This window comes from Nothoprocta perdicaria, unplaced genomic scaffold (genome assembly GCF_003342845.1).
Source record: "Nothoprocta perdicaria isolate Ctin4 unplaced genomic scaffold, notPer1 scaffold_0, whole genome shotgun sequence".
Taxonomy (NCBI): Eukaryota; Metazoa; Chordata; class Aves; order Tinamiformes; family Tinamidae; genus Nothoprocta; species Nothoprocta perdicaria.
The window spans coordinates 11,798,773-11,942,951 of NW_020454092.1; the positions used below are offsets into that span (position 1 = coordinate 11,798,773).

A 144,179-nucleotide genomic window follows, 5' to 3' on the forward strand; every position below is an offset into this window, starting at 1 on the left:
CAACAGAAATCATCAGTCAGAGACTTAGTGTTTTACTAAACTCCAGGAATAAGTCTGCATGGCTAGTTTAGGTGAAATTTGTCGTGTTTATTAGAAATTAAATAAACATTACAAGAAGTAGTTTGCATTCCCAAACAATAAGATACTTTGCTTTCAACAGGAGGACACAGTAAATTAAAATATTTTTTGCAGTGCCAATCAGTAGCCTCCTTCTTCAAATAATCATAAATCTGATTGCATACCTACCATAGAGTTAGTTTTTCATTACACCAAAGATCATTTTTTACCGTTTCATTTTTTATCTTTGTATTGTGTTGTTCATTTTTGTACAGCCTTCTTAAACCAACTCTCACAGTACACAAGCTGTGTCTTCACCGTGGAGGTCACTGCAGATTCCCGCACTAAAGGACCTTGGTGTGCTTGGCTGTACTTGGGAATCGTGAGGTGCCTGTGTATTTCCATCATAGACGTAGCTCCCTCCTCATCTTTGAATATGCACTACCTACTTATCCGTTGAAAGACGTGACTTTCAGGCTCCAAAGCAATGATCTGCAAAAGATGCACATTAGCATTCTGCTAGACAGTCATGCAAGGTCACCCAAGGTAAGCTGCCAGCTGTCCAGCTTCCCAAAGCTTAGAGCAATGCAAGGGAGTGAAATTGTCGGCGTTACTAGATATGTGAGGGACGGCTGCACTCACCTGAGCAAGGCATGCAGAGACARTGCTCCACAGTGAAATGTTTTCTTAAATAGCCTAAAGAATCATTTTGACTTCTGAAGAAATYAATACTATAAAGGTGACACTGTGAGGAACTCTCTAGAATGCTTCTACTTCTGAATATTTTTTACTCTTATTTGCTACTAGAGGTATGATTTAACATATTTATATCCTAATGTTAGCTTTCTTTGTTAAATAAAAAAAAAAAAACCAAGAAAGGAATTAGGTAGTGTATTTATAGAGGGACAGCAGTTCTTTCCTTTTCRAGCATTGGCATTTTCAGTTTACATTGGTATTCTTACTGGTTATACATACCCTATTTTTAAGAATGTGTAAACTAGATCAAGTACCTGGCATTGATCCAAGGTCTCATTCTTAATCTTCTGTAGTATGGGCATGGTAGATAAATTTCTCAATGGCCAATTTTAAAAACTATTCACTCAAACCCGACATAGCCCATTTCACTCYCTCTTTAATAGGGTACCTAATAACTTTTTCTGATGTGGTGCATAAACCTGTGGTATTTTGTTTTCTTTTTATTGCCAGATGCAAACACRTTCATGTATTTACAGTCAATAAAGCTATCAGTGCTATACATGGATTTAGATTAATAATTTCAACCTTTCATTCTGGGATATCTGGTTTAGGCTGCTGCTGCTACTGCTGCTGCATGTTTTTGTATCCTTTGATCACATACTGCCTGTCAGATCAGCTGCGCTATTTTTGACTTTGAGCCACTTTTAGAAGCAGGACAATCCATTACTTTATTTTCATTTATACTATTCATAAGTTACCTGTTAAACAAACAAGGCTTCAGTTTGGGAGCAGTGCGCGTTAAATATGTCAGCAGCTAATAAAGATGAAGGTAATCCCTAAATCCCTTCTTCTTTAATATCTCTGCCTCTGATAGCCTGTTCTCTTTACGCTGTTAACACTCTGACTTTGATTTTCTGCCGTTTCTGAGCGAGATGATTATATACTAGAACCTAACTTCAAGGAACAATACTTTCAAAGAGCTGTGGTATTACCYATGCGTGTTTCATACGCAGAAAAAAGTGTGGGCCGTTTGAGACAGCAAATCTAGGGACAGTGTAGGAAGGAAGAAATACYGTCCTTCGTCACAGTAACACATAGAATTAGCAAGTACCCAGGGAACCAAGTTTTATAGCTGAGTGCCGAAATTTGTGCTGTTTAGCAAGATTTTTTTTCTCTCTCGAAGTGTCTTAACAGACCCATTCTGCAGTGAGCAAAGCAGTTAGTGATCACATGCTGCTCTTTCTTTTCTCACCACGATTTTTGCCATACTTGCATAAGATAAAATGCGTCCATCCCCTAGAGCCAGTGCAGCTCTTCTGTGGAGCAGTCCACAGGCTGGATTAGCACTTGTGGCAAAGCATAACACCTCTTGATAATAGGGATTTCTAGAATGTGTTGATTTTCTTGGGATTATTCCCATGGAATAGCATGTAAATATAAATAACAAATAAGATTTTTCACTAAAGATATTGACACATTTTACTGGATTTACATCCCCTTTCCACCGTTTCCATTTCATGCTCTTTTTCCTCCATCTAAGAGCAGTCACGGTGGCAATATAAAAATAACTTCCAAATCAAAGTTTTCAAGATTCTTCTCATTTGCGATTTCTTGCTGCTTCCCACTTCTGTTATGATTTTGTGTTTCTTTCTAGTCTTCTCCCTGCAAATCAAGATCTCCTTATGCTTTGCATTACCAGCTGTCAGGCATGCTGCAGATATGCTGACATGCCACTGTATTAGCTTGCTTTGGCACTGTTGGCAGCGCTCTGCTGTCATGCTCAATTGAGACAGAAAGGACTACTTCCTGCTGGAAAATTAATTAAGAAAAAAATGACTTTTGTTGTTGTAGTGGAATTGTTTTCAAAGAAATTAAACAGAGAAATAATTAAGCAGAGAAAAATTGGGAAAGAAAAATTTTTGCATTGCAATAAACTGCTGCTTAATTTTATAAATGTTTAAGTGTCAGCTATAAATTAACTACATGGTGAGAAGGCCAGCTATTTTGTGAAATTASAGCCTCAGATTGCATCAAATGTGACTTGAGCAAAAATTCCACCTACTGAGAAGATTTTTTGTTTGTTTCCCTTGATGTACCTTTTTTTGAGAAAAAGTGGATATAACTCCAGGCATCTGGGAGTTATCCTTGGAAGAGAGAAGTGGGTACACCCCGCTGTGAAAGGCAGAAGCAAGATCATACTTGAAAGAGAGATGATGATGAAATTGAGACAATCTGTCTCTTAACCTTTTCTTTTCCTCCACCCTGAAAAGCAGAGGAAAAAGTAGAACATCCTTTTCTATGTTTATCTTTCTCTCYTTTCTAGTCATGGTCTTTCTATGCTTTTTGTTTTCTTTAGAAGTGGGTATCCTTTTACAGGTAGTGCTGCTGGAAGGACCAGTGTTAGTGCACTAGTAAATCTTCAGGCTAGTGTAAAATGTGGTAGTGATTTTACTGTAAWTTTTTTTTTTTACAGGTTTACAATGTAGACTTTGGAGATAGTGTTTGAGATCTGCATGAATATTTTGTTCTGTGTACAGTGCTTTTATATATAGAACTGTGACTAAAAATGGGTTTATGCATCTGGAATCCATAAACCAAGGTGCTGTGTCAGCTAGCATTATCCCAGTGAAACAGAAGTCACCTCAAATTTGTGCTGACCATGGGTAGCTAAATAAGCAAGGATATACTTGCTGGTCAGGAGTTGTACCTTCAAGAATGATGCAAATTAGTAATGAAATTAAGCAGAAACATTCATTCTGAGTTAAAGTATTTGTGAGTTGATGCAAAATAAGGTCTGTTAATAAAGTGATGCTGTATTGATAAGTACCTGCCTATGATGAACAAAGCCAAGGAACAACTTTCATAGCTAAGAGGCTTATTTACTATACTGATCCCAGCACTTAAATGTGCCTTCTCGGGCACATTTATTTTCCATTTGCATTCTGCATTTCCTTGCCTACTGCATGTGAGAGAATGAATTAGTAACGGAGCAGAACAAGTAGGTCTGTATTTCTGTTGTGTGAGATCGTCTGTATTTCTTCATTGGGAGAATCCTTGGCTATGAAGTCATTTTAAGCTCTTGTGCTTGTATCTGAATGTTAACRATGGTATTTTCATGCTCTGTACCTTCCGCTTTACTGCTGTAGTTGGTATGTATTTAAATCAATTGATAGGATTTCAGAAGAATTAACGCTACCACTAGTTATCTGGACCTGCATTTACTCAGCAGTGGATACCCTGAAACCTTTTCAGACAGCTCAGAAAGACCTGAGCATTTCACGTAAAGGCACTTGATTGCGAATTGTCCTGTAGAAAGTAATATACCATCAGAAAGGTTTTTTGAAATGGGTGATTTTTTTTTATGGTATTTCCACAGAACACAATAAAATCATTACTTGATTCAGTTGTCACCTCTTTGGGGCACAGATCACTGTTACTGACATTCAGRCAGTAGTAACTAGCACGCTGCGAGCGTTAGTTCATCATCGGCRTGGTAGTCCCCTCTCTTAAAATCCCTTTAAGTAGATCAGCTCTTTCAGTAGATCAGCTTCAGTCATTCAGAGTTTGCTTCCTTATTTTTTCTTAAGCACATTAAACAGTTCCAGAGGAGTTATGGCYGTGATCTCTGAAATACTGCCAGATTGCTTTGATTCTGCTCTAATTATTTATTTCTTTTAAAGTCTTTCATACTTTCTTATACTCTGTTTGTTACAGACTGGTGAGTGTTCCTCTTTACACAAGCTCTTGCTGTTTAAAAAGGCTGCAAACAACAGCAGAAAGCCAGAGCTGGAGAAAGGAAGGGATGTTCATTTACCATCCTCTCTTTCACAACAACACGTTAGCTCCCAGCACAGAGTCTAACCTTGTAGTCCCTGACACTCACCTGACAGACCACCTACAGATCAATTAGCCATCCACGGATGGATCTGTTTTGACTAGAAAGGGTGTAAATTAGTTTGGAAAATGTGTCTTGCCCACTGTGGAGGAATTCTGCTTGAACAGAGAAAGACGTTATTTTAATGAGGATTTTTTCCCTTTCTTTAGTCTCATGTTACCTGAAAATCTTAGATTTAGACCTCTAGTAGAAGAAWTGAAGAATGATTGATGAAAACCTTGAATCATGCTTTGAAAATGTAGCGCATGCTGTGCATTTTCAATAGAAGAAAGCAGCATACTTGAAAGTTTTAAAACATTTTTTTCATATTAATTTGCTGCCACTTAAATAGTCTTTGAGGAGAGTGTTTCTGGATTCTGAATTTTCAGTTGTAACTGCAGTGTATTTTAAGTTTTAAGGGAAATGATGCATTTGCTTTGTAAAGCTGCCTCCTGCTGCTATTCAGACCAGTTCTTTGGCTTGTTTGAAACCAGTAGGACACATTACTGCACTAGAAAATGAACAAGGGTTTGTACTATTTTAACTTTGCTGAATGCCAATGGGCACTTGCAGCAAAAAATGGGAAATAGAGTGAATAATCCCTCTTGCCTTTTGAAATCGCCTCTTGCTTGTAGTTGAATTATGTTAGCAGGATAAGAAGCTGGTATTTTTAATGGTGCGGAGTCAACTCTGTAAACTCCAAAGACTTCTTTCTAAGGGGATTTTAATCCATCATCTTTCAACAGCGTTCCGTTTCTCTGAAACTAAATTAAAAGGTTTCCTTGGGTTTCTGCTCCTAAATTTGTGTTTTATGTGTCTTAYAGGAAGGAAGGTATCCACAGGAACACACACTTTTCTGTTTAAATAACTTGTTGTTCTTAACTACATTAAAAAAAAATACTTTTAAGGATTTAAAACATACTTTTCTTTCACTTTAAGCAAAATATTCCCTTAGATGCATGCTTTTAGCAGCAATACATCTGCAATTCTTGAATTTCAGTAATTTACCTTTACCATTGTGAGAACTTTCTTAACTGTTAACTTAATTTCTTCCTAGGCCTCCAAAGGAGGAATTGGCAGCAGAACCACTAAAGTATGCTGAGCAGCTTCCTGTGGCTCAGATAATACACCAGGTAGGCCTTTCTATTTTAAGGATGTTCTTTGAGGATAAACAACATCTGTAAYGTGCTTTTCTGGGTCATAGAGAATCACTGTGCTTATGCTGGAAGTATGTAAAAACAACATATTCTTGTTCAGATGACAACTATTAAATTTTAAAAGCGTTATTCAGAACACAGCAATGGAAAGATGCTTGCAGTATGACACAGTGCTAACTTCAGAGGTTGCTGTTAAAACTGTATGTGTCTACTGAAGTAAAAGAAAAAAAAATCCACGAATTCCTTGTAATTTGTATCTTGAATCAAATTGTATTCCCACTCCTGAAAACATAGCTGAAGTGTAGCATCACTACTGTGGTGTAATTGTCATGAAGAGCTGAGCAGGGAAAACAATTTCCCATCCCAATATAATTCCAAGTGAAGTGCTAGCAGTATTTCCACTTTCAGCTACAGCAGTGACTTTGTACATTCTACTTTGTACAGGTTTTTTTTGCATACTTTTTTCTCTGATTGTTTTTTGTTTTTTTTTTTTTTTTTTGCACAATGAAAAACAGGTTAGTTTATACCTTTCAACTGTGTCTTTAAATGAAATGTCCCTTAAATGAGGGACAAACAAATGAGGGCTGATATGGACATTTAAGTTGAGATTGTATAGCAGAATTATGTTTTTTATTGCAAATTGTCTTAGTTTTCATTATGAATCCATGCTCAGAAGGGGTAAGAAATCTTTTCTGTGCTGAAGATTCTTTTCTTGCTTACACTATTCTCCAAGCTCAAGGTCCAAGCCTAATTCTCAGTCCATCTTACTGGTAGGATGTGGGTAGCCCAACCTGTATTCCTATTTCTTCCTTCTGCAGCTGAATTCTTGACCGCTTATGATATTGGACTCTGCCTCCTCTGGAATGATCTGTGGCCAATAACATGCATAAAATTTKTAAAATATAGGTCTTGAGACTTAGTATCTCACTTCTTGGTGATGCTCTCAAAAAAACAAAGTGATGCTGCYATGTTTCAGTTAACTGGAATTGTTCCAGGAAAAATTATTTTTGGGCTTATTTTAGATACTTGTCCTGCTTCAGGGATAGAGAAGCTAAATTTTCTGAAGTCAGGTCTGAACAGTTCAGATTACTGTTTTCCTAACTGTGTTTTACAATATGGAATATTTTAGGTAATCAGATTTACTCTGGAAAAGTAACGGAAAGGGATAGAAAAGGGGAGGATCGTGACAGTTCACCTTGGGAGACAGAATGATACAGCCCCTTCGTTGCTTTGAGACACCAAAACCTTTCAACCTGAAAAATGGAACTTGATATCGGTCAGGGTAGAAATAAGTCAGAGATGTTCAATACCCTGCTGCAGATTTAGCAGGAGTTGAACGGTTAAAGATCAACAGGGGCAAATGAAAGTTCACTAGATGTCAAAGTGGTTTATAAAATTCTATAGCAATTAATTATTATTGTAGATCTTTCTTTGTCAATCAGTGCTTTTAAGCAGTTGAGTTGCTTGCTACAGACAAGCTAGTTTTACCTTAAAGGAAACATGAGCTTAATTTTAAAACTTTCACATGTACAGGTTTTTTTTTCCCCTGCAAAATGTAAATACAAGGGACATACAAAACTTTTGGCTGTGATCTGCACTTCTGGGAGGAATATCTGATGTGTTCAGAACATGGAAGATTGGAAATCTGGACCAGTTTGTATGTCAGGAGCTCGCTGGTGTTGTCAGAGCTTCAAATGACCCAACAGCCTGTAAATGTCACATTTAAAATTCTGTCTTCATGCCTGACTCTCAGCATAAATGAATTAAACAGCAGAGCAGGCAGCCAGTCAATATGTTCTTAACAGTGCAAGTGAGCAATGAAACAGTTTGTGGGTTGTTTGGAATCGGTAAATAGAAGCTGCGTGGAATGGCTCACCTAGAGGAATACCTCAAATAGGAGAGAGAATTAACCTTTAAGATGGTTGACCAGACGAAATGTCATAGTAATATTTTTACAGCACTAAGTAAGTAATAACCAGGGAGACTTCATTTGGCTACCGTGGGTTACACTGCACAAGAATATTGCACTCTGGAAAGGCAAGAATGTGCTTTTATTTTTTTTTGCGCTCTGCTCGCTGCATCATATTTGTCAGTATTATAGAGCTGCGATCTACACAGAGCAGCTAGGCAGGCCTAATTCAACTGGAAAACTCTCTGATGTAGAGAAGCAGAATAAAATGATGGTTGTTTAGCTGTAACGTGAGGTTGCCAGGCATTATATCCTAGCTTTGTTTGGAGTTGATGCCAATTTTGAGCCTCAAGGGGCTTATAGTCAGCTAAGCATCCCCTACACCAGTTGGTTAACATTTCGAAGTTCATTACGTGCCCTTTCTGTGGGACCTTTGGCAACTGGAACATTTACTGCAAGGGAGATCTTAAGTTTATATTAAAAAAACCATTTTTTACTTTGGGAGTGTCAAAAAACCAAGGAATTCTGTTTGTGGTGCTAAATTCTCATGCTCTATCCTAAAAGATAATCATGGTGTTTTATATGGCCTCTTGTTGCTTCTCTACCCAGTGTAAGATTTTCTCATGTTAACACCTCTGCATTTTACCTCTAGGTATTCTTAAAAGCCATCAGTAAGGGCCATTAGTGATTCCAACACATAAGACAACTTATATTTGGCCATATACATTTGGAGTACTTACATTGGTACAGACACGTAACAAAAGCACAAGGCAGTTTGGTGACGAAGCAGAACCAAGTCTTGGCTCTCCTTCTTAAATTATATAGTTATTGTATATTGCAAGCATTAGAACTATAATCAAGTACCCTTCAAATGAAAAATTTAAACAAACCTTTAAATGGTGAAAGCTAAGCTTTAAGAATAGCCACAGTAAGATATTGTTTTTAATGAGGTTCATTGTATATAAAATGTTGCTGTGTAAAATAAGTTTATTTGAACTCATTCTAAGAAATAAATATTGTATTTTTGGTATGACTTAAACAGCCTTCATGAATGAACAGGGGAAAAACTGCATTTGAGATGATTCTGTTTTCATTTATCATAAAGAATATTCACTGYTGTGCCAATTCAGCACAGTATTTGAATAAAAGTATCAAGCTTCAGTGATAGTACTCACACTCTGGATATTGCTGTGTGTTAATATATATTTTGCACAGCTGATTTAGGGTATTGAAGAGACTTAAATTGTAGCAGAGGGACATTACAGGTGCCTTACTGATGGAAAAAGTCATTGACGAAAGATATATTTCAGTGGAGAAATGCCAGATCTCCTGAGGTTATTATAATTGAAAACAAAATGAAAGGGCAAATTCTGATCAGAATCAACTTGCAGACTTCTTTCAGTCCACTGTAAAATACTCAGCAGATAAATTAGTGTGTTGTTAAAAGTGAGTCAGAAGGACAATACTGATTTGCCTCATCTGGTCCAGCTTGAGGGAATTGATAACAGCATTTGGTACAAACCATTGAAACAGTATTAACAAAGTAAAATACACCATGTSGCATAGATTTCTTTTAAAGCATTCTTTGGATATCTGTAGCAGAACAATTTTAGCTTTCAGACTCAGATGTATTCACAAACATTCAATGAAAGTGGCTTTGTGTGGCTTATGATTTTTGTGAAATAACTCAGAATGGAAGTTAACCCATCACATGCTGATGTATAGTCCTTAAAGCATGATTTTATAATTCAGGGATAGTGCTGGGGCCTCTCTCCCCCTGGTCTTAGTTGTTATTTTTCAAGGGGGGTTTTTTCTCACCCTGTCTATGTCTATCYGGGTGGTGAAGGGTTGTTCATCCAAAAGGATAGTCCTTTGTGTTTAGTCTTATAGCAACTCTTTCATGGAAAAAGAAAAGCTGTAGACACCTGTGCGTGCCTTTGTTTCTTAGAGAAGACAAGACTAGGTGCTTTGTGGTTCGTGTGCATTTTACTACTTGAGTCTTTTAGAGATATGAACCTCTGGGGTTTTTTGTTTGTTTACTTTTCTCCCACATTTGTTGTGTTTATAACCACTGTCACTGGCTTCATCCACCCAGCTTGAATCGACTGGATTAATTCCATATGAGCTGGATAATATTCTTGTAACGTCTTTGCTGAGAGCCAGGAGAGGGATGAAAAATGGTGGTAGCTGCTGGTTGCCCTAGGGCAGAGTAGAGAAACCATTGGGGGCTTATACTGAGAAACAAATACAAATAAAAAAAAATAAATTCTTAAAATAAAAGCCCCTGCGGGGAACACCGTATGCAGCTGTTGGAGTCTGTGCAGAAGCTAAGAGCTGAAGAGGAACCGCTGCACACAGGGCCCAGACTGTCAGCCACCAACCCAACATGCCAACTCTTTGGGTTGTTGCTGTAGGTCCATGTTGAGCTGAACTAAACTGGAGCAGAAGGCTCTGATTTGTGTATGTTTTGTTAAGCAGGACACATGTGTGTGTTTAGTTGAATGCGAATTGTTGTCACTTGCTCTATTCTGCCAAGTAAATACATTTTTGATTATATGCTACTCAGTAGTGAGATTTTGTTCCAGTGTTCCAGAAAAGATCTTGCATCGACAGTTGCTTCTTTACATGGATAGAGCTGACACTCATGTTTCTTCAACAAAGACATCTTCTAACCACTGCAGACTCACCAGACAGGTCTGCATATATATTTAACTGCCTCCTCTTGCACGGGAAGGTTTGTTTGATTTGTAGAATCAGAGTTCTGCTACAGACCAGAACTGTATCTGCAGAGCTGTCTTACCAATATTTTTTTCTAATATAAGCTTCCCACTAGTTGTTTTAATCAACTTGGATAAAACTCCTATTGGTAAGAAATATTTGAATATTGTTCTTTGGAGGTTTTTGTTTTCTAGGTAGGTAAGACAGGACACAAAGTTTACATAAATGGACTAATATTTGCCACTTTGACCGTGGCAGTGTTTGCTGTGTGTGTTTCCTGGGAAACCATTGTAAGCAATGAAATCTAATGAAGAATATTTGTGTAATAAAGTAAAATTGAACTAGTAGTAAACTTAGCATACATTTGCAATTCACACTTATTTAGCAGACATTAGCTTGATTTTAAAAAACTAGGTTTTTTGCATAAATTGTTTGAAATTAAGATACTGATTTTCACTGATAAAAAAATCTTTAAACTTTTTTAAAGAAATACTGTTTTTATCTGCTTTGTTAGGCAATGACAAGCAGTTGAGTCAGAATACATTTGTTTGCTCATTATTAGGCTCATTTCACTTTAATCTGTTGAAAAGGCAATGTGGTTAGCATCTTAGAGATGCTATTTGTGTTTTATAAAAGCTGTTAGGAGTGCATTAATCAACCATGGAAGGTGCTTAATAGCACAAAGGTATTACAGTTTTTTACTTTTGATGCAGACGTAATATTGTTTCATGGACAATAATMTATTTAATGTCAAAGTAGTTTAATAAGTGATACTTGCCTTTACTTGTGGGTTCAAAAATTGCTGTATCTGTAATAGCTGTTAGGATAGCAGTATTTTCAGCAATATCTCTTTATGAAAACTGATTTTTTTCAGGATGGTTAGAAGCATAATGCTTCATATTGAAGATAGAAAATACTCCCATTTTAAAACCCAATTTTATCTTAAAAGGTAATACGTGGTTACCTTGCATAGAGAAACCTTGTCTCCATTTCATGAGGYAGGCCGAAGCCTTGTCTCCTGTCATCTCGCCCTAGGATTCCTGCCTGGCTCAGGTTTTATTCTTGCAATTTCAAGTAACACCAGCAGCAAAGAGACACAGAGTTGTCCTCCTACTGYTGCCACTTCTTATGGCAAGTTTATGAAGAACAGCAGCTTAATTTTGCAGTGTTCTTGTCTGGTTTTAGACTACTGGTGAGGAAAGTTGCTTTTGATGCATGTCACAAAAATCTGTGGACCTCTTTCCCAGTGACTGATTTAAAACCCCTTTGTGGCTACGTGTTCAGAGCATACTCATGGGCCAAGCTAAATGCACATGTGTTGTACAGGAAAGGCTGAAATAGCCTTTCTTCATCTAGGGCATTTGGGGTGCATTGAAGTTGAAAATTAATATGCTTCAATAAGACTTTTTGAAAGAGTGATTCCTTTTATTTATTTATTAACATTAGGCATATATTTTGTGGCCTGTAAAATCAAGATAGTTCGCCTGTGCTTTATAATTGTAGTGGAAATAGTCTCAAGTGGAATCCTGTCTAGACATTACCAATCAAAAAGAACGTTACTGTCAAAAAAAAAAAAAAAGAAAAAAGAAAAAAAAACTTATTTTACTTTGACTTCCTTTAAATATTATCCTATTCTGTAGAAAACTGTGCTCAGCTACCGAAACAATATGCCACAGAGCAGCAAGGATCTTCCTGCTGATACTGTATGCAAATTGGGTTGTAGAGCTGCTTTGAAGTTCACACCCTAACATTTCTTCTAATGTTAAGGTTCAGTAAAAAAAATGAAGTCTTGCTGTGCGTATGTGAGTGTATGCAATACATGTGACATGAAACTTTGAATGTAAAGAATGAATGTTTATTTACTTTAACAGTATCATGTTCTGTAGATCAGRAAAAAAAAACCTGTTACAGATTTTTAATGGCAAAGCATTAAACTAGGAACATTTTCAGGTAGGTTTTTATCCAGTGAATTRCTGTAGAGTATCAGYGATGGTGAGTACCTCCCTCATATTAATCCTATAGTTATTGCAAACAACAGTGTTGGCTCTTTGTTTCTCCTATAGAAATAATGGGTAAGTAATGAGATTTCATTAATAAAGTTGTAATATAACTAAAATAGCATATACTTCTCAGCATAGCCTCATAGTATTTTGTAAAAGATTGAAGTTAAACTATAAATTTAGATTTTGGTGTGCCATTGTTTTTTCTCATCACTTATTCATCACAGAATAGTCATACAAAGTTAGAATAAATTAATAATGGTCTGTTTATTACACACAAGGCACAGCTGCCTTTGTTATGGTTTTGATATGAGCATGAGGAAAAACCTCATATGAGCAAGAGGAAGGAGATATACCCAATAAAATGGTTTCTTTTTTTCCATCTTTCCATAAAGAAATGTTGTGAGTGAGCACTCTTGGCCTATCCATTCTGTAATCATTTCTTTTTGATAAGCTTTGTCCAAAATGTAACGTGAAGGAGGAAGTGACTGGATGATGTCAGGTTTTATAGAGTACTGTAGCTTTGTGTAATTTACTCTTCTGAGCACTTCAAATAACTGCATTTGAAGGGTCACTGGACAATCATCATCTCTAATAGTTATTGTATTTCTTATATTCAGAAAAATAATGAGYTTTACAGCTGAAACAGCTGTTTCAAGCTCCCATATGCAGCTTTCAGGATGCTGCTGGTTTGTGTAGGGTTGTTTGTATTCACTTTGGCTTCGTGCTTCTTCACACCAAGATCCCTGTTGTTGTGTTTATAACCTGGTCACTTGCRTGATTTTAATACTGTGGTTATTKTTTCTACTGTTCCATAGATCTATCAGAGCTTATCAARAGAGAGAGCCTCAAAAATGCTTACAGCATTAAGTATAATTCCTTGGTCGAAAGCAAAGCAAGGCTAAGAAGGAGAAATTCCTATTTGCAAAGTAAAGGTCATAAAGGACTGTTATGTTAAACTATTGTGAGTCTTAGGTACTTTTCCTGTGTTCTGCCTTCTTTGGGAGAATATTCCCTTCCGTATGCCGAAATTAGGGAGGGAGACTAGAAAAGCTGATTGAGTAGAGCTTGGTGGAAATTTAAGCCAAACTGTAATTATAGGGGAGCTAAAAATTGGGGGAGCTGCGACTGCTGTGACTGGGGAAAGCGTGCGTGGTGTTGGAGCTGGTAGGGAAGGAGCAAATGTGTGTAGCTGTCCCCAGGCATCCCCGTTGCTGCTGCACGTGAATCGCTGCACAGTGCTGCAGTTCCAGTATCTGCAGCCATCGTATTTTGTGTCGGGCAGCTGGTTTTAAAACTATTCCTGAAGGTATAAATGTAGGGAGGTTATTTTTAAGTGAGCTTTATTATTTGAGACTCTTTGCTCTCCTTTACGGCTATAATAAGCTTGGCTAATGTCGGAGCCTTTTTGCTAAAATTCTCTCTCCAGTCATTTTCAGTCTCAGCATTATAGTCCTTCTCTGCTGAGTATATGATTTACGTTTTTCATCTTTTCTTTGGTTCTGTGAGACTTTTTATGATACGTTGATCTGCATTCATCTGCATTTGTCATTTTTAAGCTTGGATTCTTAGATGTTTGGAATCATTTTGGATTTGTCTGCACTGRGTCCCATTTATTTGCTGTTCCTTCAGATACTGGGAAAGTGAATACTATTTAGGTCACTGTGGTGAGCTGTCTCCAGTGGGGATAACTGAATAGGTTTTCAGTGCATAATAGTATGCAAATAATATACTTCTGACTCGCATGGGAATAGACTAAATATATGCACAAGCTGTCTGTGACCTTAATAGGTTTGTAGGCATTATAATCCACCATGTGCTGCTCTAGCACAGTATCTGATACACAAATATATCAAATGTGGAAGCGGGCAAAGATATTTATGAAATAAATTGCTCTAACTCCGTTAATTTAATGTGTGATCCATGTACTGTACTGTGTATGGAAATGTATACTGGTGCTTCATGTGATTTACTTTTGTAATGCAAGCAATAAGTATAATATTAGTCACCCTTAATAAAATAGAAGATGGTTAATACTTTATGCTTAGAACCCCCTTATTTGTTACCCTGTAGAGCTTCTCCGTGCATGGAGAGGGGAGATGGAAATTGTAAAAAAAAAATCATTTATTTATCATGGTAAAATGATAAATAACTTATTCATTGGGGCTGTGTTCTTTATGTTTATGATGTTCATAAGGAAGCTATCTTTTAAAAACTATGTTTCTTTTTAGTTTATTACAATTTCTAGAGCAATTTGGGAAACAGATGCTGTATTTAACAAAGCTTTTCTTTAGTGAAGCTTTCTGTGCCGGAGAATGAATTCCTTCTAAAAGTTCATTTCACTTAAATTAACTTGTATTTCCACTGAGGATGGCTTATATTAAGCACAAAGGGAGGCTTAGTGGTTTAGACTTCCATCAAATAAACTGCACAAGTGAAAAGAGAAGATGCCAGCCTCACGCTCTTGTACTTTAAAGTATTGTGTTCTCTCTCATGGGAACTCAAGATTAGAGAAATTATAAAGGCTTTGCATAAAAACAGGGAGTTAGAATTAATTTTTGCTTAAGCAGAGAAGTGTCAAAAGCCTATTATGGTAATTTTTCAATTTTGTCTTAACTATTCACACATTTTAAAATAGTTGTACAATTGAGTGGAGGCATAATTGATGTGTTATGTTTCTTTTTTTTTTCCTTTTTTCTTTTCCTTGGGCCATCATAAGACGTAGCTTAGGTGCATTTAGGGGCTTGGGAGAAGTAGGTGTGCTAATTAAGTAGTTGACATTTTTCAAATCATAGAGAGAAAATGTGCCTAATGGATTGAAATAGTATGCTAAGATTGGTTCCCCTATTCTTCATTACATCCAAGTACCAGATATCAATATTAGGTGGAGACAGTTAAACCACAAAGATATTAGAGAGACAGTGTAATAACTAGCATTAGACTTTGGTGGCTGTAGAGACCGTATCTTCACTATTAATTGTTAAGTAAGCAGCAGCAGTAAAAGCCTACATGTAAAAAGAAATTCATTGCCTGTTAGTATAAATACTGATCTTCTAAAGAAGCTAAAAATGTCACTGCTACACTTACTTACTTGTTACTCTTTATTGAATTAAAATGTAAATCTCATCTATATCACAACAACCTATAAAATGCAAGAGTAGCAGTTTAAAATTGCAGTCAATCTAAGTTAATCAGAAGTACAGTTAATCTAGAACTTCCCTAATTAAAGGAAACTATGACTTACAAGTAACTTTAAGTGATAAATTCATTTTTCTTTTTGTAAATACAATATTTAACACAAGAAATATATTTTTTTGGGGGGTGATCAATTTAACTATTCTAGAGAAGATATCTTTGATGGGACAAACTTTGATGTTGGAATGAGGCTTTCTGGCTAATGTGAAGTAGACAATACTCTAAATGTTTGCTGATGAACAAGATTTCTTACTGGGTGTGTATGAAAACCCATCTTTCCTATGTCTGAGCTAATTTTTTTTGCAAAGGGTGGTTGGGTGTGAGTAACCCAAGAGGAAGAGTAACAACCACTGGCATCTCCTGAAACAATGCACAACTTGGCCAGACTTCTTCTAGATTGTCTGTAGTAGAAATTAATGCAGAGATCTCTGTTTTAGGGAAACTCTTCTCCAGTAGAGTTTTTTCTGATGCTGCTGAATGGCTCCTGACAAGGCCCACTTTGTTTCACCTGATGCGTAACCTGGAGCAGTCTGATTCCTTCTGAGCGCTTCCTCCTCTCCCGAGAAGCTGTGCATGGGAATCCACAAATGAAGAGCACAGTGTGCTCCTGCTGTTCCTGTGAGGAAGCCTGGATGGGAGGCTCAGGATGGGCATTACCTTCTGCCTCTTAGATAAGGTTTCCACCTCATGGATCTCTGCTCTTCTGGGTTTGTGTCCCTGGAATAGCGATGCCTGGAATAATTCAAGGGCCCACACATGGATGTGTGTGTGTGTGTAAAGTGGAGGAAAAGGGATATCTTGGGATTTATTAGYCAAAGAGCAAATTGTTTATTACTTTTTATTCCTCATATCATTGCACAGTACTGATTGCACTGGGCATTGGCAGAATGCAAGTGTGCCAGTGTGTGTGGAAGCAAATGGGCTTAATTTGAGGATATGATAAAATTCTTTGACTTAATTTGTGTTACCTCTCACTAAATGTATGCAGGCTCAGAATTTAAATTCATTTTTCTGGTGTCAGTTCAGTGCTTTGTGACATTTTCWTTTCTCTCATAAGCTTGCAGAGTTTTTATTAATCATGACTTTTTTATTGTTTACACATGAGAGCTTCTATGATAGACAAGGTTTATTTAAAACATATTTCAGTAAATAGTAAAATTAACAGTAACAGTTTTGTTAGTTTTTTTTCTTTTATCTACTGCATTTGTTCTTCTTTTGAAGTTTTGTAGGATGAAAAGTAGGTGTTACCCATGAGCTCACGTTGATACGGACGGAATATAAATTTTATAAATTGACATATTTTGCAGAGCTGTGATGGCAGATACCTTCCTCAACACTTTTCCTCAGGTGACGGCACTGTTAGCTCCAAATTTGTTCACACATTTATCCCACTTAACCATGTAAACGTAGTGAGGTGCTGTGGGTGATTTTTGTGTTGAGTTAATTATATTTTGTTTACCCTTCAGCAGCCTGCTGTGAGGAGCGAGGCAGAGCAGCTTGTGGGCTCCTGACAGCCCTGATGAATGGCTAGAGATAGAGATATTGGCAGGCTGCTCTCTAGTGYTCTGTCTGGGATTGTTTTCCTAAATAATTCAGAGAGTTGAAATTTGATCAAATCATTTCCATTTTAAGAATGAGCGGAAGGGGTAAATGAATAAAGACTCCAGTAATGGAACGGTTGTGTTTGTGTTGTTGAAGGGGCGAAGCAGCATCCTGTCTCCCTGCTTCCGTGGAAATCCCTGTGCGTGTTGGTGCTCCAGCTCTGTGCGAGCAGTTCCCAGTGCTTGTCGTCGCTGCAAGGCACCTTGTCACAGCCAACTCTGTGTGTGGCATCCCTGTCCTACCTGCTTGGGGTGACAGTCATCCCCGGGGTCACAACGTGCCTGGAGCAACCCGGCTCTGGTGCTTGGGCTGAGCCACGGTTTTTAAGGAGGATTGTACGGAGATAATTCCCAATTCCAAAAGACCAGTTAGAGACAAAGACTCGTGTATGGCTCAGGAGTGGGAGCTGCAGGAGTTGCACAGGGTCAGGTCATCACATGGCACCTCTACTGCAGGAAGCAATAGTTGGACTAGATGGTAGGCAGACAAAGTGCAAGGAGTTTGCCATTAAATAAGGTCTGGTTTCATCTTTCTAAAAGATTTATGCTTTTGGGGAGATGTTGATGTTGCACATATTATATGTGCTAGTCTGGAGTGTATATGCTTGGTTTAACTTTTTTTTTTATTCCAGAAAGATGGTCTGTGTTTAGCTCCATTGATGAACTAGTGCCATGCAAATGTGTCTTGGGACACAGAATATTTATGACACCGTAAATCTGCTGTTCTTTCCTAASGACAATTGCCTACAAAACCTTTTTGCAGGAATGAATGTGCTCTCTGAGATGCCTTGTTCTTTGACACACAAGATATAACAAAAATGACTTTGGTCATGGTGTAGGCATAATAATGTGGAACCACAGAATAAGTGGCTGGTTTTGCCACCTCATCCATATTTTAATCATCTGTGTTCAAGGTCATACAGGATCTAGAGTATCCAGCAGTATTAGGTTGATGTTTGATTATAGTTGTACTCCTTTTATCTTCTTTTCTTTTTTTTCTGYCCATATAAAGAGTATATGGGTGAGAATACTTGATATCGTATAGATATGGGTGAGGATACTTGTGTGGCACAATAGCGCAAAACTGCGGAATACAATAATTGCCTTTAAAATGGGGGAGCAAACAGATCTGTCACCAGCTGATTTCTCAGCGGAAATGTTTCCAGTAAAAATACAGCCGTGTTTTATCATGCATATTTAAATGTGGATGTACCTTTCCTGCCCTCTTTCCTGTCATCCATTTTCATTCTTACCTCCTAAAAGCATTGCTGTTCATAGTTGTGCAAGCAAAACCCACAGCTCTATTGCTCAAAGGTAGAATGTAACATAGAGCTTAAAGCAAAGGAGAACTTCCTAAATTCTAGTTTTAAAGTTTCTGGAGAGAAAAAAAAAGAGCAATGAAAGATATGTGAATATTTATTTGAATTCCAATTTCTTAAAATATAACTAGATGTAGACATATTTGTTTATATTTTGTACTTAATATAACATATTGAATATAAGATCTAATGCTGTCTAACATCTGTTAATAGAGTTTGCCACCTGGAAATAGAGGAATAGATACTCATGGGATATCTTAAAAAAAAAAAAAAAGTTAGAACCTTCATTAGTAGTTTGAATGAAATAGGATAATAATTTATGAATGTTATGGTTTCTCCATATAACTAAATATACCTTCATTTATGTTTGAAGATCAAGATTATACTTCAGATTATACTTCATAATATAAGTTTGGAGGCATACAATTAGTTATAAGAGATTAAGAAAAATCATGCCTTGGAGCTTATTAATTGAAAAGTATTTAAATGGTCTCACCTCGTGGTCCCGWGTGACATTATGGTAAATCCAAGCAGAAAGAGAGAACTCTTTCTGCTTAGAAAGAGTGCGCCAGGTGAGGCAGCTATTTGGAGTAATCACAAACTGGAACAGGTAGGAGCCCACCCAGGTATGTGCTGCTTTTTCTCTGCAGATTGAGAATTTGGTTCTGCTTCCACTGGCAATAAATCATTGCATTTGAAAGGACAAAATCTCYACTTGTAAAAGACTAAGATAACCTTCTCTCAGTGGGAAGAGGGCAGTGCTGCTCTAAAAAATACTCTTGAATGTATTTTGGACCACTTCACTCCTTTCGAGTGCATATACAGTATCTTTGTCACACTATCAGCCTCTACATGCCCTTTTCCACCTCCTTTCTTCTTTGCATCCACTATTGCTGCCTGCTTAATTCAAAGTTTGGGTAGCAGCAGGCTTGTCACTTACAGCTGATTATTTTTGGAGGTCATCTCCACTGAGGTCAATCTTCCAGCTAAGTAAGTTCACATTTTTGTAATTTTTGGCCTCAATAAMTTTATCTTCCACTTTGTGGCGTTATCCTGTGTGCTGAATGCTTTTAGCTTTTGTTCTTGCTAAAAATCCCTTTATATTTTTTATATATATATTATATATATATTATATATATATAATATTTTTATATATATAATATTTTTATATATATATTATATTTCTATATAATATATATATTTTAAGGAGTCTTCTCAAAATATCAGCAGCCAAGTTTTGAATATTAAGTCTGGTTAATTAAGCTGCTTGTCTTCTATATTTGCGTGCTTAAGTTGCCAGCAAGTTTTATGCTTGCAAAYGTAAGTCATAGAGGACTTCAGCACCCTGTTGTGAAAATCACAATCCTGGCTTCTTTTAGAGTATGATGTTGATTAAAATGCATAAAATTTGCTTAGTAGACCTTAAAAAGATGAAGAGTTWTTTTTTTTTAAATATAGCTTTATCCTGTGACTTTATTCTTCTCCTTTCATAAGCATACACGCTTCCTGACTCACTGCTAACTGAGCAGGTAAGGCTTCTCCTGTGCTGGTCTACCAAAGATAGATAGGAATTGCTGCAGCTCTCCGTACAGAGCTGCATTTCTTAGCTTTGGATAAGGCAACTCACATGTCTTATTTTGGAGGCTCAGTCCTTAGGGGTGTCTGCCAGGAGGGCATCATTCATCTGAGTGGTGGCTTGTGTGAGAATAGAGCTGTCCTGAGTTTCCGATGCTACCAAAACTTCCTGTGATTAGAGGAAGGATATTATATATTGTGTCACTGTTTGGAAGATTAATGAATAATTTGTAAACCGCTAAAAGCAATTTAAAGTGCTGTGTAATGCTGAGAGATAGCACTGAAAATTGAAAATAGGTGAACAGCCAGTTTTTTGAGAAGTTATTTTCTACAAAGCTCTTGGAGATTTACCCCTTCTAGAACGATGTGAATTAAACCTGTTGTAACGTATTGTGGTGCAGTTAATGCTGATCCTACAGGTTTCAAAAAATTAGATTTGCTTAAAGTGCAGTTGGTGTTRTTGACCTGTTAATTTAGTTTCACTAATTTTCTTTCCATATCTTCCATGAGCTTTTGTTGTTGATAAATGACATTTCTTCATCGTAATATTGGAGATATTGGTAATCATGGCAGTGTGGATGCAAATGCAATGCAAAATGGATGATTAGACAAATCCACTTTAAATTATTTGTAGATCAACATTCATCCTTTATGTTGGAGTTCTCTTATGACTTTAATTTTGCTTTGGGCACAAAAGCATATTAAGCTCTTATTAGATGACTGGGCCATCAAACTGGACCTAGACACTCTGAAATGAAACTTCAGATGGAATTAAGCAGGGTCTAACTCTGTGTGTGTGTCTGTGTGTGTTTGTGTGTGTGTGTATATATATATATATTRTATATATATTTGTGTGTGCCSGCACACGTGCASTCAAATATAGGTACTTTGCACTCTCRTTTTGTGATATAAATCAGCACTATCTGTCTCAAGTTGGGAAGAAGGTTTCCTACAGCAAATTATTGTGTGCATCATTTTTAAGGTTTTTGCCTCTTCTCTGAATGAGGCAAAAAGATTTTTTAAGGTTTTTGCCTCTTCATCTGAAAGATGCTGGAGCAGGCTTAGAATTGGCCTATCCCAATTTGGAAATGAATACTTTCCTTTCTGTGGTACTGCAATATTTACATTCTACATTGCTTGCCTACAGCTACCCTCCAAATGTGGGTTTTAAATTTAACCCAAAGCTTTCTTTGGAAATATTTTAATCCTTATTAAGGGCACTGAAGGAAAGGAGAGTTCTGCTGAAAGAGGATTATAGGGTTGTATTAAAASGTAAGCATAGTGTTTTGCACGTGAAATATTAAAACATAATGTTTTAAATCTTACTTCTGTTCTGATTTAACCTTTAAAAATTAAACCATTCTTTAATTACCGCTTCAGCTTTAATTTTTTTTTCATAAAACCTGTTTTAAGTGCAATAACAAGTACTGTAGGTTTTATGGAACACCTTCACTGAAAGAGTTGGATACTTTCCATTAGGGTCCCTACAGACCCATCCAATTTGAAAATACACTGTTTTATCCTCTCCTTAATTACAGCACTTGGAGCAGCTTTCTGTTAACTGTTTTTAAGTTCTGCAGAATAACGATCCTACCAGAACTATAAAGAGTACAACAGAAAGCTGCTCGCAGCAGGAAAATGCTGTTGCTTAGCTACCTATCTATATAATTCTGAATTTCCGGCAATTTGATAATGACTAGCCCTTAAGCTGCTAAATGTATTTGTTCATGGAAGACTGTACTGTTTTATAGATGCATTTCACCTATGTGTTACAGCTGTTATTATAGGGATAAAAAGGGTATTTATAATGGAGTTGTGTGTAATGTTATTCACCAATGCTTAGGATATCAATTATATAAACAGTGCCCAGAAAAGTTTTAAGGGGATGCTACTATAGTGGAGTTGTGGTTGGAAAAGTAGCTGGAATTATAGGAACTTCCTCCTCCCGAGCAGTGCCAAATACAAGAAAGCTATGTGTAAGTACTGCAAGCTGTCCTTGATCTTTCAATAATACATCAGTTCAGATATAATAAAGAGATATAATTCATTGTAAATTAAAATATTGCAGTATTTTGCAATTCTTTTGTGCATGTAGATTTTCCCACAAAAACATTTTAAGAGAATTTTTTTTGGAATAATACCCTAAGCAGTGCCATTTGCATTGGCAAAACATTGATTTTTTTAAAGAATTTGGTAGAAACTTTGTATTCGATAATGCTTTCTGATCATCCTAAAATCTGTAAAAAGGGACAATTTCATCTACAGAATTGGTATCAATGTGTAGGGAAATCCTGTCCATTCCTATACCTGCTTCCACCGCCGAGCTGCACGGTGCTGTATCGAAGGGCATCCCACCTTGGCCCCTAACTCGGCTGGCTTAAGCATGAATTTCACCTTTCATCCCATTTGAGGTATTCACAAGGTTTCAATTGCCTGTATGCCACTGCTGGAAAATACTGGCATATTGCAACACAATTTTGTGCTCAGTTAACCTCACTATTGACTCTTACAGACATACAGGAGAGCTGAATCTCTGCCCTTTTATTGTGSTTTAGTATTTTCATGTAGGTTTCAGTTTCCAGGTACTTAAATCCTCCTATTTATTAAGATATATTTATTCTTAAGATGACTGAGAATGTAACATGTATATCCCCAGCTATTTTTTTCTGATAACCTTGATGTTTATAATGATAATGTATCACAGACATTATAAAGCTGTGGCACATGGCCTTAAAATGACTATTAGTGTGTCCTTGATTTTCCATTGCAGGGACATTGCTGTACTAGGCTGTTTTCTGGTGAGATTTCATGGAGGAGGCTTGAGTACCTGACATGACAAAATGTAAAACCATACTCATAGATCACCTTTTAAATATTTATTCATATAAATTCTTCAAAGAAATTAAATTATGTGTTTTATACAAAATAGGAGAGGCAGGCATTTAGTGTCACTGACTGCAAATTGAAGTCATTTGTCTAGAAGGGTCAGGTGCCACTTCGTAGTAAAGAATTTGCCTGAGATCCAAGAAAAGCAAGATTGATAGTACCACGGGTTTGATGAAATGAGCACTGCAATATGCATACGAAGTTATGGGTTAATTAGGCAGATTTAAACAAGAAAGTTCTTTGGGGTGGAAAAGCAGGGTATGCTGCTGCTTCCCGATTTAAGATMTGTTGGCAGCCTTTTTGCACATTTAACATTGATTTCTTGAGGTGTTTATGTAGAGATGTGTGCTAGTGCATGTTAGTGAGGTGCTGAATTTCCAAGGTTGCAAACATTGCWGTGGATGTGGGCTTCTCAGGAAGTTGTGTGTGGGGTGCGTATACGGGTATATGCTTAAATCTTTGCTTCTGTTCCTACTCACGTAAAGTGTAATGCTAATTCTGTGGTCCCTCTACGAGAGAGAATAAACTCACTGATGTTTTAGGGAATCAAGTTCTTTAGCTGTCACAGGTAACATGACTGTTTCTTCCACTTTTTAATTACAAGCTTGAACAAAAATCTTAAAACTATCTAGTTTTAGGAAATGGAAGCTGAGCAATCCACAAGTGTTTTGTTGATAGGAAAGCTGTTTTGAAAGAGCAGACGTTGCAATCTCTTCCTTCTTGCCTTGCTCTTCAGCAGCCACCTGGTGTGTTTTGTGGAAGATGATGAGCTTCCATACGCAGACACATGCAGAAGTTGGAACAGTCCCATTTTGTTAATAGTTCTTCACATGCTGGARTTGTAACTTTAAATTTGACTTAAATGCAACAAAAAGACACCAAAATATTCTTTATGCTCCCTGTGCATTATTCTGCACAAAGTCATGCAAATCTTTTAGTAAGACAGCAGTATGCTCAGCAAACACTGTATGTAAAAATCTTCTGTGTGTCTAGCAGATCTGCTGACAGCAGACATGCCTGCTGAGGGCAAGAGTGGACATATGTGTGTGGGACTGAGTTCTAAATACCAGAATTTTTGTCATGATACAAGCAAAACTTGGTATTCACGTTACTACCCTAAACCCTAAAGACAAATCCTTGGGGCACTCAGCAGCTCCATCTTCTACAATGTATTTCTCACAGAATGGAGAGTATCTGGAATTTCTATAAATATGCGAGAAGCAGGAGGGGAACAGGTGAGCCTTGTCTTGTTGGACTGTTAAGTGTGTGATAGAGTAAGCCTTAACAAACTGCACAATGTATTTCTACAGTTGAAGAAAGGTGGTTAAACTTAATGAGGGGAAAACTGGTTGATGTTAAAAACAGTCCTACTTTGTGTTTAATAATGAATCTCAGCTCTTTGTATGGTTTGGTGTCTGTTTATTTAAATAATTCTGACTATGGAAGGAGCTGTAAAAAACATTCGAGRAGGGGGAACAACAGCAATCCATTTTGTTCATATTTTGTCTTGTAGGAACTATTTTTTATGCCCACAACATTTTTCTCTTATATTAATGTGAGACCAGATATTACAAATTCTGTCTATAAATATGTGTTTGACCATATTCCCCAGATAATGTGCSGGGAAGGTGAAGTCTCAGGCACAGTTCTAGTGGCCTTTCGTGCTCATTCCTTCCCTGCTTGCTTGTGTAAACTCACTTCTCGACAGCTTTGAAGCCCTTTCAGACACATTAAGAAGATGCTTCTATTTGATGAAGAAATGCAGCTTGTTTTGGTATTTTCCTGTACTGCGAGGTTTTTTGTTTTCCCTGCTCATAAATAGAGTGCCTGTTCAATGTGAAAACTAAGTGTGGGGTATATTGTATACATATATATTTGGGTGTGTTCTCATGTTGTTTTTCTTTTGTTCAGAAACCAAAGCAGAAGGACTGGCATCCTCCTGGAGGATTCATTCTAGGACTCTGGGCGTTGATTATCATGGTTTTCTTTAAAACGTACGGAATCAAGCACATGAAACACATCTTCTGAAGCTGAGCGAGCAAGACTTTGCACTGACTGCTACTTGGGACTCTCTGGTGCCATCAGAGTTCTTTATATGTGTAATATGGCCATAGTAAAAAACAGTGTTGAAACATCCCTTACAAATGTGCATTTGAAATGATCTGCACTTTTTTTTTTTGAAAAGAATCTAAATTTTTTATTTTTTTTTTAGAATTGTTTAAGTATATTTTCATGCTTTCTGAGCAACTTTTCTTCATGGTTAAGTTAAAAAGGTGGAGAAGGACCCTAAAGCCCTAAAGATCTTAGCAGTATCTCTAAGGTTGATTATGAAATGTAAATGGGCAGATTGTTTCCTGTGGGCTTTTAAGTAAATTTCAGAAATATTTAGAAATGGTCACCTATGTTCGAAGGACTGGTCAGTATGCAAAATGCTATTTAAGGTGTAATTTATCAATAAAATTAATAAAATAAAAAAAAAATAAAATCAATAAAATAATAATAATAAAAAAATAAACAATAAAAATTTAAGCCACTTCGCAGGCTTTGGCATGGCGTATTGAAAGCTTTCTACCCCCCCAAGTAAAAATAATGTAGAAATAGATTGATCTTGTTTTTCTCTTAAGAGCAACCCTTAGATCAGTCCTTTTACCTTAATTTTGGGTTTATAATTCTAGGAGTCGATAAAAGTGAACACAAAGTACAGTCAGTGACCTTACAGAATCTACTTGAAGAAAAGAAAAAAACAGCAAGAGTAAAAGTATGACTTTGCCATGTCTGTTAGAAACCCTGCATAGTCTTTTAACTCTGCGGATGTGAAGGCTTCTTTGGTTTTCCATACACTGGGTTTTTGCACAAAGGAAAATTGACTTTGGCATCAGGGTGGAAATGTAATGAATTGTATCCCTTTATTCTGTAGTTTTTATGCACTTGGAAATTCAATTTTGTCATTTAGATTTTATAAATTCTGTTTTGACGTACTGATTTGTTCTTCTTGGACTTGTTCTGATGAATGTATGTTAAATGGTTTTTGTCTATATATTGTACTGTCATATTAGTGACAAGAAGAGCAAATTTGTTCGTGTATCAAAACAAGCCACCAGGTAAGAGAGCTGTTCTCTATCCTAATAATAAAACTGACATATACATAGTGTAATTTTCAAAAGTATTTCTAAAAGTTATTAGGAATTGTTTGCAATCTCACATAATATCAGAGCCAGGATCATCATCTTGGAAGTATATGGTTTTGAACATTTTCATATTGCACAGACTATACAAATTGGAAGACTTAAACATTTTTGTTGTTGTCCTTTTTCCTTCTCTTTCAGACTGATTTTGGCAACATAGTCTCAGTTTAGGGGTATTGGACTTCTCACAGGACTGCAAGTATAAAGTGAGTGGAAGGGCATCAGAGAAGGCAGATTTTGAGGCTTTGAGCTTTTTCAAAGCGCTGATGTTGGAGACATCACACAGCACTAAAGCACATCTTCTAGGTATAAAAACGTTTTTTTCCCTCCATACATCTTAAAGACATAGAAGAAGAGGAGAAAGATGCAAATGATTCATTATCCAGTGGTAAATTCTTGCCTATTTCACCTCAACCTCTCTACAAAGTTGTGGTACCTGGAACTTTTTATTGATTTTTTTTTTTTTTTCCTGAACAAAGTATACTCTTAGCTGCATTTGTTAAATACGAGGAATAGGATTTACACTACATCTAAAGCAAAGATATTCCCTATGTGACTATCTCTACAGCTTTGTATTTTTCATTTTTTAAGTTCAGCCTTAATACTTCCTTTCATTTTTTTGTTGGAATGATTATTTTTATCGAAAATTAATTTTATATTCAAGTTTTGGAACACCTTGAAAAGGATAGAGCTCCTGACTTGCTTCTGTTGCAGTTTAAACTTATTCAGAACCTGCTTCTCCATGTTCTCTTTTCAGTACCGTTTGCAGAAAGCAGGTAGAAAAATCAACAGGASTGAGCTGAACTTATGCAAAAGATACTGTCTTTTTAAAAGCTTATCTGCTCGGGGTAAAGAAGGCAATTAGGTGGGTTATTAAAATGCAATTTATGAATAGAAACACTCAGTAAGTGTGCCTGTGAAGGTGATTAAACTGAAGTGAGAACAACAATTAGACCAGAATGGAACAAACTTTGCTCCAGGCATTTCTAACATTTTTACATGCAGATTGAAATAGATGGTCTCAGAGTCACTATATAGTTGCCTGCTTGATGCTTTTCATTCCTCAAGTACTTCTTGTCTGAAAGCAGCTCTGGAAATGTCTCAGGTTGTCTGTATTAAAAGTGCTTTGTGGTTTGTTGATTGATTGGTTGTTTTTATAGTAATTTTTGGCTTTTAGYGGCACTTCTTCAAAAGCAGTTGTGTTTAGCAGGCCAAACAGTCCACTCGTGCAGTGCAGATGTCTTCTGCACTTTGCACAGCTAAGCCTTTTTAAAGGAATCCAGCAAATAAGCCAAATAGCAGTGCAATTGCACAAATGTATGACTTGAAGCCACATGTGTAATAGATGGAAGAAATAAGAGTTCTGATCTGAGGACTTCTGAAAACTGAGCTAATGACTTACTCATTGGAGTAAGATGGAAAAATGATATACCACATTTTGGGGTGGATAGTTAGACCTGATCTAGTGCTTCACTGTGGTGTGCACTGAAAAGCATCTGTAGGTTCATTCAGGATGACTGGGCTTGATGAAGAAAATATGTRAAGTGAAGGCAGTTCATGCAGCGGGAATGATGAATTCATGGAATCAGGAAACAACAACACACCTTCATACAAAGMCTGGAAGCATTTGAAACCTCGGTATTGCCATTTGCACAGCTTCAAGCTCCATCCATGCCACAGAGCTCTTTTATAATCAGGTAGAATTTTATCGTATTTTCCAGATTAACTCACCTTTGGACTGTGGATGAGCATGAAGTATTTTACCCAAGAGGCTAATTTATCCAGAAGGATATAGGCTACAGAGAAAAGTGGGATATGTAATGAAAATGTCTTCTCAACCATAACTTCCACACTGGTGTGCAATAAAGAGCATAATAAGGCTTTTTTCTTTTCGTTTTGTTTTTTTTTTTGTTTAAGTGATGAAAGGCAAAGTTAAAATGAAAAAATGCACAGGTAGATGCATTTCTTGTGGAAGATGATATCCTCTGCTGTGTGTACCTTACTATAAGCTCTGCTTTACATCTCTCTGAACTTCCAAAATTAACAAGCTGAAAGTGCTGGTGCTTTATGATGAAACCCTATATGTGCTGCATAATATGCTCTGAAATCAGCATTTCATAGCGCTCGTTTCACTTGCAAATTCCTTAAAATTACTTATTTTTTCTCCCTTAATGAGAATTTCTTCATGTTTTATTAAATTGATAGTGTTTAAGGTTTCTATTCAAAGTTTATGAAGATGTATGCATCAGAATGTTTGATTCTACTCTGTCGTCTTTGCCAACCAGCATTTTAGATTTGGATTGATCGATTTATTTTATGTGTACATAGAGAACACTATGTTTTGCTGCTCTGGCCAGCAGTCTTACTAGAGATGCAGATTCTATCAGAAGTTATTCTGGCAGCACTATTTGCATGAATTCCTTGAACAAGATAAGCTATACTAGTAATTGACTGTTTTGGTAGTGTTAATAGCAATGCTGGCTAAAGCTCTTGCATAAATTTTGTTTATTGTGAAGTGACATCTTGTCACACTGTTGACAAGTCATAGTTTTGATGACAATTTTTGTGAGCAACAGAGGTGTGAGTTTCAGCATTATTTAGCACTAAGCAAATGCTAAATGCATTTTAYGAAATATCATGAGTTTTATATTTTATTTATATATATTTTGTGTGTGTGTATTTTTCTACTTCAAAGACATTTCTTATTATCTGAGACTCCTGTCATTTCTTATTTTCTAGATTTTTTCAGAGATACTTGTTTTTCCTTGTAGAAGATCTGTAAGGTCTGCTAATCAATTTGAATGAGAATTCAAATTGATTAGCATTAACTGATCCTGCCAGGAGAAGTGTAAGTACTGATACCTGTAAGGTTTGACCTCCTTCCCGCTCTTTTGAATTTCATTTTGCTAGTCTTACAAATGCTCTTTGACTTTGATTTTACCCATGATGGTTTCTTTTTATTCTTAAGGTACAATTTTAATTGAACTAGAAGCAGTGTCTCCTTAGAGCAAATAAAATATTTAACTTTCATTAGTCAGAGGTGATCATCATAATCTTCCTGTGAGCTTTTATGGAGCATGATATAGATTTGTATGGGTTTCCAAAGAAACTTCTGCAGAGCAGAGAAGTCGGTGCTACTGAGCCACAACGACTCCCCACTGTATCAACTCAAGCCTTGGATCTTTGTATTCTTGGGAATATAAGCAGGTATCATGAACTATATTCTTCTATTTTTTTTTCAGTTCTTCAGTTCTTTGTATTTGGACTGTTTTTCCAAGTTATTTACCTACTGTCGTGTCCTGAGAGCTAGGTGRGGTAAAAATCACTGAACTTATGAGAAATTTGCCTGCAAGAATAAAGCAGTTGAAGGAGTACACAACATTTATTTATTAGGTAAAAATCTACTGCAGAATTTGATCAATTTCAATTTCTGTGCATGTGCACTCATGTGCTGTTTTTACATGTACATATATGTATGTGTGCATATGTATATATTGTATACCTATAGATAGGTGTGTGTTTGTATATACATATATATACATATATGTATGTACAAGCCATATGAAATTACCTCTGCATAGTGCTGTTTTTTCTAGTAAGTCTTGGTCCCTGATACTGCTGTCTAGAGCCAGGAGACTTGAATTCTATTCTAAAGATGGTCCTAATGTTATAACATGGTAGAAAGTTATAAAGCTTCCTCTTTCCTCAATTTCTCTATCCATCTAGGAATAAAGATTATTGTCCTTCTGAAATGTTTTAAGACTTTGGATGGAAGATTTTTCTCAAAGTGCATCTTATTATTATTTTAAATCATGATGCTGTTAGCTGGGCATCTTGTTATCATTGTGCCAGTATAAGAGAAACCAAGGGCTGTATCTTTCTATTCTTAGTTGCAGAGACTTTTTTTTTGTCATTTTCAATTCCAGTTGCACATGCCATGGCGTAAGAGCTGTGGTTCTTTGGGATGAAAAATAGCCACTCTGATGAAGCCAGGCATGAAAGGATAGAGTCTGGTAGAAGTTCAGAGCTGAAGCAACATACATCTTAAAATTGCTGTTGTCTGTAAAACCTGCTTTGCAACAGATTTTAATATGTGAGATGATGCACACTGAAGATCATGAATCGATCAAATTATAGGGACAAGTGTAAGTTGACAGTATAAACCAGATAATGGTAGTAGTGCCTACTAGCACTACATATCTTCAGTCTGACAGCATTTTCTATCATAAATCCGTATGTTTTATAACTAGGCCATAAAACCTTACTTGAGGCTGAAATGTAACAGGATATACTGTAGTGCAAAAATTGTGACTTTATAAAAATAATTCAGTAGTTTCTAAGTTAAAATTGCCGTATTTAAAAATCATTTATAGTTCTTTTGTACTCTGGTAACTTGAGGTTTTTGGACTTGGAACTTTTTGGACTTTTTTTTTTTTTGGAGAAGACAGTTATTTGTATGTAAATCTGTGTCTTGAACTGCTGTTTAAAACTTGCTGTCCTTCTGGATTCATCACATTCCTTTTGCAGTGGCTTTTATATATGCAGGTGTGTTTCACCCTCAGAAAATCCTCCTTCACACAGTTTCCAATTAGACTGGGGAATGTGCTGAAACTTCATAAGAAGCTGATGAGACTAAAGTGAGTTTGGGCTTTGATGTGTTGTTTAAAAGACTAGATGTGTGCAAGAGCAACAAGAACACAGTTACTAAATTAACCTGTTACAATCCAAAATTCTATGCACTGCTAGATATTAGGATCTGTATGAGTTTATCTCTYTGTCTTCAAATTCTTAATGCTTTGTCCCTATTTTATATTGATCTGTCTTGTGAACAGGAAATGTGCCTGTGGATCTTAATGCAGTAAGTCCTACTGAATGCTAAAAATAGGTCCAGTTTTAGCAACATCTTAATTTCAACACTGCATACACATCCTGAAGCTATGGATTAATAGAAAAACTTAGTGCTCTACATTTTATCATGACAAAATCTTTTTATTTTTATACCGCTATTAATAAAAGGATTATAGCATCAGAGGAGTTACTCTGATCTCTATGAAGTCTTGCAGTCTTCTTAAGACTGATTTACAGATCATTTCTACATCAATTTGAGTACATCAATCAGTTCATCAATTTGAGCAATATATGCTGGATATGTGCCCCAGTAGCCATGCTGAAAGGGACAAATTACCATTAGCTCAAATCTATTCTGTTCTTTCTACAATTTTGTGAAATTGGATGCCAGGAATAAAACACAATCATTGAAAGAGTTAAACGTCAGCTGATGGGGCCGCTTTGATGGAGCTGTTTGCTGTGTTTTGTCCCTAGAGAATTGAGGCATCTTTATGGTATCAACTTTTGGCAAAGAGGAAGACATCAGATTTAAATTATACCAATTTTGACCCCCGTTCCATCTATTGCATCTGAGGTTGACCTTCTTGCATTTAGATATTTTAAAGTAATATCTTTGTTCTAGCTATAGTACATGCCTAATGAGATCATTTCATCACCTAAAGGACAAGCCTCCACGACTTACTATGAAGAAATTATTTGAGTTGTAATATTTGTGAGGCAAAGGAAAAATACTTTATCTGAAATCCTCTTTATTCACAAACCAAATATAACCCAATAAGATACACTGTGAGGTTCCATATACAGAACTAGCACTGTTCACCCCTTAGTTTGCAGAGACTAGTCATGCTGGAKTCCTTCACAAAGAAACTACCACGTGTGCTAACTTTGCTGTTTTTAGGGAGACAATCTTTTACTCACAGAACTTGTTTCGCCTTCTAACTTCAGTGCCGTCCAGGATGGACAATGATCTTGGAGAAGTGGAAGGCAGAAATTCTGACAGTGCTGGGCTCTAGTCTGTGTGAATCCTGTTTTGAGCTGGTTTGGTCAGTATTACATTACCTGGTAGTTTGTAACAACTTGATTTCAGAAACTTGGCCATGTCGTTGCAAGCCATGGTTGTCTGGTTTGTAGCTTGTTGCTTCAGGAAGACAGTTGCTACTTCAGTCTTTTGCTGGACTATGAGAAGCAAAACTGACTGCAGTCTTCTCTGACCCCAGTTGGTTTCTTCTTCATTGCAAATGTGTGGCTGTAGACAGTGATTTTTCAGATTATCTTTGCCCTCCTTCCCTCCACCTCTAATTAACAAACAGCAGTTTGATAGCATGGCAGCAAGTGCATGTTCATATCAAAAAGAATTTGTCTACCATCATCATATTAAAATGAGGTGTCAGCCTGTAGAACTAGTTAGCTAGATTTGCACATAGGAGCATTCTTGATGTTAAAAGCTTCAGGCTGGAAGGGAGTCCCAATATTTTACATTTCCAAATCAAATATTAATTGCATGCTATAGAGAATCTTTTTCCCCAAACAAATTTTGTAAATAAAAAGCTAGGCCTTTCAAATCATCAGCAGTATTAATTCTCGATTTGAAGGATTATGAAAGATAAACAACCACATAATTGTGAATTAGAAAAATACTGGCCTAGGTTGCATAAAAACCTCCATTAAATAAATACCATAAGTTTTCACTATGAAAATTCAGTGGCATTGTACTTTAAAAAAACAAAATGAATTAACCATCTGCTAATGATACTCAAGTTGCTTTTCACAAATCACATACACATACAGGAAGTCAGATAGCCAGAAAAGGCTATATACTGGTTTAATGTACAGTTYGACACAAAGTACTCTTGATATACTCCATCCTAACTTCCTGACTGTTGTCACAGTTCTGATCTGCAAATCCCGTCACTCTTCTCATCTTGGTTGCCCTGCTGTCCCAGAAAGTCCAACACCCTGAAAGCCGATACGGTATGTGACTGTGCTTGCAGTCTTTGGTCTTCATCCCTCAGATGACCGGTTTAATCTCAGGGTGATTCACAGTAAGTGGTTCTGGTTTCCAGTCTGGTTGGAAAAAGTGAATATTGAAAGTCCGTGCCCAGTTCTCAAAGACTCGCTTCTCTGTGATGAAGCGGTGGTGACTGCCCTTCCGGCCCCGCTCGTGGGAGAGGTACATCGTGCACTCGTCAGGTCCCAGGGGTTCGTAATAATGATAAGGTACTGAAAGATGATTAGGATCCCTGTGGAAGAAGGAAAATAGATGGAAGCTGCAGATGTTCCTTTTTACTGATTGAAAAGATGCTATCTTTAATGAGCTGAGCCTTTATTCCTATATAAACCAAATTTCTGGATACCTGTATTTTTACTGCATACTTAATGCATCAGAATGGGGCAAATGTTTTTAATTTGCTCCTTCTGTTGTTTTCTTTTAATCCCTCCTTTCCTGTTAAATAAAGAACAACAGTAGCTCAATAATAAGGGAGAATGCTACCGGACTCTGTTACTATCCTGAAACTAGAAACACTCTGCTTAAAAGAGAGTCACATCCACGTTTTGACCTGTAAAAAGCCTTATGGTRGCATTTACTGAACTGAGGGAAGAAAGGGAAGGGAAAGACAGAGGGGAGAAGGTTATGTCGGTCGCGGCAGCTCTGGTGAACGTTGCCAGCACGGTGCATGGGGATGTGAGTGCACATTAGCACATCTGCGTGTCTGAGTGGTGATACAGCCTGCTAGTGCTGCCTTTATAATCAAACAAATCTAATGCACTCGTAAGTTCTTTTTGATTGTTAATGAGAACTTTCATCTATCTACAGTAAAACTTAAAGCTGTTCAGCCATAGCATCCTTTAGACCTTTAGAGTCCATCAGCATTAACCTGCAAGAGATGCTGTACCAGTGTGATGACACATAGGACAATCCTTAAAGCAATTAGGTACCTAGGACAAAGATCATTTTAACCTCAGTTTTAACCTCGACATTTTGTTCTTAYATGCTTCAAAGGTTGCATCTGCATTATGCTTGTAACAAACTAGAGCAGATCATTCTCCTTTTGCCTTATTTTTTCTCTGAACTAAACTGTATGCTTTGTAGTTTTAATTTGGGCTCAGTACTTTGCATAGACAAGAACTCATACACAAAATAACTATTTCTGTCAAATACTGAAAGAGATATAACTGTCCAGACAGAATAACCCAATTGTAATGCTGGAATGCTGACATTTTCCAAGCCACAGCAGAGTTAGTGTAAAACTCATATGCCAGATATGCACCCTTACTACCAAGGAACTATTTTTGGGTGTAAAAACAGATAACCAAGAGTTAATCAAATACTTCCACTTGGAATTATTCTGTGTTAAAGCCTGAACTGAACAGGGCCCTAATACAGACCAAAAAAGCTAACACAGAGTCAAGATTGTTAGCTCTAATACTGAATTTAATCTTTAAGCTAATATWTAAGCTTATTTTCAATTGAATGCATCCTCCAACTGTCAGTATTCTGTCCTGAGCATTATTTTTATTATATAATTTTATCACCTATACAATTCTCTCTCTCTTTTTTTTTTTTTTTCTTATTTTATCACTATCCATGTTATATATGCAGTGGTAATGTATGATCCTGCTGCTGCTTTCCATTTGTACCCAAGATTAACATTTTAATTCAATCAGTTTAGCTTCCTGGTAACATCACAGTGTGATCAATCTTACAACACTAGCGTAACAATAAAATTGCATCACTAAAATAAGATGGATCCTAAATTTGTAGTATATATTCTTATTGGAATACATCGGACAATGAAGGGAAATCCTTTAATACCTTATTCTTACAAAGCATAWTTTTTAATTTAAAAAATATCCTTTCATATATGCATTTAATAGATTTTTTTTAGCTACAAAATGTTAGATCTCAATCTTCAATTACATTTCCACACACCTTTTGATATATTGGACCTCTTGTTATTATCATCTTATAAATGAATTCTTTGTATGGTTATTATAAATGTAACAGGATACATTTTAATGTGACTTTTTTCTTAAAAAATACAAAACAAATAGGCATCTGTCTTTTATTTAGCTTACTCATCTTTTCTATAAGAAAGTTGGATTTTTCTCTTGTGTTTGCGAGTGTAAATCTGTGTAGCTCAGTGGAAATTCACTGCTTTAAAATAAAGATTAGTAAATTTGAAATATATTTCCAAAAGACTTTGATTAAATGCAGTCACTGTGGAAATGAGTTACTTGCTCACAGCCCAGTATTGCAGTGAGCTTATAAAGTTGTTGGCCCTGATAACATCCTGGTAGATTTAGTATGTTTTCCTTTTTTCTTTTTAATTTTTTCTTCTATAAAATAGTAGTTGAAAGCTGTGACTATAGGCAGCACAGYGAACCTGAGCTAGCTTTGCAGCACTAACCTCTGCTGGGTTTGCAGGAYGTGCCCAAGAAGAGCACAGCATGTGCATGTCCCTTTCCTGTTCCTTTGCTGTACACTGAAATTAGCAGCAGATCACAGTGATTACTGTCACTGAAAACAGATTTCCCTCCAAGGATCTAGAGGAACTCAGGTCATATCTTTCCACACAGAATCCAAAGAATACAGGTACAGGGGTGGTGGTCCCTGTATGTGGATCAGAAGGAGAGAAGGAGAAAGAGAAMAGACTTGACAATGGTCCTTCTTTCTTCTTCCTTCTCTCTCATAATTTAGTATTTAGCAAGGGTTAAACTCTTCCTGTTGCCATTTTGATGCATCATTTTGAAGCTTGTAGCTCCTAGCTGGGGCTTTAGCTGTTGTGCTATCAATAATCTACAGTGGATTTTTAGCAATGAGTTTTCTTCTTGAAGATAGGCACTCCAAATTCTATTAAATGTGCTAAAGCTAAAAGCAGAGTATTCCAAGTGAATGCCCTTTCCTCAAGGGTATAGCAGGTCACTATTTTGTGCATTGCCCTGGCAGAAGTATTGCAGAAACACCTACTGCGTTGGAGTTGGCTGTCAAGACAGGGAGAGGAGCACAGCCCGGGCACCCTGTTGGGTTCAGGAGCTCTGAAAGGCAGCTAGGGATCGAGAAGGAATTGTCTGCAGTCTTCTTCTTTCATGGGAACTCTGGATTCACCCGATTTCATGCAAGTAAGGTTTAGATTTGAACTTGGCTTGAGTAACTACTCCATAAGCCAATTTAACTGTCCTGTGTTATCTTCTAACTCTGCAATTAGCTTGTGTCACTAGCAAATGAAATGCATGAGTAATTTCTATAAGGAAATTGCTTGCCACCTCATTTATTAACATTAAAACAGATGCTGTTTTATCACTGACTGATACTGGACATTAATCAGTATTTTGTCAGACTTTGCATGCATATTAATATCACAGCTGGGAGGAATCTGGGGAAGGTCCTTTGTAAAACACACTATACTTCCTGCCTAATAGCCTGCCAGCACAGCAACAGCAGAAGTGCTTGTACCCAATGTCAATCAGCTCCTCTTTGCCACTTGGGTGCACATTTTCCCACAGATGGTATCCACCCACACTGAGAGCTCAAAGTACAGTAAGCAGAGGTTGCTGCAGAAGAAACAACGCGGAAAAATAAGGCCAACCCATAGCGCGTTCTGGGCAACCTCTTCCTTTACAAACTAAAAGCGATTATAAATCAGCCCACAAAACTCTCCGTATTCACTTGCTTTGTAAAGGAATTCACATGTTGAAGGGCRACTAAAATGTTGTTTTCATGGTAAATGATGGGCAGGGCACTACAGCAGGAGTGTAAAGATTTCTGGATATATTTTTGCTTTCTATTGCTGATATCTCATTTCTTCAGCCTTCTTTCAAGCTCAGTTTTGCTGAACTCTATACATTTTTGCTCCGGCTCCACAAAGCCAGATAATGCGGTAGCTGCTAGGTAATGAGGTGAGATGCGGGGTAAAGATTAAAGGCCATGACTATCTGTCATACGTCTGGAGTTTAAAAATCTTGCAAACACCTCTCAAAAAGCCCAGCAGATGCGACTGGCAACAGCTCCTTTTTTTGCATTTGATTTAAAGCAATTGAAAGTGAGGAAAGAGAGGTAAGAAAACACTAGATTTAAAAGCTGTGCCCAGAGGAATAAATTAAAGGATTTCAAAAGCCAATTTTCAGGCAAATTATCACAGATGGGAAATGGCCTAATAGTCAAATGATTCTCCACAGGAAAATGATCTAGCTCTGTATTCATATCTGTTAAAATAAGGTTCTGAATAAGCTTTAGGATTCTGTGAGCTCYAGAAATCCCATGAAGAGAAGGGCAGGACAAGAGGGCTCTTCTCACTACCGCCTTGAGTCTTCCTCGCRTGAGTGGGGACACCTAAGGAGATATTCAGGCAGACAGGGGCTGGTGTCATCGCAAACCGCAGCAAGGGAGGCCTGTGTCCTTCCAGGATGCTGCTGAGCAGCAAAGTGTGCAGGATGTGGGGGAAAAAAAAAGAAAAATCCTTGATGGCCCAGGTCAAGAGACCTGTGCATGGTGCTAAGGCAGCCCCAAAAAGGAAACGCTGCCTGTCTGGGGTACCTGCTCCTTCCCACAGGGGCCAAGAGTGGATCCCTGCACCCTGAAAATAATACAGCAAGATGAAATGTCTTCCTTGAGTTTCTTCAGACCAAAGAATGAGGTGCAGGTACAAACTCTCTCCGGAGATCTTTGCAATGTGCCTGYTGGCGTTGGCTGTCCTCTTATTGCTAGAATGTGCAAGTCAGATGTATTTAACAGCATGAGAGCTGTATCAAAGCCATTAACCCCTAATACAGTCCAGTGTTAAGTGTGTAGCCAAGTAAAGAGATTCAATAGTGCAGAGCGCTTTGCCGCAGCATACTCAGAAATTCACAATAATCAGGTCACCAATTCCAGTTCAACTATAAAATCAATAGCCAGTGAAAGTAAATAGAAATGAATCTAAACCACATTGTTGCAATTAATAGCAACAAATCTTTTTAATCTGTAATGCACGCTCCCCTTTAGCCAGGCTGTTTTTCCTGCCCGGGTAAGAAGCAATTTGGTTAATGATCTTAAGCTAATAATTTGTAGCAGAATCAACAGTAGGATATTCATGATACCTTTGAGATGTCCTTCATGTTACCAATGTGATASTAATTTAGTTCCATAGCAGTGATTTCCCCCCACACTCATTACTTACTCCACAAATTTATACTTAAAAAATAATGGGTAGCTGCTGAAGTTGTAAATTTGGTGACATTGAACCTGAATAGAAATAAGAATATTAGATTCGTTTTTAGATCTTAAGTGCTTTAATTGCACAGCAAATAAAATATGCTTGTAACTATGTAATTTCTAACAGAGTTAGAGAAGGGCTGGTCTTTTTTTTTAATGGTAGATTTGTATTTCATCYGCCTGAAAGACATAGAAGTCTGTCATAAAATACAGCCATTTACAAARTATTTCTTACACTGTTCTTTTTCTTTTTTTTTTCTTCTGGTCTTCCTTCTGTGAAAGGAAACACTGTTTTAACTTCTTAGTGTGTGCATAAGTGGATAAAGAACAGACTGAGAGGTAAATTTCCATGTATGGCAACATATTCCTTTGACGGATCTTTAATTTTGTCTTTCTAGCTTGCAAAGTAAGGACTGTGCTGCGTTTTACACTGACACGCAACGTTAGTTCGTCTGTGTAAGAATTACTTTCATGAGCCACTGGAATGCAGCCTCTTCTGGAGTAAGACAGGGCAGTCACTGCAGTGATGCCGGGGGCACAACGGCTCCAGCACAGGAACTGGAGACAAGTGTCTTGGCCAACAGGAACAACAGGGCAATAGAAGTGCTGTGCTGCAGAAAGTATTTATGTTGTTTGGACCATCTGATCTTGTTTGTTATTTTCCTAGGAGGATTCACATTGAAAGCTGGCAGTACATTACTGCATTTGTCATCAGTGTTTTCTTTCAATTTGTAGAAGTTCTCACAAAGTGGAATTTAGGGTTGACATTTAATATTGTAATTTCTTAAGGGAATTCTACTTCTTTTTGCTTAGGACAAACGCAGATGCCTGACTCAACCGTATTGGTACTCAGAAGAAGAAAATCAAACTATTCTTATGATAGATGAACTAACCTGGTACTGCAGCCCTGCACCCCGTAGCCCTGAATGGCATCTCACTAATGAACTAGACTTTGGTGAGGTGAGTAAATTTGCAAGAGAAACCTCAGGAAAGTAAGTGCATCCTAGAAAGAAGGGGGTTAGGAGCAGGCGATGAAACGTTACCACAAAGCCATCTTGCCATGACTGGCAGGACCAGCTCTGGGCATAGCTGGATCACCTAACGATACAAGTGGGATTGGGCCAAGGTGCAGGCATATGGCCACATCTCTCTGGAAGCCCTTACTGCAATGGTGGGACAGACGTATTTGACAACATGAGGACTGCCGATGCAAACAAATTTATATGAATTTCAGCCCGGATGGATGCTTTGCATTATGTAGTTAACACGATTTTGGTCCAGTACCAGGAGTTTGGAAAACTGATTTCCTAGCACTGGTCCATAGTGAAATGTTATCCAGCACGTCAGCCTCAAGTCTTGAATTTGGCCTGCAGTGTAACGTAGCTGTAAAATCAATGCAAGCCAGGGTCAACGGCTCACACAGCCTCCACTGGCAGAATGTGCATACTCTTTGCATTGTTTTTTACTTGCATTTTGCATAACCAATATGGATGATTACAGGTCTATCTATTCTGCAAGAACAAATTATACTTTTGTGGGGATTATTCAGGAAGCCAGTTTACAGGAAGACTGGGATTTACGTGACACAGATAAAACAATCTTCATTTTGTTTACATAAAAAGATTCAAGTCAGAAACTAGTCATGATGAGAACTCCAATACTCCATTAAGAGGCAGGGAAGGCCTTTAAAAAAAAATTAAAAGTAATATTTTCCAGGACTCCTTTTTTTCAGATTAATTTCATGCCAATTATTGCATTATTTCTAGGTGATAAATATTCAGAAGCTAAAAGACACCAAGATGGATTAATTATCCCACACTACAAACAAAAACTTTTATATAGCATAATTAAACGATGTTTTACAGAATCAGATTTGGGGCATGTTAATTAATTGGTTTAAGGGGACTGAAGACATATATCATAGAAAAAAATTAAAGATTCTGATATTTATCTATAACATTCAACCTTGTTGGCTAATAACGGTTCTGAAATGAATCCTACCTGCAGAAATCCGGTGGCACCATGCCATAAACATTTATCCTGTCACAGAGCTCTAATGCGATAGTCATTGTGAACCAGCCCGTGCTAAGCCAAGTGTTGGATATCTTCCTGAAAGCAAAAACATAATTAAGTTCCTAGGCTGACAAATAATTCTTGAGATATCTGAACCAATTTCTAGGCAGTTTTTTCATTCTTATGGAAGGTTACGAAAATTGGGCAACCAAGACTACTTTGGCTCATTCATCTTTTAATGATTTTAGTCATGTCTTCTGTCAATGGACTAATCTATGCAGAAACCACCTTTGCTGCAATTAATTTTGGGCACAGCAATGTTAATATTTAGCTGACCTTTTGATAAGTTTACCTTAAGTGACTGAAACTTCATGTCCTATATTTATAGTCTTCTGCTAGTAATGTACTGGGAAAATATCACACRTCCAGAATCACTTAATGGAACTTGCACACTAAATGACTCAGTGCAGGGATGAAGAGGACTGTTTAAATGCTACCTCCACACCCTACAGAGGAGGTCCTCTTCTGGAATAGGACCTGGCCTCAGATGTAGTCAATCCTCCGCTTGCAGAGTTTGGTTTCTGGATGTTCCCTGGCAATGGAGACCTCCATGCGCCCAAACCACCGTGATGACTGGCAGGAAATTCCTGTGGCAGCTGCATCTGCGCCTGCCTAAGAGCCAACCTGGAAAACCTTCCTCCCACTGCTGCTCCAGGAGCCCTGACTAGATGGGAGGGATGTGGGGGACAACACCAGGAGTCCTCTAAGGCAGCTTCTTTCCTGGCCTATACAGCAGGCTAGGACTTATTGTTAAAAGAAGCACAACTGATCTCAGCCTTGTTTAAGCAAAAGATGGGCAGTGCTTTGAAGTTACGGCTACAAATATGAGATTTACAATCAGGGCTTAAACTTTGCTATCTCACAGGGCCTTATCTGCTAAATGGGAACAGTGCATTCCTGAGCATTTGCTTGTCRTTGCTGTTTAGTATATGAGATTTCAGTGTTATCATGGTCACTGGTTGCCTTGCACATGCACGGAAATCCCCAGTCCTGTGTTAAGTTCCTACCCACTCTGTCTGCCTTTTGTACCGGAGCCTGGCTAATCCAGGGTCCTGGCTCCAGTGTGGACTGCAAAACAGTCCCAAAAGGGGGCTGAACCTAGACACCAAGGTCTCYCTTTTTCTCAGAGAAACAGCTCTTGTCAACACAAGGGAATAGTTTAACTCAAGAGACCTAAGGGATGCTGAGGAGCCTGAGTCTGTCCAGATACTCTGAAGAGGACCTGTAATTCCCTGCTGCTCCTGCTCCTGTACAGACTTTSAGGCTAAACTTGCATTTTGAGACTAACATGCTGTGATTTAAGCATCTAATTAGCCCAAATCATGGWGCTTTGCCTCTTTTCTGAATTTGTAAGTAAGCTGTTTTTTTGAACCAATTCGTCACAGTGTAGCAGCAGAGTCATAAGCTCAGCAGAGGCCTTTAGGCACTACAGCAATACAAAACAGTAAATGATTTCTGGCTCAAAATTATTACGAACGAGAAAGGAAGAGAAAAGCTTAAAAATTTGCTTTCCTGCCACTTGAGAAGTTATAAACTTATGAATCACTAGGCAATTTAGATACTTGGTCAGCCCAGCATACTTGGGAGCCTGTACGTGGCCACTGTTTCAGACAACTAAGATTTTGTTTTCCAAAACAGAGAAAGCAATTATATTTTGACCATGCTCTAAGTGGCTAGCCCTTGCCCAGGTCAGAAAAACTAATTAGGCTGTAGGCTGGGTTAGTTGTTGTGCCAATTACACAGGTATTTTGTCCTTTGCTGTTTTCAATTAACAGGATAATAACTGGTTTGAAATGAACTAGCTTTAAAAAAAAAACAGTGGAATAAAGACTTAAAAACTTATGCAAGTACCAATCTAGATCCTCTTCAAATACCACCTTTCTAGGACAGCAGTGCAGAACCACAGTTAGTGTCTTGCCTTTTCCTGAAAGAGCTGAACAAGATTCCAACAAAAGGATACTGTTTTTATACCTAATCAGTTGTAATGAAAGAATATGAAGAACTGTCATGTGCTTATTAGGGGGAATTATCAGATATTCTTTTATATGGTGAACTAACACACTGTGCTGATAATTCTGTAGTGCACACTAAATTACAATTAAAGGCCTTTCTGCTCCACCAAAATCTCATTTATAATCTCTATGGAAATATTCTTCCTGCAGTTATTTCATTTATGCTTCCTTTATCTAATTACTATAATATTGGTTCTGAATCATATTTTCTTAATGTACCCTTATTCAATTATAAAGTTATTTTCAAGTACAGTTACTTTATAATACCAAGTATATTGCTTGGCAGTCACTTTACTGTTTAAGTGTAATGTTTTCTGAAGGTTTCCCTTCATCTTAAAATCAGCTTTTTTTTTTTTTTTTTTGTAAGACACAATTACATTTTTCTCATCATTTTCAAGAGAGAAGTGAATGGTTTGATTATGGTAACCTTGCAATCAGACTTCCCTGTTGCACCTTTGTTTTTGTAGGCAGTGATGGTGAGAGCTCAGCAGAGCCTCCCCGGGAAGGGTGAGCTCGCTGGGACACACAGTGCTGTGCTCCTGCTCCCACAGCTGTGTAAATTGTCTTTCCTTACAAAGTCCTTTTCATCTTCTCACTCTCAGTTCTCCATGCTGCCTAATTATTTACTTTCATTTCTTGTTTTAATCATCTTCTTAATCTTCAAGTATGCTGTATGTGCATACCTGCTCTAAAGGAGCAGGTGCCGTACAGTAGAGCCTGCCATTCCCTAAATGCAACAGGACCTGTTTGTGAGGCTGAATTTTGCTAGCATCTAAGCACACTTGGCTCACCCAAGTTTAGGATGTCCATGATTGAGCCCAAGATAATGTGCAATAACTCCACTAAAGTCTCAAACTCCTTGAGACTGGGGCCTGTGCAGAGAAACACTGTCCAAGACCCATCTATGGGTCTGCTCTGGACAGGAGCTCCACGTACTTGCCTCTGAATACTGAAAAGCCTTTACCCTGCTTGATTTTCATAGGTTTTAACAGCCTCGCTTGCTCCATGACCAGAGGAACAAACCTGGAAAAAGCAGCCAGACAGCAGAGCTGGGAGGGTTAGGCTGCCTCCTAGTTCCAGCAAAGGAAGAGCTCTGCAGGCATAATTTCCAGCTGAAGAGGAAAGTCCCTTTAATGGTAAGACCTAAATAGTTACTGTGCACTTCAGTGTTAGCGTAGGTCAATCAAGAATTTAGAAACTTAGTTTGATCCACTACGCCTGAACAGAGCTGTGCAAGCAAAGTGTGTGGAATATGGCAACGACACAAATGCAAAGCAAAGACACCGTCTCCATCGGGCATAGGCTGCAACAGTTCACTGCGTCACTGGCTCTGCCTTTTCTGTGCTGCCCAGAAGACAAAGTCTGTGCTCTTAAGCACTGCCTGGCCACACAGGATCAAGCCCAGCTGCTGGGCTTTGATGTGCATGTGTAGTTTTTGTGAAGACAGAGAATTTTACCATGAGCTTTTGCACAGCAATCTACCTCTTCATTTGAACCTAWGTGGGGACCCTGCTCTGTTTTTTACAGCTGAATATTTAGTAAGTAAAAATATGAGTTCATTAAAAATAAATGCATTTCCCTCTAGGAAGTCTTTTGCTTAAATGCCAATTTTCAAACCTTATATGTGAAAATGCTCAAGTCCTGCAGTGGGTCACTTATTAARAATTTGATTTGAAGATCAGCCTGCAAGTCATAAACAGTCTCATAAAGATGTAACTATCATAATAACTTTCCTTTTCCCAGTTGGAGATGTAAGAYGAACTGTTCAGAAGCACCTAATGTATGAGTAATGTTTATTTGTTTTACAAGAAGCTTTACAGCTGCAATGTTCCAAGAATGCTTAAATTCAATAAACAACTATTACACTTCACAGAATAATGGCATTTTCTCTATAAGAAAACATAACCTATCCATTCTGATTTTTCTAAATCAGTAGAAAACTTTCAGTTATATTACCCCAAAGTGAGTTTTAAACATTTCCTACCTCTTTGGCTATATAAACAGTACATCCTGATTCTGGTATTATAAGTTGATGAGGCAATATTCAGTGTGCATTATTTAGATGCATGTTTTTTACTTATATTACAAGTAATGTTACTTGGCATGTCATATCACATTACAACTCATGAGGCAGACTATTTAATGGAGATGAAGTTCCCTCTGAAACTGATGCATATAAACTACATTACCACACAGTAGGACTTCCCCTAAATGTATACACAGAAGTTTTCTTACCTGTCTTTCCCAGTTTCCCGTTTGAATAAGTCATCAAATTGAAGCATCTTATGGCGAGAAATCATATATGCTTTTAATTGAGGCAGTATCTGGTTCATCAGCTGCAGGTTATTATACACCAAGCCTTTTCCATCTCTCCTCATGTAGCTGCTAGGACCCCAGAAGATAAATACGGCTCCGTGGCTCATATTTAAGAGTTCGTTGCGATTTCGTAAAATCCTCTGAATGCTGGAGTGTGCGATGACTCGAAGGCTTGTTCTGTTGCCCACATCTTTTCCATAACCTCGGGTAGGTGCATCGTTCATTCGTATTACACACTCTGTCTGGTCAATTTTGTCACCTTGTTTGCTTCCCAGAAGGTGTCCAGAACTGGTGACCAATGCACAACTCTTGCAGTGCATCTTTAAAGGCTGCAAAGACACACATACCTTAAAATTAGCTGCAAACGCCTTCCCATTCACTATGTAAGTGATAACTGAAGCTAATATCTTACACGTACATGGCATACTCTAGAGCAAAATATTGCAGAGGACTTTACATAAACCTCTCTCGTCAGTCTTTGTAAATCAACAGGATCTGCTCGTTTTGTAGATGGGGAAATGAAGGTGGAAGCGTCTGGCTTACAAACAAAATTCTTTTGCAGAGTCAAGGCCACTGTTTGAATCCTCCTTTCCTCTTCTGCTTAACCTTCATATACCATAATGCTGTTCCTTGCTGCCTAGAACTGTACTTCKTCCTCTTGCCATACATGAGCRGGRGGGGTTGGACTAGATGACCTCTGAGGTCCCTTCCAACTTTAAGCATTCTATGATTCTATGATTCTAAATGAGCCACATGAGTTCCTCTACCATCTTTTTTTGCGGAAAAAATCATTCATATGCCTAGTGCTAATGAGCACATGTGTGAATAGGTTTTCATCCCAAAATTAAGACGTTTGGTTAAATTAGAAAACTTAGTCCAATCCTTTCACACTTCTTCCATGCAAGTACCAAACCTGCGTTCCTTCATTGTGGCTCAACAGGCAGAGCTGGTCATTACCGTGTGTAAGACATATATTTTACCTCATACATTTTTTTTTATTCTGACCTTTTTCTGACTTGACAAGTTATGGTTAAATATGATTTTGTTTCATGGGTGCAGTCTGAGTTATTTTCCATGAGATTAGCTAATGAATGATTAAGTGCTTTTTTCATTAAAGACAATAATAACTAAAAATACTGGCATTTTGCATAATGATGTAACCAATAAGCTTTATATCCCCATCTTCTCCAAAACAAAAGGTCCATTTTCTTTCCTTTATATGTATTATAACCCAGAGCTAATGATATGGGTAGAAATGTTCATGCCTTTGTGAGCCAAAGTTTCTAACACAGTATTTACACGTATTTTCCTTCAGGCTTTCATCTGCCACTTTGATGAATTACCTAGCAAAAGGCTGTAAGGTGAACTAGCTGCTCCACCATCATGCTTGGAAAAGCAAGATGAAGTGCTAATGAGGTTACAGGAAACGTGCTCAGCACTGCTGTTAACTCACATGGGTTTGAATATCCACATAGCAAGACATTTTCACCTAACAATCTCTGCTGGTTTCTAGCCTACTGAGCAACAACTTGACTTTTTTTCTTTTAAAGAGAAGCAATCACTTGTTAGGGAACCAAAGCAACCATCAGTGGAGCTGAGGAAACTTTTTGGTGAGGGATAAGAAAGCTCAACATTTGCAAGAAGAAAAACATTAACACCTTCTCTCATCCTAACCACCCAATGCATCTGTCCCAGATCTTGTTTCAAAGCTGTTCCTTTTGGCTAAAAAGCTGTCACACAGAAACATTCAGGTCTTGCCCAACTAATTCTTGAATGATGCATGAGTGATGTGCTCAGGGCAAGTCATTTCCCTGGCCTCACTCAAATTCATTTAGTCCAAATCTACAAAACTCGCATCCACATTCTCATCCCAGCTGTTTATAATGCCTGGCAATATTGAAAGCAAGGAGAAAAAAGCTTTTGGCTGTAATATTATCTCATTGGGAGGCAATGGCTGTACCACAAATCTCACCTACTTAAGCAATAATAATGGAGGCACAAGACATTTCTTTGGGATTGATGACCAGCTGGGAAAAGTTGATGGCCTGAGAATAACCAGGGGCCATTAAACCAGATGAACATTAACTCCACAGAAAGCTCTCTGTTAAGGTAATTATTGCAGCAGCTTTTGGAAAAAAATGCAAACCCAATGAAAGCAAAGCCAAGACTTCCAGGTTATATTTTTAGGTAGGGAATGCAAGCCATAGGCCATTAACCTCACTTCAAAGTGCTCAGAAAAGGGCTGCGGTGAGAGGTAGGTGGGTGTCATGACCTCTGTGTTCATTGCCTTGAAATGTATCATATAATACCRGTAAAAGGTGCTGACATTGAATGGTACCCTTGTCACCAACCACCTTCCCCACRTGTGGAATACCCTGTTATGGTTCCCTGCATATCTGAACTAGACAGCACCGCTAGGTACAACACCGAGTGCACTGCACAAACAAGTCACATCAACATGCAGGGCATCTTCTTACTGAATGACCAAAAAAGCAGCCAAAAAAGATGTTTGCACTGACCCCTCACTCTCCAGTCACGCAAAGGACAGGTGGGAAAGAGGAGAAGGGAGATTTTACCACAGGAAAAGGGAGCTCAGCGCACCTGAACTGTGGAAGACAGCAAAATGGACCTCTGCTCTTCTTGGATGTCTGARACAATGAGATCGAATGACCCTGGCGAGGGTCTAATAGGTCCCATAACTGCTCCATGGTGGCCACAGCAAGTGAGTGCAACCCACTGCTTCTGAAAGTGCCACAGGCCAAGATGACTCATGCGAGTGCCAGCTCTCCTAACCCCATGAAGGATTGCTGATGGTTTGTTTAAAACAAACGGCAATGCAAAACCAATGCCACCGTTGTCTCTGTGCTTTCCAATTTGAGGCAATCTTCGCTCTGTATTGACTGCAAAATCTATGTTGGGCAATAATAGAAAAATTTTGTTTTCAGACACTTTATTGTTTGAAAGAAATCAATAGAAAAATGTTATTCTTCATTCAAAATGTTACTCTTAGAGATAATTATTTTCTTTCTGCTGAAATCAAATGATCAATTTTTCTATTTTTTTTTTCTTTCCTGTAGAAGACCTTCGATTTTAAAGCCAAGAGTTAGAAAACAAGGCAATTCCCTCCAGTAAAATTAGGAACACTAGAAAACACATTTTCCTCCCAAGTACTTAATGACCTGCTTTCGAGAGCTCAGTGTTCAGATTATTCGATTCATCAGTATAAAATTTTATTCTGTAGAAATCAAAAAGAAAAAAATATGCTTTATTTTGGCAGCCGTGACCTGCCCATGTTACTTGCTCCCCCCGGAGAAGATTATCTGGAGTCAAGAATAGCTTATTATGGAGCTCTCCCCTGCCTGTCCCTTTGTGATCAGGTGCATTCCTAATAGACACGGCTAGAAGTATTAGAGATGACTCCAAAGTGTACTGAGAGAAAGCAGGAGAGACTAAGAAAGGTTAAAGAATATCCAAATTTCTTATAGATGAAYGACCTTTAACTGAGCGTTTGAGACCACAGATAACTCTGAAATATGGCTGCTACTACCATAAAGCCAGGACACTTGACAGCTCTGCCTTCTCTCTCACTGCATGTTAATACCCCTGTACTGGTGCAGTTGTCTCTTGCATGACCTAGAATGGAAGAGAAACCAGAGGTCATCGTCACCTGGTCCTCGCAACCACATCAGCGATCTGCTCCACAACAGCTCCCAGATTGAAAGCTATTGAGAAGTAAAACTTCTCATCAGGAAAGGAAATGGCTGCTCCTTCCCCGTTCTCCTTTCCAGTGGCCACCGGGAGAGCCCCTTGTGGCAATGGGCAYGAAGACCAAGCTCCGGCCACCCCTGCTCCTCTGGCCCGTTGCAGAGCCCTGGCCCTCAGCACGGCTCCAGCTTCATTTGCCGGCACCTCCATCATTCCAGTTGCTGTCACAGCATGTACCGAGTCCTGCTGTGGACTCACTGCTGGCCACAGAAACCCAAGGACACCACACTGCAGYCAGTGCCGCGTCCTCCAAGTGGTTATTGCCTCCAAGCACGACTTGGCAAAATTCCTTTTGATGGTTAAAACCTCTCTCATAAGCCAGTCCACAGCCACCTCATGTTTCATATTTCRTGCTATGTACTTTTAAAATGCTATGTTTGGCAATCTCCCAGTGCATGTGAGCTCCTCCATACGTTACTACAGGTGTCCCACAGAGCTCTCACCAGCCTCATAGYTGCCTGCATGGCTCAAGCTCCTCCTCATATCAGCTGCAAAGCAACAGTAATTAGACCTCATAGTTTCCTGATTGCACAGTATGTTTTGGCCTACATGAAGTAATCACCCATGAGTGCTACTTCATTGCAAGTAGAAGCAAGCAAGAGCAAGCAAGACTGCGCTGTTGCCAAGGGTGTGCTCTGTCCTTAGTATTTTTTTTCTAAAAGACCAATGACTCTAGGGCGAAATCTGCTCTTCGAAAAAATCCCAACTCCCAACTTAAAGCAGAATGGAAGCCTTGAAGCTTCTCAACTCAGAGACCAGGTTAACTTCTGGTCTCTCAGTCAATGTAGCACCTTGGTGTGGCTCAACCTGCCTCATTAGTGAAGTACATCTTTGCGCATGAGGACTTCCAAAATACAAGTATTTTGGGGTACCTGATCACATGAAAATAATGTAAGCACTCTGATATCATTTTCTTTCTAATATATTGATGTTGAAACAGTACCATTATAGTAGCATGAAAAAGAAAAATAGAATGAAAAATGTATAAGCCCAGAGAATTTGTGTCAGTATTTTCAAGTTCCATCTACCTGACACACTGAATGAGGCTCTCAAACTAATCTCCGAATGGTAAGAATGACTCAGATGTATATTACTATAATTTAGGTAACAATTCTGTGCATAATAAGCTGGAACATTACAATAATTTATTGGAACACTTARAACACCTGGAGAATTTAGAAGAAGGACCAACTTCAGCCTTCAGTAGCATCATCACCCCTCTCAGGTTTCCGAGAGCTTTGGTGCTGTGCTGCCAGGTCCTGATATAAGGCACGATTTTGCTTTGACYATGCAGTTTTCAGCATTATCTTGGGGTAGCAAATTCAGCTAATGTGGAGCAAACTCCACACTACAGATGCCGGCTTAGCCCATGCCCTCAAGGCCCCAAACTGCCCATCCTTTAACCTTTATGCTAGCAGGTACTGGGAGGTCTTAAAAAGACAAATATCCCCAGAGAAGTACATTTGTAATTTTTGTTGAAGTAGACTTCTGGAGCTTTAGCGAATCTGCCATGAAAATAAACTGCATTATCCATGGAACTAAAAGCCCCAATTGCCCTAAAACACTGTAACCCAATGACTGATATCGCACAAGTAAACAGAGCGGGCTAGGAGATACCACTTCCTCAACACTGCTAATCCTTATGCAAATCCAAATAACAAGCATTTGCAGTAAAACTTTGCAATTCAAAAAAGGTCTGGCAAGTCTGTTCATGAAGATAAACACATGTCTGTCTAAAAAGATAAAAGATAAAATAAATGCATTTCTTATTATTTCTCTTTGTTTCTTGGGCTGTGAAGCTTGAATATGCAAATGCTGTGGAAACACTGGAAACATTAGTGTCTTCATTGCCATTGATTTTCCCGAGTTATTTAATTAACTGGACTCTGCCCTCAGATATTTAATATGTAGGAACAATGCAATAGCCAAACTCTGGCAAATGCTTTCATCAGATCACGGACGCCCTTGTTTTTATTTCTCAGCGGAATGGCATATTTCTCCTACCATGATACTATACTCATGAGCTTCTACTAAACATGGAGCAAAAATAAAATAATTCTATTTTCAAATGGTCCTTAGGCAAGTCTAATTCAAATCCAAAGCACAAGGTTATATTACAAAAAGAAAAATTAAAAAAAATGCACTCCGTAAATCTTTCACTGAGATAATTTTCTTAGAGAAAGTACTGTTAGGAACATTATTCAATGAAGAGTCTTCTGCTTGTGTGGAGTGTTTTCCAGCACATTAACTCATTTTCAGGGGACTGCTGGCTAGTCAAAGCTTTCATTAGATTAATTAAAATATGGCTCCTCTCACTGGAAAGCAAAGACATGAGTTTGGTTACAGGAGACCAAATATCTATGACAATAGGTCCTTCCCCTGTAAAATACCAGCATAAATACATGTAAAATAGCAGCAGGAGCAACACAGGAGCCTGAGCAACACGGTAACTTTTGGGGCATGGGCCCCATTTCTTATTCAGGAGCATGATTACAAGGTGCTGATGTTTTCCCCTAAGCCACCTGAAGTGAATATAAGGTGCAACCTTGCAAATTGTCAGCACATATAAAGCTAAGATTTAGAGAGTAGTTTCCATCCTGCATCCTGTAAATGTGTCCCATGAGGAAGATTAGTATCAATCATGGGCTTATTGGAGAGGGAGATGGGATACAATGATAACCTGAAGCTATCAACTAGAGTAATGGCCTAAGAAGAAAAAGCAATCAGAGAAAGAAAAGAATATCCTCAATGAAAGACAGAACAGGAAAATCAGGGAGGAATGCATCACATTGATGAACATGAGCTGTTATACAAGAGAGAGAATCATATGAACAATATACAGACTCTAAAGAAATGGTTATTGCCTAATGTTTATCTTAAAAGGAGTGCAAATAGACATCCATATTACATCAAACTGCTTTACTTTTGTTCTGCAGCTGAAGTGCCTGCACTAAAATGCAATAAAGGCACAAGCATGGGGTCTCAACTGTGCAGACTGCCACTGCTGACATGCCAGAGAAACGGATTATTTCAAGGGTTTACAGAAACACCACTCAAGAGTTTAGATTTTTGCTTTAGAAAGTTTTGCAGTCAGCTGCTTCTTTTCTGTGTTGAGCTACGTTTTGGCAATTCTCCACAGTTTAAACACTTCATGGAATTGTGCCCTCAGCTGCTCCCTCTGCACCTGTGAAAGGTTTTGTTCAATACTTCAAACTTTACAGGTCACTCTGAGCAATCTTTTATCTAGCCCAGCTTTAAAGGTGAGCATCACTGATCCTTAAACTCCATGCCTCTGGTTTCAACTTAAAGCACTTATGTCTTGCTGTGACACCCTTTAGCTCATCCAAATGCATCTGTGCTCTGCCTAGCACTGTATCTCTAAAGGGCAAAGATGTGCCAGGAGCTGTAGGGATGCGGGCAAACCTTTCCAAGGACACCCTGTTGCTACATGGCAACTTCAGCACAGCATGGCCATACCAAATCGGAGATAAGTTGGTCTTCAATCTACAGCAGGTGCATCAAAGTTATCTTCTGAATCAATGAGGGGTAAATAAGTTTGGGGAGGAAAAGGCTGAAGTTCACTGGAGTCTCTGGAYGAAGCAGGGAAGGAGGCTGGCTGAAGAGAAATCGGGCACTTCCAGAGGACCGTGACCTGAGCAAATCCTTGAAAACTGAGTCAGGAAAGAATTGACAGCAAGTCAGATAGACACAGAGAGAGAGGGGGGATTGTTTTTACTAGAGTAAGTGGGATTTTCTTCCATTTCTCTGTTTAATTCAGAGACATTTGTAACTGTCCCAGCTATTGTGGCTGTGGCAAATAAATACTTCTATTTATATTTCACCATCACTTGATTTAAGGGTAAGTTCCAGGAAGCTGGCTCACATTCTTCAGTAATATTCCTCACTTACTTAAACATGTAGCTTATCTAAAAACTGGGGAATGATGCAGCTTAAAACCCCAGTTATCCCACGGATTAGGCCAAGGTATTAGAAGGGTAGAAAGCCGTGCTACAGAGAAGGTACAAAACGTGAGCTTAAGCACAGGTATCACAGAAATCAGGAAGAAAAGGCATTACTTTTTAGTGAGCAGTGGTGCTCAGGAATCCTCCCCAGAAAGAGGTAAAGTAGTGCAGTGCACTAAGTCCCAAAGGGTTTGCAGATGCTTTYTATACCTAGTTTGCTCTAATAGTTCTAAATTGTACTCCTTGAATGTAATGTCTGTGTCACTTAGAGTGCACTTTATCTGCTAAAAAATAAAGAAAAACAGTTCTTGCTGTTCTTGCTCTCTCTTTTCTTTTTTTTTTTTTTTTTTTTAAGGGAGGTAGGGAGGAATGTAGGAGTAGAAAACAAGTCCCTCAAAAAAGCAGCTCAGTGGATGGCATCGCCTTCTCTAGTGCACTGAACATAGATCAAAATTCAGGCTGAAGTGCTCCGAGATGGATGACAGTGGTAGAAGAACGAAAAGGAAATTTTGGAAACATCACCAAGAAGTGCTATCTTGCAGACATCTTTCAAAATATCTTTCAACCATTCAATGTTTAAAATTACCATTAAACTGCAGCTCTTTTGTCGATACCGGGAGCCCGGATATCTAACTTAGATCTGCCATCAGGAAAGGTTAAATCCCCTAACCAAGAGCCATGCAGCAGCCTAGAAGTGCAGCTATACCTGGCTGAAATCTTAGCCGGCAGTTTCATAGGAGCAAAAGGCATGTTCTAACTCCACGTCTCAGCACTGCACCTGAAGGTTGTCATTTCAACTCTAACTCCAGACAGTGCCTGCTCATCTTAGCAGCACCTCTGGCCAACGGCACCTCTCCAGCACCACGATCTCAAACTCCGAGAGGGGCGGCAGAAACCTGCAGCCAGGCTGTACACTCACATCAGCACCCACAGCTCTGTGTGGTCCCACTCATTCACTTTCTGTCATGTGCTTTGTTCCCCAAAACACATAAAGTAGCAATAATGCAGCCTATCTACCMAAAAAATTAATAATCGCACTATAGCACTACTATAATTAAATAGAAATTAAATGACATTTCAAGAATGGGATGTGTTCTGAAGGCTTAGCTAGTTTCCTTTTTAATTACTGTGTAGCATCCTGAATAGAGCACAAATCTTTTCGACATGCTAAACATACTGGGGTTTTTGTTTGTTTTGAAAGACCGCAATGGATGCTTCATTTGCATTTAATTAGAAAAATAAGTTATTAAGATGGTTTATTTTGGTTCAGTGTGTATTTGCTTAGCATGTGGATGGTTTCACAGCAGAAATCAGATTTTTTTTTTCTCTGATCAGAATTAAGCAAAAGATACCTAGCAAGGAAAAAAAAAAATGAAACAAAAAAGCAGTAAGTTTTCAAAGCACGGTTTGTAAATGCAAAAATGTCCGGTCCTATAACAACCAGATTATTTTTGAACATTAGTTCCAAAGGAATCAATAGGTATCCCAAACGCGAAAGAAGCAACTTCCTCACAGGAACAAAATAATGCAACTCTAAAAACTAGCATGCAGGCAAAATCCTCACCCTTGAAGCATAAAGCAGCTTTTGGCTAACAGCATTAAGTAGCAGCAACTCCTATGAGCAGCTGACACCAGCCACTCCAACTCCCCTTTGAAGGGCTGAGGTTGGCTGTGTGAGTTGATGGACCCGCTTTGCCAGCCAGAGGACCTAGGACAAAAAAAAGCCGACTTCTATAGTCAGTCAAAGGGGGAGACACCTCAGTGGTTTACCTGCCTCCAGGGTTAAGCAGCAACTATGCAAAGGCTGCTGAAACTGCAATTTTACAGTAGGATTTAGGAGCCCAAAGTGGGCTAAAGTTCTGCTTTAGATACCGAAGCTCTTCATGGGACATAACTCTGTGTTCCTATATTAAGGGAAAGGCCTAGGGAACCACTTCTTTGGGTCACACCTCTGCCTCATCGCAAATTGAGAGGCTACAATTAATCTGCCATGGAAAACTCCTGATTGACAGTAAATCACCACAGTTTGAAGGGTCACAAGCTTATGCAAAAAGAACAGAAGTGGACAGCATAACATTCAAAGAGCTCTGGGGTGAAATCCTGTCACTTTACAGGCCAACCTGTAATCTAGGTGAAAATAAATCATGTATAATGATTACTACATTTAAAATCAAATCTTCACATGGGGACAATCCAATAAGGTTAAGTGATTATAGGACTAGGCAGCAGTATCAATTATGGAACCAGAAATAGCCTCACATCCCTCAGAGGCCACAAAAACATTATATTGCCTTTATTCACCACCATCAGAGGACACCTACTTTCATCAAACAGTCTAGGGGCTTCCCATTCGGAAAAAATAAAATAAAATAATGAAGGCACAAGCCCCAGAATGACTGTCTATTACCCTAACTTATCATTTGAGCTCCCATTTGCCCTGCCAATTGATGGGAAATGAAGTGTGATCAATTTTAGTCTATCGCACATTGTTCCCATTGACTGACCTGCCAAATCCTTCACTGAATAATTAGCTAAGATACGAACGTCAGGCAGTTTGCAGGGTGCTCACAAGACAAGGTCTCAGTGTTATTATAAAATAGTTAAGTGCCACAATACCTGTGACCTTCTGCTTTCTTTCATGTGTACAACTAAGTCTTCATATTGCCAAAATAAGGAATAAAAACATAACTGCACATAAGAGGCAGGAAAATCCAGAAGCATGAAGTCTCGAGGCAAGCATACTACAACATACATATTTAATCTTGCCRATGGATAGCAAGCCCTATCAGGAGGATTAGATCGACGCTCCTCATTTACTGTAGTTTACTCTAAGTAGCAACCTGTCCTACATTTGCAGGATCAGGGAGAACGTGATAACTCAGGGGCCRTGTGATAGCTGACACGCTCCGTGACATTTTAATAACAGCCACTGTTCAATGCTACTATCACCATCCTGTGGATCTTAAATAAAGGCAAATTTAATCTACTTGGATGTAGCAAAGGCTCCCCAAAGCACACAACTGGCAAATGAGGAGAGAGACACAGGTTGGACTTTCAGCACCCMGAACCGCTTCAGCAGGACTTCATGGGCAAGCTTTGGGCAGCATCCTTATGCATGCCACAGAAATGAAAATTACACCAATGTTAACTATGTGTAGCCAAATGTAGTCCAGAGGAATCTGGCTCTGTGTGTTTATTTTCCATATTCAAATCGCCTTCTCTCCTACTCAGGGCAGCAGCTTTGTGTCCTAGCTGAAGACTCCATTATCCATATATTAACATTTTTTCTTTTTCTTTTTTCTTTTTTTTTTTTTTTTTTTACACAGTGTTTATCACTGCTGAGTAAAAGCACAGAATGATCAACAAGCCCATAAAGGACAAAATGCATTGTCTTCTTTACAGCTAACTACATACCTTCTGTAGTTATCCATGGCCATTTGGGTCCATACTAGTTAGCTAGTCTCTCATTCTCAAGAATAAAAAAAAAAAAAAAAAAACCTTTTCCATGGCTTTTTACAGGGCTTAGCTCTGGTGAGTATTAATTAAGCACCCTGAGTATTACTGCACAAAAATATCTCCCTTATACCTGCTAGCAAAAGGAGTAGCAAGGGGTATATAAAATATAAATAAAATATTCTCCCCTTTCCAGACTAGCCCAAAGTAGCTGACAAGTAGCAGCACTCTGTTCTTCCGACCCCAAGCAAATGCTATCGAAAGTCCGAGACTTGCATCTTTAGCAAATTGGCTCCAGGAATCAATCAACTTATCTCATCCGCGAAGAGCTTCRACGTCTAGACTTCTACATTTGTGGAAATGGTTACTAGGCATTCAGTAGTAAYGACAACATGATGGGCTGACAAGACTATTTTCCTCCGAGATTGGAAAATTCTGATTCTGCCTGGCAATAAATGTAAATTATTTACAGCGTAAAGATTTGGTAGATAACATGCAGTGTAGCATGGGTATATGTAATTCTTAGACACAATAATTGTGTGTTCTGTATGCATTGATAAAATTAATAGAACTGCAGGCATTTTATTTCTATCTTGAATAATTTTCCACATATTAACCATTCATCTTAATACCGTGTCTTTTTGTATTTTACTAGCGATTGGCAGTTTTTCACTCAGCTAAAGCTTACTAAATGAAGAAAACCTAAAATTGATTAGTAGGTCAGGTAAAGAGGATAAAGAAGTCTCCATATTGCACAAGATGCCAACAATCCCCAAACTAAAATTTACTCTATGGATTTTGACAAGCAGCAATTTCTATTTACTGAAGAGTAAATATACCTACAAAGAATAAATAGAATAGATTCAATATCTGAAAGAATTTAATTTTCTGGCTGTGAAAACGAGCCACATAGCATCACAGGAATTTCTCCTTTCTCCAGAATCAGTTAAAATTTGCTGTCTTCTAAGAGGGAGATTTAATTTTTCCTTTACAACTCTGTTTCCAACTGTCTAATCCACTTCAGCAAGTATTCAAAGGCAGGCTGACAACACTGAATTTGCTCTCAAATCCAGGCTGCTTCCTTTGTACCAAGCTTCTTTTCTCCCAATCTTTTCTTTTCTTTTTTTTTTTCTTCCTTCTCCTTTCTTTCATGGTTGCTAACTCCCCAGGATGTCTTTGTTTCCTATGATAAAATCTCTGTTACATATTCTACCATTGCAATGATACAACATAAATGAAGCACATCTGGTAAATTAGGAGCTCATTTGAAACATCCCTGAAAGTCATTTTGAAGGATGAAAGGAGCACATCAAAAATCTAGGATGTTACAGAATGTGATTTTTAGGCTGTTACAGAAATCAGATGGGCGTGCTATAGGTTTCAGGTTTTCTTCTCTTTGTTTTATACTTGCTATTCGCAGACGGCTACTAAGCACTTCCAATGACTGAACTGCAGCCGATGGGCTGTTTATAAAATCTGTTTTCTGCAGGTATTCACTCCTTAACGATCTGTACTTTAATAAAGCATATTTTGGTAACTTGGATAAATTCACAAGCTCATGATTTGGAGTTTTTTTTCTTCTCAGGAATACACGTCAGGTTGTTTATGACTTGAACTTGCAAATTAAAAGCTTTACTGAAATCTTAGTAAATCTTCTTTTTGGCCACCATTTAGGGTTTTTCTTGACTTAGGCATCATCAACAGGAAAAGATGAATTACTGCATATAGTAGTCTTTGATTAATTATCTGTTTACTCATATTAGTCTATTGCCAATTGTTACAATTTTACTCTATATTTCATAATATTGCGTGCTTTGGTTAAATCCCCAGCTCCTAGAGTGGTAGGATTAAAAGCAAACAAGTTTAATTCTCCAAGCAGCAGAGAAACGGGAAAGTGTAATGCCCGGCACTCAAAGAGATTCCAAATGAAAAGGAAATAGAAACCCCAAATATCATATGGATACTTATATCTTATGATTTTTAAGTTGATATTTTGTTTGAATCCAACTTGTGGTGGTTTGACTTGGGTTGGCAGAGCTGTTGTGCCCAGGAGCAGTGCTGCACCCCATGCTCCCCTACAACTGTTTAGGCTGGGATCCCCACGGGTGCTTGGAGAGCAGCCTCTTCTTTGAGCGCTCTCCCTCCTGGTTTTAGTTCTGTCCCATCTCTAGTGCTCACACGTGGCACTCGGGTAGTGACAACGTGAAGGAAAGGAATTAAAATTTAAAAAAAAAAAAAAGGAAAATTGAGTGAGACAGTAAATGTCTCACTGAAATGCTTAGCAAAATCCTTCATGCCAAATGAGAGAGATGTTACAAGCTGCCTTAAAAACTGCTCCTGCACAGATGAGTCACCTTCTTGGTAAGGAAGCTTTGCCAGGCTGCTTTGCATCGCAAATCCCCACGGCCTCCTGACAGCAAAATCCCCACGGAGCAAAAGGAGAGCCCAGCAGGGCAGAGCCCYGGCTCCTGGGGCACCCTTCGCTGCAGGGCTGGCCCGGGACATAGCTCCTGTCCCCAAACACGGTGCTCCTCATGCAGCAGCACTAAGGGCCATCTCCAGAGCACGTCCTGCTTCAGCTAATGCTGCGAGGGCAGCAAAGCTTGAGCCCAGCCAAGCTCACCCAAAACCCAGGGCAAGTCAGCGCCACCAGCTCAGTGCCCCCAGTACTGCTGGGCTTTCCAACTGGRACAAGACGTTGCTGTCTTCAGGCATAAATCTTCCACCTTCTGTGATGGAGTGTGATCAAGACTTGTTGGAGCAATGATCCACCGTGAGAGGACACCATGGTTTTCATCCATATGTAATATCGTGATTTATCATCAGCCATCCCATTATTACAGTGAAATTATTTAACTCCATTTAAGGGACTTCCAGCCTCTTGAGGGTTTCAGGCAATTTACAGTAAATTTCCATGTCTAGATGTGTCAAGAAGCTCAGTGTCTTAAGCAGCGAGAATAAACCACCATGGGAATAATATATCATCCACCAAATGTATGCAAATATATTTGACTGACAGAAATACCAGATTAAGAGCAAAAAAACACCAGGGTATTTGTATTTATGTGTATGAAACAGTTTTGCCACATCTCCTTTGCTTCATACAGGACAATCCACAGAAGTGTGATTCTTTTGCAGGCAATAAGCCTGGGGAGCATCACCATTTACCCCAGTCCCTTCAGGAAATTTGTTCCAATTGCCAAGTGTCACAGGTACAGAGCAATATATACTTTGGGATGAGCTTCTGTGACATTGCTTAAGCTGACCTAGTTTTTAAGGTATTTCATGYATCTTACATGGAGGGAGAAGGGGGGGACATGCCAATGAATAATTAGATAGGAATTCTATTAGTACATTATAATCTCTACCAGCCACTCTTCATCTGTATTCACAGTCTTTCTCATTCTTTTAAGTTATTTTTATTCTAGAGACACACTATCGCTATAGGAAAACAAGCATATTATGACAAAAAAAAAAGCAGTCCTAGCAGGGATGGAGCTATATGGTAACCTATAAGGTAAATATGATGCAGCTTTATGCTGGGGAAGTTGCATTATGCCCACACAATCAAGCCAAGCTCTGCCAGATTTAGGGGTTCAACCATTTCTATACTAGGGCTCTTCCAGAGCAACCTGCCTGTCAGCCAGCACATCTCTTCCCTCTCCCACAACCTGCAGGTCTCCTTACCATAGGTGTGGCCTCTGATTTCCTCCCTTCACCATCAAAAATAGCACTGGACATTATTCCTGTTACCTCCATCCTAAAGATGTTCCCACTCCCCCRTGAACTAGATAGCCTCCTGAAACACACTACAGCTTCCCATTTTTTGAGCCTTTCTTTTTGGCAAACTAAAACCTATGCCAGGTCCTACCATCAACTGATGACAAGATCAGACCAACTAGTAACGCTGTGGAAGTTCATTCACTTCCCTGCTTCTGTGTCACTGTGGCATAGCCTCGCTTATTTAGTATTAAATATGAATCCAGCTTTACCATTCACATTCTTCACCACTCTTAAAGTGATTTCTAAAAGCAAGAATAATGGCACTGTATTGCTCTAGAGCCAAGAGTTCTGTGGTCAGCAGCAGAAAAGCAACTATAAAATTCCTCCTCCCTCTCTTTTGTGTCAGATTTGTTTAATAAAAATGCTGCTTTGTTCTTTTTTCCCCCATGTTACTCTTAGCACCTGGGATACGAACGTCAAGCCAGGCTCTCTCTCATCTCAGAGAGTAATTAGGGTCCTGCGGTCGGTGCCAGCTGGCAGCGCGGCACTGGTGGAACAAGGCTTCAAAGTTCAAGCCTCCTTTGCACAGCATTGTGCGGAATCAGTCAAAGAAAAAGAAATCTGGAAATGAATAACCAGAAAAAAAAAWGGTAAACAGAGACTGTACAACATGCTTGCCTGAAGGCTAAAGAAGCTACTCTGTGCTCCAAGGACTTGCAAGATTGCATATAAAACGAGCACTGGACAATCTGTGGGCAAAGGCAGATGAACCCAGGCCCTCTCCCATGTCACCTTCCCCTTTGCCCCGCTCTGCCCTCCTCACACCACAGCTCCAACCCCAGGCACAAGTTACTCTGCCCCCACGCAGCTTGCGGGGTACAGACTAGATATTCTGGGAGAAGAAATATGTAAATCACCTCAGACATTAAATTTTTTGCCCTCAGCATTGTCAATGAASATCCTAGCCACGGTGCTACATTGCAGGGCAAAGCAGAGGACCTGCCTGTTTAGCTGGGGGTTGGTTCTCTTTGTAAAAGTGACCTTGCTGTCTGGTTGCAGGGGAAAAAAATAACAAAAAAGGCAGAGGAACTGATTTCAGGATCAGCATTTAGGTCAGAGTGAAGGAAGGAGCTTTTACGAAGACATGAATAAGCTTGAAAAACACAGGATATTGAAGATATATTCCATCCTTCTTCRTTTCCTATTATTCTTTCACTTGCCTTTCTGGCTTTTTTTTTTTTTCCAGGTAATTGTATATCATCTTAAACATATGTTAATAGGTATATGTTTACTGAATATTGCATAAAACATTGAAATATTTAAGATCTTCAAATGTACTGCGGTGTTTTCCACATTTGCTTCATGGGCATTTCTGTTAACACAAACCCTTCTTTTTAACAAAGAACAGATGTTATTCCTGAAATAGAAATCCAGGGAAAAACACAGCTATAGTTATGTAACATGCTTTTTTTTTTTTTTTAATTTCTTCCTTGAATCTTCGTCTTCATCACTAACTTAGTAATTTCAAATAAATCCAGTTTATATTTCCTGAGAATATGAAGCACTGGATTCCAGTCACACTTCAAGAGAAGTACTGTTTTTCTTTAATGTAGATTTGAACGTGCTCTTAACAGAGGAGCAATCACCATATYGATCCAAATATCTGAAAGGAAGGCTTCAAAACTGCAACAGTATTTTAGCTCCTAGTGTGAAACATAACCTCTTTTTCAGCATATATGAACCTGGATCTTACTGCCCTGAACACTGATACATAAATATGGTTGCCTGATATAATGTAATTCCAGAGCAAGATCACATCAGTGCATTGACTGAAAAAGCAGGTCTTATGTAAAAGTCTCATATTCTTTCCCAGTTACTCAGAAAGCACAGCCTGCACAGMACTGCACATGGAAAAAACATGTTTAACCTATAGAAAATACAATGAAAAACGTTATTGGACAAATTCACCCTGAGATTCTAATTCTGCTTCAATTCCTATTTAGCAGAAGTTCATTAACTCCTACATCATGAGTCTGACCTAGAAAAGTAAATAAGTACTCTGTTATTCCCTTTAGAGCCTTGAGTTACTAATAAGGAATTATAAATCTCCAGTCACTTTGTCAAGCGGCCAAATATTTCCCAAGTGGAACACAACTGCAAAGTTCATAAAAATGAGACCGATTGAAATGCAAGACTAAAAATGTGATTTTGTTTTATAGACCATGAATTAATACTACACTGTTTCCACTCTTCTGAACTACATCTCAGAACAAAGTGAACGTAGCTGCATTCACCAACCAAGTCAACTCCTTCACTGGCCTTTATTTGTCTCCTCCTTAAAAATACCAAGTTATTGCACTTATATGGCACTATTCATCATGGATGCTAAGCTTTYTATGAAGACAGATAGGCAGGAGAGACTCAGGAACAAAGAATCATAAACAACACGTGACTAAGTCAGTAAGTACATCAGTGATGAATTTGGGAAGAGGACCTCAGCGCCCTGCTTCACCTTTCCCAGCTCTACAACTAGAGCGTATCATGGGCCCTGATCCACCACAACACTGCACATATACATTTCTAAATAATTCTGTTGAAGTTGTTTACGGAATCAGAGCCACAGTTCTTTCTGCACATAGGATGAAATGCTGGACCCACTGCAAGGCTTGGCTCTCCTGATAAGATTCTTCTTGGCTTCACGGGTGTAAGACCCATGTTGGGCCCACTGTACGGTTGTCCTTGGAGTGGGCCCGAACAGACCCATACTTTTCTAATAGTTTCTCGATATTCTGCTTTGGATTTGTTGATTTATGCACTGGAYGACCTCAGTTATACTATCTAGACTATGTTAAATATAGTAGCTTGAACCGTCATTACCTACAGCAATTAAGCCTATAATTAGATCTCCTTCAACGTCTTCTTGACTTGCAAATACAACCCTCTAACCTTCCCTGATGCTGTTTCACCATTTGATCCTGGCATATCTTTAGTTGCCTTCCTGGTGCAATAGCTCCAAAAGCCTRCTGAAGAAATCTGGCCAAAATGCCCAACTCTACTTCTAATATAGACTAATGAGAATTATCTATAATCCACTTTCATCTGCCTAACTACAAAGACACAGAGGTCACTTGCAAACCATCCTACCACAGTTTATCCCCTTGCTTTTGTGACTGTCATTCAAGAGTGACAGTCTCTGCCCTCCATGCACTCTGTGCCCTGCTGCCATTGCCCAAGCAAACAAGGTTTTTGGTAAGACTTTGGCTATATTATGAGTAGTAACTTAAAAGGGGATTTACAAAGTCTTCTTGCCAGGCAAGGGTTTGCATTTGTTCCCCAATCAAACCTTCCCGGGACAGATACTGCCCACTTGGTTGCTGCCTTCTCAGGACAGAATGGTCTGTAATATATGTATGTATTCTAGATATGCTCTGAAAAACTGTTTGAGACTTTGCAACATGAAAATAATTTRAGTTATAATGCAGCTTCACAATTTGAATTATACCCGCTGTATTTGTCATGCTGATTTTTAATTCTCTATCCACCTCTAACACTGAGATGGCACCATTAATTTACATGGCTGGAACACCATATCTGTATAAAAATGTGAATGGAACTGCTAAACTCAGATTGCCTCCAAGAAAGTGTTGCTTAGTAATTGAAATGCACACAAGAAGCTGTTTATTCAATTGGTCAAGAAACCTGACATTTACTAAAGGCAATCTTAATCTAAATGAAGAGAGGGGTTAATTAAAGATATGCAAATCATTTGTTTGCTTATTGCAAGCTAGGCAGCTCCTCATGTTCCATTTAAATAGGTGATGGTGAGACAAGGGCTATTCTCCTTTAGAAGATGACAGTGACGAGGGAAATGCAAACTAATGGACAGTGTAAAGAAAAATCATTTGCTAACGCACCATGTACTGGGAAAATGGAAATTAAAATCTGGTATATCTGGTACACTTTCCAAAGACAAAATGCCTTCCCATGTATTTTAGCATCTCACTGGGGAAATGAAAAGGTTTTATAATTACTGACATCTGCACATTGAAGTCAGAGGCCTGGTCACTGGGGAGTTTTCTGGCCCCACAGTTCACAGACAGCATGTCAGTCTTTCCAGCTGTGACTGAAAAAGAMAGACATGGCTTTGGGCTGTGAAAGAGCCAGTGTTTTACTGTTACATGGTTAATCTAGCTAAAAAATAAAAATAAAAAAATAAAAAAACCCAACACCAATTATTCTTTAAACTCAAGATTACGGCTACCAACTGGACACTGTGTCTTCACTTCAGGCAATTTAATATCTCCTATCTTTTATTTTCTGTTTTCTCTCTATTTCATAAAACACCAATAAACCCTCCTTTCCTTTAATCTAAGCTTAATTGGGTTTTGGGCTGTTATCTGGGGAAATGACTTTCTTGCATTCCCGAGGGAAACAGTGCCTTCAGGAGAGGTGAGCACAGCGGCCACAGCTGGTCAAGGGCAGGGGAAACTGCTGCCTCGTTTCAAGGAGCTGCTTGTGGGGGTCAGCGATGTCCCCCTGAGTRCAGCAAGGGACCTGGGGCCCGAGGTGCCACGGGGACACGCGCACCTGCAGGAGACCACGGCCAGCGAGAGGCAGGAGCATAAGCAGACACGGCAGTAATTAGACGAATATCTTTAAAAACATTTCAGAAGCAGCACGCTYGCGGAAATATAGTCGGCATGTGGAAGCCAAATTGTTTTAATTATAAAAGTGTAGCGAAAGTGGAGAGACTGGCTTAGCGCAGATGCAGACTTGGAGGTATGAAGGTGTTTCCTCCTTGATAAGTTGCTCTTGGAAGACAAGAACATAAAGTGCCTCTGGGATATGGCATTTTGACACTAATGCATCTGCGTTCATGGTAGAAAGCAAGTATTCCAGGTAGGGATGTGAACATAATGGAATAAAAACCGCATGCACATCAGGCCTAACAAAAGCAGCRCATTCCAGCAGAAATGGGGAACGAAGTAGCATAAAAACCATTCAAAAAAGCATTAAGGTAGCTTTTGTTTGCAAGCAAAGGGCACCCCAGTATCAACACAGAAGCAATGTTTCTTCTCTTTGATGTCCTCCTGAGGGTTTTTGCATGCAGACATCTCGCTAATATTTCTTTGCATCATGTAATTATAGGAGATGGAAACAGACCCACAGGAATGAGGGGCTTTCAACAGAGTTACCACTTTGCAAGTCGGCGACTAGTATTTATATTATTTTTGTTCTCTGTATCAATGTGGTGTTTGGAATATTTATTCAGGATGTTTTGTTGCAAATATTTCCATTTTCAGAATACAATTTAATGTATAGACAGAGCAGCAGAGTGTCTGCTTCCTGACAGGGCTGATAAGAACTGCAGTGTTTACAACATACAACTGTCGGCGAAGCAAAGCAGCAGACCCATGCAGGATAGGCGCTCAGACAAGAGTATCTAGGAGGTAATCTGAAATGCCTCACACTGAAAAAGCCATCCTACCAGCCAGAAATGCTCCCCTGAAACACCTAACTAACCCAAGAGCACAATCCGAACTATTTTTCATGTGGAAATACTACATCTTCCCCTGCTACGGTCAGATAGATGCAGGGCTCAACGTATAGGAAGCATTTTGCCTTGGCATTGGCACACAGGCAGGCTGGTTTCTTCCAGGTAAAGAGCATGCAAGTTGAGGTGTCAGGACATCTAAACTGTGGTGTTTGCCCTGGCATTTTCAACAACATGGCAAGTGGGAACTTACTTAACTTTTTTGGTGACCCTTGCGTTGGGTACTGCTACCTCTAGCTCCTTCCTCAGGCAACTGGCCCCTGTTCCTGATACTGGTTCTGCAGAACCACTGAACCACTTCCCAGCACCAAACTGCCCTCACGCCAGCAGTTAGCGAGAAGATCATAACATTCCATAATTTTACTTCTGCTACTTTGGAAGAAGGCTTGGGAGGAAATAAATAGCTCTGAAATAAACTCAATCTATGAATTATTCTGATGCAAATGCATACTCTAAAATACTCATTGCGTGCTAAAAGAAACGAATGTAAATAACTGGGAAGATATTTTTATATTTAGATTTACAGGGGCCATTACAAAAAACAAACCTCTGAACAAATACTAATTTAAAGAGTCAGGTCAGGAGCACAGAAATGATGAACAGSTAATGAATACATTCACCTAAGACACAGTTACAGCTGAAAGATGTTAATTACCGCTACTCCTCTACGGATTTTAAAATATTTTGGCCTAGATCCTTAAAGCACACAGGCACTTAAATCTGTTTGAACTCTATGAGAATTTTCAACTACTTTTGAATAACCAGGCCTCTGAATTTCTCAAGGTATTATCATCACAGCTAATGTATTCGAATAGGAGAGAAATTGGTTTAGTCACACAATCCATCAACTGAGGTTGCCAGCACCCTCCTCACTGAGGGAAATAATCTGGTTCATAAGTTTTCTCATATTAAAATTTTGAACGTTTTCAAACTGTATCCAACAGTAATATTGCTCAGTGCCATCTGATCTCCTCTTATTGCTGATGCGTAACAGGCTGGCATCACTGAGAGAACAGGACTCAAAATCAACGAGCACTGAAGCACACTGAAATTATTAAGTACCAACTCTACCACGGTGGTGTGGTACCCACTGAGCCAGGGAGCTGCACACCAGCACGCAGGGTCAACATGGACTGTGTGCTCCCTCAGGCTCCAAGATTGCATGACAGCACTCCCGAGCTCTGCTCTGTGCCACCTTTTCCATGCCATGCTGGTCTATAATTGGGACCCTAAGGAAAGGGCCCTATAATAACAGAAAGATTGGTAGGAATGTCCCCATATCAGTTTGCACTGCTAGATCCCTTACAAATCRCCATCAGCCAAGAACTTTTCTCAATCCACAAGAGAGACACAATAATCTGGAAATCAGGCTTCAGAGAASAGATAGGTCAATCTGTCCTTAAAGTATTTTTAATATTTAGAGGTATCAGGTGAGAGATTCAGTGTTGCTCATCACTACTGTAAAATGATTTCATGATTGTATGACCAGATGATTAAGTCAAGTCATTTTAGAAATTCACCGCTCGAAGGCAAGTCAAGATAAAACACCAAGCTATGACCTTTCTCCAGCATCATTCTGGTGAGTTTTACCAAACACTAAATGTTGTTCGGTGTGTCATTATTTTATAAGAGCCGAAATCTTTCATTTAAGGTCCCTAATCAGATAACACATTTAACCCATTAAGTAATCAACTAGCATCAATATGAGGCAGCTTGTGTGCATCCAACCAAYATGCAAAGAGTTGCCCGCACACAACCCAAACAATTTACAACCAGTCTTTCCAAAAAGCCACTATGAAATTTACTTTGGAAAATTTTTTTTTCTTCATCCCTTGCTAATAAAGCTTTGAAATAACAAGTTGAATAAAGCAAGTAACACTCCAACTCTAATAGCAAGAATCAGTCTTGACCCTCMTTTTATTTTAGCTGGATATAATTATTTGATACCAATGTAGAATGTCAAAGATATGCCTGAATTTCACCGAGTTATTATTAGACAAATTTCTCACTCAGAATAACTTTCTCTCCCTCTCTTTTTCTGCATATCTCCCATGTATATATACACATACACCATCTTCCCATATATGTATGTTTGTGTGTGTGTATATGTATGTATGTACATGAGTTTATTCTGTGGTATTCTTGGTGACTAGCAGACAGAGGTCATGATCCTTGGCTGTACAGTCAAGTAAATCCTCTGACTTCAGGAGCAATCCCATAATCTGATACATGCAAGTAATCACATCAATTGGTTAGTACAAATCCTTCTTAAATAGAAACGCGCACACTTGCTCTGCTGAACCATTTAAAGACGTGCATTTATTAGAGGTGGAGCACATGGAGTATTATATTGCAGACTGGGTATGGTAGCTGTCAGACACCCACTGAGGTGCAAGTAGCTGYTGCTTTTTGTGGAGGGTGTCGCATGAGCTGTCAATAGAGTTTGGCAAGCACTGCCTTTGAAATTCAGTTGTCGCTCAGTGGATGACTGGTTAATTTTAAAGAGTCTGGATGGAAAGTCTGAAAATTAACATGCATAAATTTGAATCAATCATTGCTGTGCATTTAGCAGTCCCTGCACTACTGACATCTATGGAAAAATGACCGGAGTTGTCTGGAATATCAATAAGAAACTCCACAAGAGGTGGTTACCTGTCAACAAATAGCAAAATGTYCACATAATCACAATTCTGCTGTGTCTGGAGTGGGATTCGTGCTCTCTAAATGAGGTGGCTGTGCCCTCAGCATCTATTAGCATTAAGTAGCGGTCAGCCACTGTGGAAAATCTCCGTAATTCAGCCTCTGTATATGTTATGCTTCACATAAGCAAAGACGGGCTAGATTCCTACTAATCAGTTTTGCGCCGGCCAAAGGCTGGCTGATTGTTTCATCAGCTCAGGTTTATTCCAAGGATAGCTCATCAGATTACGACTGCCTGACATCTGCTGAAGTACCTTACAGTGCTGCACAGCTGATGACTGCACAGTGTCACAACAGAAAACCAAAGAGACAAAGAATCTTCTTTCAAAACAAGTTTTATTAACTACCAAGCTTTCTTCTTCAAAAAACGCCTCAAAAATTAACTGTATCATTAAGAAGTGCCACCTTGGTGCATACTTCAATGATATGACAAAGGGGGCCTTTTGTATTCTTACTGGATCACAACCAAGACAAGGACAGAAAACGGTCTATCTGAGATAGCAGCACACACACAGACATCAATTAGGCAACACACCTGGTGTAAAAGCCAGACCCCACAGTGACCATTTCCCCCTGCATCAGATATGTGGCTTTGATATCAATGCTGCAAAGAAACATTGCAGCTTTCCTCTGCAGCCCAGTAAGCATTTATTTGCTTTAATCTTGGAAAACATTTTATTCTGTTTTATCGACTGGTTTTATCCAACCAGGAGTGGCACACACAAGCTTCTATTGGGAGACACATACTAACACAAGGATCACTTTGGCCCGTGACAGCTTAGCACCTCTGAGGCATTCTCTGGTACTGTAGGAAMCTGCCTTTGCAGAGGCACTTCTGAGAAGCACTGAAGTTCCTAGGCAATTTGGTTACTTATTTTATTCCACAGTGCTCCTACTTTCTGACTCTTTTCATTGGATGTTTGAAAGAGCAACATTACTTATTTAAATTCATATTTAATTATATCAATACCTGACAAATAGGACCTATATTGCTTTTTTCTAGCACATACATMAATATTGATCAGATGCAAGTGTGTAACAGTCACCTGTAACCTAATATTTTACCTTATTTTTAACCTATTTTCTTTTATTTTATACTTCAGTATATAGTCCAGTTCCTAGCACATCTGGGCTTGTTCCCCTAACCGGGCCTTAAAATAAATCCAGAGTGGCAGAAAAGACTCTGTCCTGCAGTTCCCCATGAATGCTGCTCACAAAGTTCCCCTTTGAGTGCCCCTTTGCTTCTAGCTCCCCATCTACAGTAATGCAAACTCATACATTCAGCAAAGTTCAGTTCAGCAAAGCCTAAGCCATACAATCAAATGTAATAAGTAGAATTTAACAATCCTTAAAAAAAAATCTCTGTAGGATTCATGAAATGCCTGCAGATTTATTTAGAACATCTGAAGGCTTCTGCAGAACCAATAGGTATTGCACCCCTTTATTCYGATTTTTTCCAAACAGATTTTGACCTTCAATGTATAAAAATCCAAGTATTTTACCATATTAAATTACCATATTACCTTTTTATGCTTAAGACTTCAGCTATAGATACAAAAATGTTAACACCACTTTTATAGATTACATCGTGTTGACAGCAATTAATAAGAAACTGCCCACATGCAGACTTAAGTAGCTACTTATTCCCAAGGGATCCTGGATCACTTCATGAAAGACCTTCACTTTTGAGTCCACTGATGGCATTTACACGCACCAGGGAAGCTGATGCCATTTTGGAATTAGACCAGAATAACCAGGAGCCCAGCACTAATTATTATAGCCTTAACTCAGCAAGAGAGTTAAGCATGTGCTTAAACGTTTAATTATTCTCACTGAAGTAACAGAAGAATTCACATGCATAAGTACCTTGCTGAATTATGCCTATAATTATGGTCTATTCTTCCTGCCAATATCCTTCAATATCACCAAAGATGGATTTCTCAAAGTGTGTGGACAATTCTTAAGTAAAACTAATAGTGACTGCTGACAGGATCACAGCCTCCGTAGCAGTCACCCAGTAATTTCTCAGTGCAATATGATTTACCGCTTGCATGCTAATCTCTCCCAAATATTATAAATCCCTAAGCGTTCAGAGACCCTGAAGTCCTCATTCCTAAAATCTTCTATAATGAACAAAAAAAAAAAAAAAGAAGAAAAAAATGTTCCTAATAAATAATTCATGATAAATGTAATCTTTGGAATTTGAACACATAATTAAATGCTGCAATCATTAAACATTTATAAAGTTTGAAAAGTATGGTACAGTGGAAAATACCAAGTATGATAGTTTACGGACAAGTCTAACTTGCCCTGACCATTCATTGAATCCTTGACGTGCTGTAACACACTGTTAATCTCCAAACACTGAATTGCTTGAATGACTACAACCAGTGTTTGTTCGTAACAGATCTTTGTGGACTATTTTTTAAGCTTAAGCTGTACAGTGAAGACAGTACCTGGGGGAGGGGGAAAGAACTGAGAGGGGGAGAAGACAAAGAGGGAACAGTAAGGTCTGAAAAAGAGTTGTAGGTAAACAGCCCTTTTAAAGCCCAGATTTGCAGCCATTTAAGAGCACTGTGAAAGGCAAAGGAGAATGATTTGATAAAAGAAAAAATAAGAAATTAACAGCACGTTGTTACATCAGAAAGTCATATTCCCCATAACCATTACTAATGTGTTCCATTAGAAGAAAAGCCATATACTGATGTTCTTCACAATTCTGACCCAGCTTGTCTCCACAGGAAWCCTTGCAGTGCTTGCCCTCTCATTATAACTGCAATACAGCTCACTGGTAAACATTTAAGTTTTCAATCATATACAACACTTAGACTCACTCTATTCACTTAAAAGCAACTGAAGATATTTGATATTAAATCAGTAATTAAAATAAATTCAATTTCACTAGGGATTCTTCTTTCCTCTTAGAGTAAAATATGTAAACACATCCATTTGTTTTCAGCTTATGCTTCCTTTGATCTTCAATGTGCAAAATATCTCCCTGTACAGTCCCTATCCCCCGTCCCCACTGCCCAAGCTGCCGGAGCGCAGTCTCATTTCAGGATAGCGCAGAGCAGTGCCCAGAAGGAGGGACTGCCTCTTCCTCACTCATTACTTATGAATCCCTACTAGAACCTGCAGGCTATTCATTTAACCAATAAATAGCTAAAACAGCAATCTTCACATCCTCCAGGACCATGACACTAGATATCATGTCTTTAGAAGGCCTGTTTTCTTTTTTTGCCAGGCAATAATCATCCTGCCTCTGCTCCACGGGTGACCCTTCCTGGAGTGCTGGGCTCCGGGGCAGCTGCAGTGTGTTTCACAGCGGATGAGAGGCCGGCTGTGGTCCCAGAAGGGTTCAACTCTCCTCTGTCGCTGTTAGGACAAATGCAGGAGGAATTAGCTCCAGTCTGCAGTGACTAATGCTGCCCCAGGCATGAGGGCTGGCTTGGTCCTGCTGCCCAAGCAGGCCTCATCCCAAGGTCTGGCAACCCTCTCTTTGGACACCTGAGGCACAGGATTGAACTGGACTGCTCAAGGCTGGCACCCCATGGCAGGGAGCTGGAAACACTCCCATAGGGGCTCCAGCTAATTCCTGCTCCAAGCCATGGAAGTGTGAAGGGGAGCCAGGCTGGGGCTTTGCATCCTTCTTGTATGTAACRGGCAGATAAGGCATCATGGGTCCTGGATAAGCCTCCAAAATGCAGTGAGCAAAACGATACAACTGAGGTTTAGGCAAATTAGAAGACAGAAATAGGACAAACCTTGAAACATGATGGTTAACTAGGCAAGCAGACAGTAGGTAGAAGCAAAGATTACCGGCAAGAAATGGTGAAATTTCATAAAGAGCATTATACTGTAATACGAAAGAAGAAATCAGTACACCCATGAAGTAGGCAAACCTCTACCAAAACTCTCAGGGACAGTGTCAGGAAAACATAACAGAGAGTGACCAGGCATTTTGAAAGACAAATTCCTCCCTAAGCAGACACACCACTCATGGTCCTTCACACACATCTGACAGTTGAGACTGGGATTCAGAGAGCATCAGAAAAAATCCACACCCATCAACTTTTGCCCTGATATCAAGCCCCAGTTAAGAAAGCCCAGTGATCAAAAGCACACCCTGCATACAAGCAGGTCGGATAACGCCAACRGAGAGAGGGAATTGCAGGGCAGGAAGGAGGGGGCAGAGAGGGAAGGAGGCTGGTTGAAGACCAGCCCTCTCCAGACTGCCTGAGGGCTCCAGTCCAGTGGTCCCCACTGTGGTGACAGGTATAGAGGAGCATAGCAAGCAAACCTGCCACCAAGACCTTCCACATCTGAAAACCATCCATAAGTGAGCAGGACTTTTTTGATTGAAAGGTGCTAGGATTATACTCTGTTCCTCAAATATTTATATAATAATGATTATCACTTTTCTGTCTGGAGCAGAAAAATACCAGAACTAAGCCAGGCAGTGATGTGGTGCTTTTGCAGACACACGCTTGCCTGYGGACATTGAGATCTTGCAGGTACAAATGTCAGAGCCAAAGTCCTAAGCGCTTATGAAAGGAATGGGAACTTGATAAATTCCAGTCACACACAGACAATAGGAATCATATGACAAATATTGCAGAAGTGTCAGATTCAAAAAGACTGTATAATTTTGCTCAGACATTCAGCTGAGAATTTAAAATTGAAATCTTGAAGGGAAAAAAAAAATAAAAAAAGGCTGAGTTTTATTCCAGAACAAAGTTAAAACAGAAAACCTCAAACACTTTCTACCTTCAGAAAGCCAGAAGTCATGCAGACAARTGTACAGGATGGCAGAGAGGCTTTGCTGAKCTATGATTCACACACTTAATGTTTCCTCAATTCACTTACCAACTTTAAGTAGGTGCTATATGAACTGGGCAAGTTTCTAATTCATGAACCCTTATGTCAGGGCATTAAGATTCACAGCACAAGTTCCTCCATATTTCAGGTTTTCTCATATTCCAGCAAATAGTTTTCACTGTGCAATTCCCAATCCTGTGCGATATGATCACATATCCATGTAGCTGCCTGGTGAGAATACCTTCCACCAYGGGTATCCATCTGTTACGACCCAGAGCTGCTAGAGCAACTCASTCCTTTAGATCCAGCCACAGCATTCTCCAGTTTTAAACCTGCAGGTCTCCAATATAATCTGTGAGGTCTGTCACATACATTACTAAATAACATACTGAGAGCTATGAGAACAGTTCAGCATCTGGACTTACACAAATGTGTTCCCAGGCCTGCGGCCTTCAGCTCAAAATAACTGGAAGTTCTTGGGAGATGAAGCAAAAAAAAAATGAAGTGTATTTCCCTGTTTCCTGGAGYTTCGGTCCCAAAGGGAAGTATGATTGTTTTTTCTTGGTATGTATCATATAATATATAGCATCAGTTTTTATTATTTCCCTCTAAGATGACCTGATAAATTTGAGTTTGTCTCCAGGCCYGCAGAATCCAGTGCAAGCTGTTTTTATTTAACAAAATATAACTAAGCACAAGATGAAAGTGCTGTCTTCATTTCTGGAATGCCTAATGCTACATTCACTGCATTAGGCTATTGGACTTACAGCCTGGAAACTCAGATAACCTAAGGAAGAGCTAGTCATTAGCATGCCAGAAGCTGTCACTGCTGGTAAAGGCTGTGTGTGAGTAGAAAATGCAAGAAACACTGAATTTTAGAGAATCAGCACGCAGGAGATGGAGCAAGGGGCTAGAAAGGCTCCCCATCCAAAGGCTCCACATGCATCCCCATCCAAAGTCGTGAACAGTTATGGTATCTACTGGCCAACAGATTTTCAGGAAATCAAAAGATAAGAGTTTGCAAAAGGTCAAGGGGAAACATCAGGTTTAAGACTATGACCTATGACTTGAAGTAATAGCGTATGAGATAGTTCTCTCTAACCTGATAGATATGCCTATACATGCCTCTTTCTGGAGGGGATGTGTACTGTCAGTAACTACCTGAACTCAAGATGATGTTATTGGCACCTAGGATTGCTGAATGCCCTTCCTCTTGTTTATTAATATGATCTGCTATCATAAATCACGCCAACAGCACATAAAAGCCCTCTCAATGACCTGCTATACCGTTACTTCGTTCCCCGCAGCACCACTASATTATCTTCCACAGAGAGGCTCAAAGTGAACAGATCAGACTTAAGCTTTAACACACAGATGCGAGCTCATCACAGCCCCACTGAGATCTCTCCGTATGCCACATAAAAGTTGCAGGACAAAACGAGGGACATGGGTCTGTCTGCACATCTTTCCTGCCCTCCATCTGCAAAACCACATGGCAATCGCTCCATTTTAAGTGCACCTTCAGAACACACAAACATACACTTTTGGTAAAAAGCCCTTAGCAGTTCTAAATAACCAAAACATTACAACAAACGAGCATGGTGAATAGTCACATACCCATTTCTCATTGATTTCAATGGAATCCAATGTACCATGTCTGAAAAATTATGCTATGCAGCTGATACAACACATACAGCATTGCATGAATAATAATGAATATTTTCCTTTTTTAACTCATAATTCTGCAAATAGCATTTTGTATGTTATATTGATTTGAGGGCACAAATAATACATTATGGCCCATTAAAATCAATGAGGGGTGAAAATACAATTACTGAAAATAATTTGGATTAAGATAAATATGATTGACCTTTTAGCATTTTTTCCATGTTTTCAACAAAACAGTCTGAGAAACAAATTTAAGATGACATTTACATTTGAGTGGCACAAAAGGATGAGAAGATTTGTGACATGCAGAAGTAGAGGTTGGACCTACAAACCAGACAATAAAATTGCTCAGGTGAATAACAAATACATACAGAATTGCTCTGACATTTATTTCTTACCACTTGCTTCTTGTTTGTCTCTTATCAAGCTTAATTTTCTGCCGATAAATCAAATACTGAAATCATCTGCACTTTTATTTCAAAACCTGAAATTTCTGACGGTTGTGCAGTATATGCTTAATCTTCTGGAAAACAGTATTAACACAAGCATGGGTAATTATATCTGAATCTCAAATAAATGGATTTAACAGACTTCTGCAAAAACTATATAGATAAACTCATCAGTCAAATAACTCAATAAAGGCAAATTTAAATGCTTGAACAGAACAATAAAGCTACCTACTAACCATGCCTACAAAAAGCTGAGAAATTCAGTAGCTACTAAGAGCAGCAACACACACACCTGAAAATAACCATAACCATTGCAGTTAAAAGCAAAAAGGGAGTGAAACATTCCTCACACAGAGAGTAGAAAAAAAAAACAGCATAAAGAAAATTTTCAGAAAAGCAAATTATAAATAATAAAAAATATCAACATGCCATCTTGTAAGTTGCATCACTTTTTTTTTTTTCTCTCATGCAGGACACAGGCAAATTACTTTCAAAATCAGAGTTTCTTCCATTGTCTTTCAGAACATCAATACCGAAGTAGCCTAAGTGCATTGTTACCTCAAAAGAAACATTTTTCTTCCTATTTCTATGAACTTAATCATGTCTCTTCTGCTACTTACTATTTTAAAGCACCCAAGTGCTATGGGGTGGTTCTTTTGAACTAATGAGATTAGAGACTTTTATTATTACAATCTACCAGTAAAAGGGAAAATGTGTCTCACTGGACTTTACAGCAGAGGTTTCTGTATTATATATTTTAATGGATTATTTCATTTGAATGCACAGAAACAGACTGCACTGTGATGCAATGAGAGAGGAAATAACACACAGAAAAGAGGACCTTTTAACAAAAGTCATACTGAGATGATACCTAATGTACAATTTGCATTTTTGAAATTATCTGTTCCTCCAAAACAGGATTTAACCTTTTCTGAAAGAAAACCGAGCATCTATTTTCTCTGACTTCAAAGACAAACTTTTCACTATGTTCCACTTTTGCCTTTCAAAATAATTAGAGGTAAACTTAGCTATCATATAAGTAAACAGGTGATTTAAATTGTCACCATTAAGCTTCAAAGCAAAAATCTTTYTTTTTTTTTAATCAAATCCACTGCCTATCACAGATTCTTTGCAGATCATTACATTCCATCTGTAGCCTCATTTTTTACTGCAAATAACAAGATGGACCRTTCTGAGAAGCAAATCTGAACTAGTTCAAGGGAGCCTTCCTCAAAGCTGCAAGATTTCTACCCAAAGCTTTAGCAGGGAGAAAAAGGCTACTCCCTAACAGCTGCAAAACTGGTGATTTCACATATAYGCACTGTACTAAATGGCAAAAGAGRTAAAGAAAATCTGCTACCTTTGCAGTATGTTATGCCACAAAGGCAAAAATCAAGACCTTTGAATCAAGACCTCACAAAAAAATAAGGCAGCCTGTGAAATCCTGATGCTGGGCTGTGATTATCTCACACAGGTCTTCAGGGAGGAGAGCACTTCAGCAGRATTTAGAGTTATGCAAATTCAGAAAAGTGAAAACTTCTGATTTTCTTTTTTATCCCATTTTATGATTGTGTCAATTTATCAGCCAAGAAATAGAAAACATTCGAGCAACAGCACAGGCCACCTTTCAGGCCAAGCTACTGCCCTACAGATCACTTCCAATCCGTAGGCTGGTTGGTGTATAGTAAACCAAGTGCAGATTATTTGAATTTAATCTTTCAGCTTTAAAATGAGGCTCCTAACACTAGGCCATGCTTTATGGAAAGAGCTGAAAATTGTTTAGGCAGAGCTATCTAAGTGTCAAACATACCAGAGTAAAGAAAACATCCACGAATTGGGACTGACTTTTTGCCCTGTGTTGGGAAAGCAGCTGGCACCCCAGATCCTGCTCTGCAGGAAGGCTTGCAGGAATAATATTAACACAAATAAACACCATATTTTGTAAATGTGTGCTATTTACATGGCTCCTAAAGTCAGTTAGTTCATTGCCAGGAACAACAGCAAGGTCTGTTTGCTCATAGCAAAGTTCTCACACGCTGCCATTACTATTTTCATTTCTTTATAAAGAACCTGCTGATGAAAGAAACTGCCAAAATTACTCTCTAGAGCAGATTATCATTTGCCTGCTTTAAACAGTGCTTTCAAYAAAAAGCAGTAGGTAAGCACCATTTGATGGGAGACATGTACTGCACGGAACATCACTTCTAGAAGAAAATCTTCAGTGAGTGTTTCAAGAAATGCTGGAACAAATTGCTCAAGACAGGAAAACACACTCCTTTTAGCACTGGGACTCCTGCGCGTGGCTGGATGAAGGTGCTGATAGTGTTTGTTCTCAACAGTCATAGTGGGAATGAGAGCTGCATGCGGAAAGGCGGCAGCTGGAGCTTCCAGCATCTCTGCTCCAGCCTTTATCCAAAAGAACATCACTGGTGGCTTCTACCAGGGTTGTAATAGAGGGAAAGCTTGCARCATCTCGGAATGTATGGTCTGAATTCCCTTGGACAGGAGGGGTACCTGCTCTGCGAAAGGTGGCACATCTGGACATGAAGAGGTTCAGCTTGAAATGCTAAAATTTGAACACTAGAAAGCCTGATTCACTTTTATCCTTTCACTAATATCATATATTAGACAGGAACCTTAAAGTGCAGAAAATGTGAGCTTTACAGAAGAGCTTCACACCAACCTCTTCTTTAGCTACCACTGCTGGAGCAAAACAGTATAGAATTATTTTTAACAGAACAAAGGTTGTTACCAAAAAGATTGAATAAAGTTAGAAATAGCACGGAGCTMCTCTAGCTCTCACCAGGAGCCAAGAAAGGCACCGCCTTAGTGCCAGAATATTTTGCTGCTTTAATCTCTCTTAGCCTCAAATACAGAACTAAAATAACCAGGAGCCAACATCAGTGAGTAAAATTTCACAAGGAGGATCTATATTTAAAATAATAAAATATTTCCCCCAAAGCATTGCACTTTTTTATAGTGCTTTGCACTTTTGTGGAAGGTTTTTTGTGCCAATATATCTGGTTTCAAGCTGAGTGACACATCCTTCAACTTTATCAGACAGATAGGGCTTTTGTTTTTTGCTCTCTCCACCTATTTAACGCTTAAGTGCTCTTCTCCATTTCCTGAGATTAGAATAACATATTTAAAAGGCATTCAGGACTTACATTAATATCTAACCAGCAGCAAAAACTGTCACTTCTATTTTAGCCCTCTTAGCTCGCTGATTAGAAAGTTCTATTAACTGAACGACAGCAGCAGTTCACAAAAAAAAAAATCCAGACGAAAGGTCAGTGGTTTATGAAAGAAAGCCCTGGCCTTTCAGTGCACCGCTGGGACCAGAGCCCAGTACTAGCTCAAAGAGTGAAAAGGCAGACACATAGAGTCCTTCAGGGGGATAAGCCTGGAACCACTCAAAATAAAACCAGACACATCTCCTCAGATTGGAGCATGACCACTGAAACATCAACCCTTAAATGGAAAATCCCTATAAAATGTGGTTGCATAGACACTATCTGAGAAATATGTGACAGTCAGCATTGCCAAAGTCATACTTTATTAAAACCTTGAACTGTTGATAAACAAGTGTGACATTTTATCACAGTCACCCTTTAACTCAGAGAATCCTTAAAGAAGAATCTTTTAAAAATAATCTATTTTCTTGATCCCAACACTACATTATCCCTGTGGCTTCAATTTCTGTTAGTATGCTGAGCTCTCCTGCTTCTTAAACAGTAACACCCCATACAAAGAAATATTCAGTGTATTTTGGGAAGTTTTGGGGGCCTAGCTAGCCCTAATCCCGCAGCCCTACCTTTCCCCTCACCGGTATGAATCTGGTATAGAAGGTCAGCCTGACTCTGTATGTTTCATGCCCTTCCATCTTCAAATTGATGGATGTGTAGATTTTGAGACTTGAGGCCAGAATCAGGGACCAGCACTCATGTAAGGGAGGTGTCTAATCGGGAAGGGGCAGCTGGTCCTTCACTTGCCACCGGTCTGAGCCACTGCATCATCAATGACTGGGTGGCAAACTTGGTTCTAGTCCTGCTGATTTCCTGGGGAGACATCTTCAGTTTTAGCAGGAGCAAGACCAGACTCTTTGAACAGCAATATTTCACCCAAAGTTGTGCTTTCTGAGCACGCTTGCCTCCCCCAAGCTCTGCAGGGCAGTATGTGTGGCCTCAGTCACCCAATGCTTTACCATGTTCTCCCAAGAAGTGCAATCATAGAAGGCTACAAAAGCACCTGCCAATAAGAGACCCTTAAGAGATGCACAACAAGAAGTGATGAATTATAATAATAATAAGAACAAATTTAGCTGGGGCTGCCTTTTCTGACAGAGTCTCAACATCATGTAATGGATTATTTGTCAGCGATTGCCACTGGTGAGTCACACCTCTCGTGTAAGCCATGCTGGTGGCAGGGACTCTGTACTGCTGCAGCCAGTGGCAATTCTCCACTTTGTGCACCTGAACCCTCCAAACTGTGCCGTGCAGCTTTCAGGAGTTTCATTTGCCATGGTGACCAAATTAACTACTTGCAGCCCTTCAGCCTCCTTCAGCCCTAACTGAAATGAGAATATCAGGATTGTTTTATTGTCATTCCCACTCTCTGAAAGATAACATAAACATACCTGCACCAGAACGCAAAGCAAACTGAGATCGTTCTTGAGACTTCAGCTACATAATTTTAAGACTGAAAGATGATCTTTTTGTTTTTTTCCCYAGAGAGGGCTTTCCCAGAAACTTTGTATTTATGTACCAAGATGCTCACATCTTAGTACTGCTATAGAGAAAACAACTGAAACTTTTTGTATCTAAATTGTTGTGTTTGCACATTCTGGTCCTTGTTCTTCACGTGTTCCAAACTTTAGGCAAAGAAAAGTGAAGACTAGGTAAACACTAAGCAAACAGTTAGAGCCCTTCAAGTTTACAGAGTTTCAAGACACCTACTCTTTTCATTACTAGATCAAATACAAGCTATGTTGATCCTAACTTCAGCAGCTTAGGACAGGAGGGCWGCTGAAGCATGTGAAATGAATGCAATGATCTGAAAATGGAAACAGCCACATCCCAAAAAATTCTGCTGCCACTGGATCTCCAACGACACTCTGGATCAGCCTTCACTGAGAGGTTAAGGAATGAGCAGACTATCTAAAGACCATTTCCACTTTTAAAGATGATTTTCCCAAGAAGGTGGCAAATATTTTCCTGCTTTTCCTAAAATTTCCTTGTTTTATAGGACCATGATAAACTCCAGTCTTCAATGATCTCAGTCAGGCACTTCATATAGGCACAACATTTACATTCAGATATATTTGAGATCATCCTCTTTGTTGCTTTTTCTGCAGGAAAGATTTTATTTTGTTTACACTAAAATATGAAGGGATTACCTGAATCCACAAAGTGAAGACTTTCACAATCTGAAATGCATTATCACAATTCTTCCCTCCATCACTTAAGTTCACTCATTTGACTGATAAATACTAGATACCAAATATACAGCACAACACAATGCAAAATATGTACCAAATATTTTTAAGGCATAAGAAACTGATGAGTTTTTATAAGTAGTTGGTGCTATTACAATGAATAGGTCTTCTCCTAAGGACCTAAATCAGAGCCTGGGGGTGCTGTGTTAAAGCTGCTTAGTGCCTCTACATGCATGTCCCACTAATGTTCATTAGAGCCCAAAGCAGCCCTGCTGTGCACACCAAATCTAATCTGGGCTAAAACACCCTCCACCATGGTCACTCTCAAGCCAAAGGGTCACACTGGAGGGATCCTGTGGCATTTTTTTCAGTGCTACAGCTATTTTGTAGCCATTTCTAGGCACAGAAACTTGGAAGTTAGACAAAAAAATAAAAGGTTTAAATTCCAGCTCCAAGTCAAGCACRAAGTGCACAAATCTCAAGCGACTGCTTTTTGGACCTGTTCCTAACTGATGAGTCCCCTTGGTTTTCAACATCTTCCAGACTGCTGCCGGAGATTCCTAGCCAGGCACTCAAGGTCAAAAATGTGGTTTTTAACTTTGTGTTTCACTATCCCCATATGGGATACGGAATTACAACTCCTGTACTTTAAGGCAGGAGTCTCCATTTCATGTTTCTGCACACTCTGAGATCCTCAGAGCAAGGTGATGTGTAAGTACAAAGGATTACTATTTCATGAGTTGGGAAAGACCCTTGTGTTTCAGAAAATGGGAAGTTGTAYGTATAAAATATAGAAACAGCCACTTGAAACTACATTTGAAGGAGAACAAAAGGGAACATGAAGATTTAGGGTTTCCTTCCCTATTAGCTTAAAAAACTAGAACRTGGTTAGAAAGCTAATATTTAGGCAACTGCCACACCACAAGTCTTTTGCTATTTCTGCTGTTCCTTTAAGAYTAAAGTTATATCAATTCATTAGCTGCTCATGTTATCACTTTTGATTAATACCTATATTTGCATAAATTGCACTATGTATATATGGAAAATTATTTTTTAAAAAATCACCTTTTTCACAAGTTCAGTTAAGATAACTTTTAAGTAACTAAATAGACCAACTCAGTAGAGACATTCGCAGTAAACCTTTACTATCTGCAAGCACTACACAGCTTCCCAAATTACCAATTTTATACCCAACTGGGGCTAAAATATTAGCTTTAATCCTTCCCAACAAATGTAACTTTACCTCCCAAGTTTGCCATTCTTTTCATATAGTTTTGTTTCATGTTCTGCCTTGTCTGGCTGCAACCATTGCACATTCCTTCTTTTGTGACTTAATGTTGCAATTTGAAAGAAAAATGTAAGAGTAATTACTGCTGTAATAAAACATGAACATACTGTAGACAACTCTATGGAATTTTAATTCAGAAAGGTAGGTTCTTATGACTGTCCTGTTCTCCTCTCAATGAGCTGTCACCCGGTGTACATGTTATTTTCATAAATTTATTTTGAAATGTTTTTGTCAACTTTGGCTTCGTATTTCAAAAGCACAAACATAAAGCAAATTACAGTGTTGCTAAATACGGGCTTGAAATGCAATCTKCTTATAGAAATATGTATGCCTAACACAGCTTCCCTTTTTATTGATTGCTGTGTGGAAAAATATGAAGGCATAAATATTAGCAGAGCTGTTTCTTTTTAATTTCTTTGCACTCAGATATGGCCTCAGTCTAAAGAATCTAACCAGACTCTGACAGTAAAAGATTAACGGTCCTGCCATACCAACCGGCTTGACAAAGGAGCTTAGCTTAATCCTTAAGGCAGTATAAGATGTCTTACGAGTATTACTGTGTAGGAGCACAACTTTAATAAACAGTGTAATGCAATTTTCAGTATTTTTACTGATGTAAAGTGTGGGAGATGAAAAAAAAATATTGACACATCTATTTGTTTTCCAAGAAAAACAGATATTAGCTGTAAAAGCTTTTTTTTCTTAAGATATTACTTTTATTTTGAATTTCACAGATGCAAAGCTTTCATATACTGCTATACCAAAAAAATGATAGAGAATTAAAATGGATGCAATCTCACCATCAAGGCTCTAAAAGAGAACGCCTTACAATTTTGGCTGAACTGGCTCACACACTGCTGCCCTTAATTGTCACCTCTGATCTTAGTCACAGGGATCTCATGCACTTCCTTTGCACAATGTACTCAATTTTAAATATAAATYGATTTTTAAAAGTCTTGAAGACTTAAATAATGGTTTGTCCTTGGACTTTGCCTGACCTTGGCTGATATCACCTCTTGCACTTCCAAGTGGAATTCATCTTTTCTCATTTGCCATAAACTCTGCAAATTAATAATCACACCTGAAAGTTCAGAAGTTAGTATCCTAACTGTCATCTTACAGCAATTTCTTTCCACATTACTCATCACAAATAAGATGTGTCATCTTCATAACACATTGAAAAATATCCCTAGGAAGTTCTATACTTATAAAAAAGATCAGTTCTGAGAAACTTTAATAAAGCCCATGCATCTTATCATGCATCAATTTATTCTAGATGTGCCGGATGTGGGTTTTGTCAGTAATTTTGTCATAAACTTCATTTATAAATTGCTCCTAATGCTGCAGTTTTRCTGTATCCCATTTCAATACAAAACCTGGAAGACCAGGTTCTAAGGTCCTGTGATCTCCTTCAAATCTAGATGCAACCTGAAGAYACATGGCCAGTGTTAAAAAATAAAGGCGAAAATATTTTAGTGATTTATAAACCTGATTTCATACTGGAGGACTTTTTTTTTTTTTTTTCCATCTCAAAAATCTTAACAGAATGGAGTTGCTAATCAAAAGTCCAAATATGTTATGGATTTCTTTTTCTCCTCAAGTCAAAGGAACGCACAGATCCCAGTGGAGTTATTCCATGTTGGTATCAATGACAACTCTGGTGCCGAGTTTCAGATGGGCCCAGCTGGAGCTAAAGGTGGCTCTAAAACATCACATCACTTCCCTGGCCAAAACAGCCACGGGCATATTTTAAGACACCCTGAAAGCTGCTCTGTTTTGCGCAAATTGCTGTAGATCAAAAGGGATCAGTGTGGGGGCAGAAATCAGACACCATGTCCAGAGATATCCTCCTGGCCCCAATATCCCTGGCTCCATGTCCACCAGCCGCACAGAGTACCTCATTTTTGTCCTTAGTCCACCATGGGCTCTCCAGCACCACCACTGCTAAATATACAGCCTACCTGGAACTAGTCTTGCACTACTACTTAGCCATGAACAGATACAAGAAAAGCTCTAGTTTTCATTCCACTTTTGAAGAACTATAGCTTCTGGCTATTCACAAAAATTAAAAGAGAAGTCAAAATTAAATCTGTGAATATGATAATTATRTATGGGAAGAGGAGCATTAAGGCTCAGCAGTCTCGCATTAATTAGATTGTTAGGGTATTAGTAAACATGCCATCATCTTCAAAAATTCTTCATTGACTGAAATTAAGATGCAGTTGTCAAAACTTCTGATGAAATGAACATGCTAAGAACACCAGAAAACACGTTATAAATGAAATATTATATAAGTATATAGAAAAAGCCATGCTACGAACCATAATAATATGAAATCTTGGCCTCATTTCTAAACATGAGTTTCTAAAGTAAGCAATACACTTTTGTTTCCTCTGAAAAGAACATGCCCAGTAAAAAAAAAAAAAAAAGAAAAAGAAAAAAAGAAAAACAGCCTGTATTGTAGATGGTGACTTAGATGACAGTTCTGCTCTTTAAGTTTAATCTTAGCTATTTCCAACTCTGAAAACCTGGCCCAYGATGTTACCTATCATATTAGGCTGCTGCATGCAAGATAAATGCTGAAAGACAATCTTTCTTACAGGTCTATGTTAGGTCGATGTTTATCTGGCAATGCACTCTAATGACCAGAATTTACGTGTCGGGAGCCCTGGACAGCCTTGGGAACACTTGTGCCCAAGCCTGGGGATGCACACAGTCTCACTAGGAGTCCGTGGTTCTGAGTCATATACTCCTGCCATTAGGGAGGAAAGCCCTGGAGGTTCAGCAGAGGGCTGAAACGCTCCTCTGAAGGAGGACTAGGAGACCATTAGGAGATGCTTATAGTAAATTCCCAAGTTTTTTTGCAGGTAGATGCAAATATTACCCACACTTCCTACCACCACAAGCAAGTTCTGCCCATGCATGAGACTGCAGAACACACAAAACTACTGTGTAAGCTACAAAACCACGCTGAATATGCCGAACCCAAGGTAATAAATGCCTTCCCTCAGTGATGTCTATTAACTTTGGCTTAGCAACACGCAGACTGCAGCTCCTGAGCTGCCAGGGCAGAGCTGATGCCTCTCCAAGCGGCTCAAAGGGAGGGCAGAGCACACTCGCGTCTGCTGGCAAGATCCCACGCAGACATATGCTCCGACATCGTGTCAGCTGGCACTTGGCAAGAGGGGGAAGCCCTTGCTGAAGTGCTGGTTATTATGCGCCATCCCATTCATGCCCAAGGATCTCGTGGACAGCATCAGCAATATTCGACTGAGTGCACACAGATTTTGCAATGCTCGTGCCGAAAAGGAACCGATAATAAAAAGAGAAGCAAAGTTGGAGTGTTGCTACAAAAAGAATATACAAGTAGATGCACAAATGGAAATAGTAGCGATTTTGCTATAAGTTTTTAATGTGTAAAACACATTTTGGGTAGTCATCAATAATATCATTTATATTATATTATTAAGAAATAAAATATTTAAATAAATTAGTGTCCTTTCGAAAGACAAAGTATCTTTTTTCCTTTCCTTACTTTTTTTATAAAAGGAGTTTGCCTACAAGGCAACCAGATAGAGCTGGGGAAGGACGGGCAACATTAATTCTGCACCACTCTGTCAGCTGCAGCAGAACACTGACTGTATCGGGAGATCTTATGCTCCTATTTTAGAGTCAACCAATATGCCAAGAATTAACCCCTTCACAGCAGCATTAGGAACTAAACGGGCAGTAATATAATTTAGGAGCATGTTCTGTCATAACTATAATCTCCTGGGATGAACCTCACCAAGGGTCTGGAGGACTGACCCAAAGATGCTGCAGYGGAGTGGGTAAGGGGCAGCACAGGTTGCACAGCAGCACATAGTGCCTGTGAGCCTCTGCACTGTGAGTAAACCATCAGGGATGGGACCATGCCAGACCTGCCAGAGGATGGCAGAGGAGGACGTCAAGGGAGCAGGACCTCCATGGTTTTGGCCAAAAGCTTTCTTACAAAGGCTACAAACAACTCTTGGACATCGTAGGGGTTTTATTTGCYTAGGTACAGTGTGAATGTTCTCCTTCAAAGAAAAGCTAACAAACCTGGCTTGAGCTACAGCCCGTGGGCTCCCTGGCCTCGTCCTCACTAGCTTTGGGATCTCTGCATTGCACTTACTACCCAATCGTCGCGTGCGACCAACCCATCCATCGCCTTGATTACCAGCTTCCACAGATCCTTTGGTTTAGCACAGGTCAAAAGGGTGAGCTTCACAGAAACCAAATAAAAATGTTCATCCACAGAAAACACAACGCAGGAGAGGAAACAGGCCCAAATGTGACTCACGTTGCTACCAATGAAACACCACTGGTGCCTCCAACCAGGAGAGTGCATTCTGACCCTTAATCTAGTGCAAGGAAATGGGCAGGCAGCACATCTTCAGTGATGAACGCAAGCTCCAGAAGCCTGTTTCTTAGCAAGCAGTTTCCTGAAAGTTTCGACTTTTCTGGACATAAAGCTTGATACAGATGTATATTTGCACAAACTTTCACCATTTTCCTTAGAGATAGCTCTTGGGTCCAATGCTCTGCTGCGTGTTATTAGATCTGCTCTGGGTACTTACAACCTGCTATAGCTGAGAGCAAGATATACTCTAATTTAATACTGCCCGACAGCACAAGCTTTACCAAATATTTTGTTTCTGCAGTATTAGAATCATAACAACATCTGAGGATGTGAGTAACAGACCAAGCTAAAAATATAGTATTAGCTAAGGTACTTGGAAATCCTGGTAAACAAAATGCATATTCCAAATGCACTGACTGTTTACTGAAAAACATCTTCCTCCTCTTTTTCCAGGTTATTTCTTACCAAATCATCCATTCTGTGATGGAAATTTTTCTAAAGCTGCAGTGATTGTTGTCTTAGGAGTTTTATTTGAAGATAAAGCACACATATATTCAAGTTCTATGATATTTACAACAGTCCAGATTACTGAAAAAAAAAAAAAAAAAAAAAAAAAAACCCAACTGATCTATGCTATCTGTATACCATGTAAACCTATTACTGTTCTCTTTCCTTGGAGAACTAACATTTCACACTACCAGTACACTGTCACTGTGAAAAAATACTCAAAGGTGGTGTCTAGTAATTACATTGGTTTGGCCTCTCCATATTTTAAAATAACCCAATCTTATCCCAAAGTTTCCTAATAACGCTCCTGAAAGAATCCAGTATTTACTACAGCACTTCACATACACTCTGTGCTTCTCTTGCATTGCACAGGAAAAACTGTCTCCTTGAATCTAATCAAGGCACTAACAGCACTGCTAACTTTGGCTAACCCCAGCTCAGACATTGTTTATTCTCTATAGGCACATGTATATGTTTCTTAGAGCAGAGCTCTATCTTACAAATAGCAGCATCAAGGGACTACTCCAAGGAGCACCTCAGAGCTCTGCTTCACCATTTGTACTTTGCACTTTTGTTGTGAAAAGACTCTCTGAAGGCAGAAACTTATGGCTTTCATTTGTCTCTTCCCATGTGACTCTTATTCTAGACTGTATTGGGKCTTTTTCAAGAGCAACAATGGATGTTGATTAATAGAGGTATCCAAACTGAAAATATTTGCTCTTCAAGCTGCTAAGAAACTTTAGTAATTACCCTCACCTTAACACCCTCAGCTTTACTGTTAGAAGAAAACAATGATGACTAATGGAGATTCCTTAGGGATGAGGTGAAGCAGCATGATGCCTCATCTCACCTTCAAAGTAGCTTTGGTGCTGTCACATCAGCTTATATCAGCACCAAACAACTGCTGATTTGATCATAATTGCCCTAATTAGAAGTTAAATTAATACACTGAGTTGTTCAGTATCAATGCCACCTCAGCATCAGGGATGTGCATACAGAGCATTACTGAGCAACTCAGGTTAAGCTGATCTAGAAGGTCACAGGCACAAAGAAACTTCCTGTAGTCTCTTGAGCTAAAGAGATCACACAGTTAAGGTGACACTGAACTTTGACTTACAACCCAGGACAGGGACAAAGGGAAAAACTACAGAACTCCACTCAGGGAGATCTGCCAGTTGTGAATAAAAATTACATTTCTGTCAGTGAAAAATGCATTTGGTTCAGACTTATTTTCACCAAGGATTAAAGCCCTTTAAAAGAAAAATTTGTCTTCACAGAAAGAAGAAACAGCCCAAAATGCTCACAGCGGAACGCAGTGTGCAAAAACAGTAGAATATGGCAGATTTAAATGGTTATTACATATAATACATTCCAGCATGCACTGCAAATATAAATGTAGTTATTGAAACACGGCTGGCTTGTGTTTAGGTGGGCTTTCATCATTCACATGATATGAATTAATGTGATAACAYCACATATTAGGTGCATATTAAATGTCTCTCAATTTTCAGGCACATTTGAATATTTAATGGTACCTACATCCTTTCTAATCAACTCTTCTAAGCAAGAAGTCCTGGCCTCTGTCTGAGGTCACTACCTCCATTAATCAGAGTCCATCTCTCATGGCACTTATTTTATGAAGAATTAGGCAAGAGTGATAACAGTGAAATGCTCTTCTTTCTTATTATTTTGTTGGCTAACATGGGTATTTTCTCTGAAGCACACACTGGCAGCCAAATTCTATAAACATTTTGTCCAACTACAGAACAGGCTCCTTTTCAAAACCTGAACAAAATAAATGCTTAGCTGCACAGCTAACTGCTACCTGGTACCAATAATATGCAAAAGACTTCCAAGATACTGTAAGTGGAAACTGTGCCAAGCGAGGACTGCTGGCGCTTTGCAGAGGTGCCAAGCAATCTGGAAAACTGCTAAAGGTGCCGTTTTCCATCACTGTCATATCCTCTGTATTGCACAGTAAGTGTTATCATCTAGCCCACATAGAGRCTGCTAAAAAATTTCAGACAAGAATCATCAAAACGAATGAGCCCAGTGTTATGATGCATTAGGCAGAAAAAGTGGAGTACTGCAAGTAGCTCAAAAGGGAGAAAATTCAAATCACAAGAKAGTCATTATTCAAATACTGAGTAAAACTGGTGGAATGTAATTGTCTCTGGAGGGGGTGTGTGTGTGCGTGCCCACCGACATCCAATTACATTTTCCTGTTGTCAAAATCCTGCTTTTTTTATATATACATATTAAAAAACACTGTCATCTGTCATCTTTATGAGGGTTTTAATAARCTTAAGCTTAATAAACTAAAAAGAAACTGCATTACCTCCAAGAAAAGAGACGTGACCAGCAAAACACGGACAGAGAGGATTTTCGGAGTCTCCCCTTGCTGAGATTTATGGCCCGCGGACGTGTCCCCCAACAAGGTTATTCTAGAATAAAGTCTCCCCCTTGTGGATCTCTGACATTATGAGGCTCCCTGAACTATGCAGCGGTTCGAYAAGGCACACAGAGCATCCCGTGCTGTCTCATAAAGTCTGAGCTCCTTCCTCTACAGGTGAGGATTTCATGAGGGCTAACAGCAACCTGCAATGAAACCACGGTGCACGGAGCTTCAGCTCAGTGGGCTGAGCCCACCTTGGGCAAGACAAGCCATTTTGCTCTAACTTGCATCATGAATCCATGATAAAGGCACTAGGAAGAGACTAAARCCTCCAAAATAATTGTGTCATTTCTGGGTTCTGCAAAAGCTAGTTGTGAAGCTTGGGTTAATGACCCCACAAGCCATTTGAAGCAGGAATGGCAACAGTTTAACTACTTAGGCAGTAAATCAAATTTTCAGATTATTTCTAGCTGATAGAATTAGAGAGAGAACGTAAAGCATGGCAAAGTGCTTCACCTTTTTAGGAGGGAAAAAGTTCCTATCCGAGAAAAACAGTTTTGTCCCAGAGTGAGTACTTGTGGTTCAGAGATTATGGGAGCTACAGGACTACTTGCAGAACGATTCTTCCTCAAATATTTCATTAACTACACTGTTCTCTGATCTGCATTAATTTAAAGGGATCACAAAGATTTCTTTGCATATGATAATTTACATTATTAAGAAACCATTGCAATCATTTAAATTCTCACGTTGATTCCAATACTCTTTTAAGGTGGTTTAAGCACAAGTCTAAACTCACACATTTGTCTGCAAGACTGATTCTAACATGCTGTGTTTTCTAGGAAACAAACTCTTTGATGGATTCCAGTACTGTTTTATTRTATACGTGATAACCCCATATTTTAGTTGCAATACAAACTGTTGAGTCAATACTGGATAAAAAGCTTTTTAAGTATSCAAAGACATGTTCTCACCTCATTTCAGATTAGTGATATAATGGTTAAATATTTGTTTCTTGTAAGTTTTGGAACAATGCCAGGTTTCTAGTTTTCATTAATAGCTTCCTATTTGTAGGCAGTAATTACTTTAAAAATGCTAGTATTGTAATTCCTTCCTAGCCCTGTCCTAAATCAACAATCAATCTTCATGTCTCCCTGCAAAAGAGCAAAATCTGCTTCCCTCCACGCCAGTGACAAAATCTCTCCAATTTCCAGATTATGCTCAAAGACTTAGCCAAAGACATTAGCTTGATGGTCTGCACCTCTTGTCCTTCGCAGCCACAGCGGGACGTGGTGGTGCCGGCTCCATCGCGCCTCCGCGCACCGAGGGGAGCTGCTATTGCCCCGCTCCCCTTCCCTCCTTGGCCTCTCAACAGCGACTATCAGCAAGCCATGTTCTCTGTGCCCACTGAGAGCTGTGGACATCTGGCTGCTAGAAACAATACAGTGCTCATCCACTTTACACCTCAGTTGACAATTTTTAACTGCTGCTGGTCTGGGACACAGCGAGGAGATGTAGCAAGAACCACTCTCCTCACTCACTGAAGCAAGTGCTCTATTTTCCTCTTTCTRTCCTCTTTTTAATAAAGACTTCAGTTCAACAAAAATGCACTTTGCACTGCTAAGCTGTGGCAAGTTACTAAAGCCCTGACCATTGGTCCTGATTTCTGCTGCCTGATTCAGGGATTAATGAGCTGGCAAAAACTATAGAGGCAAAACACTAAGATACAAAACATCACAAGTCTGAGCAAGCGGCAAGAGACTCTGGAACAAAGACTTCAACCTAGCAAAAAGAATATTACGTATTTTAGCCATATTCTCAGGGATCACCTTCTTATCTTGACAGGACAGTTGGATGGACAGTTCTTGCTGAATGTAAAATAAAAGGGGAGAAGTAATTGGTAATTATAATACCRCAAGCTATATTTTAAAATCACTGATGCTTTAACCAAGTAACTGATTTTCCAGCACAAAATCTCCATACATGATCAGCCAGCACTACTGAGTTGCACTGCTGTTAGTGATCGATGTACTACGTGGTATTTCAATAATGTGTTAAGCTTTATCCTTGAGCAAAAGTGTGTATGCAACTGTATAAAATAACTTTTGTATGCGCCAACACTCCTATGTGTAACTTTGGATCAATAACTTCATCACTTATCATAGCTCCAAACATACATATGTGTATTCTTACACTAAGCACATCAGGAACAGCATCATAAGCACTAAATCAGATTTTCATATTCAGCCAAACTATGGGATCTAGAAGCATAAAGCCCACCTAAAGTTACAAACCCATTCTACCTCATATATCCAAGTGCAGCACTTAGTTCACCATTGGCAGCTGCTGATAGCACATGAATGGATGGATTTTGCATAGTTTATTCAGCTTCTTGACAGATGAGCTAAGATTGTATCTGGAAAATTAGTGAAACTGTGTTGTGAAAAATCTACCCGTAATTGTCATTTCACACTGCCACCTCTGGGGCCATCAAAAAAAGACAAATCACTACTGAAGTAATTTCCTACCTTACCTTACCAAGCTTGTTGTCCTCATACAGCAGGAGCTTTTCATCTCCTTCCAGAGCTCTCTGTCTCTTAAAACATCACGTCCTCCTCACAGCTACAGAATTTTATCTTGCTCTCCTCCTGCAGTTGTAATATTCCTTGAACTGTTCCAAGTCCTTCATTTTCTCTCATTTTGGACCAGACTTTCATGCTGTCAYTCAAGCTGTCTCTCCAATGTCATACCCAACAAACACTGTCTCCAAAAATCTTTATTTCCCAGTTCTTGCAACATCTCTCTTCTTCTTTCTCTCATCATCACTGATCCTGCCTCCTTCATCTTCCAAAGCTCTGATGCCTAGGATCTTTCATGTTCTCCAATTTTTATTCTGTAGGAAACCTACATTTTCTGGAACTCTAAATCCATGTTAAATATATAGGTCTGTTTAATTTCTAAAAATATATACAATATTAACAGTCAAATCCGAACCCTTCTCTCCCCTTGCATCTCCTTATGGTAACAGCCTCCTTGCTACCTTGTTTACCACAATGGTGTAACTCTCTGCATGATCTCACGTGCATTAAAGAGAGAGCAGGCTGGGAACACAGCGGGAATTGCATTATCTTCCTTTAGACCCACAGAAGTTACGTGGAAGAGTTATTAAGATTTGAGCAGATTATTACTGTGAGGCATGAGCTAAGTGCAATGAAAGTCAGAAATACAATATCTGTGGGGTTAGGGCCATAATAGAAAATAGTAAAAAGCTAGAAGTGCAGATCTTTCCAAAACACAAGGAGACATTATAATCCCCTCAGAAAATAACAGACCTGGAATACTGATTTTAAGTGTGGTCTACTAACACGGGGATCTTTGGAGCCAGGAGAAATCACAGTAGGAGGTTACCAGTGTCAGACGGCTGTGCCGTCTGTAAAAGGCCTTACAAAGCTGTAGATGCTTTCTCAATTATTGTTATTGCTCACAAAAGTCACATTCATATATCTCATTGCTACAGCCATGTCAAGAAAGGACAGAACAGCATCTCACATTGCTGCAGCCAAGTGGCCAAACTTGTTTTTTTATAGCCAACAGCCATTACGTTTGAGAAGTTCTAGAAGAACCACATAAGAGAGCAAATAAAACCTGCAAGGGATCACCATGAGCTATTTATCCATGTGAAGAGCACTACAGATAGCTCTTGCATAGAAAGTGAAGCCAGAAGGAACAATAAAAACCGCTGTATATCAAAGTCAGGAACACCTCTAAACTCAGCTCAGTAACTTGTTTGACTACAGAGCATCTTTCAGAAAGATTCCCATCTTGATGTGAACATGCTAAGAAGTTGGGAATCATCTCTTTGCTCCCCCCTGCACATTTTTACTGCTAAGCCTGTATGTAGCAAACATTATCTAGAGGTTAAGTAGAGATGGGTCATTGGATTCTTCAGGAGAACATGGAAAAACCTGACTATCATCCAGGGCAGAGGAATCTCTTCAGCACAGCCCTTCCCACCTTGCCCACCATATGTCACAGCCTGCCCTTGGGCAGGACAGCTTAGTCTGCCAGTCTCCAGTAAAAGAGTATCCCAGTGGGGCAATCCAGGCACGTACTTCCCTTACCAAAGAAAGGGATGAGCAAGAGACATCACTTTGCTCATCATTAGCAAAGCAGCCTAATATTTTGAAGTAGAGACCAGGGTTGGAACCTTCTGCTCCAGGAGAAAAGAAAGGTCATCTAGGAGGCAAAATCAGCTTCCCAAGACAGAACAAACCAAGGATAAACACTTGCCTACCGATCTTTCCCATCCAGGTGCCAAACCAACTCCTTTGGCGCTGCTTCCATCCCACCGCATGCRCTCGCCTGCCTCATAGGGTCGCCCCAGCACTCACACCTGCCACGCAGCGCTCCCGTCCCCTGCGCTGTGGGGCAGAGCGTGCCCGTTTCCCGGCGCTCRCTCACCTTGTGCTCCAGGACGCTGATGTAGCCCTCGAGGAGGCCGGTGCCGCCGGGCAGCGCCGGGCGCTGCTGGCCGCGTCCCGGCGCGCGGCTCGTTGTCGCCGCCGCCACCTGCTGCTGCTGCTGCCGGGGCTCCGGGTGGCCCCCGCCGATGCCGCCGTACATGAGCAACAAGCTGGTGCACATGGTGGTGAGCGCCGCGCACACGGCGAGCCCCTGGCGCTGCGGGGCACACAGAGGCGGCTCAGCGGGACCCCCCCCTGCCGCGGGGCCGCGCAAGTTTCACGCCGCGGCGGGAGGACGAGGGGACCCCTCCGGTCCCGCGGAGCCCCCCGCCCGCGTCCCGGCCTCGCTCTCCCCCGCGCACCGCCCGCCCGGGGGCTCCACCGAGCGCCGCAGCCGGCGGCGCTGCCGCTGCCCCGGTGCCTCCAGCCCCGTCCTTGGAGCGCGCCCCGACCCGCGCAGCCCCCGRCGCAGCGACACGCCGACCCCGGCAACACGCGTAAAAGAAAAGCGGCCGGAAAGTTGCGCCGCAGCCGCCGCCCGCGGGGCTCCGTCCCCCGCTTTGGAGCGCGCCCCGACCCGCGCAGCCCCCGGCGCAGCGACACGCCGACCCCGGCAACACGCGTAAAAGAAAAGCGGCCGGAAAGTTGCGCCGCAGCCGCCGCCCGCGGGGCTCCGTCCCCCGCTGGGGGAAGGCGGCCGGGGCGCCGTGCTCGCCGCCCGGGCTCCGTGCTCGCCGCCCGCGCCGCACTCACCATCAGCGTCCTCATCGTGCGCGGCTGCCGGGCGGCCGCTGCCCGCTACGCTCCGCGCGGCGCGGGCGCCGCAGACATCGCTCGTCCGCGGAAGCGCCGGCCGGAGCCGCGGAGCTGCCCGAGCCGGGGCCGGGGCCGCGGCCGCCCCGCCCGCCCCCGCCTCCGCCCGCCGGCGCCGGAGCTCCCGGGCGGGTGGAAGTTCAACTTGGGCCCCCCCTTCGCTCCGCGGGGCTCCGCGCCGCCCTTCCGCCGCCGCGCACGGCCCCGCGGCGCGTTACTGCTGCCCGCCCCCAGCGGGAAAGGCGCCGTTCACCCCCCGCCAGCGGGATCTGCGGGCGCTGGCAGCGCTCGGGCAGCAGCCTGGATCCATCCTGGGAGGGGGGGAAAAAAAAAAAGGCAAAACAAAGAAAAAAAAAAAAAAACCCCAACAACAAAAAATCGACGCCTGCAACTTGTTCGGCGCTAGCGACCCTTGCGGGCTCGCTCTCCTGCAGCCTTTCCTCAAGCCCTCACAGCCAGTTATAAAACCTCCTGACACAGGCTCTCTGCCTTCCTTTATTTATTTATTTATTTATTTTCTTAAAGTAAACCTAGAGTTTCTCACCGGCTTGCTCCAACTGCCATCTTCCTGGCTGCTGAAAAGCTGACTGCTTTTCCCCTCTCTATTTTTTTTTTTTTTCTTTTCCAGGTTGCCTTCTGAAGCTTTTGATTGTTTCCTGCTTTGTGCTTTGTGTTAATGGGGCTCAGTTCAGTTGTGAGAATTCATTAAATTGCACAGATTTCTTGCTCTGGGAATTCCACGTTTATAAATGTGCCTCTTCAAAACAACCCATTTTAAGGTTGATTTCTTAGGAAGTTACTGAAATGACAGCAGAGCATTTTAAAAAATAATCTGTAGCTTCATCATGAACATATTTCTCTTGAAATTACTTATGGAAATAACAGTTCTAATACATGGCTTCACATCTAACCTATGCCAATATAACATTAAATATTACATTAAGGAGAAAATGATCAGCAGGCTAACTCAACCATGGTCCGAATAGCAGCTTGCTCATGGCTTCAATTGTCATTGAAATCTATTTTTCCATCTTTACTAATTCACTGGTAGACTAACAGTGAAACAAATGCCTCCTCTCGCAGGGGCACAGGATGCAGCATTTAGTCCCTTTTAAGGACAGAAAAAGTGTTAAAGAAGCACAAATGTACGGCACGTCAGAGCAGGGCACAGTAAATAGGCTCTMTGCTTTCCAAGAGCGCTCCTGTGGCACGCACACAGGCTCTTTATTCAATTTGTGGTTGGGTTGCAGGAGTAGCAGTTGTTAAGACAAACGAAGCAATATGCGAAGAATCTTATCGGGTCCTGGCGATTCTTTATTACATGGTTGCACTTGACACTCACATTAGAGAAGCGGAGGGCCAACTTGATGAATCATTGAAAGCAAATTATCTGTGGCTCTCCAAGGCTCCCTGCATTAGGCTCGGAAAGGCAGCTCATGTTTCTCAACTATCTGCAAACAGGTTGCTGCTAACTGACCTTTCTGAACCTTACTAATATATTTTGCTATGCTGCACTGAGCCATCATTTGTAAGATTTAGGCTCATAGCTCTATCTTAGACAACTCTTACACAGGAGGTCTGACCAAATTCATTAAGCTTATGGTTTTGGGTAGAATAGCCTGGTTCCAAAAGCTACTGATAAAGCAGGCAAACTAAATTTTCCAATTTAATGCTGAGCTTGACTTGAATAATGTCCAGCTCTGCTGCTTAGGTATTTAATTAGATTGCTATGATGGTCATAGACATGATTTTTGGCAGTCAAACACACTGAAACAAATACAGTAGTATTTGTTGTACAGTAGTACAGTAAAGAAAATCTTTCGGAGGTTTTTATGTATAAGGGAACTTTAGAAGTCATGGGAACTTTAAAAGTCATCTGGAAAACAGCTCAACTATTTAATTTAAAATTCCTATAAATTAATAGTTCAGATTATCTGAATGTCTATATTTTAACTGTGTGTATTTAAGTCTACACATAAGTGTAGGTATGCATCTGTATACATAACAGATTTACTAGGCATAGAAGAACTTAAGTTGAGCTCATAAGCATTTAGTCAACATGAGAACAAGTTGTCAAAGAATATCTAAAAGTTGATCAGGCTCCCTGCTTCAACCTTTTTTCTTTTTTTTTTTTTCTTTCTTTTCCTCTTTTTGTTTGTTTGTTTGCTTGTTTTTTCCAAAATGCAAGGGATACTTAGCTGGCTTTCTTACAGTTTAAAATTCTGGCATAATCCAGTATAAGCCAGTTTTACAGGCATTCATTTTGTCCATCAGCAGTTTTGTTTGYCCCTTTTGGCTGACACATTGCTCTAAGTTCTCGATACTCAAGTTGAAGCTGCAAAACATAGGTAAAGACTATCCTTCACAGACCTACATACATCATTGTACAGGTATTTCTCTTCCTATAGAGGTCAGAGGTGAAGACAGATTATAACATATACAGATGTTCTTGGTCGCCTTGCAGAAAAAGTGGCAGAGCTGTGACTAAATTTTTCATTGGAGAGCTTTCCTTGTGCTTAACAGGGGACAGAGATTGTCCCCTCTCCCAATTTACTCTTTTCACTGACACATTTCTGGCAGCTACAGGCTGGCAAAAGAGACATACGAGATAATAATCTGCTTGTGGCAGCTTCAGAAAGACACAAATGACATAAAACCAAAATTTGTGTAGACTGAGAAATCCATGTAAGAGTAGTGATGCAGATAGAAACAAACTTCTCAAAGCCGACACTGGATTTGATGTGACAGAATTCATTCATTGATTCCTAAATAAAACTGTTCAAACGGCAACTTTTCCTGAGCTGCCTGGATGAATGAAATAACTATCCTTTTATAATGCATTTTTACCCAGCTTGTCTTCCAAAGATTTTCCATGTATATATAAAAATATGTATATGTATGTATATATAAAAAACACCCTTTCAAAGAAACTTCTCAGGGTTGATCTCTTATGAAGTTAATAAAGTTAAAATGCAGCATCCTCATGTTTCTTATGCTACGAACAACTATGAACGTATCATGAYTGGCCTGGAATGAATATTACTTTTCATTCATGCCAGTCCATCTTCACAAACAGCAGCCAAAAGATTTGATGTAAGTTCGGATGAAAGCCATGATTAGCAAACCTGCTGATACCCCAGTGTTGTTTGCCATGACATTTTCCCTGAATGCACCAGCTAATTCCTATGAGACTCCAGCAAACGCTGCTCTGGCCACTGAAATTCCTCCCTTCTTTGTACCGTATCTGGAGGGAGCCTGTTTGTGCCTCTCCACTGGGAGCTGCAGCGACTCTCCGAGCGCTTCACATCTGCAGAATGAAAGTCTGGACAGTCTTATATGATTAATTATTTTGCAGCTCACTGATGGCTCCTTTGCTGTTAAAAAAAAAAAAAAAAAAAAAAGAAAAAGAAAAAGAAAAAGAAAAAGAAAAAAAAGAAAAAAAAAGAAAAAGAAAAAGACCACAGAATTCCTTTAGAGCTCTGCCCAGTTTGGTTTGAAAGAGAGAAAGAAAATAAAGATTTTGTTTACCTATCACCCTTCACAGAAAAGAAGAGAGATCTGTTCTGATATAAGCAGTTAAACTCTGGGTGAATTGTGCATGTTTCTCTGCAGGAGGGTTGAAAGGACTTTAATACATTCCTATCACGCAATGTGTATATGAAGAAGTTTTTCAGAAAAAAAGTTGGTGGTGGAAGTGCTTCAAATAGATTGGAAGGGGGAGGTTAATTCTATCAGGACTGCTTTGATATCCTTTTGCCTTTGAAATGAAGGCTCTCAGTTACTAAGATTCTATATGTGACAAAGCACAAGGAGATATTTCTTAAAAATATACAATTCATCTAAAACTGACTCCTTTTAAAGTTGTATCATTTAATCATTTCCATTATATTTCTCTGGTCTGCGAAGCCTTGGATCTGCCTCCTCCAGAGGAAAATCCTGGCTCCGCTGAAATTAACTCCTATACATCTTTTATCCCTCTTTACTTGCTGGGGCAAGGAGCTCAGGAGCAAGCATAAAGGTCCCACTTTTAGCTTTGCAGCCTCAGGAGATAGGAGCTTAAACCATGATCACCAGCTTAGAGCAGAATATTGCATGTCCTGGGCTTAAAGCTAGTGACATTTTGGAGGATGGCTGGGAGTGCCACATTCCAAGGAGTTTTTTTTGCTGTTGGTTTTTTTTTTTTTTTTTTTTTTTTTTTTTTTTTTTTTGACAGGTTAGAAAAGTGAGAGTAAAGGTGCTAAGGAGGTTGGAATAAAATGAAAGTTTGCATGGATTAATGGAGTGTGGGGCATCCAAAGGTGGATGGGGAAAGAATATCCTCCATCTATATTCTATATCTCCATTCTATATTCTCCACATATTCTTTTACTCTTTATGTATATATGTTATTTATGTATGTATGATCCTCTTTCTTTCCTGACAGACAGGGCTGGTAAAACTAGCATTTTTGCATTGCAAACACAACCAATGGAAAACATTCAGCAGCCAGCACGATAATGAGCTTACAATATAGATTTTTCAAATTGCCCAGTGATTCATGAAATGCTTTTCAAAACTAGAAATATGCGTCTAGGATTGGTCAGGAAAGGTAGAAACAATATTATGCATCAGTCAATACTGCCTCTCCTTGATGAAAGCAGGCTGCCTTTGAACTTCTGACAGAAGCAAACAGTGATAGATGCATAAAAGTATGAAATATTGCATGGAAATAGAAGTGCAAATGAAAAAGAAGGGGGAAAATAGTGAGATAAGGTCTGCTGAATCTGCTGTTTTATTCTTTTATATTTCTTAGTTTTCTTCCCAATCTAGAAAGCATAAATAAAGATATAGGATATTTCAGAAACAATCTTTCTAGCTCAACAGAAAAAAACTCATCAGCTTTAAGACCACGTGTCAAATACAGTGCTTCATCTAATCACTTTTTTTCCTAGGAAAGTTAGACATCACTACAGAATATAAAATATACCATGACTTACTCATGCCAATAATTCAAAATTCTGCATTTTTGCAATCAGAAAATTTGATAAGAAATTAATCCAGGCGGTCAGGGTGGAGAGTACATGATACCACAAATGGAAGTCAACAGTGRTGACTGGGAACTGTTCTTCATGACCTTTTTGTGGTACCATGCACAGCAAAAGGAGGAAGAGATAATCACTATCCACAGAACAAATACTTGACATAGGTATTAAAGCAACCGAGGGCGTAATTACTACAAATACTCATACTAGAACTATGGTAAATAGAGAGTTTGAGATTAGATGTAGTAGATTAGATGCAGAGATTAGATACAGTAACTAGAGAGATGAAGCATTAGATACATTTTATTGCTTATTTTGGGGAGAGGGAACTTTAGCTACAACCCCAGAAATTTAAATTCAATTTTTGGCTACATTCCAGAATATTTCAACTTGCAGTGTGTATATCTTCCTTTGCAGAGAATAAAAAACAAAACACTGAGAGGAAGCCAAATGTTAAGTAGAGTAGGAATTCTAAAGTTTTAAAAAATTACCTACTAAATAACAGACATGAAGCATTAGAGGAAAAAAAAGTGGAAAAGTGAAAGGATAAGTGCTCATTATGGATTGGTTTGCAGTTCATTATGTATTATTAGAGAGTCAATAGAGAACTCCCCTGCTATTACTAACACAAACACAAACATCACTTACGATGACAGGCTGAACAACAACTGCTGCACCAAGAGGATCCATTACCATCAAACCAAAAAGGGACAGGCCCAGAATMGACTAAAGTCCTTCAGTTCTCTAGTTATATCTATTTGATTTTGTATTCTTAGGTACAGGTTTATAGAAACCATCCTTACAATTCATATAGTCCATCAGAATATAAACACACACGCAAATTCAGAGCAATAAGTCAATTAACAGGGAGTGTGAGAAAACTGCCAATGACTCCTCTGATAGCTCAGCAATATCATGCTTGTGCCTCTCGCTTGTTTAAATAACAGTATTTCTTAGAGTCTATGCTCTCAACAATGTAATGTTTTGTATTTCAGCTTTCAAAGACAAAACAGACAATATGTTTAATTCACAGAGCAGCTAGGCTGAAATTATGTATTGGTCTTCTCTGCTATGCATAAATTTCTTGCATTTATCCAGTGTACTTCAAATGCAGTCATCCAAATGAAGGAGAATTGTGTTGGAGACTTGGGCTGAGAGATCCTGGCACTCATTTCCTGAGGAATTYGACAGCAACTGCATGAGGCTCTCTGCCTTTGAGTGAGCTGCCAGCTAGAAACCAGTCTTTGCTCTAGCCATTCACAGCCTTTGATGATGATAGATTTCTACCAGGAGGTATCAGAGAGCATGAGCCCAGGGCGTAGTCGTTTAAAGGTATGGAGATAGTCACCACTTTTATGTAACTTGCTTAAATAATTGCAGCTGAACATGGAACGTGGACCCACACATGAGTACAGAATGGCTATAAATTGATTCTCTGCTTCCAGACCCGGTTCTGCAAACCATCCCCAAAACCTCTTCCAGTCAGCATGAGTGGGGGTTGTAGGAACTAGCCTGAAAGAGTGGGAGAGTTTCTTCACTGTAATAGATATCTAACGAAATGCTTCAAATTGACTGCTAAAATAGATGGATCATCATCTTTGGTAGTGTTCTTGTTTAAGTACTTCTTCCAGATTATTGATATTTTCCCCTTTTAAACAAATACAGAAATGTAATCTTCTCTGTTTCATGCAGGACATGTATCTTGGGCATTTGCTGGTATTCTCAAATCCTGAGTTGGCTCAGTTCCACACCAATATATACCCATTTTTCTTTCTTACTTCAGGGCAGAGAACCAAGTCCAGCTCAGCTGCAGAGCTGGATCTAACATTTCCTCTGCAGCAGCTGCACCTTCTTTTCTTTGAACTGCTATTAATACTTGTTATCATTTTCCCTAGCCTTTTGGCACCACCACCTGCCTCACGCTTTTCACTCAGATGGCAGAACTTTAACTGTACTTTTCCTGGTCACTGTAAATATTTTATTCAAGGTGATGATTGCATATCTTCTGTCTCCAGAAAAGTACAGTGCCAGGTATGTGCTGACTTGAATTTTGCCACAATACTTTTATTGCTTTCTGATGATTTTCTTGTTGGTAATTGGATATGGCCTTTTCTTTGCTGAATTTCTCTGGAACATAAAGTATTCTAATCAGTCATATTTATCTGTTTTATTTTGTACTTTTTTTATGTACTACTTCAGTTTAGAAGGGATTATTTTGCTGTCTACTTTAACTAAAACAGCTTTTGTTTGTGCAGCATCTTACGTTTTAGTTGTTATCAGAAACCATGTGTTCTGTAAGCCTCATTCAGTCTTTCCTGTGATCAGTATTTGAAATGTGATGCTAAGATCTGTACAGCATGTGTTRTTTCTGTCCCAACTTCAAACAAATGAGGCCTTAGGCCATTTATGGTTTAGACCATAAATTCAGATGTCAGAAGAACAGGTGGTAACRTGACACAAGCTGTTCGTGTTCATTGTATGAGCTTCCTCTGCTCACTCTCCTACTGCTTCRTCTCTGTCACAACCTTGAATCACTCTCCAACAACGGTTACTCTATTTTGGTGGTTTCAGTTTCTATCTGTTGATAAATGAGAGCTGCTCAACTCCTAAGCAATATGCATCTAGGAAGYTTGGATTCTGAAAGTGTATCTATCCTGGCACACTAATTCAGGGTACTGCATTACAACAACTGAAGCCTTCTCAGATAAAGGTGGCTCTCATCAGTCCATCTTGGAGCCTGTGCAGAGGAGCCCAAGTCCATCTGCAGGCAGTCCATCTGCAGCCTAGAGCTTTACTTCCTTGAAGCCCTATAGATTGTGCTTCAAGAATCTGTAAATACAAAAGAAGAACAAAAGCTTTCCAGAAAAATGATAGAAACTGGCATGAAGCAGATCATGAGCAGATATTTATAAAGGTATTAAGTCCGAGTTGCACAGTTTCAATCACAAAACAGAAAAGAAAGCTCTGGGACCTAAAGATGCTCTGGGCTGCTGAAATTTCAAGCCAGCTAGTCCAAACTTTTAGCAAAGTCTAGGCTTTTTTTAGCAAAGTCCTTAAAACTTTTAGAAAAGTCTGGACTAGTCAGAAAAAGTCTATGGTGTCTATTTCCTGATCATGTTATATGTAAAGGAAAGAATCATGTCTAGTTTTCAACAGAGATATGATTTTAAAGGGAAATGATAGCTCTGCCTCATCCCACTTGGAGCTCAAGATCCCTGAAAACACAGGCTAAATAGTTTGAATTATATTCCTAAAACCAAACTTAAAAATTTCTATTTAAACTTTTTACTTTTTAATTGCTCTTTGCAGCCACAACTTGTGCTGCCTTGGAAAGAACAGCTCTAGATCCAAGCTGGATCTTTGTCTTATCTTTCATTTTACCCAGAACTGCTTAGTCATTGCATGTGGGTTGACCTTTCCCTTTTCCAGTCTTCTGCTACTGAAATGCTCACAAATATTGCGATCATTAAGCAAGGTTATTCCTCACATTGCACAAAGGGAAYATCTCTTTTGCAAGTTGACATAGACTGTTTTCTTCTCAGACCACAGGTTGCTGACTGTGGAAATCCTAAAACAGACTAAAAGATACAAATATGGGTTGCACAAATCCATGTTATTCTTAAATGCGGTATTTAAAAATTTGCAAAGTTATTGGCCAATTGACTCAAAGTATAAGCATTAAAATAATTCATCCTGAACAATGTGTGGTTTTATTTTATGTTTAGTACAGTAGGCTCACCTGCATGAATTTGCTGTGCTTATTTAATAGCCTCTTTAAGATGAAAAATGATGCCAGTCCTGTGGTAAGAATCCTTTGATGCTGAGAAAGCATTTCCCTAGATTGAATGGCAGTTTCTCTTTATTATGATGGAAATTTTAAAATTTGTTATAAATATATTGCATCAGTTACCCTGTTCTGTGCAAAGATGCATACTAATGTCAAAATAATATCTCCATTTCAACTTTTGAGGGAGACAAGTCAAGGGTCTATTCAGTGCTGTTTTTGTTAATGGAAACAAACCAGTCTTTGCAAGACTGTGGAGACTGGGTGGAGTCTCTAAAGTAGAAGGCATTAAAGCTGACATTATATTTGTGGAACTGCCCTTAAAACAGTGTGACTTTGTCTTGTGCATTAGTAACTSTTCAGGGACTCTAAAATCGTAGATTAGGAGTCAAAGTTTTTGGAGCTGAAGTGATGATAGCTGTGGAGCTGTTGTGAGCCTCTTGCTGCTTGCTAACACGGAAAGCTCACAAGGCTGAGGACCTTCACAGTAGCCTGCATGGGGTGTGGTGGGACTTCAAATCAACAATGCTGAGAGAATGCCACACTGGTGCTCTCCAGCTCACACTGGTCCTTACTGAAATCTTTCCCATCCCGAGTTTTTGTTGCTATTCTCTGCTTAACCAGATGTGGTCGATGCTTCTTGCTCCTTCCGTTGTCACTCACTCGAGCTGTAACCCATAACCTCCACACCAGCTGAGCCTTACAGTCTGGAAAACTGGAATTAGTCCTTACGGCAACAGAGGACTTGGTGAAATTTTGAGAGATACCTGATGAAACTAACTAAGCAGATGGTTGTACCATTTGTCACATGCTTCTGCAATTAAGGTTAATCAGAACATCATCTCACCACTGTGAAGAAGATTGGAGATATTACTTGCATGGCCAAGGAGATATAGTAGGACCTTGAGTACTGTACACAGTAGACAGGAGAAACACAAAGGGTGACCGGACTTTTCATTTCCCTTGGAAGTTATGGGTATGGAATCGCCATTGGTTCTGGGAAAACCTTGCCTTTCCATGACATGGTAAACTGAGGTATCCACAAGGGGAGAAAGGAGCTAAAGTAATTTTAAAAACCTGCTTATTCTCCATTCTCACATCAGAAGGGATGTTGCAAATGAAGGAACCATTAGCAAATTCATTACTTCCACTCTCCTCTTAATTTTATTTATGGCCTTGTAAGAGATTATAAATGTATGTTAGTGCAATTTAAATTCACATTATTTCAAACATTTAGGAATCGAGTCCTCCAGTCAGGAAAATTGAGTTTTTACTAAGTGCAGAGAAGTTAAACACAAAAACACTAAATAAAGTTTAACAAGGGTGAACTGAAAGGCAGAATGAACTCACTCTGATAAGTTAATATAATTCCCTTATGTAATGCTATTTTCCTACAATAATTAATTTTAAACACTAAAGCACTATGTTTTTTGATAAACATCCATCCATGTCCTTGTAAATTATTAATATTTATCATAAAGAATATCCTGTAGACATTAAGAATCAAGGGAGATAGAGTTTTCATAAATTCTTCCAGTTTTATTGAAACAATAATGAGTTGTAAATACTCACGAGTCCAACACCAAACGAAAGAGAAAATCGGTCTAACTCCTCAAGTCYTTTTCCCTTCATCTTCCTTATTATTTCTTAGTCAGAACTCCTACTGAACCTCAAAAATCAAAGACTGTAAGGACTGCAAGTGTGTGATACTGCCAAGTACCCCATGTGTTCACTTCATTACTGTTCCACTCCTGGAAGGCAGGAGTATCTACTGTTATGAAGAGATGATGCTGTAATGATGTTATAAAAAGATTATGAAAGCCCCTGTAGTTCTGTTCCATTCCGGGGATAACTTTAGTGATAAGAAAACTGCATCATGATACTTTTGATTTACTTCTCTGACATTTCAGCAACACTGATTATCAGTAGTTCAATTCATGGATATTTTTAAGCCTCTCAGCACATTTGGACGTAAAGCTTCACACTCGTAGGAACTGATCATCAGTAGCAGGAAGAAACTTCCCTTAAGTCAGCGAGAGTCACTGAGGAAGTTGCTTGCATAGAAGTGGCTGGATCAGATGCATGTGATTTATTTATATATTGGCTTACAGGTTGCAATAAAGTAAGGACCTGAGAAGCAGAAACTGCATCCAAATATGAAATATAACATTTTACAGTTCTAGAAAGATAGGCTCCCAGTAACTTGCTTCTCTGCACAGGGAAAGAATTTACATATCTTGCTGTTTTCTGAACTGATATTCATCAAGAACATGCTCTCCTTCTAAATATACTTCATTCCAGAGCTTAGAAGCAGAAGCAAATTAATGGAAAATCTGATTATATCACAATTTTATATACATACTAATATATACGTGTAGACGTGTAGACACATGCCCCTATTCCTGAAAATTTTGCTTGGTTGACAGGTCTTCAACTTTGGTTACTTTTTTTGGAACCGGCTAATTTCTGTCTCTCTCAGCAGCTGTAGGGTGTTGAGTTACTCAGTTCCTAAATCTTCCCTGACAGACGCTCAACTGTTGGCTCAGGAGCAAAGACTTACTGCTTGTCTTCTTTATATTTTAATTTACCTTCCCTACAGATGAACACTTAAGATCAACAACTAATGTTCTTTGACCTCTTTGTTGATCTGTCTTAACACCTGTTCTCCATTTTCAAAGAGAGACTCTAAGGAGTTGAGAGTATGGGAAGAAGAATGGAAATACAGCAAGGATTGTAGAGATTGGACATATTCCCACACTTTGCCATTAGTTTGTGTGTTCAATATAAAGAACAATTGAAGACTTCTGTCATTTTAAGTCATGAATTCATACACTACCTCAGACTCTTACTATGCAGCTTCCTTCTGCTGCACATCATACAAACTTCACAATCTTGTAGCCCAAAGTTGCTAGTAACACAGCTAATTGCTCAATTTTTCCAGGTGTATATTCCAAAGCTGTAAATTCAGCTTTCCCAATGCTATGCCATCTCCTCACTTTTTTTTTTATGAACATTTTTCATATTTCCATGCCCATACAATTGCACAGACAAGGAAAATAAGCAAGCATGTTACTGAGAACACAACAGAGCAGTAGAAGCAGAGAAACCACTAAGYTGCATTTCCAAATAGCCAGGATTTCCATGGTCTTCGTTTGCAATTACTAGCTAACCCCTGAGATCACTCAGTATAGGAAAACCTCTACCTCAGATTCTCATCAAATGTTGGTCAATGAAATTACATCAGCTTTGAAGCATCTACCCAAGCTAACCTCAGAAGTGATTCTGTCCCTTGCTTTTCCCAGCATAGAGATATTTTTCAATAGCTGTTTTGTAAGTGCCARGTATCACAGTACGTAGCCTTATGCTGACAGATTAGTCAGTGGTCATTTGCTCCTGGTTTGTTTTTATGACAGACTGGAAGACTTACAGTCTACAAAAGGTCATCAGCTTTGTTGTTCCACTAGATTTGTAGGATTTCAGGTGAAATCAGACCTGAATCCAAGTACTTTTATTATCTTTGATTAGTAACTAATGAACAGTGCTAACGGTTCATGTAATAAGGGCATAATATACTCACACGCTATGTCTAGCTATTTTGTGAGGAAAGATCATTTTATAAGGGCACACTGAACCAGGAAGGATTCAGGAGATTTCCATTCATTTCTTCAGCTTAACCAAACACTTATTTTGTAAGTGAGGACATATCATGTGCGGACATATAAACGAGGATAAATCTCATACTGACCATGACACTCAGACACAGGAAATGAAAGCCACCTTCTAAATAGGCAGTGTGAGACCTATAAAATTACATGTTCCTCCTTAAGAACTATGCAGAAAAGGTATAGAAATTTGATTTTCTGTCCAGACATGCATCTGAAGGAACCTTCAAACTCTTCAAAGCTTCTACTTGGGTGGTACTCTGTAGCAGAGAGAAATTCTCGCCTTTTTAACATGAAGCTTCATGACACTCATTTTGTTCATTGGTTACTAATTAAAGGAAGGTTAACAACCTTCCTTTAAAGCCCAGATCTGCTCTCATTTACAACCATGTATTAGTATTTTATACAGTATTAACCTTCTATTATGTTTTTTTATTCAAGCCACCTTGGGCTATTTTGCTTTCTACACGAACACCCCTGCTTTCCCGTTTTTTACCTGTCTATGAACCACAGCACGYTTGTTTTCAAAATAAGCTTCATGGGTGATTTGCTGCATTCAACAATATTTTCTCCCTCCTCTGCTCTCACATGCAGGGCGGCCACTCGGTGTGGCCAAAGCAAACACAGCAGAGCCAAGGCTGCCAGCTCGCAATCTGTGTTTCGCTTGGCATTGCTGGAGCGAGTGGGGATGTGTGTTACCTGCATAGCAAGGGTCAAAAAAATGGCCATTGGAAAGCAAGGATGAGAAAGAATGCCCAAAAAGTTACATCAAAGTCAAATACTTCCTAAAACTGCATCAGCTTTAATAGGAAATGGCAGCTCCTGGGACCACACATCTTTTTATACTACTGTCAAAGCTAAATGCACGGGAATGTATAGTACACGATTAGCAAGGGGAACAACCAGATCTGCCAGGATATTTGTGCTCCTTGCCAAATAACTGCCAGTCAGGTTAGGTGACATAGACACCCACTCTGGCTTCGACATCTCTGGTCACTACACATTTCACCAGCTAATAAATGGTAAGGCATAAYCACATTTTGTTTTACCACCATGTGGTCAGGACAGCTAGGTTTTAGACCCCTGAAATGAAGAATCTTCTTTTTTTGGCTTCCTCCTCTTCTCTACTACTGATCTCAGGTTTTAGAAAAATAATTTCACGTTCTCCTTCCTATCAAGCTAGTAGCATGTGCCTCTGCTACCAGCCATCAGCGATATTCTGTGCACTGGAGTGCATGACCTGTTTTAATGAGCTTTGGCAGAACATCAGATTCATTCCCCCTCCCCCCATCTAATTATAGTATGCCATTTGTGCCATTCTGGTTTAGGATCTATCAGGAGATCTATTTGAAATACCTACTTCAAGGGATTTTCAAACAAGCAATAACAATGTGCTTAAAAATAACTGAAGAAGGGCATGCAGCTGCAGTATTTTTGCATCCTTTTAAAGCTATTTACCCAGTTCTGAGGTGTTTTTGGGGTCTTAAAGCACAGCATAAAGAGCAAAGTTTCTTGCTATTAACATACGCTGTAAATTAATTCTTGGCATTTCAATGTGTTTCACAAACTCTTGTAAAACATTTCAGTGAYGAAACAATTTAGAAAGCTTCACCCTTGGTTCAAAGCCCTCATCCTGCAAGGATTAGYACACATATTTTACTCTCTGTAATTTAACAGACATGTTTACATCTAAAAGATGACAGATGTGCTTACAGTCAAGCCTGGTGCAAGTCTTCTGCAGACCAAGATCTAAAGCAACAGGCTGGAGCCACTTTTGGTCCCTAAATACTGATAAATCATTTAAAACAAAGCATTTGAAAATTAATTTTACTTTTACTCTTCCAACCTTGGATTTCTCAGGGCTCAGATCTTGGCAGAGAGATAAAGCATATATAAAGAGTTTTGTACATGGCCTAGCCAAGGATATAAATTACTATAATGCAGTGTATGCTCTTCGGATGATTAAGGGCAGAACACGGTCATCCTTGCCCAATTTTTCTGAACCAAACAGGAATTTTGCTAAAATCTGCATGAGAGCTGACAACAAAGTGCTCAAGTTGATTTTGAGTTTTCTAAAGTTTTATAGATTGAAATGCATGCTCCCCATATTTATAAATAATAGTGGGGGTGAGAATTTTATGATTTGATTTTGTGAGCTGTCAGTAGTTCTTTAGTAATTGTAGACTGTGATCCAGTACCAATTCAAACCATCATCCTTCCTGCTTATAGAACTGACTCCTAAAGAAGTTTTCTAGGGTTATAAAGCCATCAGCTTAGACACTAATCAGATTTTACAATATTTATTATCTGCTAAGTAGGATTGATTTAGGGTCCACTAAAGAGAATTGATTTAGGGTCTACTCAAGAGATTTCGAAAATAAAGGTATCTTGAGGGCTATCTCGCTTTAGCACAAGAATGAGTCCTCTGTTTTGCTCCTTCCTGTAGTAGGAAGATTTAACCTCCCTGTAAATTACAGTCCCAACTCCACCTAGTGACTAAGCAATCAACTGCAGTGTCCTTTTATTAACCCCTTTCAATGCAATTCCACAACCTGAACTCCACTCTGGGGCTCCTATCAAGCCCCTGGAAGGAAACCCAGCTCTGTGRGATGGTGTCCAGCCTGGTTCCTTAAAAGCCAGTCACCGAGTGATCAGAGGAATTCCAGACTGGTAGATCTGGAAAGGACAGGTCAGAGATGGACAGAGGGAGAGGGTGGACAGAAAAACTTCCCTTCCCAATCAGATTCCTCATCCAATTTCATGACTCAGCTAAAAAAAAATTTTGTTTTCTGCCTGGGATCGTCTTCCATTACATCGTGCAACTTCAAACTTGAAAATGCTGAAGTAAATCATAGGTCAAATGAACAGCCAAGACAGGCAACGGCAAAAAGGTTCCACTGAGCAACAAGACTGCAATAGGAAAAGGGAACTCCTTAAACCCAGAGATATGGAGGTATGTAGGTTTGTAGCTTGCAAACAATGGTATAATGGTAAACACAGAAATGTTCCAGGCCATGTGGTGTTAGGTGGGTTAAAAGCTCTGTTATTAATTTCTTCTAAATTAGAAATAGAGAAGCTCCATTTACTAGCATCTACTCATGACTGCATCAGCCCCTGATGACACCTACCTCCACATCTTACTGTTTTGCCTTTCTTGCTGCCTCTTTTTTCATGGTTCCCCAGAGCAAGTAAAAACTTTACTCTCAAAACCACKAGGACATGAACTTCTATATCCACAGTTCCAATAAATTCCAGGTTTTATTACCTGAGACTGCTTTCTCTCTATTTCTGCAGAACTGACTGGCGTTGTTTTATTAAAGGGACTGCAGGTGCTAAAAGAGTGATGTTACAAAACACAAGTTGGGAATGAGAGTCAACTTTCACATTTTTTTTTTTTCAGTTTCATTACAATTATTGGTAGAAGCAAATGGCCGCTAATTGGTAGCACAGAAGTTGGACCACAGTGACTCCATCCAATTAGAAACTATGGTTATAGCTAAATGGCAGTTAATCTAATTCCATCTTCATGTATTTTAATAGCAGTAACCAGTAATATAAAGTAACATGAAACATGTTGGATAGGTCATTGTTCTATGGCCATTAGGGCTGTGATTAGGGCTCCTATAGACCTGGGATCTGCCACAAAACTTTATGACTTCAAGCATGACATTTACCTGGCACTCAATTTGCTATTTAGGAAGCAATTCGGTGGCCTTATAGGAATAGCCCATGAATATACAAATTTAATGGCTCTGAATCATTGCACTACTGTTGAGAACTGGCCACAGAAGAATTTAGGTAAAATTCACAATGATGATAGTAACCATGTACATAAATGCTTCAGCTGGCCAAATACTTCTGCATGACTCTGCCTAATTTCTGTCCACTCAAGAAACAGAGTGTGGGAAATGCAAGTTCACAATTTTCTGGTTTTGTAGTGAGCTGAGGACTATTTTGTCGAGTTGCTTTAACTTGAATCCTAATACCTATGTCAACAAAATAGTGACAGCTAAAATGAGCTGCAGGCTGTTTTGGAATATATCTCTCCTGACCTTCTCTTTATGCAGTTAATATTTCCTAAGCCTTGGCTATAGTTCCTGAATATATATAGAAGTCATATATATAGGGCCTGAATATAGTTCCTTTATATTTGCAAAGTGGCAGATATAATTAAAAGCTGACCTGATGGAATTTAATGCTGATAATTAAATTACACAAAAGTTATTTCATGAATCATAAAAGTAAAGATTTCAGAAAAAGCATATTCACTGTGGATCTAACTTTCATTGCTACAAATTTTTATCCTACTAACAGATTTTAAATTATAGGGATATTCTTTGGCAGTGCCCATTAGTCCCTTGGTGTATGCTAAAGAATGGGCCCTCACAACAGTAGGTGTCRGAGTTTAAGGACACTTTTGGGGACAAAAATGGAAGAAGCCTTTGGAGTCCTGAAAGGCATCAGAATGCGATATCATTCTTCTGATAAAGAAGAGCAAATGCCAAGCAGATAGTGTCGCTTACAAATATCTACTCAAAGTCTAGATGGCAGAGAGAATGTTGTGGAAATGGAGAGAAATATATACAGATGTGGACAGCTGGACAAAGAGGAGGACAAGACCAACCAAAAGAACAGTGAAATAATTTCAGTCAAGGAAGTAACAGATAATAGAAGAATATTTACAGATATTGAGAAGAAAAGATGCATTAATGAGAAATTAGTCTAGGTAACAAATGACCTGAAGGATTAACTTACTAGTGATTCAAAAGAGTAGTTATCTGTTCATGGTTGGCTTAGGAGTCCAAAGCTTTTACCACCTTTCCCTAGGGCCTATTCATCTGCAGGCAGGCTGGTTTTCCCTGAAACTCTGTCTTGCTTTGGGAGAGTTTGTTGAACCCTCAAAGTGTCAATGAATCAATGTTAGCAGCGCAACTTGATTTTGTTGAGTTTTTAAAACAAGCTCCACTGATAGTTGCAAGATTGGTCCTGAGCCTGGCTGGGCATAAAAGGAGGCGTTTGTATCCAGTCAGACATATCTGGCAGCTCTTATTGATTTAATTCTGGGAGGCTGAAACAGAGCRCTCTGTGAATAGAGAAATATGTAACTGTAGAGCTGGAACCAGCCTTAGGAAGTGCTACTCTCCCCTAATTTCCTTTTCTTAAAATCCACTGGGAAAAGACTGAACAACAGGTAACTGCCTGCTCAGGTCCTTACACTTGTCCTGATAAATGAAAAGGTTTTTCCTAACATCAGAAAATCTTTATGTATTTCAAACACTTCTGTTTCTTCTTTTTTATTTTACATAGGTGCAGGAAAATGACCCTTATCACCGTCTGCTTCATTACATTTTTTTTTCCCCTCAGATGATGACTATGACATTCAACCATCTTCTATAGATTTAACAAACAATTCCATCAAGCTTTCAATTCCTGCTGGTATTCTCTTGGTTCTGTTAGAATTGTCCAGGTATTTAAGTGTGAAAGGCTGAAAATTGAGTATAGTGGTTCTGGAGAGCCTCAGCAGTACTAAAAATCATGRCATAATGAGATCACACTGCTCTCCCATGCTCGAGAATGGTGTATATATACTTACATTTTTTAATACAGCATCAAAAAAGTKTGTGGTGACTCCTATTCAGTTTATGGCAAGATGATTGTCTGCAGGGACTTTGCGTAACTAATCACTATAYATTGTGTTGGAGCTTCCCTCTGGACATCAATCTTTTCTGAATGTCGTCACCTTACTGATTTCAGAATGTTTTTACAATTTATCATCATCATTTTCACGTCTAATCTTCCCTTCCAGATGACTTGCAGTCCCTCCCAACCTTTTGGCCTCACTGACTATTTTGTTTTCACCCTCTATTTCACTGTATCAATCAATAGTGGAAATGCTTATACTACTGAACATAGAAAAGATCCTTGCAGGACTCCATTTATCATGTCTTCAGGGTCTGATACATCAATAGGCTTAAGCAAAACATACCTCACAAAGTCTTATTAAAAATATATTCAAATTACTTTGGATATAAGTACTGTCTTGGCAACAGGACTGTAAACAAAAGATCACTATGAGCAGGAGGATAGCAAGCTTTATCTAAAATGGTAACAATTTAAAGGAAGTAGAAAAAATATATTTCTTATATCTGTATATTCAACAATAAATTCAGCATTTTTGAATTCTAATAAAAGAAAGAAAAATCATACAAGAACTCTTAGACATTAGAAAAAGAGTAAACATAACAAGAATTAAACCCTTCCTTGAAAAATCAAAGTCATGCTTTGATGTGATTTAAAGCACCTGCTATTCACTAGAAAGGGCATACTGGGAATTCCAAAGAAACAGCAAAGCATAGCAAGCTAAAACTTCTAGCAAAGAGATGAAGCAGTCAAAACAGCAACCGTGACTCGTATCACAGCCCAAGGAGATGATAATCTTTCTCCTTACGATTTGCTGAGACTGTATCAAGAATTCTGCACATAGCTTTTTGCTCTCTAATACTGGGCTACTACTAATCAGTGAACTAAATGAAACATAGTCAAAGAAAAACCCAAATAATTGAAAGAGCATGTGTAGATTAGAAAGGATGTTTTTGAAGGGATTTTGGTAAATTAAGATTTGCCATGGAATGGCTGTAGGGTATATTATAACATCTGCAAGTATTTGAAAAAGAAGAAGTAAAATTTTTCTTAGTTATGCAAAGAAAGATGATAATGAGTCACAAAATGAAAGCAAGAAGAAGGAAATATAATCAGAATACTAAAAGAAACTGGCCAAAGCTATAGTTACAGTCAAAATTTAGCCAAAATTATAATTACACATTTTCCTAAAACAACAACAACAACAACAAAAAAACAAACAAACAAACAAACAAACAAACAAACAAACAAACAAAACCCTTTGGTCAGCACTGGAAGAACTTACCTGGAAAATTCCACAAAAGTCAGGAAACGAATGTCCCCTTAATGAACTTGCTGAGCATATGGCAGAGTGTTATCTAACCTTCATCTAACTTTCTTTCTCACTTAACCATACTATGAACTGGACTCCAGATTAAATTTGAAGTTCCTTTTCAGATTTTGAAAAATAGGTTCTCTTAGTAAACCTTTCCAGGAGTCATTGAAAGACGTTCAAGTTAGGCAAAACTGCCATCAAAGATGGCTGTGAAGTTTAATGGATTTTCTTTGCTCACTACTGTTAAATGAGAGATTACTTTTACTTCTATTCTCATCTAAGCAGGTGATCAGCAAGAGAAGAAGTTACCAGAAGAAAATGGTAATATCCTGATCACCTGAATGACAAGATTAAATTAAATTTATTTAGATTACCAAGAATCACAGAAAAGATCAGGATGCTTTGGGTAAATCACTCTCACAGCTGCATTCATACTGATCATCCTGCTATTAAACTAAGAAATATTCTGATCATACATATATGTATATATATTTTTTAAGGAGACTCTATTTTCAGAATATCTTATATATCTGGATCTATTTCTCTTAATGAGCATCCTTTACTAGTGAAACTAAAATGTGCAGAAACTTTTACATATTGAATGATGCCTTCAGTATGTAAAATCACCCATGCAAACCCAAAGCTGAGTGGTCTTTCACTGAAAGTGAAGCAACCTTATATTACCAAGTGAGTTCACCTGCTTCAACTTGAAATAAAGAACATCTGGTCAAATAAATGAGAAAAGGAATTTTAAAACTATTCATTATTTCTCCTCCTTTTCTTCACATGTAATCCTGTGTTACGACTGAGATGGAAGCTAGCTGGTACACAACCATGTATTTTGATTTCCATTATGCCTTTAATTATTGCACCCAGAGTATCAGGTGCTTTATAAACAAGCAAGGAGACAAGCCCTAAGGAATGACAATTTAAATAAGTTGTAAGTGTGAACATGATCCCTAGAGAAGCAGCCTAAGGTGCTAAGTATAAAGATGGGATGCAGATGATATAACACAACAGAGCCCAGTTTCTGCCACAAAGATTTTCAGGAGGCACAGAGTGAACTGTATATGATTATGTGAATATTTGGTATCACTGTTACTTTAGACTTGAATACAATGGTGCAGCTTCTACTCAGAGCCACTCTCACGGAGATTGCAGAATTTACGAGTATTCCTTTCCTTCAAGATTTTTCCTTTAGTAAAAGAAATAGTCAATTAACTGAGGCAGCACTTAAATGAGGGTTCGATGTAAAACAAGAATGCATACAAAAAAAGAAAATTTATGGCTTTTTAAACTAATGCAGCTGAATTCTACTTTCTTTGAAAAAAATATTACTTCCCATTACTTCCAGTGTTTCGGTCACAATGTGTTGTTCCCAAAATACTCCAGTAAGTATTAAGATATTATCTGACTTAAGTCTAAGTCAAAATATCAAAATTCTATGTTTAAATACTTTACTTAACTGCAGTCTATATATTTTTCTCTTTTTTTTAATAACTAGTTTTTTTAATGACCAGCTGTAACCACGTTTCTCTAGGAGCTYACACATTCTGTTGATGGACATCTTCCTATAAACCTGTACATAGATAATATTAAGTACATTTCCATTCTGGTACTTCAACAATCACTGTTGATGCAGAACAGAAGTAGAAACAAAACAGATAAATTGAGGAAACTGTGCACTTTGGCAGACAGTTCTGCATTATCTTATACATTATTATTAATATTCATATAGTGCCCTCAGGTAGTCACAGAATGTATCGAGAAAAATTTTTAAAGGTGTAACTTATCAGAGTCTTTTAATCTCTTTAAGGGATTTCATTGAGTTATATTGAACTGGCAATGTCAAAAGCCAGAGACTGCTACCTGTCTCTGACAGTTATCAAAATCAGATGAAAGAAAGCTGTGCTGCACTTGTTAGGCTGGAAGCTTGGCCAGGATTTCTGCCATACTTGCTGATGAAACAAAAGCTATAGCTTGTAGAGAACAAATGAATATTTCCATGTGTTATGCCAATAATAGCTTTCCCTCCAGAGAACTGTCTCTTGCTTCTGGCTTGCAGCAATGCTTGCTACCTAAAATCTGACAAATGGACTGTGTTCAAAGTCGCCTAATTGGAATCTCACTAGTGCGGACATGACTTTTGTTATTTAAAGCTCTGACAGTTCATCTGTTCCCAATGGTAACTTAGAAAGCAGAAGCCATTCTTTTGTCATGCACATGCTGTATATTCACAAGTGTTGCTGTCACAATTATCAGTATCTTCCAAACATAATTATTGTGAGAATAGTTTCTATGCCTTCTTGTCAGCTGATTCAAAAAAAAATTTCTCAGACATGAAAGTAGAATAATATATTAATACACGTCCTATAATATAGTTCTTGAAGCTTTAAAAGAAGGTAAAATTTTAGGTAACTTTGGAATTCATAGRATTTAAAAATTATTGGAATTATGCAATAATGTCAATTTATTTAGACTCAAATATCAGCATGAAAAAATATAGACAGTAAGATCTGGWAGACCCACACAATCATTCAATTTAATATTATCTTCTTCCTTAAAATATGCGATAAACGTTGTCAATAAATGATGAAACCAATAACTGATATTTTTACACTATTATCGACTAGGTTGAATGTTCACTCCTCTGTATGCTTGCAAATGGGAACACACAATGTGCAAATTATCTGATAGACTTGGTGCACACTCATCTGGGTTGTATCAGCTGAGCATGACAAGGAATCCTGATTAACACTTGGGAAAAGCATATTCCTAGCTTTGCAGCCCAAGAAAAACACTGAAAAACATCTGCAAGCTAGATCTCATTCTCACTATTATTTCAACTAAGGAGTAGCACATAGTTTAAACAGACAGATTAGGAATGTCTTAAATTCATGGCTCCATTCACATACTTAAAGTTTATTATTTCATTACACCAGGTATTAAAGCAAGAAGAAGTAAAGATTGGCCTGTTCTAATCATGCAGACAACACTTGGCCTTCAGATAGTCTCGTTAGTTATGAATTCATGCTAAAGTCATGGGCGTGTGTGTTTTCAGGATCACAGTCTTTCTCTTGGTTAACTCCATTGAAACYGATGGAGATAAAGCAACCTAAATGAAAATGTGAACTGATATTTTCTTCTTTTGACTTACATGGGTTTCTTCAGCAAATCTAAGGCCCCAGCAGAATCCRTTAAAATTCAAGTTTTCAAAAAATGGAAAAAAACACAACCTYTTCTCTAAATTTTACAACCATTTTTTTTAGTGTTCTGCAAATTAATTAGAGCAGACTTCCCAAAACTTTGGAATAAAATCGGATATAAATATGTCAAGAAACTTTTTAGTGTCTATTCAAATGGAGCCCCACTCAGAGACCTTACAAATCTTTTTCATAAATACATTTTCATCCAATGTTGCAGCAAATCATTGCTGAATGTATTAACAATTCCAGTAACCACTTACATATGCGAGTTCTTTTTTGTATGAGTCATCACTATCACTATATCTCAAAAATGAAACAGAGAATAAAACGATTGAGTTGATTTGTAATTCATAAGTCTATCTGAAATAACTTTTAAAAACAGAGATCGTGAAACAGYCAAATCAGCTATCTTATCAAACAGAAAAAAAGCCTTCACCTCCTTCTAGAAAGCTAAGTAAAATAAAAATAAATATTTTTGTATTTTAAAAAGCTATYTTGGTAAGCAGCAAGTGGGTAGGATAGCCCTATTTTACTTAGTCTTTGCTATTCAAGGCAGTAATTTCCATTATACCTTCAGCCACCTCTCAGTCACTGCATGCTAGTTAAAAACAAATCAATCCAGGGATTTGACAAAAAGAGCACAACAGTACTTCCTCCATTTTCGCTAGAGTAGTTTTCAGTAGTCTGAAAACACAATCCAATGCATGGCTAGACAGGTATCTTTTATTCTTATCTCCTTACGTACAGAGCATCATTTGCTCTAGTTCTTGCTTTTCACATCCAGAGGAAAATAAAGCTGAAAACTTGATTCAGTCCAAAATAGGCCAAATTCTGTCAGCATCTCCCAAGAAATCAAAATGTTGTTGACACTCTTTGAGATTAATAAACTTTCCATTTACTCGGCAGTGCTGGAAGGAACAGGCTGTGCTCCCACAACCTCCTCCGAGGTGTCTTTACAGCCCACAGACCTGCCGGAGCTCAGTAGGATTTTGCTAACACCTATGAGAAGTGGAGGTGGTTTATGAGATTGGGCGATTACTTTGCGAGATRATCTGAAAAGTATGGCAGGACTTTTACAGTTGTTTTTAGTGTATGGATTAAAAAGACTCAGTGGCTTGAACAACTGAATGGTCTAGTGCACAGCTCGTGGAGTCAAATGTCGCTGAAAGAAGTGGAGCACTCGCAAGTCAAATGTGGAGGTAAAGTGGTATGTAGGATAAGTACCAAAGGGTTATTTCTTGAGGTCAAGCCCTGGATGGGGATTTGAAATCTCAGGACCCCATAAAATGGACTAGAAAAATATTTACAGTAGACTTTTTTCTGGACAAGCTCTGTGAAAGGCTTCTGCCTATAGAAAAGGCTTCCTCTTGACTTCTGAAGAGACAAAGAATGCAAATTTTCCTGAGAATGTAAATCACTAGTGAATACTAAAACACAGATGTAAGTCTCATCCAGAGGGAGAAATGCAGACGTACAGCATTGAAAATGCTTGTAGTACACTGATGGTTTCCCTACAATATTTATAAGTCTTTAAGAAGTCTTTAACCCCCAAAAATCTGCCCTTAAGCATGGGCAGTATCCCAGTATCCATATGTATGTAGGCATCAGTTTGTTGAATGGTTAAGTTGTAATTTTACTTGTTAATACAATTCTGCATTTATGCAATTAATAGAAGCTTTCCATTTTCTGTTCTGCATGAACACTATAAATACATTCAAATCTTCATTACTAATGGAGATGGAAAAGACAGAAGAAATGTAGATTACCTTTGAGTTTCCTAATTATGCCTCTTGTTCCCATTTTATTCACTGCAAATGAGGCCAAACTTCATGTCTTCTAGGCTGTCAGTTGGAAAAAATCCTCTTGTGATTTGTGAGCTGAATAACTTTGATATTGGTATTGTTGGAGTATAATATATAGCCCCATGGTGGATCTGATCTTCTTTGTGCTGAAGTCATCCCAAAGTCATTATTAAAGTGACTTTTCTGACTATGTCTGTGCTTTCACTCCTGCTGTTGTGTCCCTTTCCTTTCTCCCAACAGTGCACTAACATAAGAGCTTGAGCTTGAAATAATAACATTTAGATGGTTTATGACACAGCCTTAACCTTCTTTAATAGTAGTTTTATGTATTCAATATTCTGCTGCTCTAGGTGGCTTGCACTCTTTCAGAAGCACTGGTCACTAAATGAAATAAAGTTCTTATTTATTGCCATGTGCCATCTAAAAGCAATCACTCAAAACAAGAATTATAAGATCTTCTATAAATGAAAATGTTTTTGTGATGGAAGTCGGTGTGGCCAATCTCTTATCACAAAGTATAGAGAAGAAAGACTCTTGTTCTTGACTGTTTGGTGAATGTATTTAATTTCTTTTTGCTATTTTCATTATGGCCAAGTATTTGACCCAGCAGAGAGATGTCTTCTCAAGGCTGGGGTTATATTGTTTTCCGGGTTTAATTCCATCATGGTAAACAACGGATATAAACCAAAAGGAGAAAAAATGAGGTAGAAAGGTTCAGCAATATAGGGTGGCATGTTTTCAGGTCAGTAATCAATGTCTATTTAAAATGAAATAGAAATGTATGAAATGAGATACTTTTACTTCCTTTTATTAAGGTAAAGTGAAGTTTTATTACTAGTGTTACGATCAATTGAAGGAAAATAGGGGTAGTGAGAGCAATATGCTGGAGAATAAAAGCAAGCAACTAAAAACCTGTTACATTAACCCAACAGTTCTTGACATTCTGTAAAGTCTTTGAGATGTGGTTCTTCATCCAAAGCTTAAAAGTTTCTGTAATAGTATTAGTTTAATAAAAAAACAAAATGTAGCTCCTGTACTTTGTGCACATTTCTATTACAGAAAATACGTAGTTCGATTTTATTTGGGACAGTATAAATGAATAAAAAAGAACAAATTTCTAATCAAAATTATAAAAAAGAAATATAAATTTACCTTGCAGTGTAATAGTAAAACACTGTATTTTCTATTACCTCACCACATTACTTGGTGACATTTAACTGAGTATATGTAACGTACTCTTTTTTAATGGATTTGATTTTGTTTGTGAAACTTTTAATGTAATGAAAATCTGTTTGCTTCTTAATTTTTTGTGAGTTAGTAGAGACTATTTGGTAGTATAAACAAGTACATGGAGGAGAATCAGTCCTACAGTTACAGTTACATGGACAAATGTTCACAGAGAACATCAACAAGAGTTAAGCTGTCTACAGCTAGACAGCTTTCTGGGCTTTCCGCCAAAAGGAATCACTATCCCGGGGAAGATATTTGGAGGAAAGAAGTGTCAAATCTTGACTTTTAAGTTAAGTCAGGTATGGCTGTATCCAAGTTTCTTGATCAGGAACAATGTTCTATGTTTTCTCTCCTGCTTTGCCACAGCTTTTGATTTCAATCCCTTTCCCTGTCACTTTTGAGGACTGTCTGACTTTCTGGAATGGATTAAACTTCTAAAACAGCCCAAAGAGACTGATCAGATGACTGCAGTGGTGCTTGTAAAATTAATGAACACAACTATGAAGGCCTTGTGTTCTAGGTTATTTACGCTATATTCATAATACGCAACCATATGCTCATTGGGGAAAAAGATTTCCTTTTTTTCTGATCTGTCTTTGGTCAATAGAATGTAACTTAGAATAATTTCATTGCCCTTATTTAGTCATTTCCTAAGCCTCTGAAGTCCAAGTAGAGTTAAGTCATTGCCCTAGTTGGAGTTCTTAGGTATGCTTTGGTGAGGTAGCAACTATTTTCAGAAGTCTCTCCAGACAGGCAGAATACATATTTGAACTCCTTGTACATCATACTTGTTGATAACCTCTCAAGAGTTCTTCTGATTTACCCAGACCTTTACAATAATCTTCCCTGAAAGAGGTCCACCCATCCAGTATACAGAAGATTTGCCTATTAAATATAGGCACAAAACTCACAGATTTTCCAAAACACTTCTAGACCCATCATTGGTTATTCCAACAGCACAAGGAATGTACGCTCAACATTAATCTCATATATATTTCACTATTTTAATTTCTTTATCATTTGTAATGCATGGGATTTCTCTGACCGTATAGATTTTTCAGCCTCACTTGCTTAGCAGCCTTGGCCAATGATGCCAACTTCATTGGCACCTACTGTAGCAATTCTGTACTTTAACTCCCACAACTACCATTTCCTGGATCTACTATTCAGAAGGATTTTCAAATTAGCACCTTATCTTAATTTTGTATTTGACAAACTTCCATTTCTCCAAAGCCAAAATACTTCTGTGCAAGGTATCTCTATCAGATGTTTTTCTCTATGTTTTGTCAGTTACATGGTTTCCAATATCCTTCCTCATTAAATATTCTTTCCATTAAGATTTAACTATCATCCACTGTTCATGTTTAGAGAAAAATCATTTCTTTTTTCTATATGGGAATTGTTTTCTTATCATTTCTATTTTTATTAGTTGTTCTATTATATGGGAAGGAATTTAGATCAGAAAAAAAAAGGGTTCTCTTAAAAATAAATAAATAAATATTCCCATTTTATATCACCATATGATTTTTGTTATAATGTATGAAATGGAAGATATGATACACTGATTTTTTGAGTATGTGCTGCAATTCTAGTTTAATCACTGGAAACATTTACAGCTTGAGAATGAGGTTAAAAATGAAAATGTGCTGTGTAAAGATCTTGAATYGTATACATTTCAAATGAAGTTTTAATCAAACCCACATGGAGGAATGYGAAATCTACGTGACAAAAATGACATAATGCCCAACAGAGTTTAGAAGTGACATGAAGTTATAGCCCCTAAATGATCAATGGCCAGATAATTTCACAAAGAGAGAAATTGGGCATGAGGTGACAGCTTTCCCTGGATATGGATTGGGGCTGACAAGGGCTGGTAGTAGCAATTTCCAAAACATCTCCCCCATTCTTGTCAACAATATAAACTAATGCAATATAGGTGTGCCAAAATAATTTTTCAGTGTCATTCTAAAAAGACTAATTGAGACTAGATAATGCAAACTATTCTGTTTGTATACAAAAGAAAGAGATGTACTAATAATTACAGGGAGAATTATAACTATAAAAGGTTTTACTAATTTTTAATAAAGCTTTTGTACTAGGTCCAAATATAACATTTCAAACCAACAAGCCCCTCTCACATAAGTAAACTCCAGCATACTCATTAATTTATCTGGAACTGGCAAGTAATGAGACAAGGGGCGTTACATTGATCATTTTATTACCATGATCATAGGTAATACTAGAGCTAGAATTCTTTTACAACACAAAAAAGTCCAACAAATTTAATATGACAAAAGATAAATCAGAATTCTTGAAAAGCCATTAAGCCATAAGTGTTAATTTCCTTAGTTAAATCTTTGCTCCATCACCTGGTTATATATGAATCATTTCATAAAAGTGAAAAAGTGGTGCTTTAGAAATATTATAGTCACAGCTTTATGTCTTYTTGAATAGGTCAGGTTTTTAAACTTTCAGTAAAGGGTGCCTAAGTGCAGCTATCTTTGAAAAAGCTAAAAAAAGAMAACACACAGTAGCGTACAGAGAATCTGTGAAAAATCAAGAACACAGACATCTATCTCAAATAGATCTCACTGACTATTAGAAAYGCTTTGAACAACAGCTGTAGCCACTGGGGTGCTGTAATGACATACCCCATTATAAAATGCAGCACTAAGTAAATGTAGGAGTGGAATTTCAACAATTGGACATTTAATGGCTGCAATTATGGCAAAAGAATAATGAATCTATTAGAAGAACTGGCAATTACTCTAAGGTTTATTGCAATACAGCTGTGAAAAAAGTAATACAGAAGCATACTTAAAAATGGTTATTAAAAGGGGATAATGCATTCTGTTTACCTTGACAGAAGCAATTTTTCTTCTGAAATGAAATGGAGCTTTTTTGGCTATCAGACATGGGAGCTCAGATGTGATGGATCCTGCTATTTAAAGGTAATGTATTTTCAGATATGCTTTTCTAGGTATAAATGATGTCTACACTGAGATTATAATGGCCAGATTTATAACCCAACTAACAGACAGAAGAGGATGTTTAAGCACAGACATAAATGAAAAACAAATAGCATGCAAAAATATAAGCTACCTTCTACGCAGTCTAAGTAGCTGCTCTTCATCAATGGAAATGTTAAATTTGGCTGTCTCCTATTAACACAGATTAGGTGCCAGAGCCATTAGGCAGCCTACAAAATTCCCATGTTTGGATTCAAATATAATTTATTTGATTTAATTTTCAGCTGTACGTCCCAGTGAGGTTATAAATGAATTGAAAGTAAAATATGATACAGGTGCAACAAGGATGACTGTAAAAGAAAGCCTCCACAGTACCACATGGAAGTATGATATTTGGATAAAACAGTGTATAGTTCTGAAAAACTTCATTTCCCTTTATAGCCAGAGTGAATAACTAATAACTTATAATAACTAATAACTAATCCAGGAAAGTGTTAGTAAATGATAAAGGATTTGTCCGCATGAAGTCCATATAATTAGCAAGCTGAGAGAAGTTCAGAAAATAGCTCTAAGTCTTAACAATGCCCAGTTCAGTGACTCTTGAAGTAAGAAGCTAAACTTTCTGGAAAGTTAAACATTCTACAGCAAAATCATGACAGTAAGCCCAAAACTTATGTCTCAGGCCTAACCAATAGTCACGTGCATCAGCTTTCCATTTCATTCACTGTTTCATAAGAGATTTAGTAAGTACATCTTAGCCATCAGCCATATGTTTCCAAGAAAGAGCTCAGAAATGTAATATGGTTCTAAATTTGGTTGGCAGTGAGCACAACTGAAGAAGTGCCCCAGGCCCCATACCTTATCATTTGGTGCAGAGTGCTAAAAAGAAATGGAGACTTGCCCTGAAAAAGCAATGAAAATAGTATCATCTAATTGAGAAAAAGAGACGTAGAAGACACCAAACACAGTGCCTTATGAATGGCTTCATAAGGCCAGGAATGAAATCAAGAAGTTACGCCCCAGCAAAATTCTCATCAAGAGCTTTGCCCTAAGCTTACTTTTACCATAGAAACGAGAATGCACAAAAACAGGTTTATTCTTGACTTGACGTAGTATGACAGGCAATTTGTGTGTATTCTGTGCAGGTTCTTGGAGTGACTTTGGTTGCCTTATGCTTCTGTGGAAGCTCAAAACAGCTGGAAAACTGGCATAAAGGGCTTTACAAAAGGTTCTAGTTGCTCTATGTTTTTCAGTATGTTAGTTAAGCCCAAGTCTGGTACATGAATAAGGTTGTAAAACTGTGGCTTTGAGTTAGGGCTGTCAGCAATTCCCTGCTTCCTAGTATGGGAGTTTATTCCAAAAATAAACAGGATGATATTGAAATTTGACCCAGTGACTTGAAAAGGCTTGCTTCTCTTTCAGAGCAACAGGAAGTGAAAGCCAAGCCCTTTTATAATAAAAAGGGCATCAAATAGTGTAGTCCCACCTTTAAGTGTACCCTGTAAATAGTGACACTTAGCCCATCATTCCTTGAGCAAGTCTGCCGGACAAAATTCCATGATATTATAAAATGATATCTCTTCTCCCGCCTACACTTCTTCCACTTCTCCCTCATCTTTGCCCAGGACACTGCTGTAGGTGTTTCAGACCATACTTACACTACAAGTGTATTACATCAGCATACAAATTACACTTTCATCTTACTTTCAGTCTGTAAGTGGCTATTTTACCAGTGTCTAAATCATTAGACTTCCCCTCACACAGCAGTGAATCACTGGTGTCTCTGGTGTTACTGGCTGAAGAGGTGGCCTTTTTATACATTCAGCCCAGGCATGACTGAGAATGTAGCTTTAAAAGCATAACCTGCTTGATTGGTATTGATACATGCATTAAAAACTACTAACAAACACAAAATCCAAGAAGGTGAGTAAAATGGAAAGTGAAAAAAAACCTACCACCCTCTATGCCATGAAAAATTGCCATTAAGGCAAGATGTTATCCTCAGATGTCATCTGCTGAGAATATATCTGTTCACAAAGTAATAAATAAACATAACCTCAGGTTCTCTGCTTTGAAGTGATAGCTAGAGAAAAGTGCATTGCTGCTATAATCAAGTTCAGGCTATCATTTGGTTTATGGAAAATAGACTATATTAGTAAAGTATCACTTGAAAAAAATATTTATTGCAAAAGGAGGAGAAGCATTTGAAGACCTCCATTCAAACTTGTCTGCTCTCTAGAAATGAAGCATATTACATAGGACTAGAGAAGGACTGAGCCTCTGAAGAAACTTGAATACACTGCACCATCTTTTAATTAATTGCTGGCATTTAGTATTTGAATGAGTAAGATCGTTTATGTCAAATTTCTCTTATTGACTTCCTTGTTCTTTAGAAATTGTTGAGAGGAGTTTGTACTTTTTGTCTACAAGCTGGGCAAATGTATCTGGAAGTCCCTTTGCTCAGTTTTGTTCTTACAGAGAGCATCTGTTCCAACATTTTCTCAGGGTTCTTAAAATCTGTGTGCTTTGTACAGCAGAGTCATTTTTCAAATGTTTTGAAAGTTCTTATTAAAAAAAAAACAAAAAATACAGGTACTATGAGGCTGTGTGCAGACCTGTTAAATTTCAGTCTTCTTGAATATGAYGACAGAGCTGATTTCCCATTTTCTAAAAATTGCAGTTCAGATAGGCAATATGCTAGGGRCATACACTCAGGATAATGATTATCCTATAAAGGTTCCCTTTTCTTTTTTGTTTTATTCTTGCACTACATCAGACATTTTTAAATGAGCTGTAGGTTGTCCTGGTTCATTTAGCCCCATCTGTCTGTTTCAAATATGGTTTTATTATGTGGTAGACTGCCTACAAGTGTCTTCTTTCTGCAGTAACCTTTTAAATTAATTATGTTAGCAGAGTATGAGAGCTTGCTAACCAAGGATTTGCCCTGTTTCCCCTAGAGTTTTCACTCAAATAAAAATCCTTTTGGAAAAAAAAAAAAAAAAAAAAGAGCAGAAATTCTGTTTATGTCTTGGGCATGTCCGTTCTGTGCAGTGAAATGTGGAATGGCTCTCCAAATTAGCAGAAATCTATGGCTGGAAGGCAAACCACATAGCCTTAGCAGCTTGGGTCTGGAAGCAGAAGAGCTGCTCTCACACGGCCCTKCATCCAAGAAAAGAATTCCAGAATTCCTGCTGCAAAATTGAGGTGATTGGAGGTTTTTAGATTCAAATTGCTTTGTGCAGACCCTATGTACATGCTCACAGTTCAATTATTTGCAACTGCAGAACCAGCCTAGGGTTTGGGGTGAAAGAAAAGTTCGCAGTTGTTTTAGCTAAGCTAAATGGACTATCTGCAGCATTCTTGCCMTGCGCCGATCAGCAAGATGAGTGTGAAACCAGCTCAACCAGCTCTAGGTGATAGCACCTCTCATATTTGATCCTTAAGAAGTCAAAATTTCCCTGGCACAAGACTCCAGCATTGAGCTCATAATTGAAAAAAATATATATATCTGAATTCTATCTCTTTGTGAGAAAATAAATATAAATAATTAGCTTTCAGATTTTTAATKAACTTTGCAAAGTAAAAAGCAACTCTTTATGGACTGAAATTTTCTGAGAGTGCAAGTAGGCTGTATTGTTTATGAGGCAAAGACATAATTTGCTTTGGGAAATTTCTTGTTCTGTAGAATTGGACTGACTTCATCATTAATGACTTCATCATTAGAACAGAACATTATTGTTTAAAAGAAAAGACAAATCCTGTCTCCAAGACTTATGAACTTAAAATACACCCACAAATATTTCAGAATATTTCAGAATATTTAAGGTTGGAAGGGACCTCTACAGATCATCTAGTCCAACCTTCCTGCTCAAGCAGGCACACCTAGAGCATGTGGCACAGGGTGGCATCCAGGCGGGTTTTGAAGACCTCCAGAGTAGGAGACTGCACAACCTCCCTGGGCAATATCAGAAAATGTTTAGAAAGTCTGGGCAAATCTCAAATTTCATGAGCATTGTTCATCCTTGATTTGCACGCGTGAGTCATGTAATTGCCAGCAAGGGAGGAAAGAGGGAAGCAGGAGGCAGTGTCTGTGCRTGGCTTCCGAGGGCAGCATTCCAAGGCAGGTTGTGTTTCAGTCTGTCGGAGAGTTCCTGGGAAATGCGGCAGGGCCAGTTCTTCTGGATACACAGAATAGATTGGAAAGAGAAGGTTAACAGGCCAGGGAGACCAATGCTCTAGCTATGYGAGAAAGTCTGTTCTAAGAAAAGAGAGGAGATGATCTCTGGGATGACAGACGTGAAAATATTGCTGGCTCAAGAAATGTAAAGCACTGCGAGAGCTCCTGTTATAACTAGCTCATCTAAAGACAAGGGACATACATTTGCACTAAGAGGAAAAAGTCACACCCTTTTTATTCTGTCCAATGTCTGTATTAAAAAAAAAGGATTTTATTATAAAATGGAGATCTGCTGTCTGTCTTCTTCCACCTTAGCGCGGGTGGTCTAATATCCTGACCTTTCCATATTCCAATGACGTTTATACTATTTTCAGATCTTTCTAAACAGCATTATGCCAGAAAGAAGTAATGAACTAGCTATTCAGTGCTACAAAATCCTTTGGGCTAAAGGTTAAAAAAAAAAAAAGAAGAAAAAAGCATACATAATTAGCTACATATTATATGACATTAAGTACAAATTGTACTATGTAACTAAGTTGTACATTTGGAATGTTCTAATTACTAGCTTTATATTTTCTCTATTTGACTGCTAAATGAAACACAAGAAGCCGAGATCAACAAGATTAAAATCCAGCTTTCCAAGCCAGCTCAGGCTCTGTTCAAAAACCTAACAGCATAACTGGCTATGGAAACACATAGAACATATTTATTAGAGCTGTGAAAGCTCTGTGCAGCATTTACAGTGTAAAAATCTCTACCTCTCCTAAACTAAGTGATCCCGTAGGCTTGTCAGTGACGGGATGTTTCAGATTACAGAGGTCAGAATCAAAACTCTTAATTGCTGGGTCACTAATGCAGACAAATTAAATACAGTAGAAGCTCTGCTAACTATAGAAAAAAAAATCAGAGCTACTCTGACATTGAAATCGTCATTTCTAACTTGTCCATTTTGAAAGATGATAGCTCTGTAATGAAAGCTAAAGGCAAATGTTTTGTCATTGGCTTGTTGCATTACAAGCTCCATTTGGAGCTAAACCATCCGTGCTATGCCAGGAGATAGATGCCATGTAAACCACTACAAACTTGAGAGTCACTGTGGGATCTCAGCTATGTATGTCTCTTCACCAAAACAGTTTTCTAGCAGCAAAACCTTTGGGGAGACACTGTAAAGAAGGTCGTGTGGGCAAGATGTCACATTCTCCAGTGGTTTGATCTGAAAGCTGCAGTTTACCTACCTCAATACTTATCTTGAGGAGTTGAGAAGTGAAAGGCATTTCATTGCAACACATAAGTGAACTAGCTAGAAGATATAAAGACAAGAGACCATGCATTTTGACCAGAGTCCTGATCAGAATCAAAGTTGAAGCATGATCCATCAGGAAAAAAAAAAAAATTTTTTTTTTTAGATTTTTTGAAAGAAAATGTTCCTAAGATTGAGAAATGCTTTTCCAARTGTATTTATGTCTTTACTGCTTCTGTATCCACTAAAGTACTGAAGTTGAAAGGTACTCTGATTCTCTCGTGCCTTCTAATGCATTAGCAGACYATTGAACAGCAAATGAATAAAGTCGTATATTTTACTTATATGTTCTTATGTACCCTCATGAACAAATTAATAAAGCAAATCCAAATCCAACAAAGAACAACCTAAAAAATTCTACCATTTATGAGATGCTAATAAATTTGAGTGGTCCCAGAGTCCAGTCCTTGTTTCTAGACACTGCAATTCCTCTAGGCTTGGAAATAAGTAAAATCCCAACAGCTATAGACTTTACACAGAGGGAAGTGGGAGGGGGAACCCCTCTCCAAAAACAACTCACRCTCCTGTGGTGGCTATAAATTTCCAGAACCATAATTACCAAGTTAAATAGCTTTCTTCTGCAAACATTTCCTTAATTTATGAATACACATATAGAGAGGATGCAAGTCTTACCTATAAAATATTATGCATAGAATGACAATTCATATAAAACACCAAATTACTACCCATCAATGTCAATTGTCTGCTCTGATGTTTTATTTCTGATTTATTCACACTATTTTTTGTTATCATCTTGCCTAAGGAAAAGCTCTTGTATCCATCTCTGGAAGAGCAGCACACAGGAAATAAAACACTCCTTGAGATAAGTCCTAGTTGGAAAATTGCACACAGGTCTATAGTATTCTCCTCTTCCCTATTGCTCAGAAAGAGTTCTCTGTGGATAGATTAATTTTTTAATGAGATGCAATTATGACACTTGTTGCTGTTTTATTTTGCTGGTTTCCAGTTTTGTGCCACTGAGATGTAAACTTCCTGACCTTCAATACATTAAGCTAATGTGCTACCACATTAATGCAATCAGATGATCACTGCACTTCCCACCATCCACCATACACAATTTACTTTACAGTAATCAGGGCAGGAGTCACCCTGTGTCTGTTGTGTTGTCCAGTACAACAACCTCTTTGTTTTGTGATTTTACTTCAAATCATTTATGTGACACAGTCTCGCTGTGCACAGGAAAGGCTGCTGGCTATGAGAAAATTTAACTTGCTGAGTACAAAATGGAGGTAATCTTTGAGGAAAACTGTAAATTTGCCACATTAGGAAGAGGTGACCTCTTTTATTAGATGATCATATATAATTAGGATTATATTTTAGGATATATATTAGGATCTACAATTAGGCTTTGCAAAATTTTTTCAGGTCAGGTCTTTTATTTTCTTGGCTGTTTGAGTTTTGACAGTTGCTACAATAAAGGATATCACTTTTTCCTGGAAATCTTGCCTCATCTATATTCTTAGACCATCACAGCAACAACAAATTTCACTATATCATGTGTATTTAAATGTAAAAAAAACCCAAAGATCTCAGAATTATTTGTATATTTTCTATGTTGGAAAGTTTACCCACCTTTGAACCATAAAGAATTCTTGAGTGGAGATACGGATGTTTCGCCATTATAGCATGGCCCAAATGTTTGGGACAGGCAGTGAAGAAATTCCCCTTGTTAGAAATAATAGAGGGAATTAGGTTAGAATGAAACAATTACAAGAACTGAAAACTTACCATTTTTCTAAAACTATGCRTCTTAACGGATCATGGTCAATTAAGAACTTGAACCCAGTTTTAATAGATCCCACATAGGAGAGAAAATCCTAAAGTGACCTTGCGGCTTGTGGGAAGTTTGTTCCGTAGTGCCATATGGAATGAAGTTCTAGCTCCAACACTTGATCGTCAGCAATGACGATCTTCAAGCACCAAGGCTTGATTTGGAGGAGTATGCTTCCTGCAGTAAAGTAGRTGATAGAGAAATAAAGAAAAGRGGAAATGCAAAATAAATCTGCATASTTTTTATTTATAAAACCTCATATGTTTACCTTACAAGCTRGTTACATATATATTCTTGTTGGAAGTGTTATGGATAAATTTATGCCAGCGACAGACCATCAGTTTTATGAAATGGTATTTAATGAAAGTAACAGATTCACATAGCAATAGCTACGGAACCTTCATGAATAATGAACAGAGTGAACGAGATACACCTTCAAGCAATGAACAAACTACTGACTGCATCATCAGATTATAAAAAAAATGACTTAAATAGCTATTTGCAAATATCATTCTGTAAACAAATTTGAATATAAAAGCCAGAGTTTGCTGTTCTTCAAATCTGTATAAAGGATTTGTCAACTCTGAAATGACAATCCATTCAAAGCACAAAGAAAAATGTGCTGAAGGTGCTAGTTTGATTATCAGAAACACCAGGAAATAGGGCAAAATACAGTTGAGCATAAGCTCCTATCCAAAGTTACCCCAAAATRAGTGATCACCAGAGAGTAAAAGGAACTTCATAGAGATGTGGAACAACTACAGTGAAYTTATCTCTAATCAGCGCTATTGCCACTGCATCCCAGAGAAGAGTATTTAGAGAGCATTACTGCTTCCTTTGTCCTCAAAAAAACAGGAGAGGCAGCTTCCACAGCAGAGCATAGAGGAGCAGTTCTCAGACTCCACCTTAGCTTCCATGGAAATAGGCACTGTTGTTGTTTGGAGGAATCTGAGTTCATCTCCTCCAGCTTTCTTGCTCTGAACTAAACAGGAGTTTTGCTTCAGTGGGAATCTGGACAAGGAGACGTCTCCCTGCTGCATTATAGAGCTATCAATATCACTTTTGGTTACATAAAAAGGTAATAAACACAACACTAAAAATTTATCTTATAAAAACTGTTTCTAASACATTCTTAAAGATAATTAGTAAAATTTTGGAGAAAGTCGAAAAGATACAGGCATGGTCCTGTGTCTGCTATGAAGCAGCAGTCCAGAAACCAAAATTTTATAGAGCATAGCTGCATTTCAGTTAATGAGTCTCTTGACTCAGTTGATGACCGTGTTTCCCATGCAAAAGGCACACATATTCTAAGAACTGGAGTGTTATCTGCATGATAGACAGWAATGTTTTCAGTTAGCTATAGACATCAGAAAGGAAATGAACCCACCATTATTCATTTAAAAACTGTCTGTTGTCATGTGTAAAAGAGTCAAGAAAAAGATATGAATTATGCCTGAGACAAAGACAGAAGGAAAAACTAGCTTGCAGGAATATGAAGACTTCTTCATATTCCTGTATGTAGGAGGCAAAGTGCTACTAAATTAGCATAGCGGATGTTATTTTGTTAGTTCTCTACATTTTAAGGATAACTTGTATGTGTTTTTAATCAGAGGCATTAGGGATCCTAGTCCTCACACAATGCATGGTATGTGTTGGGCCTAACATCAGTTACACTGTTTCTCGGTAGCTATTTTTTTAATAATGTTCCAGGAAGCCAATTAAAAAAGCAGAATCATAAGCAATCTGGTTATGTCATTTCATTTCCCGAATGGTGAAACTAAAATTATGCTTGGACTTTGTATAATTGAGCTCACAGATGTCTCTTGGAGGAACTGAAATGTATCTAGAACCTAAACAAGATATATGAGTTGTTGTTTGGACTCATTTGGAATGAAAACTCTACTGCAAAATGTATTTGTGAAGCTAGGGGAAAAAAAAAAAAAGTAGTTATTGCCATCTGGCTCTTTCAAAATGATCCCTACACAGGTCTTTCTCTGTCTATTTAAACTATATCCGCTGTGATCGTATTTTATCTGAGAGTCCTGTGTTAAAAGACTCCGGACAAGGGGTATATAAGACGATACTCTGACATGTAGATGATTGTCAGTTAAAATCAATACAGCAAGCTGAAGTGAATGAATTACATAGTTTACACAAAATGAGAATTTGACCCCCTAGAAGAGACTGTTGTTCGTTAAAGGGTTTTAGGAGCACCTTAGTCAGGGCTGCTCTTAGTGTGCTCATCTGGCCTCAGAGCAAGGGGGCTTCTTGCTGTTCCTTTCTGACCTGCATTTCTATGTACCTGCAAATAAAGTCCCRTTCAGTATTCGCACACCCTCTGGAAATGTATTCACACACAAATATGAATATTTTAGTGCAATGAATATTGCACTAAAGGAATCCATGACCAAACCACATGAAAAGGTGTTAACGATGCAGGAACAACAAATGTATTAACAAGAGATATGTATCTGAATTAGAAGAGGGGGGAATTTCAACAGCTAAAATGGGCCACATTCAACCAATAGATTTCCTCTATCCTAATTCCATATTCACCCAATTTCTACCCAAATGATAAAACTGTGCAAAATATTAGGCARCCAACAGGAAAAAAAAAAGGTGAAAAAATAAACAGAAAAATTATATGGAACTTCTTCATTACAAGTACTGTTATATCAGGCTATAGCAGTAAKGCTCAAAAAAAACCAAAAAAAAACCAAGAAAAAAAAGAGAAAATAAAGTTTAAAAAGAAAAAAAGAAAGAAAAAGTGACATAATCTTAAAGACCATAAAGGATTCTAATATTTTATTCTTTGCCATCAAATCCAGTTTAATCCTAGCCAGTGGAAGTTTCTGCAGTATCCCCTARTCCCCTTCCTGCTTCTGTCCCAGGATCGCTCTTAGTTATAGTGGCAAAATGCTGCTRTGAATATCTAGACAGCTATGACTGCACAAGTGAGGGGAAAAGATACAGGAAGAAGCGTTTGCCTGAAAGACTAGTGGGAATCCAAACCTCTTAGTGTGGTTCGGTCACTGAATAGTTCATGGGTTTCACAGCAGAATGGCCTGTCTCTGATTTACTGCTCAGAGGGAGAAAAAAAAAAAAAAAAGACATAAAATTCATAAAATTTAAATCAAAATTAGTTATAAGGCAGGTATTTCCCAGGGGGCAATTCCACTCAATCGTTTTCAAAGCAGGAGGTGCCCCTAATGCATCCACCAGGATTTTCACTCCAACCACAGTCACCAACATTAAGAAACTAGTTCTAGGAAATATGAAAAAGAGATAAAACTTCAGGGATGGCTGATACAGGTGAATATAAGGTTAATATTAAAATCTTCCTCTTGGAAGGGTTGTGAAATGTGAATATTTATCTGAGCCTAGATATATACCATATTGCAAGTCTCAAGTATATCCAATTCCACTATAAATAGCTTCTCAGGAGAAGTCTGCTAGCTGATTCTTTCCTTACATTGCAGCCAYCTCTGTGGAGAAGAGATTCTTCTACCTTCTACTCTTTAGAGATAGCTTTTCTGTCTTTCCTTCTAATCATAAATATTTCCTTTGTCAGAGTTTGGATTTGCTTGCATTTCTTTGGATTTTTCCAACCACAGCCTGTTGTTCCTCTTCTTCCAGCCACATCCCTATCATTCTGCATCTCCCTCCAAAAAATTTTCTGTTTATATTATTATTCTTAGCACAAACTAACATTGAATGTCCTTCCTGCTGGAGTTTTATGAAACTTGAATAGATTGAAATTAATTTTCATTAATATCTTCTGGAAAAAGGAACTAAATTTTAAATGATGATATTTAGATTCTAATGGGGTGCAATCAACCAGCTTGCAGAGAGCAAGATCAGAGGCTAAGGAAAAAAATTACCAAGGATCCCTGCAGGAGTGAATATTATGGGCCAGATCTTCTGCTCAACTTCATTGGAGCAATGCTGATGTACACCCACACACAAGCTGGCCTTGTTCCCTGCAGTATGACTGCATCCATTTTTTTTTAAGAGATTAGCTTTTGTCTGACTTTAAAAGTCTTTGCATTGAAGAGATGKCCTTTTTTTTTCCTTCTTATTTTTAAAATGTTTGTTTAAAAGGTCTAAAATCCAGCCAATGTGCTCTGTGTCAGCCTCTTGGTTTAACTATTTCTGTTTCAGTCTCTATGCATCAGTATCGTGTACAAGCTGATACTCTTTCAGAACCCGTTTCCCTTTCAGTGTATCCCCCACAGATGCACAATATTCCCTGGATTCTCTTCCAGAGATAACTGTACAATATTACATTCTATAATATTGAATTTCAATCTTATAGCTGGGACTTTTATCTGGAAATATTACAGCACCCAAAATGTGATTTCCCAACTTCTACTCCTTTGAGTGTCAAGTATATAAGTGCTAAATAAATACTGTCAGCTGGATCTCTCTTTAAGTCTAGTGAAGCTAGTCTAGGTGAAGCTCATCAGACAACTTTTCTTTTTTTCTTCCCCTCCCCCCCCTCCTCTTTTTTCTTCCAGAAATTTCTTCAGGAAGCATCCCAAGCTAGATCTCGCCTATGTAAAAGCAGCAGTCCAAAACTGAAACAGTACTTGCATCCCACATGCCTATAAAAATACTTCCACTGGTTTAGAGACTAATGTTCTACAGAAACAGATATGAATGGCAGGCAAAACCCAGAATTTAATAAGATCCTCTCATGCATGTGTCCATAGGGAGCCTTCATTAACATTAAAGCTGAACCTCTGAAGAGTTCGCTAGACATTTTGCATGGCTCTCCTCCTGGCCCATTACTTACAGCATTTTATTAGCATCGACACTGAGATATTACTTACGTAATAAGAGTTTATGACAGCACAAGTGCTTGTATGAGAGGACTGCACTTCATTAGAACATATTTTCTGACATCGTGTATTCTTCATTAACTTTTAAACATTTCACTAATTAGATTTCACTTTGTGAAATGGACACTAAGTAGGATGGCTTTTATCCTGGCTCYTACTCAGTGAAAAATTATGGGATTGTGGGCAGCAAATGTTAATTGAATATACAGCAGTAGCTGAGCTCTGTTGCTGCCCTTCTTTTCTTGCTGCCCTTTTCAAGACTGAAAGCTGCCATTATTGTTTCATTCCTCTGACCTCTGATAAGGGCAGCCTAGAAAGGTCAGGCYGCTCTTTTCTGCCTCTCCTCCAGCTCCGATGAAGTCCAGATACCTCTAGCAGGGCAGACCTCTTCATATATCTCTTCCTATAGTTAACTACTACAGAACACATTCCTGCATACCTTTTATATGACCTTTACCTCTGGTTTATTATTCTAGTATTACTACATCCAAAATTAGGCACCTCCACATCTTCAACACCTGGATAGCCTCTTAAAAAACTAATGACTAGTGCTTGCTATCCAGCCAGCCAGAAGCAAGAAAGACACCYGAAACAAAACATGCAGTAAAATCTTGCGTTTTCTCTTAGTCCACTTATCTCAGTGACCAAAGGGGAAACAAGTTTTCTGCCTCACAACTGGTCCTGTAGGTTACTCCTCCCATCTCTCCACTTATTTTTGTTTAATTACCATTTCCCAGTGGGATCAGAATTACTTTCCTAGCAACGCTGAATTCTGCTGGCTAATTCAAACCTAATTTCACAGCAAAACAAGAATCTTGCGTATAGGCATAAGTTTCATGCAACCCTGCAGCTAGCTAATAGGAGAGAAACGCCCACCAGTCCTTTGAAGGGAAGAAAGGTAGGAATAAATGCYTCTGCTATGCTTGGTCTTCCCAGGCTGTGAGGAACCACCAACCGGTGAATCAGTACCCGGGTATTAACTGGCCAAGAAATTCACATGTAATTTTAAACTGACAAAAATGTGTTGTTTTTGATCACCTACAAGGGAAACAGAGGTAAGTGGAGTTATATGGGGAGGGACTCTGCCAGCTTAATTTCAGAAAGGTGAATTTTCTGCAGTGAAAAGTGCATATGGGGACACAAGAAAGGGACAGGAATACTGTGGAAGAAGATAGAGAATACAGACATGTCAAAGAGTGGACAATATTTAAGCAATATGAGGAAATCTGAAGTAGATTAAAGGAGAAGTAAAGAATATTAAGAATAAATCCATGACTGACCAGACTTCATTACTCACCAAACTAATAATAGGGCTATGGCTCATGTCCCTTCATTGGCAATAAGTACAGCAATGAGGCAGTTTCTTTCAAGAATGCACTCAAACTAATAGTTTTCTAGATCAGAGTCAACAACTTCAGATGAATCAGGAAGACAATGGCACAAGTGGCCTTAAAGGGTAACCAGCAACTTCAGCTTTTATTGATATCAATGAAATGAGATCAATAAATGGAGTCACAGCACCTTTAAAAGTCCAGACAAATCTAATTAACTCATTATAAAGGAGTATAACAACACTCACTCAGTTCAGGTGTCATCATTTTTAGGTGGAGCTAACATACAGAATTCACTAGTAAAATTTTCATTGTGATATCATGCTGAAAGTGTAACGCTTTCAAGGGACCCTTACCAATGCCTATTAAAGGCATTTGAAAAAATTTCCATRGAAGACTCTGCCTACAGAATCAGGYTGATCATGGACAATGATGTCCTTATTAATTCAAATGATTTTATTAAGAGGTTTTTTTTAGTCCTCTTATTAACATTAATTGCATGAGAGAAATATCTTGAAGAGAAAATACAGAAGAAGGAAGAGCACTGCAGAGAGGAACATTTCTTCAGGGCTTGAGGATCCCTGGCACAGGATACAAGCGAGAGTGACTTCTGTGTTTCAAAAAAAGTTATTCTGCTTTGCCTGCAGAAAAAACATGCCTGGCTCTGATTTTAGTTAAATATAATTCTTAGGTTTAGACACCTACAGCCAATGAGGCTGATGTTAATTATGCCTAAGAGTCACAAGCTATGAATTCATGTATGCATTGATATTACATAACTTGGATGTAGTACCGGTACTTTGGAAAACCCAAACCAAACACTTATGTAGAGTTCTCAGGTATCTGAACAAGGTATTCAAGCTTGTTCAGTGAAGACTGAAAAATCCAGAATAAAATTCAGGAAAAGGCTGCTCACTGCTCACTTGCTATCCTGCCTGTTAGCATGCATCTTCTACCATATTTTCAGGCAAAATATTATGGACCTATATTGTGGAAGTAAATTTGGAGCACAAAAGMATGACAAGCTTAATCTATCCTGAATCATCTTTTTGTTTTCATAAACTGTTAAACTTTTAATATTTAAAAAGCACATTGAGCAAGAGGCATCCTCGAGCCTGATGGTATTCTGATGGTTCTGGTATTTTGGTGCCTATTGCACCCATGTTGGYGATGCTCCTGTGAAACACAGCTCTAGGCATCCTAAAAGGTGTGGCATGGGAGGAATTAAGCAACTTCTTTCACATTTTCACAGCTGATAACTTTTACTACACCGACTGACAAGTTTTCATGCTTAGTAACTTCTCCGTGAACTGTTTGGAACAGGAGAGGYTATTTTCAGATAGTTGCTACTGCTCTGTTATGCTTTTTTTGTTTTGTGATGCATAGCAGTCCCCATCCTCACAAACTCAAGATTTCCCAGTGGCAAAAGTCTTAAAGATAGAACTTCTATTCCTTCCATATCTTATCAAAATGGTGGCAAGCAGCACATATTTTCCGCAACAAATATCTTGGGAAATATACTTAGGGCACAATCTTGCAGTTCTCAGAAGTTTTCAGATTTACTGCTACAGTTAGAGTGGCTTAAGGCAATATGCTAAACCCAGATCTATTCTGCATTCGAGACGGAATGAAAGACTGTTTTGAGGGAAAAAAACAGGGAAATTATCAAACTCTGGACCAGAAGGGTAACACACATATGAATAAATTTACTTAAAAGAATTGATGTTCGTTTCTTTGGTTTAGACTTTTTYCTCTTAAAGATGATTAAACATTTGTTTGACCAGATCCAAGTCAGCTRAAAAAAAAAATGTAAAAAAACTGTAACCAAGAATAAAAGCAAAAGGAAAATCTCTTCCCAATCGGGAGAAACTTTCAGTTTTGCAGCGGTGCTACACAGGGCCTGCACATGGAAATGTGTGATGCAGCCCCAACTGCAAACACACAAAACGATCACATGCCTGGAAAACAAGTGACCCTGGTGCCCACCACCTCTCCTTTTGCCCTTGRCAAAACTTTTACTTTTTGTCTGAAGTGCTAAGGAGGCCAAGGGCAAGCATCACCAGGTCCACACAAATCGACAGTAACCTCTAAGCAGTCTTAGTACAGGTAATTCATTTAGATTTGCCCTACGCGAAGCTTAAATCTTCTGGCAAACTAAAAGAAGAAATAAAGCAGAAATACATTAATTCATTTACGGAACGAAAATTAAATCATGCTRTGTTGCTGTACGGTGATGTAACACCACTGAGGCCCAGATGATGTTGAAATGTGCAAATCATAGCCTCTTAGCTCTCTAGTAGATGCAGTCGAAACAAAACCTTAAATTTTAAGCCTTAAAGAATTTATGGGARAGGAATATCAAAATACAGATCCCAGCCTTTTCTGCTATATCCACCCATATTAATACTGCATTAGAGAATGGAGGAGGAGCAAGAGGAGTGTGCCAAAGATAGGTCAACTTTGCTTAGGCATCATTACCCAAAGGAGAAAAATATAAACATTTTTTACAGTTCAAATCTTTGCTTTTCTTAACATCAAAGTTATTTCCAGAATCCCCCTGTGAGAATCAAGGTGTCATTACTCAGGGTSCTGAAGAAAATGGAGAGCTTGAGTCTGTCCAGAAGATTTTTTTCCATTCCTACAAGAGACAGATGTAACCAACTTAGACAGCAACACTTCATGCCATTATTTCTGATTAGCACTGTGCTCAGAAAACAGGCCATTAAAACTGTACGAAAGGTCAAGTCTCCATTTGTGTAATTATGCTGTTTTCAAGAGTGATCAGAGAGCGCTACAGTAACATATTGTGGATTTATTTCTGCCACCATATGGCACTTCAAAATGACAAATAGGAACAATATATATACTTTTTGAAAGAAGCAAATTGTTCATAAGCTATTTTAAAGACAATTTTACAAAAACAGTCCTTGGTATTGGTATTAGTATTGGTGTGAGTATGCTGTCATTCAAATTGTTTGACTRCTAAAAGACCTAAGACCATCAAATCCCGCACAATTCCCTTTTGGCTTTTCACAGAATCACAGCATGGCTGAGGTTGGAAGGAACCCCTAGAGATCATCTAGTCCAATGTCCCTGCTCAAGCTGGGACACCTAGGGCAGGTGGCCAGGGTGGCATTCAGGTGGGGTTTGAAGATCTCCAGAGAAGGAGACTCCACAACCTCCCTGGGCAGCCTGTTCCAAGGCTTTGTCACCCTCACAGTAAAGAAGATCTTCCTCACAGGGAGATGGAACTTGCTGTGTTTCARCTTGTACCCATCATCCCTTGTCCTATCACTGGCCACTGAGAAGATTTTGGCCCCATCCTCCCTACATTCTCCCCTCAGGTACTTATATGTACTGATTAGATCGCCTCGCAATCTTCTCTAGGCTAAACAGGCATTRCTTGCTTAGTCTTTCCTCATAAGATAGATGCTTCAGTTTCTTAATCATGTCTCTTTGCTCTACACTAGACCCTCTATAGAAGTGCCTTATCCCTTTTTCACCATCACAACTTTTTCACCATCTCAACTATGAAATGTTTAAGATATGAAACATCTGAGTTTCTTATATGCACTTAAAAGGCAAAGTGAAGCCATAAAGATACAAAAGGTGAAATCTTAATCCCATTAAACCTAATAAAAAACAGAACCTTGGCAAATTAAATTGGGCAGAGATATCATGCTGGACTCCTAAAAAAGATAACAAATGGTTCCTCCTCCCCTCTACTTCTTCTCCTCCAATTCATGAGGTAGGTTTAAAAAATAAGACTAATAAAAGAAAAAAAACGTTTTTTTTTTTTAACCTCTTTCTCGTTTTTGAACCTCTGAAGCTGGCTCAAATCACAGTTCTGATGTTTTCCAGTATGAAGAATTGCAACTTTTTATTTTTAAGAGAGCACTGATTTCACGGGATGAGACACAGGATGATTAATTTTAGAAGAGAGCTTTGGACATCATTTACTCGAGGCCCCTACACGAGCAGGATCACCTGGAGCACATTGCAMAGGATGGCATCCAAGAGGGTTTTGAAACCAAATAATGTCTTTTGGTGCAATATTTGCAGATGTAAACTGTAAGAACAATTGCATGGAAATTGTGCAATCTCTCTCCTATCCTATCATTCCAATTACATTCTACTAATCTACAAAATTGAAAGGTAATGAGCAGTATTTCCTTAAAACACATTAAATAACACTGTCAAAATGCAAATTTATTCATTAAGTATAAATGACTGTGTTAAATATTCATGAATTGTTGCTTGCAGTATATAATTAATCCCGTGGTCTGTGTGTCCAAAAGCATTTACAAGATAAAGGGCTGAAAAAACACTGCTGCAGAATGATAACATTTAAACCATCTTTTAAAAAGTAAAGATCTTGAGCCCTATGGATCCTAAACTATTGCCAGTGCTTATAATTCATTGTATTACCTCTTCAGCAGGTACAGATGCTTTCATGATTCAAGGTTTGTATCCTCAACCCTTGCTGTCTAATAATCTATTCAAGGAAAGAAATACTTGAGAGCGGAAGGTACTATTAAATTATCCTATACACTACCAGTGCACTCAAATTAATACTCTGCTTCCCACATTTTAAAATTCCCAAGGATTGTAAAGCTGCCCTTGAAAACTGATGCAGTTTGACTTCCTGGCCTTCCTTTAGCTGCAAATCCGCATTCTGACAGTTACTTGAACTGTCAATAAGGCTGGTTGCCATTACAAGGATCATGAAAGATAAAACAAAGATTTCAGCACCAAAAAAACAAACTGATCTTTTTTTTTTCCTGCGCTTTATAACATTTGCAGCTATGAAGCTGCAAGTCCCGAGTCCCAAAATAAGCCTCAGGTAGGAGCCTCAGCTGATTCGAATGAGAAGAAGCTGGAATTCTATGCCTGCTTAAGAGCTGGAATGCTGTGGCTACTTGTTCTTAGCTTAAATATTCGCTCTCTTCTTTGCCTTTCTTAAATCCCTGCTGCTCCCTTTAATGTAATTGAACTATGCTTCTGGAAATTCTGTACTTCTGGAAATTCTCATCCTTGTCAGTCTGTTACATACTTTTTTGGAGGAAACTTTGAAGTACTGATGGAAAAAACTGATGTTTTAAAGCAGGCATGAACAAATAGCAAAAAAGGTAAACTTTTTAGTGTTCATGCTAATTCCACAATATTTTGGTGATCTGAAATAGCTTATTGTATACAGCTGTTAACTAGTTGTAAAAACATAAACTTTTCAGCCTGCCTTTGCTCTGACAGCACTTTCAGGGGAAAAAAAAAAGTGGCTTGCTCTAGGCTATTCTGGTGCATGAGACTTTTATCATGTCAGTTTATGTGTATGTGTGTGCACGTGCCTGGTATTATTAATCAACACAACACCAAAAGTGATTCACAGCTCCAAGTAGCTGAGGARCTGTTGTTCATAGCTGTAACATAAGCCTAATGCCACCAAAAATAGATATTTAAGAAGGATTATGAGGCTCTGTCCATTATTTTTGTGTGTTTTTTTCTTTACAAAATTGTAACAAATGCTCTAAGTGTAACCTGTGTGCGGACATTGTTCGGCATCAGCAAAAGTATCTGAGCAATGCATGGGCTCCTACTGAACCACTGCGGATTTACTCTGCAAAGTCAAATCCTGGAGGATTTCCTGTTCCGCCACAGTGTGTTCAGGGGAGATCTGCATTGCTCTCTTCCTAGTTCTGCAGAATTAATAGGTAGGATAAGGGAGCAATCAGACTTTGTACTGAGCATTTAGACTTTGCCCTAAACTGTATAGTTTGACATCACCATACATCAAGTGCCTTTCATCTATCAGATCACTAAGATGATGAARTAATGCAACTTCTAGAGCAGCAGAAAAATAATCTGAGCATCTGCTTTTTTGATGTGCCTACAAAAAAGAAAAGGAAAAAAAATATGGACCAAATGGGTCTAATTAGCTTTATTTTGAGTAGCCTCACTCAATGAACTTGGGCTTTATAACAGTAGGCCAAAGTCAAAGTTGGTCCCAGGATAATGGTTACAGGAGAATTATGCAGGATAATGTTTAAATAATCATYAAACCTGATGGTAAGGCATCTGTAGCCCAATCACTGGTGATGCTCAATGCACAAGAGATATTGATGTGGTAAGTCTGTTTTTGTAACTAAAATGWTGTGCAAAATGTGACCGATACATTATCTCCCATGCTAAGATGACAGATAAAAATTGTTAAAGACTAGTAGTTCAGATAGTTCTTCCTTGGTCCAGATTGTTAATCAGAAATTTTCTAGTAAAGTGTTTTGCTTATGCATTGGAGAATGCTAGTTGGTTGTCTTTTAAAACTTCCATAAGAAGGTGCAATATCTTTAAATTTGAATAGGCATCTGGTATCTGCAGGTGGGGACCACTGGTGTATGTGCATTAAGCACTGCTGATTCTGTTTCAAGGGAGATCTCACAGTTTTCAGACAATTTCAGGGAACCCCAAATAGTGCTGAAGAAGGTTTCCATGATCCTCTAGCATATTATTCTTGGCTGATAAATAAAACAGGAGAAAAAAGAAGAAGAAAAAAAAAAGATTCTGAACATAGAGTGTCTGTCCTCTGAAGCTGGAAGGAGGATGGTACAATATGGGTAGTTTCCTGGTCAGGAGAAAGGGTAGCAGCRTGCTAGGAAAGGATCTGGAGAGACGAGCTGAGAGGATTACATGAAATTCATGCTAAAAGAGAAATTGAATCAAAAGAACAAATAATTGATTTCATTTGGCATGAAATCAAGGTGACAAAGCCAAAATTAATCACGGATGTAAATTTGTAGATTTTCTATAAATCAATACTAAAGAGCCTGGATAAAAAAAGGAAAGGAATTAGAATGAGCTATTTACAAATTCAATGTAGGCATTATTGAAACTAGATGTGAAGAAATGCATAATTGGAATATTAAAATCAATGATTATAACCTAATTCGGAAAGCTCAAATAGCGAGAGGGGGAGGACGAGTGGAACTTGGAGTGGAAGAAGGCAGAGTTTGCTTCCAAGTCACTGATAGCTCAAAAGCAAATGATCTAAAATGCAATGGATCAATATTCTAACTGATCAAACTGAAGATGCTACTGAAACCGCTGTCTGCAGCAAAACATGAAATCACAGAAGGGAAAATTTCATGCTGCTGCTACTGAAATCTCTGTAGAATTTCAAACATATATATAAACATTTCTTAAACCAAAAAGGGAAGCCATTCAAGAGATAAAAGGAAGTTTTATGTGACTTGATGTCTTACCAAAAACTGAAGCTTGCTCTGAGCACCTAGTGTTAGTGGCTATGATGATAGCTTAATTGCATTTTATGCATAAAGAGAGTAAAACCCAAATAGTAGTATGAATGGTGCAGCCATTTCACAAAACAGAAAGTGATTATAAAGGAAAATCATCTGGAAGAGAGAACAACTGATAATAATTGGAAAATATTTACAAAAACTTTATTAAATGTCTGAAATAAGGCAAGAAAACAATACGTATCTAAACAAAAAGCTAGCTCAGAGAATTCATGCCTCTAATTGTAAATCAATTGAATGAAGCAGCAAGGCTGATCACACTGAAAACAGACTGGAAGAATTACATAAGTAATTCCACTGGAAAGGGTAGCAAGGCTCTAAGGAGAAATTTATGGCCAGAGAATTAGGGACAATATTTTTCAAATACCTTACACTGGTACCAGCTCTTAAGCAAATTAAAGCAGGAGATTTGTTAAGAATAATGAAAACAAGAAAGATGTGTTCCATAAGTACTTCTGTATTTATATATATATATAATTAATAATGCTGTGTGAGGAAGAAGATGAACTACCATGCAACAAAACCACAGATATTAAACAGAAGCTACTAAAGTGAGAAATATTTGTGGAAGAAACTTCAGATCACTTAGGTCTGTGAGCCRTAAAGGAGTTGACAGAAGAATCTGTATAGCTGTTACTGGTTTTTGGCAAATCTTGGAACAATTGGGAAAGTTCCAGAAAGCTAGAAGAAAACTAATGTTGTGTTAATATTTAAGAAGGATAAACCTAATGACCTAGATAATTATAGTCCGGTCAGTCTGAAATTGATCTGGAGCAAAGTAATGAAATGGCTGACAAGGGACTCAATTAGTAACTA

General features: G+C 38.6%; 2 protein-coding genes across 2 annotated transcripts in view; one reads left to right on the forward strand and one right to left on the reverse strand.

The window, feature by feature from the left end:
* PIGK (phosphatidylinositol glycan anchor biosynthesis class K) overlaps positions 1–25,160 on the forward strand; it is a 59,950-nt gene extending 34,790 nt beyond the window's left edge. The window contains exons 11-12 of the mRNA XM_026050980.1: positions 5,685–5,760; positions 24,899–25,160. Of these exons, the coding sequence (XP_025906765.1) occupies positions 5,685–5,760; positions 24,899–25,015 (193 nt within the window). The 3' untranslated portion in view covers positions 25,016–25,160. The remainder of the gene's footprint in view (positions 1–5,684; positions 5,761–24,898) is intronic.
* A 6,638-nt stretch (positions 25,161–31,798) lies between these two features.
* ST6GALNAC5 (ST6 N-acetylgalactosaminide alpha-2,6-sialyltransferase 5) lies at positions 31,799–93,941 on the reverse strand. The gene is made up of 5 exons (XM_026054672.1): positions 93,927–93,941; positions 93,172–93,390; positions 44,533–44,942; positions 40,214–40,321; positions 31,799–33,260 (listed from the first exon to the last, which is right to left on the reverse strand). The coding sequence occupies exons 1-5, from the start codon at positions 93,939–93,941 to the stop codon at positions 33,029–33,031; spliced, it is 984 nt and encodes a 327-aa protein (XP_025910457.1). The 3' UTR covers positions 31,799–33,028.
* Positions 93,942–144,179: the final 50,238 nt, after the last annotated feature.

Excerpts from the sequence above, each read along its gene's own strand:
- ST6GALNAC5 (XM_026054672.1), bottom strand. Across the intron at positions 40,322-44,532 it reads CGGGAAACTGGGAAAGACAG|GAAGATATCCAACACTTGGC; the intron begins GTAAGAAAACTT and ends TTTTGCTTTCAG. Across the intron at positions 33,261-40,213 it reads GTGCCACCGGATTTCTGCAG|GGATCCTAATCATCTTTCAG; the intron begins GTAGGATTCATT and ends CTTCTTCCACAG.